This window comes from Muscardinus avellanarius (assembly GCF_963383645.1).
Source record: "Muscardinus avellanarius genome assembly, chromosome: 6".
Taxonomy (NCBI): domain Eukaryota; kingdom Metazoa; phylum Chordata; class Mammalia; order Rodentia; family Gliridae; genus Muscardinus; species Muscardinus avellanarius.
The window spans coordinates 109232747-109374891 of record NC_137791.1 but is presented as its reverse complement, the minus strand read 5'-3'; the positions used below and the strand labels follow the sequence as shown (position 1 = coordinate 109374891).

Here is a 142145-nt window from a genome sequence, read left to right as displayed (position 1 = left end):
ACAACTCTGAGATACATACACAATGAAATTTTAGTCAACCATAAAGAAGAACAAAATTATGTCATTTGTGGAGAAGTGGATGGAACTGAAGAACATTATGCTAAGTGAGATTAGTCAGTTACAAAGAGTAAAAAAATTGGATGTTCTCCCTAATATGCAGAAGCTATGGAGAAAAAGGGCTATAAGAGGAACTCTAGACAAAGAAGGAGAAATCATAGATGAGCATTAGGTGACCTAAGTGAGAGGGATGAGAGGGGAGAAGAGGGAAATGCCCTAATATACATGATGTACATTCACAAACATATCAAAGTCAATCAGTAAGCCAAACATGAGAAGGAGGGAGGGGGAGGGAATGGGGAAGGAATTGGGGGAGGGCTAAATAAGTGACTTGTACATGTATGCCTCTACCAATTTATACTTTATTAAGATGAATGGTTACAATGCACCAAAAAAAAAGTTAAAAAGAAGACAAAAACATGATATTACCACAGACATTGCAGAAATCCAGAGGATTTTCAGAAACTACTTTGAACAGTATACTTAAAAAATATAAGACCTAGATAAAATTGACAATTTTCTTGACATATACAACCCTTCTAAAATGAATCAAGAAGATACATACAATTAAAACTGACCAATAGCAATAAAAAAAATTGAAGCAAAAATAGAGAGCTTACCATCAAAGAAAAGCCCTGTTCTAGATGGGTTCCCAGGCAAATTTTATAAAACTCTTATAGAAGAGCTAATCCAAGTACTTCTTAATCTATCCCATGAAATAGAAATAGGACTCTCCCAAATACATTCTATGAAGCCAACATAGCATTAATGCCAAAACCAAATAAAGAATGAACAAGAAATCTTTAAACCTGAGCCCTAATAATTCTTTCTTTTTTTAAAGTTGATTTTGTCAGGCATTTTGTCACAGGAATGAAAAATGGGCTAACACAGTAGGCAAAAAGTAATATTTATAACAGCAAAATATACAAATACAAGTGTGAAAACCATGATGCTATTTATGAGAACAACATATGAAATAAAATCCTGTACAGGAGCAATCTACTTGAAAATTCATAAGGATGGCACACATGGAAACTTCAATTGAGCCATTTTCTTTTGAAAAAAAAAACAATGCATATAAAGAAATTATGTAAACAGAGAAATTATTGTAAATATAATATGATTAAGTGGTTCCATGTTTAAAGACCATTTTTCTACATTTTGCTTATTTTTAGCCAACACATATTAAGATTATGAATTTATCATTTTGAGAGAAATCATGCAATTGAAAAATATCCTGCTTTTATATAACTTTCTCCTAATAGAGTTCAGATTTTATTTTCAGTACTTTCATTGCTTTTTTATACTCTTTTTTAATTCCTTTGGAGATTTTTTTTCAGGTATTCACTTTTATTGAAGAAAGAACTGCAAATATTGACATGTCATTTTTGTTTGTACTTTATAGTTTTCAAATATCTTCATGTTTAATTCTCATTTATTTCTTGGAACTAATAAATATTAATGTTAATTACCATGTCTTAAAATCTCTGAACTTCAATATGCTTCTCAATTTTTTCTTATTTAGTGAAATCCAGTGCTCATATGTATTTATTTTCTAACTATTGAGAGTTCTCTTTGTATTCTGAAGCCTCTGGGAGGTACAGGATGTAAGTTCAACACCTTCTCTAATGAATTCTTTGGACCCACACATGTAATTTCAAGGAATGTAGGTGTTGGATTTTCTAGTGGCTTGTAAACAGCTAGCAATACTTTTTCACCAAAGGGGGGAATCTTTTTCTTTTCTCAGTTTTATAAAACTTGAAAAAATGGTTATACTGAATTGTAAAAGGGTCATGTAAAAAAAATTTTTTTACACTTGTAGTAGTGTTAACTTGAAATGTAAGCATTATAGTCGAGGGATTTAGATAAGCCTGGGTGCATATGGAGGACCTACATTCATAGTTTTGAAAATATGTTGGTATCAAAAGATTCTTTTGTCCAAATTTAATCTTCAGAGGAAATGCAAATAAAATAAAATGGGTAGCTGGGCATGGTGGCACAGGCTTGTAATCGCAGCATTCAGGAGGGAGGCGGAGACCAGAGGATTGTGGTTGGCAGACAGCCTCAGCTACTTAGTGAGGCTTTGCAACTCAGTGAGATCCTGTTTCAAAAAATAAAAAGACTAAAAAATAGGACTGGGGGTGTAGGTCAGAGGTAGAATGTCCTGGGTTCCATCCCCAGTACCATAAAATAATAAATATATATAAATGGAATGAGTAAATTGGACAACCTGGGTGAAGTAGGGCAGGGTGGGTGGGATCAGTCCCCTCTGTAGAGTGTGGACAGTTTGAAGTACTACAATCTCTCAGTGACAAAGATTGTCATTCAGCTCAGCCTCATGAGTCAGACCTCTGCCATCAGGTAGGAAAAATAAATAGACTCAAAGTGAAATCTGTTCCTTCTGCGTCTGAAAGATACCAAGAGCCTGACACAAAAGTAATTCGCAAAGTATATCAAAGAAAGCAGCCCTGGAGTGTAGAGATGATATCATGATGGATACTTGAGGAGAGAGGAATGAGAACAGTAGACTGAACAGCAGAAGGAGCAGCAGGCCCTATCAGTACCAGGTTTGTTACCAATTGCCAGGAAATCCTGATAGTAACTGCAGTGTCAGCAGGAGGAAGCCCCATAGTTCCTCCCCGTTTGATAGCTGTCAAGGTCTTGGAAGCAAACATGACAAGAAACCAGGGAGAAGAAGAAAAGTATAGATGCCCCATTGCAGGTAACAGAATATTTGTTGAGAACAATTAAGACATACCATGGGAGCATTTATAAATAGTTGGGGCGCAGGAGAAAAAGAGGATAGGGGCACGGGCTGAAGGACCAGTTATATGCTAGAAATCACAGAATAGTAAATGCATTAGACAAGATCTAGTGAGGAAAACATAATTCCTACTGAGTGCTTCAACAGAAAGAATTTAATATAAGCAAAGGTGATACAGATGGTGGAGACCCTGGAGAAAACACAGAATACCAGGCTAAGCCAGGGCTACTAAAGGGCAAAGAATTGCTACCAGATCGTGGGAACAAAATGGAATAGATGGGGTTCACTAGATAGCAGCTTTGAGGAGAGGCTTCATCCCTCTTGGCTGCTGCTTGTATCTCTAAATGCAAGCACCCAAGAATTGTTTTGGAAATGCTAAAGGGAGTAGGAATGATTGGGTGCTTTTGGAGAAAAAGTACCCTTTGCCAGGCTGTACAAACAAGGGGAGGTCTTCTGCCTCCTTTTTCCCCTCCTGGACTCCCTCAAGTGTGTCTATTGGTAGAACCTAAGAGGCCATCAGCTGGCAAAGGTGTGCTATGCAAAGGCTCATAGCAGGGTGGATTTGGGGCTAAGAAATAATAAGGAAATAGAGCAGCCATGGGAAAGAACTGCATGTGGCCATTATTATGCTCCTATATTGTTTTCTCCTAGATGCTGCACCCGTGATCATATTTTTTCATTTTTTGATTCTGTATCATTTAAAATTGAAAACCATAAAAGACATAAATGTCTTATATAATTATTATCAGAAAAGTAGTTTAAAACAAACTATGGCCAAACTGTAAGATACTCTTTTTGTACTTTTGTCTTTTTGGTAGTAGGAATTGAACCCTGAGGGGTTCTACTACTAAGCTATAGCCCCAGCCCTATTTTGTTTTTTAGCAGGGTCTCGCTAAGTAACTATACAGTGTCCTTGAACCTGAGATCCTCCTGTCTCAGACTGTTAAGTATGGGGATTACAGGTGTGTACCATGGCAACTGGCTTTAACATTCAGTTTATGTGCTGGCGTATTAATATTGAATGACTCCTTTGAGCATCTCCAAGGTGTGTTTTCCTGGCAATTTTAGAGATATTTGAAATTATTTAATATTTAAGGCTTGACTGATATCCTAAAGTTTTCTCAGACTTCCTAGGGCACAATGATCTGGAGGTACATTTAAAGGTGTTCATATTTTAATTTTTTGACAAGATTTCAGCCCTACATATCACATAGTATAAAATTTAGGATGAAATTTGTATTGAAAAACAGAAACTGAGGTATGTTAAACTACAAGTGAGATCCTTAATTTTAATAACGTCCTAGTCCAAATTTCTTCTAATATTGGACATTTGAAGCAAATACATTGTGTGTGATTTAATCAAAAGCATGGATATTAATATGGGTTTTAATTAGACTTTGAAAGCCAAAGGGCAGGTCTGAGTCCCTGGGTGAGGCCTCAGTAGCCCATCCATTCATCAGATGTTGCACGCACCAGTACTTTATCAGCTAGACATTGATCAGGGCAGAAAACAGACTTACAGGATTCGACTGTACACAACCTGGAAGAAGCTGGACAGTCTGAAAGGGAGAGTTAGAGGTTCAGGAGAGACGATAGAAAGTAGACAATGTGAGAAGCCCGGTGACTAATCCAGTGGCTAAATTAGAACCCATAAAAGAAGAGGCCACGGGAAGGTGTCTGTTCTGTAGGAATTGATTCCGTGAGTCCACAGCCAAGTGTCTGGGACAGGCCTGATAGTAAAGGTAATCATCGGGGCCCAAGGCTTACTAGAGGAGCATAGGAGAAAGAAGACACCCTGGAGCACACTGAGCACTGCTGTACCTGTTCATGACTTCATGTCCCTCATCTGAAAAGCTGCCATCAAAAATTATTGTACGTTGCATCACTTCTCATTTCCAAAGCTCTTTGGAGTTCTTCTTTAGACTTTAGATGAACTTTGTAAATTATAAACCATGAAAGTGAGGGGACTCTGGGAAACATCATTCTTTGCTTAACAGAGATGATGACTCATAGTTCTTCACAACCTGTCTGTGCAAGACATGGTACCGAGTAATCTTCTGCAAAGAGGGGTTCGTAAAAGTGTTCAGTAAGATGAAAAGACATATCGCATATAAAGCTTTTAACAGTGTCTGTCCTGTGAGGATCACTCAAAAACCAAAGTTAATTATTATATGTATAACAGATTAATCAGTAATGGAAAGTTGTATGGCTACCTCCATAATAGCTACATTGTTGTGACCACTATAAAAATGTGCCTCTCAGATATCTGAATTCTGAGATGTACCACTAACTATGGGCCACAGCTACTATGGAGATGTGGGTTCTGGAACCCAATACCTCAGTTGTGCTAGGATCATGTCTTCTTTTTAGCTGCAGCTAGTGTCTGGTTGTGGCAGTGAAACTAAGGCAGGTGCGTTTCTAGGTTGGAGATCTGTCAGGCGGCCAGACTGAAAATCCCTTACAAAGCAAGGCCTGTCTACAATGCTTCTACACAAACTAACTTCCTTCCCCCTCTCCTTTCTTCCTTCCCTCTCTTTTTCTTTCACTCGGTCGGAATGAGTTTCTCCAGGTCTTTCCTCTATCCTTTCACTGGGAGTTCTCCTAATAAATTTTTAGCAAATTTAATCTGGAACAGGTATGTGTTTGCTTCTTGGAGATATGGATGAACATAGCTGAAAAAGAAAAATGTCATTGCACTAAGAAATTAAGGTCTAGGACCAAAAAGTTTTTTAAAAAGATGATTATTTTAGAAAATTCATATAATTTGATTAGAACAAACAAAACTGAAAACCACCCAGGTATTAATTTCTTTCTTTGCATAGAATTTTAATAGTTTTTTAAAAAATAGAGTATACACTGATTCATGTACCTGCCCTCCATCACAGATGTCTATTGCTGGGAAGTTCTATAGTTAAAAAGGGAAAATCCCAGCCAGGAGTGGTGGCGTACACTTGTAATCCCCGTGCTTGGGAGGCTGAGACAGGAGGATCACATTGATTGGAAGCCAGGCCCAGCTGTCTTAAGAAACCCTGTTTCCAAATAAAATGTAAAATAGGTCTGGGGGTGTAGCCCGGAGGTAGAAGGCCCCTGGGTTCCATCCCCAGTACCTTAAAAAAAAAAAAAAAAAAAAAAAAAAACCTAGCTCTGTGCCCTGGTGCACACTGTAATCCCAGGGAATTAGGAAGCTGAGGGAAAAGAATTGCATCATAAACTTGAAGCTAGTCTAGGAAATTTAGCAACACCTTCTTTCAAAATAAAAAGAGCTAGCCGGGCGTGGTGGCGCACGCTTGTAATCCCCGCACTTGGGAGGCTGAGACAGGAGGATCTCACGGGTTCGAAGCCAGCCTCAGCTACTTAGTGAGGCTCTCGGCAACTTAGTGAGACCCTGTTTCCAAATAAAATATAAAATAGATCTGGGAGTATAGCCCGGAGGTAGAAAGCCCCTGGGTTCCACCCCCAGTACCACCAAAATAAATAAATAAATAAATAAATAAATAAATAAATAAATAAATAAAAGAGCTGGGGAGTGTAGCCTGGAGGGAGAATGCCCCTAGATTTTATCCCCAGTATCACAAAAAAAAAAAAAAAAAGAGAAAGAGGGAGGAGATTCTGTTGTTCTGGAACCACACAGATGAAGACCCATTGAAGCCCCTCCCCTTCCACACTCCTTCCCTTCTTGGCCTACTCTTATTGGGCCTCTGGAGTGAAGTTATCACTATGAGAGTATCCAGGAAGAGGTATCAGCTTTCCTCAGGTTCCAGGAAATCTATGCAGATAGAGCTACTTCTCACTGTCTCCAAGGCAACACAGAATGCACTGGCATTTTTTTTTTTGACCCAAAGCATGGTTGAACTAATATTTTAATAAGACCATAAGATATAAATTTACCTTCATTTGTTCAACTACTTTAACCTCTCCTCCTGATTCAATTGAGATGATCGGTAATAGGCCCATTTAAATCAATACTCTATTGCCTTGAAGAAAAATCTTTCCCAGGAATATAATTTCATGTTCAAATGCTTTCATTGGATTCAACATAAAAAACGTGAAGAAACCTTTATATTTTTTTCAAAGCCTCTTGCAGACATTGTTTCTTTACATAAAGATCTAGATGCTAAAATTATCTAGTATTCAATATGTGTTTTTTTACCTCTTTACTCTTAAAAATGGAACTAAAAGTTCAACTCATCAGTGTCTTGCTGACTAGAAAACTCAGTTTTAAATTGGATGCTTAAAAATGATCTTATTTCTAGTCTAGTAATTATTTTTCATTTTTCTCTGCATTATTTTCAATCTTTCTGATTTTATTTGTAACAATTGTATTGTTTATGAGTTCAAATACTCTCAAGTATTTGGACTTATTTTTAGAGGGGAAGGGAATAAGTAGGCTATAAAATTTGTCAACAAATTATTTGTGTACATATACGACAATGTGAATAATTTAATATCTTCAATTAAAAAAAGCATGTGAGTTTATTTAATTATTTATTTATTTTTATTTTTTGCAGGTCTGGGGATGGAACCCAGGGGCATTCGACCTCCGAGCTACATCCCCTGTCCTATTTTTTATTCTTTACTTTGAAACAGGGTTTCATTAAGTTCTGGAGGGCCTAAATAGCTGAAGTTGTCTGCAATCCATGATCCTCCGGTCTCAGCCTCCCAAATGCTGGGATTACAAGTGTGTACCACCACACCTGGCTAGCATATGAGTTTATGTCTCATGTTTTTGATTTAGAAAATAATAAATTTTTCCCTTTAACCTGGGCGAGGAACTGGAACCAGAAAAGAGATTTTCTACAGATCCAGGTGTGTAGTTAGACCTCAGAGAACACAACTGGTTCTTCTTTCAGTGTCCTCATTCATAAAATAAGGGAATTGAACCCAGGAAAGCTAAGGAATTATTTCTAGCTTTGGAGTTCACTGAGTTTGTCTAAATTTAAGCTTATTTGATCTTGACATTTAATCACCTAATTAGCATAGGAGAACGCAATGAGGAATGAAAATAGGAGGTGGCTAGGGCAAGAGGAAGTGTCCAAATTCACATCTGTTTACAAAGACATCCTCAGGAAATTAACTGTAATAAGCATTTCATTCCAAAATAGATTTGAATGTTATATTACATAATGAGGCTTTTCAGGTTCCTAGAACTCAAAATCCATTCAGTGATCTGGCATCGTGAAAGTGGATTCTTAGCCAGTCAAAAGAACTAATTCATTACTGCAAAAAATACTAAAAATATGTCTATAATTTGTCATTATTGTAGTTTTGTGAAACTACAACCAATTTAAAAAGATATTTCTTTGGTATATATTGTGCAAAAAAGATTCTAAGCTTGATAACATTGGAGAATAGGCTTAATACGTATTTGGAAATAGAGTGCTTTCTTTATTTCAACCATAATTCTTAACAATTACTTTGTTCTAGAAGTCAAGATAAACAAAACAATCACATGTAAAAGAATTTGGCATTAACTTGGTTGTGAAATATCATATAACCTTTACAAGCTGCAACAGGTTAGGGATTGCTCATTTACCTGCAGTACTAGGATGAAGTTCAAACAAAAATATATGAGACATGTAGATTGCATAGCATTGAAAATTATTTACTTAAGCCTGTCTTACATAGTTAGCTAGCTAGCCACTCCTGGTAGGCTACTACAGAAACAGTATATTAGATGCATACTTTCATATCAGATAAATGAGGAATGAGATTTTAGCTCCTGTACCTAATAGAGTAGACAAAAGAAACTTAGCAGATGCTTGGTAAATAAATATTTGTTAAATGAATGAACATGTTTACTGTCATCTTGCTCAAGTTATAGTATAAAATATGAGTTATTATCATTCATTAAAATGTATTGACTTTTCTATAGCACATGGAATATACTAGAAAATATGTGTAAGTAGATGTGTATAGTTAGATATCACTGATATTATTTATATTTCTGGTATGTTATACAGCTATTTGAGGTCATTGCTTTTCTGAAATACTGAAAGAAATTTTGTACTTGTGAGAAATTCTCTGATCATGAGCTTACCAGGGTTACCTATATTTTGTACTGTGGTTTCCCAAAGGATCTATTTTTTGAAATCTCAAAAGAAACTATATTTTATATAGCCAATGCAATCAGCTACAGTAAAAACAACAATTGCCACAGCAATTTCATGTAGATCTTGAGAAAGCTCGATCAGGGGATCCGCAATGGCGTAGATCCCCCATGAAGTATGTCTGGCATTCCTTTCTTTCATAAAATTATTTTAGGATTACTTGGATTAATATGTATAATTGGAATTTTATGTATAAACATTATCACTAAAACTGATGGGGAGCGGCTTGTGAGAGACTCAGGCGGCAAAGATATCTTCCCAAGGATAAAAATATTGGGCCAAATATTAAGTTCAAACTGACCTTAGTTAGAGCCACTGTATACAATTAAGTTTGAGGCAGCCTTGTGAAGTGAGACAAAATATACTATGTCCAGCACCCTTGCCCTAAACTTTATAGAAAATAATAATTTTTACTGTCCTTGGTAATCCTGCTTGCATGACTATGATCTTGCTTTTCTGCCAAAAAATAAAGTATACAAACTGTAACAAACCCTGAATAAAATGGAGATTGAGTCTGAATCGTGTGGCGTCTTCTCTCATCGGCCTCGGTTTCCCCCTCATCAACACACGAACACCGACTCTGCTAGGGCTGTACCTCGGCACACACACACACACACACACACACACACACACACACACACACACACTTTTCTTAAGGTTTATAAGAAACCCAAATACTTTGAATCTCAAGGTTTGGCTGAAAGTGGCTAAAATAAGTTATCTAATAATATATAATTTCATTTGGTTTTCATTTTTGTATTCCTGAAAATCATCTGAGAGTAAATGTAGGGGGGAAAGTTACACTAACAATTAACACAGACTAGAAATAGAAATACTAGGAACCCCCTGCACAGGGATCAGATGTGAGTAGAACTGTTTCTTTCAGTGCCTTATACACTGTGGGTCAGAAAAAAATATTAAATTGTCATTCAAACTCACATCCATAATGTCTTTATTGGGCCAACCAAGTTAAATTAGGTCTGCCAGCTGTAGAAATTCAGGATTGAGCAGAAGAATGTTGTCATTAATAATAAGTTTGTGTGTTATCTGGAGGACTCTTCATTCTTCTGTTTAGATTCCAGATGTGCCTTCCTCATAGTTCCTGTTCTCAAAGACACAGGATGTGCTTGGTGTAGCTCCGTGGGATATACGGAGGGCACCTGCAGCCTCTTTGCTTCATGTGTGGCAGTCTCCTGATCATTGAGCCTTCGACTCACCTGTGGGCCCACTATTCTTTCCACAGTTGGGACTTTTCATCATTTATTTTGTGTGTGGTACTGGGGATAGAACCCAGGGACATTCTACCTCTGAGTGACATCCCCAGCCCTATTTTTTATTATTTATTTTAAAACAGCTGTTGCTGAGTTGCAAAGAGCTTCACTAAGTAGCTGAGGCTGTCCTTGAACCAAGATCCTCCTGTCTCAGCCTCCCAAATGCTGGGATTACAAGTGTGCGCCCCTATGCCCGGCAGCATCAGTTTTGAAGTTGTGATTGAGGATGTCTCAAGTTATTTATATTTGAAATTTACCATTCTTCTTGCCTGCCTGTGCTGCTTTCTGTTTTTTTTTTTATTTTACTCTTTTGAATGCATATTGGTAGTTCTCTTTAATCTTTATCAAATGCAATTTTCGTCACTCCAACTAAGATCCACAGGAACAAGAACTAATTCTTTTAAACCAACTTCAGAATCAGTACAATTCTTTGCACATAATAAACCTACCATGGTATTGACTGGTGGACAAATGTCCCACCTCAGGTTCCCATTCTCTACAAATATGTAGGTGGACAGATCAGATGTCCTCATTTTTAGCCAGCAGGGACTTGGAATAAACAACTAGTTCCTCTGGAGTAGATATGTTGCGGATGATCTTCTCCTGTTTGTCCTAATTGTGGCTTACCGGTGTTACTGATTAATATTGCCTGCCAAAAAGAGTGTAATGTCATCACTGGCCCAAACCTAACAGCTAAACTATAGGCTGACCCTGGCCTCCACTGCACTGAAGTTGCTAGCATTCTGAGGAGATAGAAGCTGCTGACACGCTCCCATATTAAATTCACTTGCTTAATTCTATTTTGCTTCTCTGTTTTTGTATCATACCAAAGGGCATTGCCACAGCTGCTGGATTAAGTAATGGCGCAAAGTATCTGTCTTCAAGGTCTTGCAAATATATTGCTATCTCTTGGGACAAGGATAAGAATTCTGACTCCCACGGGGGATTGGAGGAGCCTCAAAACAAGTCTATTTATTTGTGAATAGCTCTGCCATGGATTCCCTCTTTCTCCAAGGAAATGTACTAAAGATATCTTTTCTCTGTGTGCATGTATGTGTGCGCGTTTGTTAAATTTCTGGCATTTTCCTTGCTATCTATCCTTGAAGTGTCCTACTTTCTGAGTCCCTAAGAATGCTGAGATTGTTTTCCAGGTATTAAGTTTAGAGTTTGTTGCTGAAATGAGAGCAAATGACGTACTATAAAATATTTGGGGGTGTGATTATATTTTAATCTAGATTTTTAATGAGAATATTTTGAAAATGTGTACCTTGAACTGCTATAGCTCTCTCCTAGTTACTGAAGTAATAATTTTCAATTAATTATTTAGAAACTGTTCCTTTTTCAGAGTGTGGTGGCACGTGCTTGTAATCCAAGTACTTGGGAGGCTGAGACAGGAGAACTGCAGGTTTGCAGTCATCCTCGACTACTTAGTGAGGCTCTCTACAACTTAGTGAGGCCGTGTGTGTGTCTTTGTGTGTGTGTGTGTGTGTGTGTGTCTGTGTGTGTGTCTGTGTGTGTCTGTGTGAATAGGTATTGAACCAGAGTGTTTTACCTTTGAGCTACACCTTAGCCCTGTATTCTTTAGTTTGTTTTTTATTTTGAAAGAGGGTCTTATTAGGTTACTGAGGGCCTCACTACATTACTTCTGAGGCTGACTTCGAACCTCTGATTCTCCTGTCTTAGCCTTAAAAGTACTAGGAGTACAGGGATACCCCACCAAGCCCAGCTTTAAAATTTTGAAAACCTAATGAAAAAAGTTGTAGTTTTTAAAAGCACCCAAGAGAAAGAGAGTCAGTTCTTACCAAAAATTAATATATTATTTCCCTGTACACTTAAAAATAGAAATGTCTTCTATTGCTAAGCATTCTGGCACATTATATATATAATCATATATATTATATATACATACATATATATATATATATATATATACACACACACACACACACACACACACACACACATAATCTCCATCCTAGCACTATCAGTCTCTTTTAGAACATGAATGAGGCACTGAGAAATTAACTCCTTTAAGACAGAAAGATGCCACTCTCCACATAGAGAACCATAACTTACCATATAATCCTGTATAATCCTGTGCTGTTAATGAATGCAGCTAAATCATTAATCCTTGAGCACCTAAATTATTTCCCAGAGATAATTTTAGACTTTAAACAAATACAAATCAATTTAAGATGCAGAAGAGGTAACAACCATGAACATGGTGGTGCATGTTTACAATCCCAGCAACTTGGGGGATTCAACTGGGACAATTTAGCAAACCCTTAAGAAAAAAAAATGGAATTTCTTTACTCCCACCCCCATCTGGACAAAATTGTTCTTGTGGCATTCATTTTCTATTAGAGTTTTTGCTTTTAAAATGAAATTAATATTTGATAGACATGGCAACATAAAAATTAATTTAAAAATTTCCATCTAAAGTATAGATCTGATTTTAAGGCCTGAATTTTAAACGGCTTTCTCTGTTCTTTCGCAGGTAGCAGCCCCAAATTAAAAACGACCCTCATCTTATGTTGTTAGATAATACCTCAGAGAGTGTTTCTAACCTCAGCTTCAGCTGCTGTCTACTGGCTAGACCTATTTAAATTGCCTAACCTGTTTAATGAGCTCCAAAAATAAATGTATATTATAGAGAAAACTAAAGCATACCTGCCATTTACAGAGAAATGACACAGGGAGGACACTTTTCAGTATAGTGACCCAAATCACCCAGATCAGATTTAATTCCATCTGGGAACTTGGGATTACACTGGAGTGCTTATCTGGGTCTGCAGTAACTTCAGAAGCATCTTATAACGCAGCCCAATCTTGGATCGCCTGTCTCTTAACAAAGACTGAGTTCTTCCTAAGAATAAAATTAATTCATTCTTGTTCTCATTTTCATCATAAATTAAATTAAATGCAGTTTTCTTGGAATTTAATAGCTAATTCTGAAAAGAAAAAAATCAACCAGTAAGTAATCCTGTTATTTTTGACTGTGCTCAAAATAACGGAAACAATTTTTTTTTTCTTACAATAACACTTCACCGTGCAGACCAAATGCACAGGCTGAGAGGTACCTGGAGAGGCATCACATGGAAACTTCAGATTTTACCAGTGCAGAGTCATTCTGAAACAATTCAGATAATGCTGGTGTGGGAACACACAGACCTGCCAAGACACTAGTGCAAGTGGGTTTATCCAGGTGATTTTTGGCAGCTGATGCAAGGCGGTAAGAGGTAAAGAACACCATGAAAACTGTGCTGAAAGGGGAGAGGTGGGTGGAAACAGAGCCAGAAAGGAGATGCCAGTGGTAATTTCCTAATAAAAATGTCTGCCCTGGGCCATCATTGTGATCCTAGTGATTAAAGATGGTGGACGTGGGGGTGTGTGTGAAGCAAACAAAACAAGACTGGTATTATGTTGTTTTCTGATATAAATATGGTCAATATCTATAGTGGACATAAATAATTTAAGACAGTCTTCGATAGATCAAATGTCTTAACAATATAAAAGGGGAGGAAGTATAATTCTAAGGAACTTAGTTTTTTCTAATGAATGTTGTTTCTGAGAACATTTGAATATAATGAACTTTATTTCTGAGTACACATGAAGGTTCAACATATATGGCATCCTTCTCTGGTCATGATTAACATCATGAAGTCCTGGGGTGGTCAAAATTCATCCAGAATTAATAGAAAGACTTCAAAGATTTCTAGAAAGCAGCAAATTGGGTATCCATTTCCATCCTTTTCCTACTTCAACAAAAAATGAGTTTTCATGATATGGAGGGTGTAGTTGATGTTGAATAACTTATGTTACAAATTTATTTTTGCAGTGTGAAGAATATAATTTCTGATGACAGTTCAAATTTCCAAACAATGAGTCTTTGTATGATATATTTAGGAATAAGGTCTCTAGGAAATGTCCTAGACTGTAAGCAGAAGAGACCCTTTGTGTGTATGTGTGTGTGGGAGAGATCTAGAATCCTTTAGAATACATCCTCTAGTATACATTCAGAGGAAAGGAAAGAACCTGGACATGAACTTGGAAGAATATGTTAATGTTGAAACATATGAATCTCTTTCTTTTTCTCCTTAAAATAAAAGTCAAACAACTATTTTCTTCATTCTTGTATTCCCTTTTTTCTCCTTCAGCCTGCAATCATGCCCTGGGAGAAGCCCAGCAGAGAGGAAGGGATTACAAGACATCCTGAGTCCCAGTATTGTAAGGTAGACAGCAGCAACAATTATGGCACACCCTCTTTTGAAAATCTGTCTTGGAAAATTTGGCAGAGAAGAAAACTGTCTAGTTTTCATTTCACATGAAAATTTATTACATTGGTTTCATGTCACTGGGCCATGACTGCATAAAGAGTCATAATCTTTACAAACACAATAGTGACTCAACACAGTAATGTTGTAAGGCTGTAATCTAAATCACTGATATTAACTTCAGAGGCCATTGATGTTGTTGAAAGGAGCTCTTGCTAACCAAACAACACAATATTCATAATTACCTGTCAACTTTAATACAGCTCCAAACACCCTGATCAAACCATTTTCTTTGCATTATGAATGCCAGACTTGACAATAAGAACTTTCAATGCTAAACTTCCATGTACAATAAAACATCTCAGAATCAGTAACAACTTGAATTGAATGGTAAAGATTTAGAAAGTTACTCAAACACAAAAGAATAAAAGAATATCTGCTAATGTATCACATCTGGTGAGTTAGTTTGAACAAATTCCTTTGTTTCAATGCCTCATCAACATGCAAAAAATATAGACAAAAATAAAGGATAAGTTTCAAATCTATCATTTAACTGCTCCTTTACCAATTTTTGTTGGCATATGTTTTTAAAAATGGGTTTTCAACTGTTTTAATTTTTCATGAAAACTATTAAATAGGGAGACAGTTGTCTGTGTAGACCTTATTTGTAATCCAACTTTTAATAACTGTGTACAAAATATGACTTATGAAGCAATTGAAAAATTAAGTTATGCTATTAAGGAATTTTATTGATTTTTTTTAGGTGGGAGAATGGCATGATTTAAAAATATATGGATTGTTTATCACATTTTCTCATTGTCTTAATCATCAAACAGTTGTTAACCTTCGGCTGTATCTGAGCTCTGTGCTCCACATGAAGGATTTGACACCGGGCCATTACCAGGTGGTAATTACACCACTTCTGTTTGAAGATTTGCCCAGCCCATTTGACTGTTTGAAATTTTAATTCACCCTTGAGCACTTGCCACTGAATTCCAAGCATTTTCAAATGATAAATTATTATTTGAAATGTCAACAAGGTCTGTGCTAGCTGTTCCAAAGTAACTCACTGGATGTAATATGCAATGTCAACTTTAATATCACCACCAAAGGATCTGTAGTGAATAAAGAATTTGACTTTATCTTTTTTTAAATATGTGAATTTAAAGTGAGTGGAGTTGGGTGGGCCTATAATTCCAATACGTAGGTATTGGGTTCAATCTTTAGTTAAAAAAAAAAGAAATTTAGTTATATCAAAGTAATGTATCTTCAGTCTTTAGAAATAACTTTGAAGAAAAGCAATAGATCCCTGCTCTTTGCCCTCCTCCCACACCAAACACCCAAACATCTGTTAATGTATTCCAGCCAAAGGCCACCAGGTACCACCTGTAGCTGAACAAAGGGGGCTGACTCACTATTCATTTCAGTGAGGAAAAATGCATGCCATGGGGCGTCTCTGTTAAAGAGGTTTGGACTTTGGTTGAGTGGTTTTGGGAAGTTTTCTGTTTTGGATTGAATACTGTGTAAACACGAGACAATCCTGTAATTAAGTATCTTGAAAAACTTTTTTTTGTTGTTGTAAACTTATTCTTTACTTCTAAGGACTGACCTAAGGCCTATGCATGCTAGGAAATCAATTGTTCTACCACTAAACTACATGCCAGCCTTTCAGTAGTAAATCTTATCTGTAGGAACAGCCGACTAGAGTGAGGCTCGCAATACACTTTCCTTCTGTTTTCTCTTTCTACAACTCAGGAGCAGCACTCCTAGCTCATGGGGAAAGGGTCTGTGTGGTGTCTGGGGGCTTGAACAGTGGTAGTATCTATGTTTAGGCAACACTATCCAGTGGTCATCATTTTGTCTTCATCTGTAATAATAGTGACAGTTTGTGAATTTTTTATGTTCAACAGGAAAATGCCAGCAGCCAGCCCTGAGTGCAAGGCCAGCCCTTATTGCCAATCACGCCCAGCTTGTGGTTCTGTGTAGCTCCTAAAAGTCATGAATTGCTTTTCTCTTTATCATAGGCAGTCACATGCAAATTTTATTAGCAATTTCTTCTAGCCTTTACTTCCAGATTCCTAAGTCAACCAGCCTCTCTCTCTCTCTCTCTTGTACTGGGGATGGAACAGATATTTTCTTTATAAAGGCTATGCAAATATTTATAACAGAGTTATATAATATGCTATAAACATATATCCTATTCCTTGGGAGAGGTAAATAAGGGTTATTCTGGTTTTAATAGTTTCTATTTCATTTGCTCAGTTATCAATAATCTTCCTCCCAAGTTCTCTAGTAAAATAGCAAAGCTTTTCTTCAAATGCTTACATCTCCCAATAATTCTACAGTTTCATCCTGCTGACAGCCTCCTGGAGTGTTAGGTGGCTGCTACTGCCTGACTGGGAACTACTCAGGCCATGGCATCTGTCACTCTGGGATTTCAGATTAGGTATTTGATTTATCTCTCTGCTTTCTAGGCATTCTATTATCTATTGTTATCAGTAATGCCTGCTCCTCCTCTTCCTTGTCCTCCTCCTCCTTTCTTGTATTTCTTATATCCATGGCTTTTGGTAGAGTGAGTCCCTTCATAGATTCACAGGTAAAAGTAAACAGGAGGTAAATACTTTGATATTTGCATACTGAAAATGACTTTTCTTATTCCCAACCCTTTTATCATACCTTGTTGGAAACAACTCTGAACTGGAGAGAGATTTCCTTTAAAATATTGAAATGGCAGCTCTGTTATTTTCTGGGTCCCAGTGTTGCTATGGAGACTTCTAGTGACTTCTGATTTCAATGTAACCTGTCTTTCCTCTTTGGAGATTATTAGGATCTTTGTTAGGATGCTGGTGGTTTGAACCTACATGGTGATATAAGCAATTTTGATTTTTGTTGTTGTTTTGTATTTTTCTAGGCCTTTTCTGTCTGGAATATTATGTTGTTTAATTCTGAGATACATTCTTTTATTATCTCTGATAATTTCCTTCTGTTTTCTCTTTCTAGAGTTCATATTAGTTGGACCACCATGATTTGACCTTTAATTTTTCTCAAATTCCTCTTTTCCTGATGCTTATCTTTTTGCTGTTTTGACTGACCTTTGGCAGATTTCCTCAGCTGCTTCTTCCAGCCCATACCGTAGTTTAAATTATTTTGTTTTCATATTTTAGTTCCTGAGAGTTCTTTCTCATTGGCCCAATACTCCCTTTTTACTTAAACATATCAAAGTCAACCACTAAGCCAAGCAAGGGAAGGAGGGATGGGGAGGGAATGTGGTGGGAATTGGGTAAGGGTTAAATCGGTATGTGTACATATATGTACACACAAGTTTTTTACCCCCATATGATGTATGAATACAATGCACCAATAAAAAATTTAAAAATTTAAAAAATAAAATAATTTGTTTTTTGGGCACATTTCTTGCCTTATCCTAAATTCTGAGAATGCTATAGATGTGTATTGTTTGTTTGCTCTTTCTTTTTGGCTCTGTTTAGATTTGATTTTGGTAGTTTTTCCTTTCCCTTTGTTGTCTCTGATTATTTTAGAGTCCTTTACTCAGTTTTGGTAGTGTTAGTCTTCTAGCTTTATATTAGACTCTTTTTCAAATGCCTGACCCCATTGGCTATTCTTCCATACTTACAAGTTAGACATCAGGATCATTGCTTGGGAGCTTTATATGCATAAAGAGCGCTTAAGAGTAGGAGCTTCATTGTTGGACAATCGATTGTAGGGGCAGGGCAGGCTTTGAGATGCTGGGAATAGGGGAAGAGACATTAAGTGATTCCCTATGAGAGAAGTTTTATTTTTCTTAGAGTATTTAATTAATTCAGAGAGTAAAAGTCTCATTTTATGCCTGGGAAGTTCTGTTTGTCAGCCATGTGCTTAGAGCTAAGCAAAAGCAAAGAGTGGAATCTCATTATTTAAAATTACAAATTTTCACTTAACCCTTATGATCAGCATGTCACCTCCCTTCCCTTTTCTGTTCAGCCCAGGATCTCAGCCTTTCTGCTGCAGTTTCTTGATAAAGAAAATCTCAAGCTATGATGGGGAGAGAGAGAGAGAGAGAGAGAGAGAGAGAGAGAGAGAGAGAGAGAGAGAGAGAGAGAGAGAGAGAGAGAGAGGAGAAGATGGCCTGCTATTTGAAGCAGAGGAGAGAGAAGTGGAAATCTACCTGCTTCCACAGCAGTGCCGCTAAGAGAATTTCTGTTTATATCCTCAGATTTAGTCTTATGCAAAAATGTAGTAGATGCTTCTAAGTTCTAGGATCTTCTGAGATTGCATGGCAAGACTGACCTGTTCTTCACGATTTATATGCTTAGATTTCAATTCTCTGTGGTATTGACATCATTTGTCTGAGACAACCAACACCCTTTGTCCATTGTATTTTATATATTGTTTTATCCTTTTTCAGTGGCATCTTAGGAGGAAGTAGAGATAAATTATATTTAACTTTTTATACTGAAAGTGTTAGCTTTGATTCATACCATTTTTCTTTTAAAATATCTTTATTGACATTGACAATTTTTTTGGTGGTACTAAGGATTGAACCCAGGGGCATTCTATCTCTAAGCTAGACAATGCCGGCCTTTTTTATTTATTTATTTATTTTTGTTTGGAAACAGCATTTCACTAGGATATTGAAAGCTTTGCTACATTGCTGAGGCTGTCCTTGAACCTATGGTCCTATCTGTCTCAACCTCCCTAGTACTGGGTTTAGAAGCATTTGCCACCATGCCCTGCACACAGTGACAAATCTTGTATTTAATATGTATCTTTCCAGTGCAATTATTAGGTAAAACTAAGCCAAAACAAAATGAAACAATTATTTTCTTCCTCTTCTTACCCATCACCCAGTTGTATGGGACTGTCTTACACAGACAAAAGATGAACAGACATTCAGTAAGAGTTTTCAAAGGACACAAAATTATTCTCTGTGACCACGCCTTTGATATAGCCAACTATAGAAGAAAATAACAAAGTCAGATAATAGGATAGTCACACTGACTCATAGTCATAGGACCTCAAGCATACATAACTCTTTTGCCTACCTCTGACATATCCACCACAAACCCAATGAAAAATAGTATACTTCATTATGCTTTAAAACATTATTATCCTTACCTGTTTAACATCAATTGCTTGTCCAGTCTATTGTATAGTTTTATTGCTTTAGGGAGTAAACAAGTGACCATCCTACTTACCGGAGTTTTATCTCTAGTGGATACTTTGATGTTGAGAAACACTGTTGTCCATTCAACACATAAAATTTTGAATTCAAGACTGCATGCTAATTCCTTTAGTATCAGTGGAAGCAAAGAATTTTCAGCGACAATAAAAGGAATCATAACTAGAAGAAACAGTGAATATGTTAATCAAATGTTAAAACCATACGGATGAACTTTCACAGTTTACTTCGTTGGGTATCTGGACTGCAAATGTCAGTTCTTCCTGTGGTTAGTGACATCAATTAATTTAAGACAAGATGCAGGAACATGTGAATGCATGTTTGAACAAGTAGATGCAGCGAGGCTTGCGGTAGGTCTCATCTTGCAAATATTACATGTTCTTAAGAAGCTAGAGAGAGAACAAGTTTAGGCTTGAGAATAGCAAATGTTATTGAAACTAAAAAGAAAGGTCTTGGGCCTCTCTGTCTGTCTGTCTGTCTGTCTGTCTCCCTGAGGAAGGATTTTCCCACACATCAATAAGGAAATGAATGTGAATTGGTCCAGTGATCCATCATTTCATTAATAGACTTATTCAACACTTGAAATATGCATAGTCTAAATTTCTTTTGATCTCATCTTCACCATCAATTCACCTTATATACTTAAACATGCCAGTATTATCTTGACTTTTTGCTTGAATTCTAACATATTCCAGAGGATTGTCCCGAGCTATCTTAAACTGTACCAATCTAAAATTAATGAAATTTTTTGCCAATCAGAATTAATGTTCCTCCTAAATCCCTAAAAATTTATATCATCTATGCAGTTATTTAAACTAAAAAAATTTAGACACATTCCACTATAAAACACATTTTTTTTTTTACCAGTGGCCAATAGATATTTCTAAAATAAGTGAGTTGGTGTTTTTCCATTGCTTTCTATTCCTCTCTTTCCTTCTGATGTTGGAGTAAGTTCTATCCACTCTACCTCAAATTCCCTCTTAAGGTCCCTTGTTTTCTTGCCTGTGCTATGGCTGCTTTAATGTAGGTCTTTAAGTCTCTCTAAGATTATTCCTCTGATATCTAAACCATCTGTGTCCCTACAGCACAGATTTTATCATACTGTGGCTTAATTTAAGACTGTTTAATTTCTCCCTTCTGTCTGTAAAACAAAATTCAAACTTCTCTTTCTGACTCTCCACAGTTACTGGCCTCTTCTCTCGCCACTTCTCCTGACTCAAGAGCTGAACCTTTATCTAAAGCCATGCTTTACTTTTTCTGATCCCACTGAGTAATTTCATGCATTCATGCCTTTGGTCATATTGTTTCCAGTGCTGTGAGGTTCCTCTGCTGTGTTTTTTACCTGCTCAGATCTGCTCACCCTTTAGTTCCTAATTCAAGCCTCCTAAACCTCTAATTAAAGTTAACTTTTTACTCCTAAAGCTCTTGAGATACCTTTTGTTCATATTTCTGCACTAGCTCTCAACTGTCTAAACTGCATTTTAGTAATCTGACCATGTATCTGTCTCTTGCTCTGAAATTCTAGCCGGCCCTACCCCAGCACTTGAATAGTGCTTGGCCTACAGTAAATGCCAAAGAAAGTTTTAGGAATTGGCATTGAATTAAAGCCATATGTACATTATTTTTTAAGAATTATACATATGTTTTAGTAGTTAGAGAAAATAAAAAAAATGGAATCAGAAAGTCTTAAATATTGAGAAGAGCCTGAAAATATTTTTTAAAATAATGTGACCCGTGATGTGATATGGACTCACATTTCCTTCTCAGTGAACAGAGGTTCAATGAAAACCGATTATCAGTAGAGGAGTCCTCTTTTGAGCCACCAGCCCTCATACTGCTCCTTTTTTGCCTTTCAGGTTCTTTGGACCAGGTGATCTGTGCACCTGTGGCTTTCCGGCTTCTCTTCTCTATTCACTGGGCTTGTTTTTCCCATCTCATCTTCCAGTGGCATGAGTGTAGCTCTAAGAACCCAAGTGCTTAAAATGAGATAATGTGCTGCCGTGGGAGGGAAGCCTTCTAGCTCCCCTTTGGAAAGCTTTCATTTTGTTCCAGTGCATCTGTGGGAACATGAGCCTCTTTGGAATGTCCCTCCCAATTCCTTTGGTGTGTGTTCTCCTGTCTTAGAGGAGGGACTTGGGGAGGAGGAAGCAGGCTGCCCTCTGGTCCATCCCCCAGCTTCCTCTGCATCCAGTCCTGTATCACTATGGCCCCACATATAATGTGCCCACTGAGCAGGCAGCCAGGGCTGCTGTATCTGAATTTTAATTGCACATGGTAAAGACTCCTTTCTGGTTTCAGAGAAAGCCACTTTTCAGGTTTGCTTTCTTTTAGTGAAGGTATATTTTACCCAATTAGAGGGAAATTATCAGAGTAAAGAGGCCAAGTTTCTATCTCAATCTCACTGCAGACTTACCATATAAGAAGGTACTAATTATACTTACCTAAGCAGTGGTAATAGGCTCTGTTCCAGCTGAGGAATCTTCTTTTCTCTTAACTCTTTATTATAAATTATAACACATACGTTGAGTGTGGTGACACACAACTGTAATCCCAGTACTTGGGAGAATGAGAAAGGAGAATCACAGGTTTGAAACCAGTCTCAGCAACTTAGCAACACTATTAGCAACGTAGCAAGACCCTGTTTCAAAGATTAAAAAATAAAAATAAAAAGGCTGGAGATGTAGCTTGGAAGTAAAATTCCCCTTTGTTCGTGTTCAATCCCCAGTGAGACACACACACACACACACACACACACACACACACACACACTTGAATAAATTGTAAAAACTCATTTATACTATACCAAACTTCAACAATTATAAATGTTTATAGTCAATCTTATTTTATCCATGCCCTATTTCTATACTGACAGATTATTTTTGAAGCAAACCAGACATCAGATTTTTTTAATTTATAAGTATTGTTATGTACGCACACAGAAAATTTACTAGCAGTATTGTAAAAATGGTTCGCTTTTGATTAACACATTTTTTCATTCTACCAGGGATGCATATTTTGTTGCCTCAAATTTGTATTTGGGACCTGGGTAACATGTAGAATTTACCAAACCGGCCTGGAGAGTTGGACGGTATAAGCTAGCTCTACTCCTGCGCTTAATCTATTCTGTACACAATGACACTCAGGGTTCAGAAACGCCCCTCCTTTGGTCACCTAGTAACTTGTCACTGGTCAACAGCAAGCTGAATAAACAATTATGTTGTGGGAAAGTGCTTGGCTAGCTGACTTGGATCATCTCCTAGATTTTAGGAGAAATACCCATCTCCAAGTTTGAATTAGCGAAACCTTTAGGCTTTGCTGGCAGGAGAGAAGCATATTATTTTTGGAGCACAAGATGGATACAGGAGACTGGGGTTCAGGTAAACTGGGCCAAATATTGAAGCAGATCTGGAAACAAAACCAAATGCTAAAGCAGACACTCCGGGGTGATGACCTTTGTGAGGGGCCTGGAGGGGCCACCCGGATGGCCACCGTGGTCTTTCTGGGTCAAGAGCTCAGTGGGGCCCTTCACCAGCTGTTGGAGCACACTGCGGGGACCATGCGTTCCACCTGCCAGCAGCTGTATGCTCTGCTCGAAAAGGAGAGTCAGTGTGTCTGGAGACAAGGCAAGTCTTTATGTTTGTTTTCTCCTCCTCTAGGAAATATTGATTGGGGCAGTATCTGAGAGGTGCTGTAAGCAGATGAACAGACTAATGTAGAGTCTCTCTCTCTCTCTTTTTTTTAACCAGGGATAACAATATAATAGAATAGATAAGGTAAGAGAAATGTACAATAATGCAAGGGACTTTGAAGTTAGTCTCATTACAGATATATGGATGAAGTGCTTTTGGGTTTCAGAAGCAGACAGGATCCTATTTTTAGTGTGGGGAATTTAGAATTTTTCCAGGAAAAAAAAATGTGTCATTTAAGTTGAAGCTTAAAGAATGAGTTAGCCGTGGCACACACCTATAATTCCAGTACTTGGGAGGCTGAGAAGTTGCATTGCAGGTTTGTAGCCAGTTTTGTCAATCTAGTGAGACCCTGTTTTAGAATAAAAAAACAAAAAATAGGGCTGAGGGTGTAGCTCAGAAGTAGAATGTCCCTGGGTTCTATCTCCAGCACACACACACACACACACACACACACACACACACACACACATTAATTAGATTTATGTAGCTAATAATTTGAGATTCTTAATGTATTATTAGAAGGACTCAAGGCATACAGTTTGGGGAATACAGGCCTAGTTTGAGGCAAAGGAAGCAGTTTTTTTATATTATAATATAATATTCTATTTATAGAGCCATATGAGTATGGATCACTAGTTATAAAAGCACTGGGAAGACTGATGTGAGCAAGGTTAGGAAAGTGATCACCCACACATGCTAAGAAAGGGTGGGGGCAAGTTCTTGGGAATAGGCCCAGTTGCGGATGCTGAGGAATACAGCAAGGCAGGAAGACTGTGGTATCTGATGAATATGATCTTAGACAACAGCACTTTCTCTGAATAAGAATATTGGAGGCATCATGAAATCCAAGTCTTAATAACAGAGTTTCAAGGTGAGTAGGCAGGCTGCATCCAACAGGAATCCAGAGTAGAAAGATATTAAAACATTCAGTCTAGTGGACAAATAGTGGGCATCAGATAAACCTACCCCAAAGCAGCATGACCCAGATACCATAAGCTGGAGCTCATAAACAGACCTCTTGTCTCTGGAGAAACTTTAATGTTGTCCTAAGCAACATCAAGACAAGTACTCAGCTACCAGAAAGCTGGAGTTCAGGATCTCAGTTCAGGAGCCCAAAGACAAGCCTGGGCTGGTGGAACAATTATCTGGTGACAATTCTTAAAACACAGAGATATGGACCCTTCAGTCACAGATATTTTTAGTTCATAATTGAAGTCTAAGGATTAGAGAGGCTTCAACTTGCAAGAAGTCATCAGATACACCAATTGGAGAATGGTAGGAAACAGGGATGGAGTCAGAGATTACATCAAATCAGATCCTAATGAGGGTTTATGCTGAGATAGAGGCTTGATTCGATCTATCAGTACTTGAGTAGCCCCTGCAAGTTCCATTAAGAAAACTGGGCCAGACATGAGGGTGCACAGCTGTAATCCCAACACTTGGGAGGCTGAGACAGGAGGGCTATAGATTCAAGACTAGCCTCAGCAACTGAGCAAGATACTCAGCAACTTAGTGAGACCCTATTTCCAAATAAAAAATAAAATAAGCCTGGGGGTGGAACCAGGAGGTAGAATGCCCCTGGGTTCCATCCCTAATACCCACTCCCACACACAAACACAAAAAAATTGACATGATTAGATCTGTTCTTTGAAAAACTAATATATGTCATCTATATCAGCAGAAATAACATAGCTGCAGTATTTATGCTACCCAGGACTCATCTGGAGTGTTTAGCTAATTTTAGGTACAGCACTTTAAGTGGGTAATTGATTAACCACAGCACCTCTAAAGGAAAATTCTCAAAACCAGACTAAATGAGGAACGATTAAGACAAGGACTCCAGGTCTTTTGGGGGATAAGAGGTCACGCTATATTTCTAAAATTCAAAGCCTTTCCATGAGCATGAGGGATTGGATTTATTATTTGCTACTATGTTAAAAAGTAGGTTTTTCTCAATTCATAGGAGTGTTTAAAATGTCAGTTGAAAGCCGGTGGTGGTGGCGCATGCTTGTAATTCCAGCATTCGGGAGGCTGAGACCAGAGGATCACTGTTCATGGCCAGCCTCAGCTACTTAGTGAGGCCCTCTGCAACTCAGTGAGACCCAGTTTCAATATAGAGAATAAAAAGTAGGACTAGGGGTGCAGCTCTAGTAGACTAGAGGTAGAATGTCCCTGGTTTCCATCCTTAGTACCACACACACACACAAAAATGTCAGTTGAAGAAAGTTTTCCTTCAGAAAAGATTGGCTTAAATGCTCAGTAAGAGTCTTTATAGATCCCTGATTATTTTGTGGTTTCTGGTTACATGTCTATCCAGAAGCATACTTTGGTTTAGTTTTTTATTTATGTGTGTGTGTGTGTGTGTGTGTGTGTGTGTGTGTGTGTCTGTGTAGAAATTATTACTTTCATAGACTGCCTCATGAAAATGAACGAACATTTGGGGAACACTGCCCTGCTTCTAAAGAAAGAAGAAAAGGAGATGTGTAATTTATGCAGCATGCAGGCTCAACGTACTCCACAGCAGACAATGAGCACCATTCAAGATACCAGAGCATCAGACATTGCTGCAAGAGAAGAACTAAATGTCATAGAAACAGCCACTGTTCCTCCCACAAGTGGAGAGGAAAGTCATTACATGAATCCGTTCCAGTTAAAAGCAAATAAAACACATATAAATTCTGAATTAATAGAAAAAGAAAGCAATGCATCAGTGAACGGAAATGCAACAGGGGAAGAAGAGCCACAGAATACATTGTCCCCAGATCTTGCAGCGAGCAAAGATGATGAGCACATCGGACACATGACTGCAGAGAACATAAGTGGTAACAAGGAGGAGATTCATGACCTAATCCAGACAACAGAAAGACAAATTCAAGAGGCCTCAGAAAGCCAAAGGGAAGAGATTACCACATCCTCAACAACAGGGGATATCGCCGATAAATATGAAGATAATGTTTCCAATGACTCAGAGAGTCTAAAGCATAATAACATAGTGGAAAAGGAGTAAGTAAACGTAACGTGCAAAATGCTTCTAGATGATACTTCACTGTGTGTTTCTGTAGTTAGTAAATGTCTTATTCCATTTGGGCTGCTGTAACAAAATATTACAAACAAGGCGGCTTTCAAATAGCAGAAGTTTATATTTCTTACTGTCTGAAAGCTGAGAAGACCAAGATCAAGATGTTGGCAGATCCTGGGTCTAGGGAGGGCTTTCTGGTTCACAGATGGCACCTTCTTGCTGTCCCCTCAATAGTGGAAGGGGTGAATGTGCTCCCTTGGGCCTGATTTATAAGGACATTAATCCCATTAATGGATACTCCACTCTTGAGGTGATTACCTCCCCAAAGGCCCCACCTCTAACACCCTCATCTGAGACCTTAGGTTTTCAATATATGAATTTTGAGAGAACTTATACATTCAGGCCTTAGCAATATAATAACATTTATACTTGAAAATTTTTATGTCATATTTCAAATAAATATTATAAAACAGTAATTAAATCAGGTTAAATGACACATGTAAAAATTTACCTGGCTGCTATTGCTAATATGGTTTGGTTCTTATAGTTTTTGGAAAAAAATACATTAAATGTTTCTTTATTGGAGGAAGTAATTAACTAAATGAGAAAACCGTTAAAACAAGTGTTCAAAACAGACACTTTTCAAAATCACTACTTTTTCTATTATAATAGAAAGATAAGTGGTTGAATAATGTTAAAAATATTAGGAGATAATTTTCTAACCTCAGATTTATTTTATTCATATTATCAAGAAAGTCATCACAAATTTTTAACTCATGAATTTAGAACTCTGAGACCTCATAAATAAACCCTGGGAGGTTCTTAAAATTGAATTTATCAGTTCATTCTAATCTCCTTGAAAACCGTTCAGAATTCCCATTAGGTTTTCTAAAAGCTATGGCTTCAAAAAAGGAAGAAAGACTGAGGTCTTTGAGGAATGATCTCCCCTGTACAAGATGGTAAATATCCTCTGTTTGTCTAGATAGGATAAACCATTCTCAAGCCATGTCTTTCCAGGTAACCCTAACACCAGCCAGAGAAGGCAATGGGGCAGTGCTGGTCAGGGGGAATAATTTGCTTTGGGGAGCCAGACAGACTTACTTTGTAGTTTCTGTTTTAATACATATTAGTTCTATGACCCTGGGCAAATTGCTCCATTTGTTAGCTTCACTTCCTTGTTTGAACATATTTTATACTTCCTGGGGGTATTTGATAAGCTCAAATGAGAAATCTGTGGAAAGAGCCTAGTACCATGCCACATTATAGGTATTTGTACTCAGCTGACTATTGATGTGCTAGTTTATTTTACCCCAACTTTCCCTACCTCCCACTCAATACCACTCTTTACTAACCCCTTCTCTGGCAGGATGGATTGATCATCTTTCAAACAGGTAAATATAACCAGTCCTAGGACAACATCACTGAATCCATGATCTTTTGCCAGTTATTGTACCCACATTAACTTTTAGCTAAAAAATAAAGAGGTTGGGCTAGTTTAGTTGTGATATCCCTAAAGGTTGGGGACATTTTATGAATGACTCATTGCATGAAAGAACTCCATGATTTATAAGAATTACTGCTGTGCAAAACAACTACCCAAATAGTCAATATGTGGTCACCCATCTCATTTGAGAAAAACATTGACACTTTGCATTCAGAAATTTTTCAAAACATCAGCCAATGAGTCATTGCCTGAACCACTCCTTCTAACACCTTCTTTAGGTGTTCCCTCTTTAGTAAGTTCCTCTTTGTGACATTCAAATAGATTGTGCGTAGCTTGCATCTTTAAGAAGATAATTATTCATTGCAATACCCCAGGCTAGGAAGCCATTATGACACATAAAAATATGTATGCCATAAACAAAACTGTGCTCAGAATCTGCTGTGGTTTGCCATGGTAATATTTCCAAAAGAAGCCTATCTCCTTTGGTATAGATGTTCTAGTGTGTACAAAAAGGGGGAAGCAAGACTAGAGTAAAGCAATGTAATTATTTTAATGACTAGACTAAGATATATTTTATTAGAGTTACAACGGAACCATTTATAGGTCTCCTCATCCTACTTTCTTGGTCAGTTGGGAACATAACTTCTGGAAGAGGAGTGTGTATTAAGATGGTTTCTAGAACACAGAGGAGAGCCACTCCTGAAGTTATATGAAGCTTGGTCACTGTATCTTCTACTGAACAACATTTCTCATTTTCTGAACCATCATTAAAACTATCACTAGATAATACTCTAGCGAACCAACATTCTGGATGATTTTATGTTCTTTCTAATTTTACAAATTCAGAATTATAAATGTAAAACAAACTTCTCTGCAATTTCAAAATATATTTTTAGATTTCTATGTTAAAGTATACTTTAGAATTCTACTTTAACTATTATTTTCTATTTCTTTTTTCAATGTTTTGCAATTTTCTTTGCAGAGATTTTTTACCTCCTTGGTTAAATTTATTCCTAAGTACTTTTGTTGTGGTATATCCTGAGTAGAAATGTTTTATGAATTTCTTTTCAGTGAAATTATTGATATCTATGGTCAAACACAAAATAAACTTTAGGAATCATTATTTGAGGATTCTAAATTACTGTGATTTTAAATTTGCAGTACTACTATACCTTTCTTAGCTTTTCTAAAAAATGCAATAAATATCACTATTTCCTCTAATGTGCTAAGACAATTCTACACATGATTATACCTCTTCTCACAATTTAGGAAATGATTTAGGTAACCATTCTTAGTTTATCAAGAAGCATCAGCAATCCCTGAATTCTTATTATGGAGTAAAAATACTGAAGAATAAATCAATCACTTAAATAATAATATTGATACCATTTGTAAGTAATAATGATAACTAACATATAAAGCTGAGCATGATGGCACAGACCTATAATCCCAGCACTTGCTTGGGAGGCTGAGGTAGGAGGATTGCAGTTTCAAAGCCACCCTAAGCATCTTAGTAAGGCTCTCAGCAACTTAGCGAGACTGTGTAAAAAAAAAAAAAAAAAAAAAAAAAAAAGGCCTGGGGATGTAGCTCAGAGGTAGAATGTTCCCGGGTTCAATTGCTGTAACCACCACCAAAATAAATAGATAATAACTAAATACAAAACCTACAGTATAATGCCTGTCATGTGCCAGGCACAGCATTTTCTGATTAATTGATATAAAATAGTTGATTTAACTTATAGCTTTCCTATTAGAAAAGGCAGATATTACTTTAGCACCATTTTACTGTTGAGGGATCTGAGGGATAGAAAGGCCAAGGTTACAGAGCCAGTAAGGGGAAGAATGAAGTTCACACTAAGGCAACGTGCTCTGAAGTATGTGCTTCTCTGTATTCATAGGAACGTAAAACAATTGGGAAAATAATGTTTTGCTTTTTTCTTTTTTGTAGGTATCTTGTGCTGAGTGATGAAACTGAGCCCCAAGTGTCTTGCTACATTACAGCACCATTACATGTCCTCCAACAACTAGAGTGCCGGATAATTAACAGCCTGAGTTGTCTAACAGTGGGCGATAATGAAGAGCTGGTTAGCAATGTCATTGCTGTTGAATGCTCAGATAAGGAAAAGAAAATCCCATTTCCAATATGCATTGCAATTCCATTTACTGCGCGTTACCGGGGCAATTACAGAGATATCATGGTGAAAGTGTGTGACCCGAACCTACAATCAAGTTACCTAACCCCGAATTCACTGGAAGGAATCAGAGGAAGTTATAAGGTCGGTAAATCCTTGGCTACATCTGTGTTTGACGTTTGGTTCTTCTGTGTATGACTCAGACTAATAATGGGAGTGCAGGTATGATTGCTCCATTGGTAATCAATGAAAGAGTTGATAGGTGCGTGCCAGTAAATTCATACTATTTGGCTGTCTATTTAGATCAGAGAGCAGAAATTATTTGCCCACATTAGAAATGGTGAACTTGGTTATAAGTCCCAGAAAATATTATTGTTATCCCTCCACTGGGAAAGCAGAAGACATCAGGGCCTACGTAGCTTCATATTTTAACCTAGCTTTAGAATAAAATACCTAATAAATCTAAATTTAAGCATATTGGAGTTTCTAGATGATTATATTTTATATTTTATCATTTTGGGGTTAGAAAATAAGTAAAAAATAAGAAATCTTGTGTGTGTGTGTGTGTGTGTGTGTGTGTGTGTGTGTGTGCCCTGATACAATTAATTATACAAATGGAATTTAGTTTTATATGGGAGATGGTATATATGATGGTCAGGACATGGAAAGTGGGGGGAAATTGGTATGGTTTAAAATCTGGTTCATCGTACACTTTCTTGCAATGTGAACTTGGGTAGATTAAAAAAATCTTTGCTGTGACCTAATTTCTTCATCTTAAAACTGAAAATAATACTAGTGTATAACTGACAAGGATAGAGTGAACAACACACTTCAGAAGATAAGGAAAAGAAAATAAACACGTGCTACTTGTTAACAGCCGCATGTTTTTGTTAGACTTTATTGCAATAATGCTGAGACTTTTTATGATCACAAATTCATGTTATAAAGAAAGAACATCCCCACTCATTAAATTTAGTACTATAGAGTTAATGGTGACTTATATTTAAGATTCTTTTATGGGACACTCAACTTACATTTGACCAATTAAACACTTCTCTTTTCCAGATCTATATAAGTTTTTTTCTTATTTGATAAGAAGAACAGGGAATAAATGTAAAAACTATTTATAATACATCTTTCATTTTTTATATTGTTCTTTCCAAATTACAAACAACATTATATAATTTAACATGACAGCTAAGCCTATTCTAATTACTCTTTCAGATTCATGCAGTTAATAGCTTTAGAAGTCTAGAAGTCTAGATTAAGTATAAAAGTCCAATCTACATTGCCCTTTATTCGGTTTTTTAATATTGAACAGTCTATGTGGCTGCCACAGTAAAAGTAAAAACTGTTCAGAGCACACATGCTTTTCACAAAACACTGAAAGATTTGGAGAAATGAGTAATCAAAACAAAAGAAAAATTAAATTATCATTCACTGTAAAAAATAAAAACATAGTCATGTGTGGTGGCACAGGCCAATAATTTCAGTACTTTGGAACCTGAAATAGGAGGATCACAGGTTTGAGGCCGCCTCAGCAGCTTAGCAAGATCCTATTTCAAAATGAAATATAAAATAGGGCTGGGAGTGTAATTCAGAGGTAGAATGTCCTTGGGTTAAATTCCTACTATAGAATAAAAGTAAATAAATAAATAAAAGCATATACTTTTATATTTACACATTTTTATGGTGGCTACCCTTAAGTTTAGCTCAAGAAAATTTAAAGCCTGGAGTTCATGAAAATTTTTATGGCTCTTATGACATTTTACAACTTTAAGTCTTAAAAACTTTTGGTTCTCCAGTATTGATACCTGTGTCTTCAATGCTGGGCATTGACCACTGGTTCTCAGGAGACTTTCTTACTGCTCACTGTTTTCCTTCTCTATAATTATGAACATTCATCATGCCTTGAATTTTCCCAGCAACGAATTCCTGCAGTGATATTGTGAAATCCCTTCCTTAGTCAGCTTTCAAATGATAGATTATTTTCCATTGTGATTGTCCCTGAAATGTTTGTGTGTGTGTATTCATGATTATCCACTCATGCTGGCTCAGAGTCTGGCTGGTGTTTGGGGAAGCATGAATAGACCAAATTACTTAGAAGTGGGCCTCCTTATTTTAAACTTTGGTAATTATACGAGTAGGTCATTTTATTCTCATTTATGTACTCAGTTCCCTTTTGTGTGATGAAAAAGCTTGAATATGTGCCTGCATATATGATTACACATTTGAGAATGTCATTATATAAAAAAGCAACAGACATGTGTCTTCCTGCAGTCATCTGCTCCCACTGCAGAGAGAAGAGAAATAGAGAAAATGACTTTATTTTTACATTCTAAAAGATTGTAAGCTGTCAGAAGGAAGAATTTTCTGACAGTACAGGTGCTATAGCATTTGAATAAACATGGTGTTGAATGTTCTAGGTAAAGATATCTGTTTAGACTTCTTGTTGTGGTATTTGTTCTTGTGGTTGTGGTTGAGGTTGTTGTTATTGTTTTACAATATTTGGGATCAAACCCAAGAGAAAAACATTAGACAAAAAGTCTCCCACTGAGCTGTATCTATATTTAAATTCCAAGATCTGTATTTAAATTCATTCTAGCTAAAGGAGGCAACAATTCCAGCAATAATTAATATCTGTGAAAACAAAGAATTAGATTGCCTATTTTACATATCTATTTTAAGGATTTTAATCAAAAATTTTTTTGGTACTGAAGATATAACTCAGGGGCATTCTATCTCTGAGCTATAACTTCAGCCTTTTTTATTTTTTGAAATTTTGAAAAAATTTTCTCCCAAAATTGGTAAGTCTGGCCTTGAACTGGAAATCCTCCTGTCTTAGCCTCCCAAGTACTGAAATTATAGTCATGTACCACCATTCCTAGTTCAAGGGATTTAATTTATATTTTAAAATGCATTTATGGGCTATATAGCTTAATAGTAGAGTGCTTTCCTAGACTGTTCAAGCCCTTTGTTCCATTCTTAGCACTGAAAAAATTATTTTTCTAATTTCCATCATGCAATCTAAATTTGAAAAACTCTTTTATCTATTTTCACTCTGTCTCATGAAAGGTTCATTCATTTTCCATCAGTGGAATCATGTCAACTTGTTGGTGATTATATTGAGAGCATATGAATTATTTTTGAGAGTTCACAGCATATGTATAGTATGTACTTTGAAAAACAGGACTGCAGTCTGTTTAATGTCTTGCAATCCATACAGGGGACCTGCGCTGCTGTGCGAGTTTACAAGTTGGGTATCTTTTCTGTTGTGTCTTGTTTGAAGAAAGAGTCTTTCATGGTAACAAAGAAAGGCCTCACTGTGAAGTCAAGCATGGATTCTCGAATATCCTTAAGTTACCCTCCAGGAGTCTTCAGTTCTCCAGTGCTCGTACAATTAAAGGTGAATGTTAGGAACTGATTGGCTTTTTCTCCTAGATTAGTCATCCTAGTCCCAAATTTTATATGACATATAAAATTTATCCCATTAAATCGGATGCCGATATTTTATATGACAATAAACAGATTCTTCTTTTGTACTTGTAATGGACTAACATGGAGTGACGTTGGTGACAAAGTAATAATTTTGAGCATATTTAGTCTTACCCTCAAACAAACCCCCGATTTGTTTGAAAGACTTCCCCAGCTATTCTTTTGTTGTTTATGATATTTATTAACAAACATAAATGTTGAGTATCTATAAAACAATTGATAACGGATTTGAGGACGCTCAGATAACTCAGGATATGCATTTAAAAGGATGTCAAAGCTGGTGTGGTGGTACATGCCTGTAATTCCAGTATTTAAAAGGCTCAAACAGGAGGATTGTAGGTCTGAAGCCAGACTTAGGAACTTAGCGAGAGCCCATTTCAAAATAAAAATAAAGAGAAAATAAAAGGTCTGAGGGTATAGATGGGGGATAGAAAAACCTAATTAACACTCCAGAATGGTTTAGAATGCTCCCCCCCCAAAAAAAAAGAGCATGGCAAAAGGTGAATCAATGTTTTTTTATAAATATTTGATTATGTTTAATGATGAAACATTAGCCTTTTGGGGGGATAAGAATTACACAGCACTATTTACAAATATGTAATGATCTATCAGTGTACCTTTTAGAAGATTTATAATATCTTTCTAGCTTCTTTCCATCTTCCTAGCTTCAACTCTCCTTCACTATCTTCTCTGTTTCTCCCAGTTGTTACCATAGGCAGTGAGTGGAAAGAAAAGATTAGAAAAAATGTGCTATATAAATATTTTAACCATAAATGTTTTCCATAAATTTTGAAACTTTGAAATTATGCTGGCTATTTTTTGTTAACTATTCTTATGTGAGGGGAAATAAATAAATATAGTCTTGTTTTCCTAGTTTCTAAAGATCGCTTGATCTAACAATAGTTTAAATTAGAAATTACATAAAATGTCTCTTTTGTTTTCTGGGTCATTTTGTTGCCGGTAATTTAAAGTGCTTCTCAGTTATTTATAACATAGGACAGAGAAGCCATATTTCAGAAAGACTTTGTAAAAAGAGATCTAAATGTTAATATAAACAGTGTTGTTTCTACCCAACAATGTACTGAGAAATATACAAAACTATGATCTGCAAGAGTTTAAGAAAATTAGCTTAGAAATATGCTAATACTTTGCATATTTTAATATTAAATATAAGAATATGTATACATATTTTTCTTTGTTTAGATCCAGCCAGTTGACCCATCTCTGGTGGCATATTTAAAAACACAGCAGGATACTTCCTACTTAGTACTATCCACAAGCCCCCTGATTCATGTCCAGCATCCATCAACACATCCTTTTCAGAAGCCAGTTACTGTATTCCTACCTTGCTCCCCACACCCTGATAAAAAGAACCTTGGATCAGAGAAGGATCATACAAGAACAACTTCTGCCACAACAAACAGGGCCACACCTTTATATTTCAATCGGTGAGTAAGAGCTTACTGGCTTACTGATGTAATGGTACACAAAGAAATGTAAATGATTAAAACTTGTAATTAAATGTCTTATATATATAAAACTTATAAATAAAATATTGTTGATTAACAAAAAGAAATTGTCTTAGCTCTGATAAACCCTTAAGTGGCGTTGCAATAACACTGATATAAAAGTCATAAAATCAATCCTTCTTTTCAAGAACTTATGATATGATTAATTACAAAGATGTGGGATAGTGGTTTTAATTTCCATATTTAAAAGCGTTCTATTAATGTAAAAAATCAATAACTTGACCTTTTAATAATAAATTTAATTTTATATTTACCCTATAGACTTATTTCTCCTCCCAGTTTTCATAATTAAGCAAAATCTCCACCAATATGTCAAATATACGTATTATCACCCAGTACTGAAGTGAGAAATAAAATATAAATAATAAATAAAATATGCCGAATGTTAACCTGATCCTATTTTCTACCCTGTCATTTATTATTTCTTTATTCTTCTAATAGAAAAATAGAAGACCTTCCTATTCATTTACTTTAAAGAAAGTATTTATTTATTTCTTTGAAAAATCTAGAAGATGAAGAAACAACTGCAGAAATTTAACTGAAACAAAATAACTTTTTAATTAAGAAATTTTCATGCACCAGGTTATTTATGTGTATTAGCTCATCCAATCTCATCTGGTCAGTTGAGGAGACTTAAACTCAATGACCATAAGAACTTGTACAAGTACCTATAGCAATTAAGTGTTGTGATCTTGATCTAGACTAGGTAGTTTCCATTTCTTCTCATGACTTTTGTGTAGCCCTCATTTATTTGATTTGAGGCTACTAAGGCTAGAAACTGAGAAGTGGATTGTTTGCCTTTTCCAGTGATGCTCACAGTTTGGGAAGCTGGCCAGGGGAGATTATTTGATTGTGGCTAAGGAAAGAAACTAAGTATTCTTTAATATGAGAGAAGTGAATACAACATAGAAATATATACATGATCTAGTTATATATGTCTTTTCCACCAAAATTATTTATATAGTGCATTTACCCCGAGTTGCTTAGTTAATCCATATTTCTGTATATCATGGTATTATAGATTACAACTTAAAATACAACAGTCTAATAGATTAAGATTTATTCTCTTCCCAAATAAGTACCTATAGCTAAACTTTAAAAAAGATGATTACTTAAAAATCCCTGAAAACAGATTTTTACTATAAACTATTGCCAGAATCTAGTATTTCTATTATATATAGAGTGGAAACAAATAATAAAAATAATTTGTCACTAGCATAGTAGAAAACATAAACATGCTTATTCCCTATTATCTGATCCCATAAGTTGTATACCAAAGTGCACATAATCTATGTAATCAACACATATTTTAAAGTGATTAAATCAGTGTCCCTTTGCTCTACCTTTGTTATATTTCTATATATCTCACACAAAAAACAGGCAGAATGTAGACAGAAATTAGAGGTAATATATTGAATTGTCAGGAACAAAATTCCCAAAAACACAAAGGCAGAGCAGTAAGAGCCCTGATAGAAACATATGCTGAAGGAGATAAATTTTCATGCACTCATCCTATTGAAAGCCTTGAAAATCTAGTTAGCACAGGGAAGAGAAGTCACCATTTAGTCCAAAAGAAATACACTAAGGGAAAATGGGTTCATTAGAAGAGTAAAAATGCTGAAGAAGCCCAGGTTCGAATTCGAAAATCTCATGGAGCTTCATGGTGAAGGTAGCAGTTCTGGAAAAGCTACTGGGGATGAGACAGGTGCTAAAGTCGAGCAATCTGATGGATATGAACTACCAGTCCAAGAATCTGTTTAAAAGTCCAGATTTTTAATAGTGACAAATAAAAAGTCCTATGTGTGAAAAAAAAATGGCTTCACTGAAAAGGGCACATGAATCTGCCCTCCAAATCTGTAAAAAAGATTCAGGTGATCAACAAGGTGAAATGTTAGGTGAACATTCAGTGAAGGAGAGAAAAAAAACAAGTTTTATATTGTTTTTTAATTTTTAATATTTTCTAAATTTCTTTGCTATACTGGGGATTGAACTCAGGGGCATTCTACCTCTGAGCTCCACCCCAAGTCCTATTCTTTATTTTGTTTTATTTTTTATCAGCTCTCTAAACAATCCTTTTCTTTTCTTTTAATATTCTTTCTCTTTATTGGTGTGTTGTAGTCAAACATCTTAATAGGATAAAAGACTTGTGGAGACCTACATGCACACATCACCAAATTAGCCCTTACCTGATCCCCACCCCATTCCCTCCTGATCCCTCCTATCCATAATTGGCTTAGTTATTGACTTTGATATGTTTATGTGCTTAAGAGAGTTTCCCTCTTCCCCCTTCGCATCCCCTGAGTTAAGTCACCTTATTTGCTGCTCTGTAGGATCCCCTTCTTCATCTAGAGTTCCTCCTGTTATCTATTTCTCCCTAGCTTTCGCATTTTAGGGAAGGCATCCAATTTCTTTTTCTGATTAATCTCACTTAGCATAACGTCCTCCAGTTTCATCCATTTTCCTGTAAATGATGTTTTTTTTCTTTATGGCTGAATAAAATTCCATTGCGTACATATCCCACAGTTTTGTAATTCATTCATCTGTTGATGGACATCTTGGCAGGTTCCATAGTTTGGCTATGGTGAATTGTGCAGCTATAAACATAGATACACATGCATTAGTTTGGTAGTTTGGTTTTCTTTCTTTTGGGTAGACACCCAGAAGTTGTATTGCTGGATCAAATGGTAAGTTCGTTCCCATCTTCTGAGGATTCTCCATACTGTTTTCCAAAGTGGTTGCACTAATTTGCAATCCCACCAACAATGTTTTAGAGTTCCCACTTCTCCACATCCTTGCCGGCATTTGTTAATGTTTGTTTTGTGAATGATTGTCATTCTAGTTGGAGTTAGGTGAAATCTCAGGGTAGTTTTGATTTGCATCTCTCTGATTGCTAATGATGTTGAGCATTTATTCTTTGTTTTGAAACGGGGTCTCACTAAGTTGTGGAGGGCCTCACTAAGTAGCTGAGGCTGGCTACAAACCTGTGTTCCTCCTGTCTCAGCCCCCCAAGTACTGAGATTACAAGAGAGCACCACCACATCCAGCTTATATTGTGTTTTTAAAAAAGAAAATAAAACCGGGTATGGTAGCACATGCTTGTAATCCCAGAACTTGGGAGGCTGAGACAGGAGAATTGCCCAGATTTGAAGCCAGCCTCAGCTACATAGTGAGACCCTGTTTCCAAATAAAACACAAAATAGTTCTGGGAGTGTAGCCCAGGGGTAGAAAGCCCCTGGGATCAAGATATGAGAAACAATTCAATTCAAAATAACCTCAAAAACAATAATATACCTAGAAATAAATATAACCAAAAAAGTAAAAGACCTCCAAAGAAGTATAAGACACTAAAGAAATAAACTGAAGATTTTAGACGGTGGAAATTTCTCCCGTGCTCTTGGATAATCAGAATAAGTATAAAAATGGCCATTCTAACAAAAGTGATCTACAGAGTCAATGGAATTCCTATCAAAATACTAGTGTCATTCTTCTCAGAGTTAGAAGAATCAGTGCTAAACTTCATATGAAAAAACAAAAGACTTAGAATAACCGAAACAATTAATTTTAGCAATAAGAACTATGTAGGAGGTACCAAAATACCTGACTTCAAATTAGACTACAGAACTATAGTAAAAATAGCATAATATTGGCATAAAATAGACACATAGATCATAGAACAGAATAGAAGATACAGAAACAAATCCACACTTTCGTATCAAATTCATTTTCGAAAAAGGTGCCAAAATCATACATTTGTGAAGAGACAGTTTTTCAACAGATGATATTGGGAAAACTGCTTATGCATTTGTAGAAAAATGGAATTAAATCTTACCCTCTCACCCTGCACAAGAGTCAACTCAAGATGGAGCAAAGACTTAGAAATTAGACCAGAAGATATAATATTACTAGAGGAAGGCATAGGCCTAACACTCCAAGATATAGGCACAGGTAGAAATTTCCTCAATAGAACCCCCAAAGCTCAGGAAATTAAAATAAGAATAATAAATTGGATGGAATTAAAATAAAAAGTTCTGTTTGTCAAAGGAAAGTATCAAGAATCTACAGAAAAAGCCTACAGAATGAAAAAAGATTTTCCAGTTATTCTTCTAATATATAGAGTATAAAAATAACTTAAAAGACTTAATACAACATAAACCAATAACCCAATCAAGAAATGAGCGCTTGAACTAATGAGACACTTTCCAAAAAGATACAAATGGCTCATACATACATGAAAGAATATTCAACATCATTACCAATCAAGGAGAAGCAAATTAAAACTACGCTGAGATTCCATCTAACCCCAAGTAGAATGGTGATCATCATGAGGTTATACAACAATAAATACTGATGAGGATGTGGGGAAATAGGAACACTTCTACACTGTTATTGGGACTTGGAATTAGTTTAGCCACTATAGAGTTTCAGTTGGAGATTCCTAAGAAAACTGAGAATGGATTCATCATAGTATCCAGTTATACCACTCCTAGTTGCCTTTCCAAAGGGTCTGAAATCAGAATATTTAGTAATATGTGCACAGCTCAGACAACTTATGGAACTAAACCAGGCATCAATCAACAGATCAATGGGTTACAAAATAATGAGACATACACTTCATGGATTTCTACTCAGCAATAAAGGACTAAATTATGTCATTTGCAGGAAAATGGATGGAACTGGAGAGCATTATGTTAAGTGAGATTAGTCAGTCACACAAACTGAAGGGTCATATGTTTTCTCTCTTATGTAGGAGCTATGGAGGAATTGGATTTTAAAAGAACTTTAGATAATTTAGGAGAAACTCAAGGGGAACAAGAGGAGAGGTGACCTGTGGGGTGAGCAATGGAAGAATTAATGAAGGAAACACTTCTTTGAAATTATGTTCATATGTGAGACTATCAATGCCAATCTCAATATCTTATATTGAGAAGGAGGTGGGGAGGAATCAGCCAACCAAGCACTGTGTGCATAATGCACCAATAAAAGTATAAAAATGAATATTTAATTTAAAAGAGAATCATTACATACTGATATAAATTAATGATTAGTCTGAAGAGACCAATCATAAGAAAACAGTAATCAAAGCATAATTTTCTTTTCTTTTCTTTTCTTTTGTGGCATTGGGGATGGAACCCGGGGGGCATTCTACCTCCGATCAACAACCCCCGCCCTATTTTTGATTCTTTATTTTGAAACAGGGTCTCACTAAGTTGCAAAGGCCTCACTAAGTAGCTGAGGCTGGCTTTGAGTATGCAAGATCCTCCTGTCCCAGCCTCCCAAATGCTGGGATTACAAACATGTGCCACCAACGCCAGCTGTAATTTTATTTTCTGATGTTGACTAAAACCTTGAGTTACAAAGTGCTGATTGATTACTAGACAAAATTTATGAAAAAGACGCATACCTAATCTTAACCTGGAAAATTCAAGAGTAGGTTTTAAAAATAACTTCATAAGTTTCTATTAAATAAAATCAGAATAAGTAAAAATAGAAACAAAATCAGTCTGGCTTAAGTCTTATCCTTTGTAGCAATTAGAGAGAAAAATATGGACACCAAACCTTAAATTTTTAGAAGGTACTAATTGTGAACATAGAATTTTCACTTAACCTAGGTATTTGTTTTGTTTATTTTTAATATGAATGTTCAAAAATGTATTTCCTGTATGTTCTTAAAATAAAGAGATAAGTAGATAGAATTAATAGGCTGACTTAAAAATATCAATGATAGATCTTAGTTTTTAAAAAATCTCATATTGAACATAAATATAAAAACAAAAGCAAAATAAAAAAAGAAAAATGAAAGAATACAAAAGTAAAAGTTCATGTGCCAGAAAGATAAACAGAAAGATAGGAAGAATACAAACACAAAATACCATATGGGGCCGGGAGTAGTGGGGCACACTTGTAATCTCAACATTTGGGAGGCTGAGACAGGAGGATCATGGTTTGGAGATAGCCTCAACTCAGTGAGATCCTGTTTCAAAATTAAAAAATTGAAAAAAATAGAACTGGGGGTATATCTCAGAGGTAGAATGCCCCTGGGTTCCATCCCCATTACCACACACAAAAAAATTCCATATGGTTTCATGAAAAGATTTTCATGAGAAGCCTTAATCAATATGATATAAGTAAAATAGTCAGTTTATGACAATGAATGTAAATGAGTTAAAATAATTTATACTTTTGTTCATTTTTCTTAATCTTCTTTTGATTTTTCTTAATCTTTTGATTTTTCTTTTTTTCTTTTGATATTTTTAAATATATGCTATATTTGGAATAATTTTCTTGTATTATATATATTTTTTTAATTTTCCTAATTTGTTTAAACTGTTAATTTCAATCACTGTAACTCTTATTTATAGAAGACTATTGCTAGGTATAAACTTTCTTTTTCCAGGTTGCTCTACAATTTGGTTATTCTTTTTATTTCTTCCTTTAATTCTTTACTCACTCTAAACATACTCATGGTATAATTTAAATTATTCTATCATTTATTAGTATGATGCTTACTACTGTAAGCATCTATCATCCATCTATGGGTCTTGTACACTGTCTTTAATATTAATTACGTTCAATGGTTCTTTAGACATTCATTTCCAAGTATAGGCTGTACTTTTTTAAAAACCATATTTATATATCATCTATTCTTCCCCCAGTGCAAAGCAGTTTTTGTATGCTTTGTTTTTTCTTGAGTCAATGGGCAAAAAGTGCTCGTTGTTATTTCTACTTTCATGGCCAATACTGCCCTTCTGAAATCCCAGATTTATGACCGAGTTAGTTCTAGTTCCCTCTCTGTGAAGCCAGATGATATATCTAATGTCTGGAGTAGGTATTAAACTCTAACTTCCAGCTTCCGAGTACATTCATGTTTAGGTGGGGGAAAGGAAGTGGACAGCAAAAGAAAGATCCTTGGATTCAGTCCCTTAAGTTTCCTAGTTGCAAGAAATCTTCATTCCTTGTCTTTGCATTTGACCTCTTTTTCAGGACATCTGCTTTGTACCACATCTAGCTGAGGGACTCTTGCTCATTGTGGAAGCTGTCATTTGACACTTCCCTTTTCTGTGAAGACACTCTAAGATCTCTAGGGGGAACTGAGTGTTCTTTTTGTACCAACCCCACCATTTTACAGCATTGTACAGCTTATACTATTGTAATAATATGTGTTCTCTTTTCTATTTATTATTACTTAGTGCAATTGCAATACAGTGCTTTAAAAGCATTAAGCAAATGAAATAAATTAGTGATTAGATTTTTGGAAATTTAAATTGCTATACTAATTTATTTATACTTTTTGACAATGCTAAATTGATTGTTATAATGCACTCTGCTGTTATTAGTGCCAGATATGGTAAATGCTCTTTCTTCATCTAGTGAAGCATAAAAACGCAAATGAGAACCCATTTAACTGTTTACTTAACACCCATTTAACTGTTTACTTAACATTCTCTTCCCAAAGAGTGAAATTCAGTTGAACATTTCTTATGGAAACAGAAGCACAGTGAACATTCCATACCTCATAAAATAAAAAAGATACAAACTATTGGAGGCCAAAGCATTGTCTGGATATTAAGAATAAAAATTTCATATTCCATTGCATCCTTTTATATCTGAATGATTTTTTAAGAAATAGGAGTTATTTAATTATGAGCCAGGGAAGTAGGTATGTAGCTTAGTGGTAGAGTACTTGTGTGCACATGACCCAGGTTCAATCCTGATAACCACCAAAAAATAAAAATAATTAAGAGCCAGTAAAAGGTTTCTCAATGGAAACACATGAGATAAACAATAGATTAAATAAAAAACATATTCTATATTATACAAAAAACATTTTAGAGAGGAGAAATTTATTTTCATCTATGAAAAATGACATTTTCTATATAATGATATTGTTTTTAATATTATCTTATAGTATCAATATGTGATTATATTATTTGATATAATTATAAAATAATTATTTGATCATTATTTTATAGAATTGTTATTATAATAATACTTTTGAAATGGGGGTTTCTTGCGAGAAAACCCCGGCGAGTTCTTGTCTACGGAGAGCGAAGAATGACACCTGCAGACCTCAGGAAGGGGAATAAAAGGTTTATTGGAAGCACAGGGAATGGGGCAAGGGTGGCTGAACACCCCCAAAGGAGCTGGAACTCTGGGTCCAGCAGCTGCCTTCAGGACAATACTTGAGAGTAGCCCAAGCCAAATTGCCTTCAGGTGCAGGCTGGTTTCTTCCAGAGTCCACGCAATCTTCCAGAAGGGAATAGAGAAAAGTGGCTGAACACCCCAAAGGGGCGATCGGAACTCCGGGGTCCAGTAGCTGCCTTCAGGGTCACTACCCGAGTGTCGCCAGAGCCAAGTGCCCATCAGTTGCAAACTACTTTCTCCCAAAGTCCACACGATCTGCCAGAAGAGAGGTACAGGTCACCCCTAGGGGCCTGGTCAGCCATGATGTCCAGCAGAGGCCTTCAGGTCACTACTCGAGAGTCGCCAGAGCCACGTGCCCTCAGATGCACTCTGCCTTCTCTCAGGGCCAACACGACCTGCGAGAGAGAGAGAGAGAGAGAGAGAGAGAGAGAGAGAGAGAGAGAGAGAGAGAGAGAGAACAGCTCCCCAAAAGGGGAGGGGGTCCCGAGCGGGAAAGTCCCCATTTTGCCATCTGACTGGCAGATGCCTGACCGCTTGCAAGTCCGTTTGTGGTTTGGGTGACTTTTGGGATTCCAAGGAGAATTTGCATAGGGCATTTGCAAGTCCTTTGAAGGGTCTCCTTTCAGGAATGCCAGACTTGCTGGGTGAGTTTGTTGATTAGGAAACTCAGGATGGCTTTGTGAAGCTCTGGCCTTCTTATCTCTGAGCCTTTGGAGTTTGAGGCATTTGTTGCCCCTCAGGAAACTCAGGAAATTAGCTTTTTTCTACCAAGGCCTTTTCCCTATCTGCCTATTTCCTTTCTACCTCCTCACTTTGATATTATTAATCAAGTATAATATGTGAGTCATGCCAGGAATGTTTCTAAAAAACACATAAATCATGTCACATAATAAAATGGACAACTGATAAGCTACTATATAACTTAAGAAACTAGCATTATTAATAAAATTACATCTCTGTACTTGTCCCTCTCTGATCTCATCCCCTTCTTACCCACGATGGTTGCTCCTCATCCCCACCAAAGTCAATCACTATTCTCAAATTTTGAGTCTTTTTTTTTGCTTTTACTTATTTTTTGTTTCATCAATGTACTTGTATTCATCCCTATTCAATGTTTCATTCTTCCCTATTGTATACTGTATGTTAAATACGAGTCAGTGAGCTTGAGCTTGCTCTAATTCTTTGTGGAAGGAATAGTAGATAGCCCAGGGGATGCATCCTGAGAGTGTAATTCACTAGGAGTCTTCAGAGACCATCTTTCACATTTGATATCTAAGATGATAGTGACAAAAATTCTTTGCGATATTAGGTCATTCTGTGGATTTTATTATTAATGTGAAAACTGCAGTGGTTAAAACTTTCCTTTATTGGTGATCTACTTTATTTTCCTGACTGTATTTAAGATCTTTTTGGCTGTTGTTCTTGGTATTCTGCAGTTATTTATGATTATCTAGATGTGAAGTATAGAAACTATCTGAAAATAATACTTCCTGAATATGTGGACTTATGTCTTTTTATATTTCTGAAAAATTCTTATATTTTCTCATCAACTATTGGCACATTCCATTTTATCTATTTGTCTGAGTTGCCATAGATGCATATTAAACTTTTCCTTTTTAAAATTTCTTTGCAATTTCTTATATTTACTATCTGTTTCTATGTGTCAAAAGTTGTACCATTACTTCACATTCCAGTTAAAAGAGACAGAATAAAAAATGTATGCTTTAAAAATCTAATTTTATTTAACACTCCATTGTCTTTGATAATAATTGTTTTTATTTCATAAAGCTTTATTTGAAAGAGTCAAATTTTGCCAATCATTCTTAATAGTCTTTTGCTGCCTACATATTCCTGTGATATGGTATTTTATTAGACTTTTCACATACAATTGTTTTCATCCTATATCTACTAATTCCAATATCTTCAGTATTTGGAGTGTTTATATCTTGTCGCCTGTTCTCCATAGGGTTTACCTCTTTATTTGTTTGGGAACTTTCTGTGGGCACTATGAGGTCTGGCCACAAGGCCATGCCTGAGGAGAAGGACAAAGAACAAAAGAACAATGGGAAAAAAACATGCCCTCTGGTTATTGATTTTCCTGTCCCAAAATGACCTGGCTACAAGCACACCACCCAGCACTTACATGACTACTCCTGTACTTTATCCCCTCTCTTCCATTCCTTGCCTCATAAAATGCCCCTAGCCTGTACAGAAGTGGGTTCCTGACTCTCCTAGGCTCTATCTCCAGTCAGTTGCCTCCTTCCAGGTTTTATTCCTGAATAAAGTCTGTGCCCTGCTGTCGGGCCATGGTTTCTTTCCCTCTATATGCCCCACACCTTCATTTGTGAACAGGTGCATATGGAATTTTTGTGGCCATAAGATGAAGCTGCCATCCTCTAGGTGATATTTGTCAGTGCCTCTGCTGAGAACCAGCTGCTACTTCCCTGGGAACAACTTCAGCCTCCTTGAGAGTCTTGGCAAAGGTCTCACCCTTCCCGTATGGCTTGACTCCCAAGGATACACAACTTCATGTTCTGCTCACTTGATTACTGCTTCCAGCTGCCCACTCCAGTATCTATAAATTTCTGGGAGAACATTTGTTCTCATAGTAATCCCATCATTTTTGCCTGGTTGCTGATAAGCTGCAACCCTGACTTCATGCATGTTTTAGTGGGAAGTTTGGGGAATTCTTTTAAGATGCTTCCCTCTTCTGCAAGGCAACAAAAATCTATGTGTCAAAAATCATGTTTATAGAAATCTTGGTATTTTGTTGTATAGAGGCAGGATTCTCAGATTACTCATTTTCAGTTTGTCACTTATAATTCTGTGTTTTAGGTATTAAATTTATATTTTAGAAAACCAACTGAAGAAAGGAATAATAACTTATAGATACTAAAAGCACACCTGGTATAATTTCCTTTGTGCTTATCAATCAGTACTAGATGGTCAACTTGGGAAAATCTCATTTAATAAAGTAAAATAGTGTGAAACATTAAAGTCCATACTTTCTGAACTAGTAAGAGTTTTTATCATTTGTTAAACTTAAAGATAAAGTATTAGAGATCTTTTAAACTCATTATATACAATTGTATATAAGAATATAAAGTTTCATATAAATTGAAATGCCAGATGATGAATAACTTATTTTTTTTTCAAATCCAAAAAAACAACCCTTGAAAAGTTCTCAGTAATATCTATTTCCACCTATAGAGACAAAACATTGAAATGACTTGAAGCAGATTTATTTTTCTATTTTAAGTGTCTTTGGCGTGGCATGAAAAGGCTTTTATGAAAAGATAGGAAAGATATGATAGTGCATTGTTAGACCTGAGAAAATGCACCCGGAGGTGTATATCTACTGTTTTGTCTACCTACTACCTTACTTTTGGAGAATTGCACTACAATTTCAAGAAATTGCCCTTTATATCATGAGAACTCAATAATTATGTTCATATTTGTCTTTGTCACTACTTACAATTAAATGTTATATCCAAAATAGGATGATCATAATTCCCATATTCCTAGAATTTGGGGCATTGGAAAAGTCTTGACTCAAGAAATATCCAGACTAGTTTTTTGAGTATTTACATTTTAGGCTATAAAACAAACAAACAAACCAGCAAACAAACAAATGGGTCACCTTAGGGAAGAGGATCAGAAGGACAGAAAGGAAAGGTGGGAGAGTGAAATCAATCAAATTATCTTTTACATATATGTACACATATGCCACCATGAGACCCACTATTCTGTATGATTAATATTTGACAATGGAATAATTTCAAAATACGCATTAAAAGGTAATATAAGCCTGGTTCAAGAAAGTGAAAGTGACGTTTAAACTTCAGACACAGCTTCTCCCTGAGGCTCCCCACATTTGTCTCTTTGCTCCATTAGCGCACAGGTGTTCTTTGAATTGATTCATTTATATAATTGGGTAAAATGGATTTGGTTGTCTGTTACTTATACCCCAAAGAGTCTTCACAACCAAATTTACCCCATCTGTCTACTTCTTGGTGTATAGAGCTTACTGTCCCTAAGGATGATGAGTGAATGAGCAGAATGGACACGGAGACTCTTGAAAGGAAAAGGATTGAAACCATCACCCCTGTTCTTCCAGTGAGGTGCAACATTATTGAAAATCATCTGCTTTGTTGAGGTGGATATTCCAAATCTAGCTGGCAAAGAAAGATAACATAATGAAAGTAATTCGAATGAGAGAACTGCATTTATAAGCAAGGAAGATGTGAACAAAATATGGAGCAGTTTTAGCACTGTAACCTTTCTTTAGAATAATGACTGTGTACATGTTGGGGACCAGGGTGACTGGGCCCACTGTGACACAATGGGAGCTCAATCTTAGGATAGAATAACTCAGTTAACATTAGCATAACAGTGAGGAGAGAGTATTCCTTTCTTTCTTTTACTCATGGTACTGAGGATTGAACCTCATGTGGTTCTACCTCTTGAGTTACACCCCAGCCCTATTTTATTTAGAAACAGAATCTTGCAAAATTGATGAGGTTAGCCTCAAACCACAGTTCTCCTGTTTCAGTCTTCCAAATATTAGAATTAAAGGATATTCCATCACACCTGGCTCTTACATTTCTTTTTATACACATTGGAAAACTACTGACCCCAGTGGAGAAACAAGGCATCAAATCAGATCTGCTTTCACCAACAGAGAGATAGCAACACTGGCAAAGCATGGGAATGCACCATTCATGAAGACAGGGGCTTCTTAGATTCTGTGGTGTTTTTCCTCTGTGCAAAGATTATAACTGGGACTAATGACTCCTTGGACTGGGTCAAACTCTGAAGTTTCATGAACCTACACTGAGAAATGATACTTGAAACAAGGGATAACTTTGCTCCCAGTGGTATAATGGGGCTGCAAGTTATTTGATGGGGATATCCAAATAATTATATTCATTACAAATGTTATAATGAGAGTAAACAAGTTGACATAAAATATGGTTACCATTTTACAAAACATATAAAAAACATATTTGAAAAAAACCACTGGACATCTATTAATATAGTATTTGACTCCATGTAATATAAGTATGTGCACTTTTTATGCTACTTTTCATTTTTAAAATAGTCCTTTAATCAACATGCATAAGCTATAATGGGAAATTTTTAATTTTTTGAGTGCAGCATAACATTTGAAATCAGCACTTCAATGACTAAATTATAGTTTTCTGAGAAAAGTTAATCATAAACTGTTAAAGACATTCATATTTAAATGACTATGCATTATGCATACCATAAAGGAGATATTCTGAAAGTAAAATATGCTATGAGAATTTTGATGACATGATTTCTTACCAAATTATGTATCATATTATATTCCCACAGATAAAATAGCATATACATTTTAATCAGTGTCCTCAGAGAGCATGGGATTGACTGGGTAAAATTCAACCATTATTGAGTAAACAAAAAATTTTAATGAGGGTTTACTATTTTGGATAATTACCATGAAATCAGAACACTCTGTTCTGTGGAGCCTGACAGAGTGCTCTAAACTGCCTGACAATAATATTTGTTAAACTTTGCTGATGGAACACATAAAGGGAATAGTTTAGTGGTAAGCTGTTACTACCTGGGTGATAGGGGTTTTATTTTTATATTATTAAGAAGCCTTTCTCTGTGTGTGTGTGTGTGTGTGTGTGTGTGTGTGTGTGTGTGTATGTGGTACTAGGAATTGGACCTAAGGGCATTCTACCTGTGAGCCACACTCCAAGACCTATTTTATTATTTATTTATTTATTTATTTATTTATTTATTTATTTATCTTTGCAGTACTGAGGATGAACCCAAGCGACATTCTACCTCCAAGCTATACTCCCAGCCCTATTTCTTTTATTCTTTATTTTGAAACAGGGTCTAACTGAGTTCCAAAGGGCCTCACTAAGTAGCTGAGGTTGTCTTTGAAAGTGATCCTCCTATCTCAGCTTCCCAAATTTCGGGATTAAAAGCATGTGCCACCATGCCTGGCTTTTATTTTTTATTTGGAAACAAGGTCTCACTAAGTTGTGGAGGACCTCACTAAGTTGCTAAGGCTTGTCTTGAACCTGTGATCCTCCTGTCTCCATCTCCCAAGTACTAGGAGTATAGGCTTACACATCCATGCACAAGGACTCTTTTTAAGAGACAGAAAAGCAAATTGAATGTGTTTAATCAAAGAAGAAATTTCTTTGTCTCTATAAACAAAAAGTCTGGGGATTTATCTATCTTTATATGTTTTGTGAACCAAGAAGAACCCAGTCTTTCTTCCTCTTCTGTATCTGCCTTCCCTGTGTCAGTACTATTTTATTACATGCCCTCTTGATAGCAAAATGGCTCAACTATATCTTCATAGCTTGAAGTTCATGAGAAAGGGGCAGGATCTTTCCTCCTTTGCTTATGTATGGAAGCCTAGGTCTTGAATCTCATTCCAACCCTGTCACAAACCCATCACTGAACATTTCACTGGAACCAGAGGAAGATACAGTGAAGATTAGCCTAGGGTATATGTGATTCCCAAATACTAAGTTCTCCTAACAATAGTTTTTGTTATCTTTGTGTGGCCATCAAAGATGACTATATTACCTTTTACTACAGAAATTATTAAGAAAGGAAAATAGATGTTAATGCAGAAAGGATAATAATCATGATAAAGGAATTTATGGAATCATCAAGATGAAAAAAAATTATCTTTGTGTGGCCATCAAAGGTGACTGCTTCTCAGTTGTTCTCACTAAAGAACATTAAAAAAAAATCACTGGCTGGTTGTTGTCATGGTAGCAGAAGACTTTCAGATGGAGCGATCCATTAGCAATAAAATGCATGGCCTCAAAATGATACATCTTTCACTTAAGATTTATTTACTAGAACTAGCCACATTATCTCACTCAACCACAGGGGCAAGGACATGCAGCCCCATCATGTAGTCAGAAAAAGGGAAAATTAGATATTTGGTGAATGGCACTAATGAATGCCAAGTACATGATCTAGTTTAAGTTATATTGACTGCTGAATCTGGGAGGAGGGACAGCCTCATCACACGTGGGAGCTTATAGGTCACCACAGAAAATTTAGACTGTTGGTAGAAAATGTGTATAGCTGCTGGCAGATAAAAAGTCAACATTATACTTACTTAACTCAATTTCTAGCAAATTTTCAAGGTTCTGATTCAGTATGAGTACCTCTTCCTGTGTGACCAAATTATTAACTCCAAGGATTAGCAACTTTACCATATCTGTGGTTATAACCTAACAGACAAGCACTAAATAGTTCCTTCTGTTTTTGACTTTAATCTAGTTTTCTCCTGAAAATAAACAGTGTAAGACTGATGATTTTTTTTCAGTGAAGATATTTAAAATTTTGTTTGATCCTAGTTTCTGGGTCATGGGGCAACTTAATCTGTGACACTGAGATTATTTTAAGCCTATAAATCCAGTTGTCGTCACATACAAAAAGAAATGTGGGATTCACACTTGCATTTTTATTATTAGCACCTAGCTAGAATGATTCTGTTACCTCAAGAGATGAAGTGTGTTATATTTTCCTTAGGATGTTCAATACCAGGGAGTTTTCTTCTTTTAGCTGTGAATAGATAACAACTTAAATGAATTAAAATAAAAAGCTTATTATAAGTGTACAATAGTTAATCTATAAAATTTTTCATCTTGATGATTCCATAAATTCCTTTATCATGATTATTATCCTTTCTATATTAACATCTATTTTCCTTTCTTAATAATTTCTGTAGTAAAAGGTAATATAGTCAAAAGAAAGCGGCAAGTGACAATTTCTAGACTTTTTATTTGTCAAATTCCAAAGAAAGAAAATGAATTGGCTAGCTGTTAGCAAATGGTCAATCATTAGCCTCACTCTGGTTGGTAACAAGTATCACATAGTACACATAACTAGCTCTTTCAGGGGCTTCTTGGGGAGAAAGTATGCAAGAAAGGTACTTACTTGGCTATGATTACTATAGAATTTAGGATAAGAATATCATTTATACTCATTACACTTAGAAATAGATTATAAGTATGCAACTATCGTTCAATCCTAGGGTAAAGATATTATTGTTATTCTAATGTTATAGAAAAGGAGTCAAAGATACAGAGAGATCAAATAAATAGCCCATGGTCATACATTCATAAGAGGCAGAGCCATTTTGAAGTTGGAAGTGGAACGTTTTGCATCAGAATCTGTGGCCTATTCTGTTATGCTTTATGAGTACTCTTAGCTATCCTAAAACATCCAAGCCCAGTGTGGTGGCGCACACTTGTAATTCCAGCATTCAGGAGGCTGAGACAAGAGGATCTGAGTTCTTGGCCAGCCTTGGCTACTTAGTGAGGCCCTTTGAAACTCAGTGAGACCCTGTTTCAAAATAAATAATAAAAAGAATAGGGCTGGGGGTGTAGCTCAGAGATAGAATGTGCTTGGGTTCCATCCCCAGTACCGAAAAAAAAAAAAACAATCTAGGTTTCTGTTAGTGAATTCATTAATATTTTTGACGTTTACTCTTTTTCAGGTAGTAAAATGTTTCTTTCTTCCAATCTCATCTTTAATGTCAGCATTTAAGCTTCCCTGAACACTTTATTTCTGCTCCTAAAACCACTCTGTTTCTTCCTTTAATTACCACAAAGACCACATTTTAATCAAGCAACACCAAAATAATTTGCCCTTGTGTAGGCCAGGGCTATATCTTTTTATCTTTAAATTCCTGGTCCTTGGCCTCATTAGTGGCTTATAGTATATACTTAATAAATTATTTTTGTATTCTTCACTTAATGAGACAATGAGTGCATTAGCTATAATTCATGCCAGGTATGTTTTTACTAATTTCTCTTGTTACTATTATACAGGACCAAAAGTGCTTCCATAAGAAAACCTGGTAACAGTGCCTGTGAATCTTTGAAATTACTGGGATTCCGAAGCCGAGAGAGTGGTTGGTTTGGGCTTGATGATGTTGCAGTGCGAACTGTCCAGAGTGGCTTGATATCATTTGAATTGTATGAACACTTGGAGAGGTAATCTGATACTAAGCAGTTGGAGTTGATGATATGTTCTCCTGATGATTTGTAATTGATGTTTATAGAAATGGAACTATGGGACTGTATTTTCATTCCTCAGATGGGAATATGAGCTTTCTCTTAGGAAGTCCTTAAAATGTGAACCAGAATTGGCATGAATATGCCACTTGTCATTTCTTCTCATGATTGTTGAACACGTGCTTTGGAAAACCACTCATAACTTAGATTTATTTTCACAGGTTGCTTCTAATTCTAAAATAGTTTTAAAATAGAACCTTCATTTCTAAAATTCCACGGGGATAATAATTAACTTCATATTACACTCACCTCATAACTATGTATTTATAAACTGAACTTTTTATTTCAGTGCCCTCATTTCCCTTCCTCATTTCCATGTTTTCTAGACATCCTATTATGAGGAGAGTTTTAGGTGGCTTTAAGGTGCATGTGGAGTAGAAGCTGATGAAGACAGGGCAATCACATGTCTAATCACATGCCTTTATTTCATAATGAAGACCTTACCTCTATGATTATCTTGGATCAAAGTTCTGTAGAAACAAGGTCTTAGATGAGAATGTAAGAGAGTTATGGGGGCGGCTCTCATTGAATCTGGGAAGGCAATAGAAAATCCAGAGGTAAAGATGCAGCTTCAGCCGCAGTCTTTCCTCTCCCTGATACCTCAGGGAGTCCTGGAGTTCCAGGGAGGCTGGCTTTGTGCCTTCATATCAACCAGTCCTTGTCTGTGGGGGCTGCTCTGGATGAGAGCCTTTTGAAGGCTGGAGAAGAATGGAGGAATAACTGGTCTAGCCCAGAGAGCTGGGTCTGTGTTAGTTTTTTAGGGTTGCTGCAACAAAATACCTCAACCTAGCCGAGCGTGGTGGCACACGCTTGTAATCCCAGCATTCAGGAGGCTGAGACCAGAGGATCGTGGTTTGTGGACAGCCTCAGCTACTTAGGCCCTCCGCAACTTAGTGAGACACGGTTTCAAAATAAAGAATAAAAATAGGGCAGGGTGTGGTTCGGAGGTTGAATCCCCCTGGTTCCATCCCCAGCCCTGCAAAAGAAAAAAAAAAAAAAAAAAAAAAAAAAAAAAAAACTCAACCTGAGTGGCTTGAAACCAGAAATTTATTGTATGACAGTTCTAGAGGCTGGGGTTTAAATTCTAATCATCAGCAGGAGTTGTTTTTTCTGAGGATCATGAATGGAGGATTGGTCCAAGGTGCTTAGTGGAGTATACATGACCATATTCTTGTTCACAGCATGTTCTCTCTGCCTGCGTTCCTCTGTATTGAAATATCCCATTTTTATGACACCAGTCATATCAGATTACAGTCCACTCTAATGAACCCATCATAACTTGATTACCTCTGTAAGAGCACTGTCTTCAAATGAGGTCACATTCTGAGGTACTGGACATTGGTATTGCAGCTTATGGATTTAGGAGTGGGCATCAGTCAACCCAAAACATTCTACATATACTACACAAAAGTACTGATGACTATTTTAGTCACCACTATGTAACTGTGTTGTTGTGGAAACATCAATGTACTTACAAAAACCTGAACAATATGGACTACTTTATATCTAAAGGCCTCACTGTGAACTGCTTTTAGTCCACAAACCTGTACAGCATATCACTATACTAAATACTAATATAACACAAAAGCGTTTATCTAAACATACCTCACCATAGCAAAGCTCCAGTTAAAAAAAATTGTATAAACATTAAAAAAAAGTGCAGCTATCTAGGGACCTGAGTATGCCCAGAGCTTACAGGACTGGAAATTGCTCCAGGCTAGACAGTGAGTGAGTGGGGAGAGAGCGAGCAGGCCGGGGATGTTACTGTACATCACTGTGGACTCATAAACACTGTACACTTAGGCTACACTAAACTTAAGCCAAAGGATTTCTTTCCTCAACAATAAATTAGTAATTACAGATAGCTTTTTTACTTTATAAATCCCCGCTAAATAAGTTGATTTTTATTTATTTATTATTGGTGCATTGTATTTATACATCATAACGGGGTAAAAAACTTGTGTAGGAATAAATGCACACATCACCCAGCCAGCCCCCACTCAGTCGCCACCTCACTCCCTCCCCTTCCCTCCCTCCCATGCTTGGTTTAGTAGTTGACTTCGATATGAATAACTACATCATGAGCTTTTAAGCGTTTCCTTCTGCCCACCTCCCATTCCCACAGTTGGGTTGTCTTATTTGCTCCTCTATAGGATCTCTTTTTTCACCTGGAGTTCCTCCTATGACCCCATTCACCCTAGCTTTCACATATTAGGGAAAGCATCTGATTCCTTAGTTTTTGTGACTGACTAATCTCACTTGGCATACTGTCCGCAAGATCCATCTATTTCCCTGAAAATACCGCAATTGTATTTTTTTTTTATGGCTGAGTAAAATTCCATTGTGTACATATCCCACAGTTTTGTAATCCATTTGCCTGTTGATGGACATCTTGGCTAGTTCCACAGTTTGGCTATGGTGAATTGTGCAGCTATGAACATAGATACACATGCATTAGTTTGGTAGTTTGGTTTCCTTCCTTTTGTGTAGTGGTAATGCTGAATTGAATGGTAGATATGTTCCCATTCTTCTGAGGATTCACCATACTGTTTTCCAAAGTGGTTGCACTAATTTGCAATCCCACCAACAATGTGTTAGAGTTCCCTCTTCTCCACATCCTTGCCAGCATTTGTTATTGTTTGTGTTTTGAATGATTGCCATTTTAATTGGAGTTAGATGAAATCTCAGGATAGTTTTGATTTGCATCTCTCTGATTGCCAGTGATGTTGAGCATTTTTCATGCATTTATTGGCCATTTGAATTTCTTCTTTCATGAAGTGTCTATTTAGTTCACTTGCCCATTTTTTGATTAGATGATTTGTCTTTTTAGTGTTGAGTTTTTTGAGTTATCTATATATTCTAGATATTAGTCCTCTATTGGAGGGGTAGGAAGTAAAAATCTTCTCCCATTCTGTTGGCTCTCGATTGAGGTTCTTGATAGTTCCCTTTGCTGAACAGACACTCTTCAATTTCATGTAATCCCATGCATTGTTTTATCTTTTGGTTTGTTGTGCCTCTGGGGTCTTGTTGAGAAAGTTTTTTATCTGTGCCTATGTATTGCAGTGTTGGACCTCTGCCCTCTTTGAGGAGCTTCAAGGTCTCTAGTCTAATTTCCAAGTCTTTGATCCATCTTGAATTGACTCTTGTACAGGATGAGAAAGTGAGATTAATTTCCAGTTTTCTGCATATGGTTAACCAGTTTTGTCAACACCACTTGTTGAACAGGCTATCTTTTATCCAGTGCATGTTTTTGGTCCCTTTGTCAAAAATCAATTGGTTGAAAGTGTGTGGACTTGTTTCTGGTTCTTCTATTCTGCTCCATTAGTCTATGTATCTGTTTTTGTGCCAGTACCATGCTGTTTTTATTACAATGGCTTTGTAGTATAGTTTAAAGTCAGGTATTGTGATTCCTCCTGCATGTTAGCAACACACATTCAAAAACACATAAAGAGCCAGGCATGGTGGTGCACGCTTGTACTCCCCGCGCTTGGGAGGCAGAGACGGGAGGATCATGCAGGCTCAAAGACAGCCGTCCTGGCTTTAGAGACCCTGTTTCCAAGTAAAAAAATATAAAATAGGTTTGGGAGTGTAGCCCGGAAGTAGAAGGACTTCCAGGAAACCCAGTACCACCAAAAAAGAAAAAAAAAAACACATAAAGAAAATCATACATCACGACCACGTAGGGTTCATCCCAGGGATGCAAGGCTGGTTCAACATATGAAAATCAATCCATGTAATTCATCATATAAACAGAACCAAAGACAAAAAACACATGATCATTTCAGTAGATGCTGAAAAAGCATTTGATAAAATCCAACATCCATTTATGATAAAAGCACTGCAGAGAATCGGAATAGAAGGAACATATCTCAACATCATAAAGGCAATCTACAATAAGCCCACAGCCTACATCATACTAAATGGGGAAAAACTTCAAGAATTCCCACTAAAAACAGGAACAAGACAAGGATGTCCATTATCACCACTTCTCTTCAATATAGTACTTGAGACTCTAGCCAGAGCAATAAGGCAAGAGAAGGAAATCAAAGGAGTACAAATAGGGAAAGAAGAACTCAAACTTTCACTATTTGAAGATGACATGATACTATATTTAGAAAACCCAATGAACTCAACCAAAAGGCTTATAGAACTGATCAACAAATTCAACAAAGTGTCTGAATACAAAATCAATCTTAAAAAATCAGAAGCTTTTCTGTACACCAACCATAAACCCACTGAAAAAGAAATTCTGGAAACACTTCCACTCGAGATCACCCACCAAAAAAAAAAAATACTTAGTAATAAACTTAACCAAGGAGGTAAAAGATCTCTACAAAGAAAATTATAAAACATTGAAAAAAGAAATCAAAGTAGATCTTAGAAGATGGAAAGATCTTCCATGTTCATGGATAGGCAGAATAAATATTATCAAAATGGCCATAATTCCAAAAGTGATCTACAGATTCAATGCAATGCCCATTAAACTACCAAGATCATTTCTCATCGACATAGAAAAATCAGTCCTTAAATTTATTTGTAATAAGAAAAGGCTCAGAATAGCCAAAGTAGTTCTCAGCAACTTGATAAACTTTTTAATGTTTGGCTCCTTTGTAATAACACTTAGCTTAAAACACACACTGTAAAAGTGTACAGAATGTTTTCTTTTTTATACTTATTCTTTAAGCTTTTTTATTTTTAATTATTTTGCTTCTTAGGTGTGTGTGTGTGTGTGTGTGTGTGTGTGTATGTGTGTGTGTGTGTGTGTGTGTGTGTGTGTGTGTGTGTGTAACTGGAGATTGAACTCAGGGGTCTTATACCTTTTAGTTATACCCCAGCCCCCTTTATTTATTTATTTATTGCAGTACTGGGGATGGAACCCAATGGTACTTTACCTCCAAGATACACCCCCAGCACTATTTCTTACTCTTTATTTTGAAACAAGTTCTCACTAAGTTGCAGAAGGCCTCATTAAGTAGCTGAGGCTGACCACGAACCTGAAATCCTCGTGTTGCAGCCTCCCAAATACTGGGATTACAAGTGTGTGCCACCACGCCTGGCTTATTTTATTTTATTTTATTTTGAAACATGGTCTTACTAAATTACTGAGGCTATTCTTAAACCTGTAGTCCTCTTGTCTCAGCCTTCCAAGTACTGTGATTACAGGTATGTGCCACCATGCTGGGCTCTGAGCTAATATCTTGACTGAGTTTTCATTAACATTCATGAATTTAAACAGTGTTCATCAGAGTATGGGGTATTAAAGAAAGTTTGGATGCTGATGGCTCTTTTTCTCAGCTCACTAGTTATCAGCAGTGTTTATGAAGCTGCGTTTTCCCCTCAGACCTTGCTTCTCTTCTTCTGCACAGGTTTATTGTGCTTCACATCTCTTCCCTTGTGGAGAGCAGCCACCTGGTTTCTTTTGTGAAGTCTTTAGAGGAAGCCTGTCTCAGCACCACAGCCTGCGTAGTCCTGTCGCACCAGAAGGACAATCCACACAGAGTGGTTATTTTAGTGGTGCCTTCCAAAGACTTAAACCAGGCACTTAAGAACTTGCGCTTGGAAGGATTCGGAGGATTTCCCGAGTCATCTCGCCATTTCCAAGTAAGGGAAGGAGAACAACTCCTTTTAAGGTTTACTGGAAACATATTTGGTTCATGTAAGTACAAAGAAACCTTTTACTTTATTTTATTGGCTTTAAACCTCAAACTTCAGAAGGAGTTCCCTAAACTTGTATTACCAAGGAAACCTTCAAAAAATTGAGAGGAGTTTTTAGGAAAAAGGAAGAAAAAAAGTCTCTTCTCTTCCTAGATGTTGCATGTTCCTTTAGGGATTTATTTATTGCTTAGAGGCATTTCTTGAATCAAAGAGAAAATAGCCATCATTAAATTATTGGGAAGCATGTTAATTTATAAATATACAGAAAATATTAGCTCAAGTCAAGAAATGCCTCTAAGCCCCAATGGGTCTTTGTTGCCTAAAACAAATGGGCTAGGGATGTAGCTCAGTAGTAAAGCACCTATACAAGGCTTTAGGTTCAATCCTCAACAACACCACCAAAAAATAAATAAGTAAATAAATAAAGAAATAATAGAAATAAGTCCTGAATCCAGAGTTGCCCTTGTTCTGGTATCTCAAGAATCAGTTATACTCAAAGTGTCCCAATGTGAAACCACACTTCCACTTACATAGAACTTCTCAGCCATCTGAGCCCTTAGCAGTATTTAAAGAGTGAATGACAGGAATATCAGAGACGGGGAAGGAAAGGAAGAGGAGGGAGAGGAAGGAAGGGTAGAAGAGATCCCTTCCTCCTTGGCTTTTGGAACAGAAACCGCAGTGTCCCTGAGGAAATCTCTTTAATGAAAGGTAGTTAAAAAAAAAAAACACAGAAGTACCCCACCCAACCTAATGATGCAAATAATTTTCTAGTAATACTTGGGACAGCAGCTGTATTTACGTGCAGCCCTCAACAGGAGTGAGTTGATGTTCTCATCTGCAGTGGAACTGAGTGTACTGTTGTCTGTATTGGAGACTGCAAGTGCATGCTAAATTAATAGTGCTGAAGACAGCGGCATGCATGATGTTCTTCCATATAAGTGAAGGAGAAAGCTCATCTTCACTCAAAGGAAATGAGTCAGGCAGGATGCCAAGATCTTTTTTACTCTGCTTTTTCTAAAACCCATGCTCAGATGTAGAGCCTTACTGGCTTTTTCTCTGCCTAAGAAGAACCAAGACAATCAGTAAAGAATTGATACTTATCCTTCCATCAGAGCCTGAGGTAGTCTGCCAGTCCCAAAGAGAGAAAGCCAGATATCTTCTGCCTGGAGAGTTCTCTCCTTCATTGTACCCCTGCCATCATCTCAACTCTCTCCTACTTTATATTCAAATCTCACCTCAGTGATAATATTCAAAGAAGCCTCCCTTATTCTTCCTGATTATATCACTTCTTACTTATTTCAGAGCCTTATTTTACTTTTGCAGATCCCTTGTCAAACATACAATTTTCTATTTACTTATTTAATTGCTCAATCAAAGCCAATCTCTCAGACCTTAGCGCAGTGAAGGGCATCCTTCACTGTCCAGGCCCTAGGATAGTCCTGGAAGTGCAGTGAGAAGGAGCTCCATGGGTGTGAATTAGAAGAAATAAGGACAAAAGCTTGTGAAAAGACTTAAGGTTATAGTATTGTGGTTAAAGGCATTTAAAACTTTAATGAATGAATTTAGAGTCATAGCTTCCCAAAGTAGATGATAGTGTCATAATTTGGGGGTTAGACAAAATATAAGTATATTAAATAATATAAGTTTGTCATTCGTGTCTTTTAGTTTATTCATAAAAGATGGTAGATTTCCAAGAAGGAGCTGAGTAACTTTTTTTATTTCTTTCCCCAAAAGGGGGTAGTAAGCAAAGTGAGCTTGGGTACCACTGGATGATATATTGCCCTTTCAGAAATGCCAGTATCTTTATATTCATATTTATATAGAATACAGATTAATGTTTTGAGTAAGTTTAATGAGCCATGAAGTCTCTATTTCTAAGAAGAAGGAAAGTAGATGGGCGCCTTTCTTGATCTTTGCCGTTCTTCTAGACAGCACGACAGCATGGTTTCACTCTCAAGACTGGAGTTGTCAGTTCAGCACTTAAACTTTGTGTTACATGCACTTGAGTCCCTATGTTCGGAAAGTTCTGGGAGGAGCTTCCACAAGGCTTTATATAATGACACCGCACCAGAGACCCTAACATTTAATGAGGTCCTGTGGAAGCCTGTCTGTCTCAGTGTTGCCTTGAATGCCCTTTGGCCCAAGGAAATAATTTTCTTAGATCCACATGTAGGATACTAAAATAACCATCTTTTTATTCATTTAATACAAATTCCATGCCCTCATGTATATCACAGTCTAGTGGGGAGAAACAGTGAATAAATAAATGAATAAAATATATTACTTATGATGGACTGAAAAGTACATTATGTAAGAATAAAGCAGAGAAAAGATAAGAGTCTTGGAGGAGTGGCAGAGTTGGAGTTTTAAAAGGTCACCAGGGAAGACTGTTAAGAAGATGACATTTATACAAAGACTCCAAGAATGAGAGCAAGTGAGCCATAAACCTATCCCGGCGGAGTTTGTCCCAGGCAAAAGCATTCCAAGGACAAGTGAACAGAAGCAGAAACGTGCCTCCTGTGTATGAATAGCAGAGCCTGGGGTGGCTGGGTCAGAGGCAGTGAGGAGAGCCTTAAGAGAGGAGGTGAGGACTAAGCAAGCCTGGCAGGCTGCCACAAGGACTTTGACACTCATGGCGGGTGAGTGGAGACCCACCAAGGGTTTTCAACTGAGGAGTGGCACAATTGGAGTTAAATCGTAACTGTCAAGAAAAGAACTGTATAAGGCAATGACAGGAGCAGAGACAGTGAGTGAGATACTGCAGTAAACCCAGCAAGAGATGGTATTGACTTAGAAGCAGAGGCAGTAAAGAATAGATTAGAAGAAATACCTTAAACCAATTGTTCTCAGGATTTTTCTGGTTCCCCAAAATTGGAAGGCCTTTAGCATCCTTATTTGACTTTTCTATGTAAGAGTATATGTTCCTGTGTTTGTAATTTTTATCACGTCAATGAACAATATTCAATGTCAATTATTGAGAAGAACAGTATTGCCATAAGCAATGTCTAGTTATTCCCAAAATATAAGTAAATTTTTGTTTTCCTTATATGATAACTATTTCACAGCTGCTATTTCAAGGTCTTACTAGGAACTATGTATTTTATATGATGAAATGGAGAAAAAGATACACAAAAGATTGGCTAGTGGGTAAACCAAAGGTTCACACTTTGTGTATGTAATAAATAACTTTTTATTATTCTTATTTAAATATGCACTTTCTTTATAGTATAAATGGTCCTTGAAATACCTCCTGTGTCATAACACATGAGGTGTTATGTTTTAGCAACAGTGAAATTTTAACTTTAAAAAATTTATGTAACACTAGATTATTCTATTTATGCTACTAAATCCTCAATAGCTTCAACATTTTTTTTTTCAAATCTAAATGTGAGTTTTAGAGTTACATCATAGATCTTTATTTTTAAAAGCCGACTGGCAACAAGAGGTTATAATTTTTATATCTGAATCAAATCAATTCATGACTCACCTTCAATCCTTATGTCCTGCATGTAAATCACTCCTTATGAATAATCATGTACCTATAAAGAAACAATGTCATTTAAGGAAGGAAGGAGATATCTACTAAGTGATATTCTTTTGAGATCAAAGTATATTATTTTTCTTGATATAAAGGAGCCAAGGAGAAGTCTGTCAGATGTTACTTCAGTGATCTAAAATCTTTAATTTACAATCTCAATTGCCCAAAATAATTTATTTACTTATTTATATTTTTATGTTTTTTAAATTTTTATTGGTGCATTATATTCATATATCATATTGGGGTAAAAAACTTGTGTGTACATACATGTGCACATCACCGATTTAGCCCCTACCCAATTCCCAGCCCATTCCCTCCCCATCCCTCCTTCCCTTGCTTGGCTTAGTGGTTGACTTCGATATGTTTAAGTACATTTTGTGTTTTAGAGAATTTCCTTCTTCCCCCCTTTCATCCTCTCATTTAGGTTGTCTTGTTTGCTCCTCTATAGAATTTCCTTTTTCATCTAGAGTTCCTTCTATGACCCATTTCTCCTTAGCTTTCACATATTATATTTTGTGACTGACTAATCTCACTTAACATAATGTCCTCCGGTTCCATCCATTTCCCTGAAAATGATGTAATTGAGTTGTTTTTTTTTTTTTTGATGGCTGAGTAAAATTCCATTGTGTACATATCTCACAGTTTTGTAATCCATTCATCTGTTGATGGGCATCGTGGCTGGTTCCACAGTTTGCCTATGGTGAATTGTGCAGCTACGAACATAGATAAACATGCATTAGTATGATAGTTTGGTTTCTTGTCTTTTGGGTAGATATCCAGAAGTGGTATTGCTGGATCAAATGCCCCAAATAATTCAAATAATTTATTTGAAAACAACAAAAAAGCATAATTTTTTTTTTTTTTTTTTTTTTTTTTGGTGGTGGAACTAGGGGTTGAACCTAAGGGCATTCTACCTCTAAGCTACAAACCCAGCCTTATTTTTCTTCTCCTCCTCCTCCTCCTCCTCCTCCTCCTCCTCCTTCTCCTCTTCCTCCTCCTCCTCCTTCTCCTCCTCCTCCTCCTTCTCCTCCTCCTCCTCCCCGTCATTTTTCTTCTTCTTTTTTTTTGCGGTACTAGGGACAAAACCTAGGGACATTTTAACCCCAAACTACATCCCAAGCCCTATTTTTTATTCTTTATTTTGAAACGATCTCACTGAGTAGCAAAGGGCCTCACTAAGTAGCTGAGGGTATCCACAAACCACAATCCCCCTGTCTCAGTTCCCAAATGCTGGGATTACAAGTGTGTGCCACCACGCCTGGCTTCTATTTTTTATTCTTTATTTTGAAACAGAGTCTTACTAAATTGCGGAGGGCCTCACTAAATAGCTGAGGCTGGCCACAAACCTGAGATCCTCTTGTCTCAGCCTCCCAAGTACTGGGATTACAAGCATGCACCACCACGCCTAGCTCTAAAACTCTTGAAAAACATCTCTGGCTAGTCATTCCTGTCTTAGGAATCTGTTTTGTTCAAGTGGACTCTCATATGCACACCTATGAAAATGGATCTACTCCTATGCCTTCAATAACTTGGAGCTAGTCTATTTCTAGGTTTAACTGTGCTTTAGAAAGTCACTAAAATAACATCTAGCAATCACAACAGGGAGATAAATAGCAGTAGTTTCTATGTCTCTTACAGAACGCGTTCACTGGGCAAGATAAGGGATTCTGGAGACAAGAGCTGTAGGCAAGGAACTTTACATGAACTACAGAAGCAGAAGAAAATTTCAGCCTACATATGAAAGGTTCATCTTGATGTTCCTTTGTAAAAATGAACTGGATTGATTTTTAGCACACATATGCAGAATAATAGACGAATACGTCATTCTTATCATCCACTATTATTGCACATTTAATATGTGCCAGATGCTGTGACAATCATTTCAACCACATTGTCTCATTTCCTTCCCAGAGCAATCTGAGAATGTAAATTTTATTTCTCTTGTTTTAAAGATAAGAAAGTTACAATCCCCCAAAGCACAGAGATGTGAAGGAAAAAAAAAAAAAAAACTGGACACATATTCTATTGTGGGCAAAAGGAGAAGCCTGGACTTAACTATAGATCTTTATGTCCAATGCCTTTTATCTTAGGCATTACCTTATAGCTTCCTATAAATTTTTGCAAAATATATTGCAGACATAGATTGCATTGGGAAATAGAAATGTCTCGTCTATATTTGCAATACTAGGATAAAATATTTAAAACCCTCTAAGTGAAAGCTTAAGTTTACAAAAGCTTCACTATTTTCAGTAAAAAGTTGAGAGAACTTATACAGAGATCATTGTTTTAGGAGCATCTACCACATTTTCTCAGAAATTTAAGTAATGCAGATCGGATAACTACTCCACTTTGAAGTAGAATGGCAATGTGGTACTTCTGTACCTGTGGGCACGCTTTATTTCTGTGCTGTTTAATGAGGTGGCCACTAGGCACGTGTAGCTATTGAGCATTCTATAGATGCTTAGAGTGATTGAGGAGTAGAATTTTTAATTTTCCTTAATTTAAAATAATTATCCTTTCAACGGAAATAGTCACATGTTATAGGAGCACACAGTACTAAACTGTTTTGAGGCAATGATACTGTATATCTTCATATGAACAGTTAGGAGAAATGAAGAGACAATACTTGAAGAATGAAGATATACTTCCAAGTACTAAAAGAGCTGAATATTACCAATAGTTAGATCTAAAAATATCCAGAGAGCATCTAGTTCAATTGTCGATGGGAAATATTTTTAGTAATATATAGTATGAACCTATTGTTGCTTTGACAGGTTATGTTTTGACAAGTGGCAATTACACACTCAAAAACATTAATTTTATTTTTAGGAGGAATGATTATTTTGATTTTTAAAAATGCAGACAACAGGATGTGATGGCACACACCTGTAATCTCAATATTTGGGAGACTAAGACAGGAGGAGACCAGGTTTGAGGACATCCGCAGCAACTTAGTGAGGCCTCATTAAAAAAAAAAAAAAAAAAAAAAAAGCCTGGGTATGTGTAGTTAAGAGGTAGAATACCTCTGGGTTCAATCCTTAGAACTGTAATAAAAATAATAATAATTATAATAAGCCAGGCGTGGTGGCGCAAGCTTGTAATCCCAGCATTTGGGAGGCTGATACCAGAGGATCGCGGGTCACGGACAACCTCAGCTACTTAGTGAGGCCCTCTGCAACTCAGTGAGACCCGGTTTCAAAATAAAGAATAAAAAATAAGGCAGGGGGTGTAGCTCAGAGGTCAAATGCCCCTGGGTTCCATCCCCAGACCCACAAAATAATAATAATAATAATAATAATAATAATAATAATAATAATAATAAATATTTATAAAGCTAGGCATGGTAGGACATGTGTGTAATCACAGTACATGAGACATGGAGGCTGAGACAAGAGGATCATAAGTTTGACACCAGTCTCAGAAACTTAGGGAGACTCTCAGTAACATAGTAGGACCCTAATTTAAATCAAACAAATAAAATAAAATAGGGTTGGGGATATAGCTCAGAGGTCAAATACCCCTGTGTTTAATCCTGCACGCACAAACACACAGACATACACAAAGACAAAGTGATGATACTTGATGTTGACAAATGTATTTTATTTCCAATTAGGCAATGGGAAGGATTATGGAAAAGACTACAGACTTATTTTTCATTTACAAAGAAAACCTAGGCTGGAACTCCAAATCAAAGAGGTGGATGAATTTGGAAACTATAGCTGCCCTCATTATAAGGGTACCATTGTGGTTTATAAAGTACCTAAGGAAAAAATCATCCACAACCTGGATCAGTCTCCTATACTTAATGAAAGCCATTACCAGTTGCCAATTTGCAAATTGCCATTGAGATTGCCAAAGGTGAGTTATGGTACTTCCTAATTAACATATTTTGTAAATTCTTTACAGTTCTTTATCACAATCAGTTCTGCAGGAAAATGGATACTGTAGGTTAAAAGCAAAGGTAAGAATAAAATTCATAGCAGGTAAACACAATTTTAGGGTGGAAGAATATGTAGTAGGATTTCTATTATTTTTCTATTAGTCTTTTCTAGCAAGAGCAGTTCTAATTGTTCTGTTCCTTACATTATGTTGTTAATGACTATGAAAAAATGTCATTCATTTTTTGTAACTGCCTTTGACTAACTGAGAAGATATTTATGAAAACACTGAACACATTTCAGAATTTATCACTTAAAAAATCATGTTGATCAGAATATAGAATTAAAGTATTTTAATGGAGACTCATCAACTCCTGCATCTTTGTCTTATGAGTTGATTACTCCTCTCTAAATTCTTACTCTAATAAAAAAGAATAAAATTATTATTCAAACACATAAAAACAAGTAGATACATTTTGTTTGTGCCTATACAATTTCTTTTTAGGATTTAGTACCTCTAAATCATTTTCTTAATGAAAAATCTAACTGATAAATTGATTTTATTACTCACTAAGAAGAATGAATTTTTTATTCCTCTGTGAAATAAAGTTAAACATAGTTTTTACAGTTCATAAATTTTGCATTATAAATGGCAGAAATGTTTCCCAGAGATAAATTTTGTACTGCTTGTTAATAAATAAGTAAAATAAGTAATGAATTAAAATATTAATTGATTTCTGAAACAAAATGTGCTATCCTAGGTATTAGGATAAGCATAGAACTATAGAGGATAAGAAATATAAGGCTAGTTGTTCCAAATGGTAGCCTCTAGCTATACTTAGCTGTCCTCAAACGCTCAATATGTGGCTAGACTTAAGTAAGATGTGCTATAAGTTTAAGATATACACCAGATTTGAATTCCTCAGTACAGAAATGTTCATTTATTAGTATTTATTAATTCATTTAATAATCTGTTTATATTGATCACATGGTAAATTTATAGTGTTTTGGTTATATTGGGTTAAACAAGATATTATTAAAAACTAATTTCATTTGTCTTTACCTTTTTGTGTGACTACTAAAGTGTTTTATGTGTCTCAAATTATATTTTTCTGGGATCTACATCTCCAAATGAACATGGACAAAAAAATAACATTATAAGATAGTAATTGACTCAATTAAAGGCATAAGCAACATATTAATAGTTATTTAGAGGAGGGAAATGTATTTTTCTGGAAGCTTAAAGCTTTGTGGTGATTATAACATTCCATTCAAATTTATAAATTGTTAGGAATTTGGCCATCAGAAATGAAGAAAAATGCAAGTCAGGGTGAGGAAATGGAATGTGTTTGATTGGAGTGGTCTGTATAGCTGAGCAGAAGCACTTCATGTAAAAATACATTATAATAATCTCTAATATGCCAAAGGTCTTCAAGTGCTTTATGAGCATGGTATCATTAAACCCTCATAAAAGTTCTGATATATTATCATTAGTCTCATTTTATAGCCAACAAAATTTTAGGCAACTTGTCCAGGGTCCTTTGGCTAAGTTAGTGCAAAAGTTAGATGCAAACCCAGGAAATCTGCTTCCTGTGTGTTTAACATTAAACACTATGCCGTCACACTCCGGAGCATGCAAGTCTAGGCTACTCAGTCAAGGACACAGGCCAGAGTTGAGGGCCTCTTGATTCACCCTGGAAGCTGCATGACAACACCATATATACTCTTCTTAGTGCAGAGGAAGTGCTAGAGATATTTAACAAATGATATGACATGGAAACCCCCCAATCAAATCGAAACAGCCTTAGTGTAGAGGAGCAGGCCCCGAGAAACGTTACCTCTTACTAGTTTCAGGAACACTAGTTCCTAGTGCCGGGGTTTTGGGGAGGCATGTGTAGGCTGAGTATATTAAATCATTAGTGTTGAAAATTATGTTACTCTAATCACAACAGAGGCATATAAATGTAGACCCACTAGCAGCTTTGCTTCTCTGTATTTTGGTTTTCACCTTTGGGCACCATTTCCCCTGAGAATCACACCAATGTTTTTTTTTTTTTTTGGTTTGTTTGTTTTTGTTTTTTAGTTTTTATAGTTTATATATTCACTTATTTTAATTTTATTTTATTTTTAATTGACACATAAGAAACAGTTTATGTTGGGCTTGGTATATAGCTCAGAAATACAGTGTATAGTAAGGATGTGTGATGCTCTGGGTTGAATCTCCAGCACCTAAAAATTGTGCATATTTTACGGAGTTCAACACAATGTTTTGATACAGGCATGCCATATATAATGATTAAGTTAGGCTAAATAGCATATCTGTCACCTTAAACATTCATCATTTCAAAATAGCTACGAGAAAGGATTTTCAATTTTATTTTTATGTTGTTATTGGTTCCTTGTAATTATACATCATAGTGATAGTCAAATTGACACACTCATACATGCACACATGACTTGCTGTATTTCCTCCATATCCCACCTCACTGCCTTCTCCTCTCTTCTTTTATATGTTGTGAAATTGGTAATGAACAGAATGTTAATTGAACTGTTTGTTCCCTCCCTTAAACCTTGTTTTCCCCTTTACCATCTCCTTGACTCTTCTGCTATTCTTTCTTATTTCTTATTTAACTGAAGCCCTGTTTCCTATTTTCTCTTTACTTCCCTATAGGAGAAAAGAGAACATTCAACACTTGACTTTCTGAGACTGGCTGATCTCACTTAACATATTCTTTAGTTCTATCCATTTTCCTGAAAATGACTCACTTTTGTTATTTATGGCTGAGTAGAATTCTACTGGATGTGGTGTGTGTGTGTGTGTGTGTGTGTGTGTGTGTGTGTGTGTGCGCGCGCATGCGTGTGTATATCACATTGTATATATTTTTTCTTTGATATTCATCTATTAATGGACACCAGGGTTGGTTCCCTAATTTGGCTATTGTGAGTTGTGCTTCCATAAACATGGGTATGCAAGTATCACTCTAGTATTCTAACTTTAATTATTTTGGAGAGATATCGAGGAATAGCATAGCGGAATCATGGTAGTTCTATTCTTAGTTATTTGAGGAACTGCCATACTGATCTTCATAGTGGTTGTACTAATTTACAATCCCACTAACAAGATATAAAAGTTCCTATTTACCCACATCCTCAACAGCATTTATTATCATTTGCATTCTTGATGCTTGTCACCCTAACCGAAGTTAGATGAAATCTTGATATAGTTTTGATTTGCATTTCCTTTATAGCTAATGATGATGAACATGTTTTCATATATATATTTTGGCCATTTGTATTTCTTCTTTACAGAAGAGTCTATTCAATTCAATTGCACATTTTTACTTGAGTTATTTTTGTTGTTGATGATGAGTTCTTTCTATATCCTATATGTTAGTTCTTTGTCAGAGGGTAGCTGGCAAAGATGTTGTCCCATTCTGTAGATTTTCTTAAAAGAGTAGATTTTGAATGCTCTTTTATAGCTATTTTCTGTAGATATTTGGAATTTAACCCAGGAGGTTTCTACTTCTGAGCTACACTGTCAGCCTTTTGCATTTACTTATTTTATTTATTTATTTATTTATTTATTTATTTATTTATTTATTTTTTGCGGTACTGGGGATGGAACCCAGAGGCATTCTACCTCTGAGCTACATCCTTGGCCCTATTATTCTTTTTTATTTTTGAAACAGGGTCTCACTGAGTTGCAAAGAGCATAAGTAGCTGAAGCTATCCCTGAACCGCCATCCTCCTGTCTCAGCCTCCCAAATGCTGGAATTACAAGTGTGTACCACCACGCCTGGCAACTTATTTTGATTTTGATACAGGATGTTGATAAATTGCTGAAAGTCTCTCTAGTTACTGAGGCTGACCTCAAGCCTATGATCTTCCTGTCTCAGCTTTCCAAGTACTGGGATTATAGGTATGTGCCACTACCCTGGGCTCTATACCTTGTTCATTATCATTCAAGTATTAGCTCACTTATCCTTATTTCCTGCCTTTTTATGTAAAGTCACACTAACCTAGTAACTTTCCTTAGATTCACTTCCTGATGGATGTGGGGGTGAAGGCCTATAATCCCTATATTTGAGTCTGAGACAGGAGGATCAAAGGTTTAAGAACAGCCTCAGCAAATACTGAGACTCATCAACCTAGTCAGATCCTATTTCCAAATAAGAAATAAAATTGGGCTGCGGGTGAAGCTTGAAAGTAGAATGCCTCTGGGTTCAACACCCAGTACCACACACACAAAGCAAAGATCCACTTCCTAATATTCATTTTTAGTGGAAATGATCAGATTTATAATTTTTCTACTTGCCTTTGCTCTTTGAGAAGCAAACTTCTTAAGGAAAGGACCTAGTCTGTCTAGCTTAGGACACAGTGGGAACTGTAAATGTTTGTGGTTAAACAAATGAAGAGAGGTCTGTATCTTCTATTAGATTCTAAAAGTTTAAGAAATATTAACAAGAATGAATACTGTGAAGACTTCTGGGAAGATGGCGACCGAGAAAAGCAGGGCTTAAGAGCCCCGCTAACAACCAATCTCCATTACCACAAAATTAGTGCCTTTCATAGCCAGAAAACACCATCACCAGAGAAACAAAAAAATCGCCAGGCTCCAGAGAGAAAGTGGACTAAGAACAGAGCTCAGAGCCACAGAGGAGATACACCGGCCTCACGCCCGAGGACGCAGCAGCAGCGCCATACTGTCGGCGGCAGCGGCGAGTTCACCGGACGGCTACAGCAAGCCGAGGTGAGCCGCTGCGGAACAGCCAGGCGGGATTTCTCGGCGCAGGGAGCATCTAAAGCTCCCAGTGGCTGAGCTCAGCACACGCTGCAGGAATTCAGAGTGGAACTCAAAACCAAGAAGAAATATGCCAGCCTCATGGCTGAGGGCATAGCAGCGGCGCCATATTGCCACCAGCGGCAGCAGCATTGAATTCACCAAGTCCAGTACAGCTACATCAGCGTACTCAAGAACAGTGAGTCAAATTGCGGGCCACAGAGGAGAAATCCCAGTACTGTACTCCCTGGGACTTGACCCAGTGGGGGAGGGGCGGTGGCAGAGATATCACACCATAGGAGAACGTGCAACCTGGCACCCCCCCCCCCCACAGTCTAAAGCAGCCTCTATCGACTCTCTGGGTCGGAGACTCTGTGATACAACCCAGTAAAGGAGTAGTGGGGTCTGAGATACTACTGACTCGAGATCCAGAACACCTTAAGTGAAGTCACAGTGACCCAAGGGAAGAACCCAGACAAGGCACAAACTTCTGAAATCATGGGAAAGAGGAATAATACTGGAGCAATGAATGCCCACAACCCCATAACATCAGAACCCGATAAAACAGAAAATCAGAGATTTCTAGAAGATCAAATTAGGAAAATAACTGTAGAAATAATAGAGGTGCTTCAAAAAGAACTCAGAGAGAGCCAAAAAGAGATAAAGAATGCAATTAATGAAGTAAAGACCTCAATTCAAAGCACAAACAACTGATTAGACCACATGGAGAACAGAATCTCGCTCTTAGAAGATGATCATTCCAAAAATGAACGCATAGTTTCTAATCTAGAAAAAAATATCCGACAGCAGGAATCTGATATTGAAGAAATATGGGCCAATTTTAAGAGAGCTAACCTAAGAATAATTGGAATAAAGGAGGGAAAAGAAAGCGAAACCAAAGGGATCAACAATCTCTTCAAGGAAGTAATAGCAGAAAATTTTCCAAACATAGAGCAAGAGGTTGATACACAGGTCCAGGGAACTTATAGAACTCCCTTTAGACAGGATCAGAGAAGAGGATCCCCACGCCACATAATTGTCAAAATGACCACTGTGGAAGCCAAGCAGAGAATCTTAAAGGCAACAAAAACAAAGGGCCAAGTGACATTCAGAGGCAAACCAATTAGAATCACTCCAGACTTCCCAAACCAAGTCATGAGAGCCAGAAGGGTTTGGAGTAACATATTCCAAACTCTGAAAGAAAACAACTTCCAGCCAAAAATTTCCTACCCAGCAAAACTTCCTATCAAATTAGATGGGGAAATAAGAAGCTTCCATGACAAACAGAAACTGAAGGAATTTATGTCTTCAAAACCAGCACTAGTGAAAATACTCAAAGAGATTAACTACAAAGAAGAAATAGGTAACACACACCAGAACCAGAGAAACAAGATTTTCCATCCAACAGACAACTAAGATTGGTTATCTTTGGAGATTTATTATTTATGTTAGTTTTTACCTATCTCTAAATGGTATTGTTTGCCTTTATTGTTGTTAATTTTTAGGATTTCTAGTTGGAATATTAATATACCTTCAGATATAGCATTTGGAAATATTTTATCTCATTCTATTAGTAACTTTTAACTCTGTTTACATTGTCTTTGGATATACAATTTTTTTTTTTTTAGGGAGTTTGTATACTCTTCTGTTGCCTGTGCCATTGAAATCATATCCAAGAAATTACTGCCAATTTCAATGTTGTGAGGTTTTATGACCCAGATTTTCTCCTAAAAGTTTATAGTCTTAAGATTTATATTTAGGTCTTTTATCTATTTTGAGTTAATATTTGTATATGGGATTAGGTAAGGGTCCAATTTTATTCTTTTCCATGTAATTATTATTTTTCAACAATATTTAGTTAAAAGATTATTATTTCTACCACCAAATGTTCATGGAAACCTTGTCAAAAATAACTTGACAATATAGGGAAGAATTTAGCTCTAGGCTTTTATTTAACTCCAATGGTTTATATATCTGCCTTTAGAATAGTACTACACTGTTTCAATTATTGTAGCTTTATATGGTTTGAAATCAGAAAATATATATCTTCTAGCTTTGTTCTTTTTCAAGATCGTTTTGGGTATCTAGAGTCTATATTCCATATTAGGATAGATTTTTTTTTCTGAAAAATAAATATATAAATATATGATAGTAACGGCCGGGCGTGGTGGCGCACGCTTGTAATCCCCGCGCTTGGGAGGCGGAGACAGGAGGATCGCGCAGGTTCGAAGCCAGCCACGTGTGCTGGCTTAGGAGACCCTGTTTCCAAAATAAAAATGTAAAAATAGGACTGGGAGTGTAGCTCAGAGGTAGAAGGGCTTCCAGGAACCCCAGTACCACAAAATAAATAAATAAATAAAATAAATAAAAAAATAAAAAATAAATAAATAAATAAATATATGATAGTATCACCTAAAAAAATTAGAAAAAAATATTCTCTGGTAAGAAAGAAAGTAAAAAGAAATATTGAAATGTTATCTTTAAGTCATCAAAAGCTTGGTATCAGACAAATGAAACTGTTAGATTATCATTTTTAATTTTGGATAAATTGCTATAATACTAGATGTCAACCACTAAGCCAAGCATGGGAGGGAGGGATGGGGAGAGAATGGGGTGTGGATCGGGTGGGGGCTGACTGGGCGATGTGTGCATGTATGTCTACAAAAGTTTGTATCCCACTATGATGTGTGAATACAGTGCACCAATAAAAAAACAATTAATTAAAAAAAAAGAATGAATACTGCAATTCCATTGGATCAGTGATGTAGAGCCTGATTGTAGATGCTCTTGACTGGCAGGCTAAGGAGCTGATAAAGATTTAGAGTGGAAATGGGCATATTAGGACTACTCTTTAGGCATCTCAGGAGGACACATTTCTTCCAGAGAGCTCTGTGTGCTGCTGCTATGGAATAACTCCAGGGAGACAAGTTGGGGACTATTGGAATTCTCTGGTAGTCGATGGTCAGTGTCTTACTCAGATGTTGGCAGACAATGGAATGAAAAGCCCTGATGAAAGAGAGGACCAACTTGAAGTCCAAAATATGCCACAAATTATGCTTTTACTTATTGCAATATTAGCTGAATTGGCCAAACCAGATAATTTCAGCATTTATATAGATTTTCTCAAGGGACATCTGTTTTAGTGATTTGCCAAGGACTCTTCATCGGCCTTTTTTTTTCTACTTGATTCTAGCACAGCACTCCCACCTCCTGTGGTAATCCCTGCTGGCTCTTCTCTACTCTTCCTCTTCTCCTCCTCCTCCTTCTTCTTTCTCTTCCTCTTCCTTCTCCTCATCTTCTTCTTTTCCTTCTATTTCTCCTCCTCCTCCTCCTCCTTCTTCCCCTCTTCCTCCTCCTCCTCCTTCTTCTTCCCCTCTTCCTCCTCCTCCTCCTTCTTCTTCCCCTCTTCCTCCTCCTCCTCTTCCTTCTTCTTCTTCCCCTCTTCCTCCTCCTCCTCCTCCTCCTCCTCCTCCTTCTTCCCCTCTTCCTCCTCCTCCTCCTCCTCCTCCTCCTTCTTCTTCTTACCCTCCTCCTCCTCCTCCTCCTCCTCCTCCTCCTCCTCCTCCTCCTCCTCCTCTTCCTCCTTCCGGAGGCACCGGGAAAGGAACCAAGGGGCATTCTACCTCTAAGCTCCATCCCAAGTCCTATATTTTAGTCTTTTTTATTCATTGAAATGAGGTCTCACTGAATTGCAAAGAGCCTTCCTAAATATCTGAGGCTGTCTGTGAACAGTGATCCTCAGGTCAACCTCCCAAATGCTGGGAATTCAAGTGCGCACCACCACGCCTGGCCCTGTACATTTCTTCTTAAGTATCACATTCTTTTTGGGGAGAATTTCCTCCCTCTACCAAGTTGGGTGTTCCTGGTATGCATAGCCATAATATTCTATACTTTATCATCATAGTTACCACATTTCATTATAGTCACTTGCTTATTATTTTTTTTTCCAACGGAGAAGTGGGGGAAAAAAAGTTCTTAGCCTTGTTCTTCTCTGCAACTTTTCTTAGTTACTGTGTATTCATTACCATTCATCTACATGAATTTTAATACCATAGACACACTGTGTGCCCTTTATGTACTTAATATATATCTATTTTAAAAAGTAAAAGAGTAAGATGCTTATATTTATTATTTATTTTATTTATGTATTTAACTTTTTGTGGTAGGTAATAGGGATTAAAATCAGGGATGTTTTTTACTTGAGCTACACGCCCAGACCTATTTTACAATTTATGTCTTTCTTCCTTCCTTCATTTCTTTCTTTCTTTCTTTCTTTCTTTCTTTCTTTCTTTCTTTCTTTCTTTCTTTCTTTCTTTTCTTTTTCTTTCTTTTCTTGTGGTACCAGAGATCGAACCCAGAGGCATTCTGCCTCCAAACTATACTCCCAGACCTAATTTTTACTCTTTCATTTTATTTTTATATGGATCATATTGAAAATGGCATACATTTAGACTGTGCTTGGTGCCCTCTTCCCCCTCTTTATTGTGAAGCAGGATCTCACTAAGTTGTGGAAGTCCTCACTAAGAGGCTGGTTGTGAACCCACGATCTTTCTGTCTCAGCCTCCCAAGTACTGGGATTACAAGCATGCACCACCATGCCTGGCTTTATATTTATTTTGAAACAGGATATCATTAAGTTGCAGAGGGCTTTGCTAAGTTACTGTGGCTGATATCGAACCTGCAATCCTCCTGTCTCAACCTCCCAAGTACTAGAATTAACAGGCATGTGCCACCATGTCCAGCTGCTCCTTCTTTTTTTATTTTTAATGTTTTTCTCACCCAGAACACATGTTCTCTCCTTGAGAGCCTCATTTCACCCAGTTGAGAAAGCATGCAGAGACAGTGCAAGATTCACACACTGTCCCACTCAACTTTGCATTGCATCCTGGGCAGATAGTACGTGCTTGATGAAGATTTGTGAATGACTAGATGAATGAGGTAATTTCTGAAAACCTTAAAATTGTCCAACCTTGAAACTTATCATCTTGAAACAGCATTGGCGTGTTTAAAAATAGTGCATTTTAAACGTCTGCTGCTGTTCAGAGATGAATTGGCTGCCAACACACCATCTGTACTTTCCTCCCCTCCCAGATGGGTTTGCACAGGGCTTTCCAGATTCACACTCTCAGCCCCATTTCATGCCCAAAGTCTTCTTGAAGAAGTTTGCTAGGGTTGAGAAAGAATCTGTGGCTGGGAAAACTTTTTTCTCTTTTATAACTAGCATACGTAAATGGGAATTGAAACCATGACCTTTATCTTTGTGGGGATGGACTGCTTCCATAAAGTTCAGACTTGAAATAACCCATCTCAGCTAAGCGAGTATTAGAATGAGTTACTTTTTAGGAAACAGAATTAGTCTTGATATTAATGAACACAGCATTGTTCATAAACTTATGCTCGCAGCATGACTTAGGTGAAGGTATTTGTTAAAAACCAGAGGACTTTTATACATAGAAGACAAACAGTGAATATATTTTGAAGTATAAATGTGTTGCTTCATTTTTTCCATAAATAGAAAACAAAAATATTAAACATCATTTAGCACACACTCAGTTCAAACACATTCTTTCTAAATGATTCTATTTGAAAATATGTTTGCATGTGAACTTTCACCCAAAAAGCAAGGCAAGTTGGATCATTCAAAAGAGGTCTGGAGAGCTGAAGAGATTGCTTACAAGTAAATACAGGCTGGGTTTATCTTGTATGTCTACATTCAAATCTTTAAAGAAACTTATGAAAAAAATCTCTCAGATTATCAGATTATTATGGGTCATTAGGCAGTATATATATATATATATATATATATATATATATATATATATACACACACACACACACTTTCACATGCACTCACAAAGTTACAAGATGTGATGGTAATGTGCCAAGTCTGATTCGGAAACAAAGACACAGAGGTACTTTTTACTTTATGCTTGTGAGGATCTGTGTCCTTGATTCTCAGCCGCCATATTTCACTCATTAATGTATGAATGCGTCCAATGAACACTTGCTGTATCCCAAGGGCCCTGCATGCAATGGTGTTCCTGTGTGTGTGGTCTTACCCTTCCCTTGCCTTTCTGCGGGCTGTCTACCACTCTGAGGACAGATTTATCCTTAAACCCATCAATCAAATCGTCACATGCCTTTGCTCAAAACTATTCAATGGCTCCCAGTTTTATCACAGTCCCCACCTATCTTCCAGGGATGTGTTCCAAGCCTCCCACTCTCAGAACATATCCAGGAGGGCCTGCTCTACTTTAGATGCTCAATCAATTTTTTTTAAATGAATGTATTTGTAAACAAAGCTTACTTTTAAGTACTATACAAGGGGGAAAGTGAGAAGTGCAAAGAAAAAACAATGAGTACCACAGAACAGACAGGATTCGTGACATGTACTTTGAGGTGGGATGGCCACCCAAAGACCAGTCCGTAGAGGTAACCACTGGGCTGAGGAACAACCAGTGACCAGAAGCCCTTTTGTCTGTCTTGCTGGGAGAACTTCAGAGGGTGAGGGGAGCAAATGGACTCTTCCATGGGCAGGAGCTTCAATTCAAAGATTGAGGGAAGGCCATCACGACTAGCATGTCTGAGAAGGCTGCAGAATGTGATGAGGTTTGAAAGATGGGGTGGATTCTTGTGATACTTTGTATAAAAGATGCCCTTCTGAAAATGGTCACATCAACAACACATGTGATAATATACAGCTTCAAAGAACCACAACTTGCCTCTAAATCTATTCTTTTTTTGGCGGTACTGGGAATTAAGCCCAGGGGCATTATATCTCTGAGCTACACTCCCAGCCCCTTTTAAAATTCTTTACTTTGAAACAGGGTCTCACTAAGTTGCGAAGGGCCTCACTAAGTAGCTGAGCTGAGACTGGTCACAAACCTGCAATCCTCCTGTCTCAACCTCCTAAGTACTGAGATTGCAAGTGTGGGCCACCACACCTGGCCTCTATATCTTTTCTAATTTGAGCTACAGCCAGCCTCCTTTTCCAAATGTTCAAGAAAATATATTTAATATTGTGTGTTTTTTGCCATTTAACCCAAACAAGGCAGGTTTCAAAAAACTCTCAAAAATTTTTAGGGGGAAGGAAGTGGGAACAGTGTGTTATGTGTGTGTGTGCTTCTGGAATCAGGTCAGATACTTGACTTTCTCGCATTTGGCTATTTGTGTCAGTTTGGGCTGCGGCTTCCTTTGACACTTCCACCTGCTTGGAAGTCTTGCTTTGAAGGAAGGAAGGAAGGGCTCCAGACCCCACAGCTGCCTTCCATCTGAGGCTGGAGTTCCCCGGTAATACCTAAACTGCAGACTTACTTAGGCCATCTGTTGACCCAAGTATTGCTTAGCTTGAACTTCCTCTTTTTTTTTTTTTTTAATAAGCTGAACTCACGCCACTTCTAGTTAATACTGGCATTGCTTCAATACTTAGCTCTTCTCTTTGCACTAAATGGCACACTGCGTCAAAGGCAGGAGATGCCCGTCCAAGAGGGTTCCTCAGGATCACCACTTTCTAATGATTCTGGGCTTTTATTTCCACATCCCTGGCCTGATAGGAATGACTTAATATTTTATTTTACTTTGTGGAACTAGGAATTGAATTCTGGAGCATTCTACCTTTGAGCTACTTCCCACCCCCAGCCCTACTTTTTTTTTTATTTTAAAAGAGAGTCTCTTAGCAAAGCTTGAATGGAAAGATAGAGGAGGAGGAAGGCTGAACTTAATTAATGAGGGTCCACATCCGAATATGTGTAAAATTATGAATATGGCATGGTTACCCGGGACAATCATTGGTGGGAGGGGGGAAGGGAAAACAGGGGTGGGGAGGATAGGGCGTCAAGTATAGTTTAAATGTATACCATTTATGTTCAATAAAAAATTTAAAAATAAAATAAAATAAAATAAAAATAGAGAGTCTCAATAAACTATAGGGGCCTCACTAAGTTGCTGGGACTGACCTTGAGCCTGAGGTCCTCCTGTCTCAGCCTCCCAAGTACTAGAAGTATGAAAAATGTTACAACCACAGGCATGTGAGCTCTGCTTACACTTTTTAGTGGCAATGATTTTAGAAAATTACATTAGAGTTTAAGAAAAATATAGAATATTTACCTATTACTAGCTATTAAGAAAACAAATTAGAAAAAGCATAGCTTTAAAATCCTGTAAAAATAAAGCAGTGGTTTTTTATGGTTATTCTTTTTTGAGGGGGGATGGTGAACTTAGGGTAATTTAAAACTTTTCTGTAACTTAATTTCATGCTTTCTACATTGTGATAATTCTAATAACTTCTCTGCTGCTTCATGGCCCACTCTCTAGCAAGTATAGAAGAAAAACACTAGAATCTTGGTAAAGAGAGATATTGTGTTAAATATTTTAACCTGTTAAGATTTTCCAACACCTTCTCATTCTTTCCAGTATCTTAATCGTGATGCTGCCTCTTGACATAGCTCAAGCCTATAGTCTTATTTGTCTACAAGCCATCAGAATGACCTTCAGAGCAAGACCCAGTTGTGACCCACATCACCAAACCAGACACTGAGGAAAGATGAACAACGCTAGTTTAGTTTGAAACTGGATCCTGTATTCCTTTTTTTTTTTTTAATTATTGGTTCATTGTAGTCATACATCTTAATGGGATACAAGATGGTAGAGGCATACATGCACACATCACTCATTTAGCCCTTCCCCAATTCCCAACCCATTCCCTCCCGCTTCCTCCTTCTCATGTTGGGCTTAGTGATGGACTTGATATGTTTGTGATTGTGCATCATGTACGTTAGGGAATCTCCCTCCTTCCCTCTCCCATCCCCCTCAGTTAGGTCACCTTATTTGCTCACCCATGGTTTCTCCTTTCTGTATTCCTTTTTTTGAAAATGTTTTGCTCACCAATTTAACCAGAAGACATTCTTTCTCTTCTTCATCCCACACCTTGTTCCTCTTCCTCTTTTCTCTCTTTTTCCCCTCCCCTTCCTCTTCCCCCTCCTTGCCCTTCTTTCTTTCCTCCTTTTTTCTTCCCTCTCACCCCATTCCTCCTTTATCCTATAACCTTGCCTATCAAAGAGAGTATTTATTATTATGTTGCTTTTAATAATTATTTTACAAAGGAAACTCATATGTTCTTGCCTACTTGAGTACATATTATAGATAAAAACATAATTGAAGTGGAGAGTAATGGTGCATTTTTGCAATCCCAGTATTTGATAGGCTGAAACAGGGGGATGTCAGGTTCAGGGTCAGCCTCGGCAACCTAGCAAGACCTTCAACAACTTGGTGAGACCCTTTTCAAAATAAAAGATAAAAAGTGCTGGGTGTGGCTTAGAGGTTGAATACCCCTGGGTTCAGTCCCCAGTAACAAAACAAATAAATATAAAAATACGATTATATCTTTGCACTTATACTCTTAAAATTCCAACACTTAATAAGGAAAATTAAGTTAATAATGCTTGCCAAATTTCTAGTTTATGAACTCAATTATTTTTGTTTTTCTTCCTATAGCTACATCAGCCAACATATCGATTATAAAATATTAAGCGCCTAAAATGTAGGAAATATTTTGTAGGGTTCAAAAAAGAAATAGTACGCCAGGCGTGGTGGTGCACGAGTGTAATCCCTGTGCTTGGGAGGCGGAGACAGGAGGATCGCGCAGGTTCGTAGTTAGCCGCACTGGCTTAAGAGACCCTGTTTCCAAACAAATAAAAAATACAAAATGGGTCTGGGAGTGTAGCCCGGAGGTAGAAGGGCTTCCAGGAACCCCAGTACCACCAAAAAAAAAAAAAAAATGAAATAGTGCCAGGCTTGGTGGTGCATGCTTGTAATCCCAGCATTTTGGAGGCTGAGACAAGAAGATTGTGGTTTGCCGACAGCCTCAACTACTTAGTGAGGCCCTTTGCAACTCAGTGAGACCCTGTTTCAAAAAATAAAGAATAGGGTGAAAAAGTGGGATTAATATCCAATTTTCTGCATATGGTTAACCAGTTTTGCCAACACCATTTGTTGAACAGGCTATCTTTTCTCCAGTGTATGTTTTTGACCCCTTTGTCAAAAATCAATTGGCTGAAAGTGTGTGGACTTGTTTCTGGGTCTTCTATTCTGCTCCATTGGTCTATATATCTGTTCTTTTGCCAGTACCATGGTGTTTTTATTACAATGGGTTTGTAGTATGGTTTAAAGTCAGGTATTATAATTCCTCCTGCGTGGTTTTTGTTGCTGAGAACTACCTTGGCTATTCTGGGATTTTTGTTATTCCAGATAAATTTAAGGACTGATTTTTCTATGTCTGTGAGGAATGATCTTGGTAGTTTAATGGGCATTGCATTAAATCTGTAGATCACTTTTGGGAGGATGGCCATTTTAATGATAGTTATTCTGCCAATCCATGTAAGACATTGTTGGTGGGATTGCAAATTAGTGCAACCACTTTGGAAAACAGTATGGAGAATCCTCAGAAGAATGGGAACAAATCTACCATTTGATCCAGCAATACCACTTTTGGGTATATACCCAAAAGAAAAGAAACCAAAGTACCAAACTAATGCATATGTATCTATGTTCATAGCTGCACAATTCATCATAGCCAAACTATAGAACCAGTCAAGATGTCCATCAACAGATGAATGGATTACAAAACTGTGGGATATGTACACGATGGAATTTTACTCAGCCATCAAAAAAAAAAAAAAAAACAACTCAATTACATCATTTTCAGGGAAATGGATGGAACTGGAGGACATTATGCTAAGTGAGATTAGTCAGTCACAAAAAATAAGAAATCAGATGCTTTCCCTAATATGTGAGAGTTAGGGAGAAATGGGTCATATGAGGAACTCTTGAAAGAGGAAATCCTATAGAGGAGCAAACAAGACAATCTAAAGGAGAATAAATGAGGGGAGAAAGAGGAAAATCTCTAAAACACACAATGTACTTAAACATATCGAAGTCAATCATTAAGCCTAGCAAGGGAGGGAGGGATGGGGAGGGAATGGGGTGGGAACTGGGTAGGGGTTAAATCAGCGATGAGTACATGTTTGTACACACAAGTTTTTTACCCCAATATGTTGTATGAATATAATGAACCAATAAAAAAATTAAAAAATAAAATAAAATAAATAAAGAATAAAAAATAGGGCTGGGGATGTAGCTGAGAGGTAGAATACCCCTGTGTTTCATCCCCAGTACTGAAAAAAAATTTTTTTAAAAAAATGAAAATGAGAGAGTAATAAAGTTCAAATTCCTAGCTTTTAAGGAAAGCATAGTGCAGTGGAGAAAATAAAACATAAACATGATAAAACTTATTAAATAATGCAAGAGATAATTAATAATCAAATATAATAATACAGCAATATCAAAAGACACAAACTGATGATTATCAAGGGATGGTTGAGATGTTCTAAGTTCTAGGCCCTTTTAGAGAAGGGAATGATTCCTGTGGGCTGAGATAACCCAAGGATGCTTACCACAGGAAGAGCACGTGGAGAATGTTTAGGATCTGGAAAGAAAGAGTAAAAGGGACTGCTAGTTCCACACAAGAAGTGTCCCATGAGCAGAAACTTCAAAGTGGAAAATCACTGTCCTGCTCCACTTACACTGCACCGCTGGACAGATAGCACAGGTGTTTGTACAATGCGTAATGAATATTCCTGTGTGTGGCTTGAGTGGATGATTTGGAAAAGTCATCCTAGAACTAAGCTGGAGAGAAATTATGGAGGGCATTGAGAGACCTGTTTAGGTCAATGAAATTTCTGCAGTTTTAAGTGGGGACTTCTGTTAAAATTCATCAAAACGATGTGACTGATTTTATGACATAGAGACCATGTGTCAGAGAGTCAAACCCCTAGCATCTAAGAAAATAAATCACTCATCTGCTGATATTCTTGGACTAGATGTGGTCATTACTGATGTCATAGGTATCCAGGTACATAGGTATCTAATTTGTAATTTTTTTTTTTTATTGGCGCATTGTTGTCACACATCTTAATGAGGTAGAAGATGGTAACGGCATAAATGCACACATCACGCATTTGGCCCTCCCTCAATTCCCATCCCATTTCCTCCCTTCTCTCACCTCCTCATGTTTGGCTTAGTGAATGACTTTGTTTTTTGATTAAATTTATCTTTTATCCTATAAGTAATGACAAGCCATTGGAGAATTTTCACCCAGGGAGTGACATAATTAAATTCGGCTTTTCTGCTCTAAGCCACCTTGCACTTAACCAACAGCCTCGTTTTTCTCAAAAAGCAATACGATTTTTATCACTATACTGATTAAACTTCTCAATTAGTACTAAAGGTCCATGATCAAAAGTCCAAGCCAATTGTCTTGGCTAATAAGGTCCTTTACAAAATTCCCACACCTTTCCCCACAAACTTTTTGTACTTTGTTACCCCACAAACTTTCTTTCCCCACAAACTTTTTGTACTTTTTTTCCAGTTCCACTTAAGATCTAATTTCTCTTCCCCATTTTGAGTTTGAACACCTACCTCAGCGTCTTCCCACAGATGCTCTGTTACAGGGCAGCCCCATACTGCTCTATTACCATCGCTTGAAAAGAAGCCATTTGGTTTCTTTCCAGGAAGAATTAGGGAATTTTCAGTGTAGTATTTATAAACAAAGAACTATGAGCATGTGTTAACGTATGATCAATTACAGTTTTATCTATTTAATTAGGTAATGAAAATAATTATTCCCTGCCAGACATTTGATAAAGCATTTATATATGTTGATTGATTCATTCACAAGGTGAGTGGTTGAGGAAATAAGGCACAGGGAGGTCTTATTCTTAAGAAGAAACAGCTAGGGATGAGCGAATCTACTGTTTGAACCCAACATAGTCTCTTTCCAACAGCAGCTCTTCTGACCACAATACTCTGCTCTCTCCTTTTGGGACCGATCCTCAGGGCTGGAAGCATAGCTCACTCAATTCTGTAATCTCTTCCCTTAGGATGCATTCAGCAATGTTTGGTTGAACCATACAATGAATAAATGAATACATGCTAGGGAAATTGATAGGGTAATTAAAAGTGGAATCTTCATAGCAGACAAAGCTTTCTGACTTGGAACTTTTCCCTATTTTCTTCCCAGAAAATAATTACATATAGTAGGAGCCTTTCATGTCTTGAGGGGAATGGTTATTATGGGGATTTCTTATGTTGTATCAAAGTTTGGGAGGAAGTTTATATGGGTCTCTGGGTTTTTCCAGTAAGTTTCATGGTTTGATCAGAAAGGCTATTCCAAGCTATGAGCCCAAAACAAATAAAACAAAAAATCAGGAAATTAGAAAGCATTGTTGGTATATTCTAGAAAGAATTATGGTTTAAGTTCGCTAGGCAGTTTGATAGATCTTCTGAACTGACCAAACTTTAGGAAATATAAGCTAGAAGAGAAGCAGAAAGGCAAAGAGGTTGTAGGTAATACAAGTTCTAGCTGTGGGTGAATTTTTCTTTGATTTCTTGAGTTACTTTAAAACCTAATAACAGTTAACATTTTGGAATGAATGAATGTTTGGAGTGCTTTATATAGGTTGTCATTTAGTCTTTGCTACAACTCATGTGGAATATCTACTGCTTTACCTGCATGGTGGATAAAATATGAACTCAATGACACAACTTAGAAACCAGATTTCTCTATTTTAGGTTGGTTTTGGTAACTTTCCTTGGCATCCTAATTCATATATATATATATATATATATATATATATTCATATTCATGTATATATAATATACATTTACAAATATTTATTCCACATATGTTTTCTGAATTATCCAGATTTTTTCTCACCTTATATTTACAACCATAATTGGATGTACCTACCTTCTCTCTGTCCCAGTTCCCTAGAACCTTTGGGTTTTCCTGAGTTGATCAATTTAGTTCCCAGGGCATCCTTTTGTCATTGAGCTCATGAAGGACTGAGAGATGTATTAATTTTTTTCCTCTTGACATAAAAAGTAATCAGATTAAAGATTTAAAATGAGTGATATTCCAATAACCAATCCATTTAAAACACAGAGAAAAAAGCAAAACATAAAGATGGAAGTATAATAATGTGCATGGATTTAAGGCAAAGAAATATTTGAGCTAAACAAAGATATGTATCTACATTGCTTTCATGGCTAGCAGCAGCCTGATTTCATTCACAAGCCTAGTTGCTAGATGTATTTCCAAGTGCAGGTCAGAACTTCTTGCTCTAAGCTTTGTTGTTATTCAGTTGCACAAGATCTGATGTCTCCATGGGTTTATGCTGGCCTCCAGACTTCACTTCCTTTCATTGTGAAGGCCAAACATTTCTGTCGAGGTTGTCAGGAAGTCCTACACTGACTGTACTGTAATGACAACAACAACAGGATGTTGGCTGATCCTGGTGTCTTTTAATATATTTATTTGAAAATGTGTGCGTGTATGTAACTACTTAAGTACACACAAAATATGTAAAATTTCCCCATTATTTTCTGCTATGTTTATGTCATATAACTTTGTATCTCTTTGTTGGAATATTTCAAAAGATCACAGATACATCATTTTATCTGTAAATACTTCAGAACACAATTATAAGAGGTAAACAAAAAAAATGACTCGCAATACCACTGATACACAACCTCTTTTTAAAATTTTGTTCATAAACAGGATTCCCACACAATCAGAATATTACATTATGTTTGTGCACCTCTGCCACCCTTTGTTGAATTCTTGAGGTGAGGCCATGAAATTTCCAGACAGTATTTCAGTCTACCTTCAGGCATACAGCAAAGGTATGGAGTATCCTCTCTGTTCCCCAGTGAGAGAGTTCAGGAAGAGTTCCAACGGCTTGTCTCAGCTTGCACCTCACAGGAGCAAATGGAGAATGCAAAGTCATTCCTCCTTTATGCTTTGAACAAGCTGGATCCCAGCTCGCTTTTAGTTTGCCACCTTTACCACGATGTCATGTAGACTCTCAGATCCTCTGCCTCTTTGGGGGTGTTTGGCAAATCTAGATCTTTCATAAACTCACTTTGGAAGGGTGGCTGACCTATTGTTAAAACCAAGTTTTGGAATAGAGACTTGGGTGGTGGTTTTCTTGTTTACCTGGAGTTTCTCCACTCTTTATTCAGAAGCAGGCTTCCTGGTCTCCTTAATTTTGGATGCTGCTAAGCAGTTTAGGAACAGCCTAGTAAGTTTAGCTCCTTTAGCCGTGTAGTGACATCAGCCCTTACTGTCTTTTTGGAGTAGAAATGACAGCCATAGCTAGGGCAAGGCAGTGCCATCTCTCTCTGTCTTAAGTTAGATGAGTCTATACTCCCTACTTTTTGTTGATAGCTGATCTCTCAGGTTTCCTTAAAATGCCATCTCTATAGCTTTATAAGACAAAAATATATTTCCTGTTTATAATTGCAATGACAAGTATCATTCCCAAACAGTAAAAGGAGATGCTCAGTCACGGTACTTTTCCCAAGTTTTGGAATTGTACATACTTTATTTATTATTTACAATAATATGTATATTAGTTTATTATTATTATTATCATTATTAATTATTATTATTATTTGATGGTACTAGGAGTGGAACCCAGAGGCTTTCTACCTCCGGGCTATACTCCCACCTATTTTCTATTTTATTTGGAACATGGTCTCACTAAGTTGCTGAGAGCCTTAGTAAGTAGCTGAGGCTGGCTTCGAACCTGCGCGATCCTCCTGTCTCAACCTCCCAAGCATGGGGATTACAAGTGTGCATCACCATGCCCGGCTGTATATTAGCTTTAAATTAAAATAGATTCATGTGGTGAGACAGTGTTTCTCTTTCTAATATTTTTTCAGATTTGAGTAGATCTCAGGTGGTATTCGAATGATTTTATAGCTTGTTAAACTTTTGTTAAAAAGAGAATTGCTCTGAGGTTCAGAAATCCTGAATATCAACAAAACTTCCTAAAATTGTTTCCTCCTCCTCCTCCTCCTCCTCCTCCTCCTCCTCCTCCTCCTCCTCCTCCTCCTCTTCTTCTTCTTCTTCTTCTTCTTCTTCTTCTTCTTCTTCTTCTTCTTCTTCTTGTACTAGAGATTGAATCCAGGGGCATTCTATTTTACCTTTGGATTAAACCCTCCAGAGTTATTTTATTTTGAAACAGAATCTCACTGAGTTTCTGAGGGCCTCACTAGGTTGCTGAAGTTGGCCTTGAACCTGTGATCCTCCTGTCTCAGCCTCCCAAGTTCTGAGATTACAGATATACACCACCATGTTTAGAATACTGTTTAGTTTTAATTGTATTTATTTTTAAATTTCCTTGTGTTTATACAAGTGGAGCTGTTTTTATATACATACATATACACAAACATAACTGCCAAGATTATGCTGTACACTTTTCATTTCTACAGTAATTCCTGGCATATAGTAATGAATATAAAAATAGTAGCTCATATTACTAGCTGTAGGTAGTTACTTATAAAATAGAAGCTTTAGATAGACCTGGGTTTCAAAGACTAGCCTTTCCATACGCTAACCAGGCCACCTTGGAGAAGTTAGAACAGTAAAACAGGCCATTGATGTAGCTTTGGGATGCAATAATGTAGTCAAACATATGTGAGCCACTTAACACTGAGATAAGCTCTTACTTGATTGGTGGTTACGTTGAAACCATAACCATAGCATAATTTATGCTAGCATTCATTTTTGCACCATATTATTTCTCTGATCAATATTCTATCTAGCTTGTTCATAATATAAAGCCACTAAGGGTGCTATATGATCCATATATTATAAAACTGGGAATACAGTTTATGATTATGATACAATAAAATCATTCAAGTTAAACAAATGGTGACTATTATTTAGTTAAAGAGGCTTCTATCTAAAATAGATACAGAGTAGGGAAGCAGTGAAAACTAGGACTTACTTGTGATATTGTCAATGCTTCTGGTAAAAATTCACGGTAAAGATACACAAAACCTGGCATGATGGTGCACACCTGTAACCCCAGTATTTGAGAGGCTGAGATAGGAGGATCACTGGTTTGAGGCCAGACTCAGCAACTTGGTTCGATCCTGTTTCAAAAAATAAATAAATAAACATGGTTTGGGTTGTAGCACAGAGGTAGAATGCTGTGAGGTTCAATTTCAGTAGCAGAATAAATAAATAGATAGATAAATAAATAAATAAATAGTCTGTGGGTATATCTCAGAGGTAAAAGTCCCTGGGGGTTCAATCCCCACCACCAAAAACTACATTAAAAATGCCAATTATACATGCTTTCTCTGTCCATTCTTAATCCAATCACTTTCACTTGCAACTCTTCTAAGTACAAAATAAATGCTCTAACAAAAATATCTCTGGTTTATGTGTGTGGGTGGGAGAGGTACATAAAGGAGTTCTTGCCACAAAATAATATAACTGCCTACAAAAATGTCTTCACACACAAGAGCCCTAAGGTAAGTGATAAAAAGGCTTTGGAATAACAACCCCAAGTACTGAAAGGCAGTAGAAACTAAAAGGAGAAACTTCACCTCTTAGTGTTTCTATGTCTGTGCCAAATGCCAAGAGTATTGCTGTGTCTGACTTTGAAATTAGAGACCACCCAAGGAGCAGTTTAAAATGTGATGCTGCTCTAGGATTCAATGATATCATTTTATTTCATTATTATTTCTTAGTACCTTAAACTATATGTGAAATAGGGGAAAATATTTGTAATTCCCTCTTTTGAGCTTTATATTACACTGGTAATTGTGGTGAGCTATGAGGCCGGTCACCCCATCATCTCTGCTGCGTTTCCCACTGTGACCTGTGTTTATGCACACAAGCCAGGAAGGTGCAATGATCACATGATGTCACCAAGCGAATCCGCCTTAAGCCGTTCACAAAGGCGCTTGTTTCCACTGCATTTATTTCACTATGGCTTCCACTCACATGTTCCTACAGTGATGTTAGCTGAGTTAACGCCAGCATCATCCTAAGCTCCCTGAAAGCACATTACAATGAGGATGAATCCCGGCCAAGACTGAAACACTAAGCTTTTTCCAGGCCAAAGCGTTTTCAAAGACTAGTTGGTCAGCAGTGGCTGAGCCCAGGATGTCTGGGAGACCACGGGGCAGAGTCTCTGAAGCTGTTATGCCACTGTGCCTTGCTTGGGTCATGACTTGTTCTATGAATGGCTCTATGGACAGGGTTAGCTGTAGTTACTGATGGGTATAGAAAATCATTTACATATAGGAGTTGAGGTTGGAGAAAGCCTCTCTGCCTGCAAAAATGACACTTCAGTTCTACTAAAGCTTATTAACAACTTTAGGTGACTTTTATCAAGTTCACACTATGTGTCAAGAATGGAACTAAGTTATTTCATAGACAGTATATTGCAACTTCTCTCTGTGTCACCCCTTTCTACAATGGGTACTAAAATAATGAGATAAGACGAATTAGTCCTAGTGTTCTAAAATACTATAACAGGGTAACTATAGCATACGGCTATTTATTATGTATTTTACAATAACTAGGAGAGTCAGAAGGCTCCCAACATAGAGAAATGGTAACTGTACCCTGGTTTAATCACTGTACATTATGAAAATGTATTAAAGAATATTTATACATATGTGTAAGTGCTATATATCAATTAAAATGTAAAAAGTGTTGTATAGAATAGTAAATACACAAACCAGTAACCGTCATTTATTGCCAATGTCAAGTATTATGTACCATGTGTAGCTGTACATGCTATAGTGTTGTATGTATGAGAACACAGCAGGTTTGTTTACACCAGGATCACCACAAACACCAAGCAACATGTTCCATTACCAGGGTAAAAGAAATGTACTATATATTTCATTTCATGTAACGCTCACAGCAAACATAACAAATATATAATACAATGATAATGATCTTAAAATTCAGGGAACTAAGGCAAGAATTGACTCAGGATCCAGCAGTACTGAGAGTATGGGTTAAACTCAGACTTGCTAGAGCTCATGTAGTCAAGCAGTGCGGCATCAGTAAAAGCTCAGTTGCGGCATCAGTAAAAGCTCAGTGGCTTTTCACACCCAGGCTGAAACCTGCTCTCTCACTTCCTGGGGTCTCAGCAAGGAGAGCTAACACTTGAGCCTTGGTATGCTAATCCACCAGAGAGAACAGGAAGGGCACCCTTATCTTCCCCACTGTGTGTGTGTGTGTGTGTGTGTGTGTGTGTGTGTGTGTGTGTGTAAGGAGAGGATACATTCTGAGAGGATCACATGTGCCTGGCGAGTGTTTAGAGAAATAACCAGCCTAGAAGGTTGTTGTATAGAAGCAGAGGTGCCAGCTGAAATAAGAAGTTGAGTCTCAGAAATAACTGGGTACATGAGATATGACTCAACAGAATACTCTTTCTGGGAGGTAGTCAGTGTAAATTAGCCCAAATAAAGCACACACTTTTTGTGTTTAGTATATAGGTTTACTAAATATATAAATACATCTTATAATTACATGTTAAATATATTAGATTAAATAATTTGTGTATATGACACATTATTATACATCATAACACATAATTATGGTATGCATTAATAACACTGCATTAAGGGTATATTATGCATTACTATATACCATAATGCTCAGGTGTCATGTAACATGAAAGGTAGGGAGCCACTTCCTGCAAGTTCTCTCATTTTACCACACAGCTCATATGCCAGGAGGGCTTGGGGGGCCACCGACAGAGAACTGCTTGACTAGGGGTGAAGTAGGAGACACCAAGTGCTCCTCATGTAGCAAGCAAGAGCGTCATCGCCCTGGCAGACCCCAGAGCGGATGCAGGGAGGCAGCAGTAGGAACCTGTGGTAACCACAGACCTCAAGCAATTGGCCCATGTGGTTTCTCAGGAGCAGAAGCACAGGATGAGTAGAGACCTCCATGCTACTCTACATGGTGACAGGTGCAGGGATAAAGCTGCTGTGCCCACAGAGGGGTGTGGAAAGTGGGTGGAAACCAGGAGCCTAAAGCCCACGGGACTGCCAGAAATACTTGGGGAGCTTGGGGAGGTCATTATTGGAGGCTGGGTTGTTGGCCTGTGAAGGTGAGCACCAGAGCGAGGGCACCTGGGTAATATTTGGGGTAATTTATGAAAATATTTCATGGAAATGTATGTTGTAATTACTATATCCCTATAGTATCAGTAATATAAGAAGTTATCAGAATTTTGCTCTTGTCCTGACATGATACTGGAAATCTTCATCGCATTTTGGGTAAAGGTATTCTTTTTATTCCCCATGCATTCTTGGGGATACATTTTGGGACCACCAGTTGATCATACTTGTAGATCCCACTGGATAATGTTTTGGTTTGTGGAGGCAGCATACATGACTGGCAGAACCAGACTGGTCTTCTTGTTACAAATGTGGCTTTATCTAACACTGAATGAATCTATATGTGAACTGCCTGTTTTGCCTTCTATTTAAGATTCACTGTTAGAAACATGAAAAATTCAGAAACACTATCACTCGATAAGTAGAAGATAAAATATCTTACTGAAAGAGTGGTAAACAGATGTGAAGCAGAAGTCTATCAAAGAGTGGATGTGATTTGGGAATGTGGGAGAATTCTTCTTGAAGCTATTGCTAAGCTTTCCTGGTGCCCAGATAAAACTGCAAACTTTCAAAGAATGTTGATATCAGTCCTTGTGATTATCCATGGTAGGGCCTGTGGCTATTCAGTATTGATTATGTGATGTGGTTACCACATGGCAAATATAAGTACTAATGTTAGGAAGATACAGAGAAGGACACAATAAATCACTGAAAACTTCCCTGGGGCAGAAAAAAGCAAATATGAATGGAATCAGCAATGGCACAATATTATATTGTTAGCTTCTGTGATAATATAAACTTTCAAAATAAGAAACTAAGATGCCACGCAAAGAAGCACATATCTATAATCCTAGTATTTGGAAGGAGCGTCACAGGTTTGAGGTCAGCCTCAGCAACTTAGTGAGACCTCCAGCATCTTAGTGAGACCCTGTTTTGAAGAAAAAAAAAAAACAGAACTAGGGGCTTAGCTCAAAGGTGGACAGGAAGGAAGGAGAGAGGGACTAGTAAACTAGGGACTAGTGTAGATGAAAAAAGTGGTGAGATTTGACTAGTGCCTTGAAAATATAGCAGGACTCGAAGTGACATATCATTTAAGTCAAAAGAAGATGCTGTCACATAACAATCATTTTGACTGCTCGATGTATACAGTGGCATCTCAGTCATAGCAAAGAACACTGTGACACAGAAATAAGATACCTCTTGTCCCTCAAAGAGAAGAGTCAACAAGAAAAGCCAAGATTGACTGTGGCTGGATCCTGGAATGGTGAGGTGGTCTAACAAGGGGAATCCTTGGAGATGCTCTGGCAAATAATCCCGGACAGTGGAAGGGATGTGCACAAATTAGTGTATTGGGTTGCTTGAAAAAGATCACACTGTCACCCATGCAAGTCTAACTAAAACACTTTACTTAGTTTTAAGAATTCAGTAAGAGAATTATTTGTAGGAAGCCTGGAAAGAATAGACAGTAACTGAAGGGATGGTAACAACAGCAGCTGTAAAACTCAAGACACACCCTCTGCAAGGGTATGTGGTTGTCTTTGGTTTCAGTTTTTTAACCACTTCCAAGTAGATGAGGCACACGTTGTGCTGAGCAGCATAGATATGACACATTCATAGATTGCTGAATTGTTTATACTTTGATACTGATGCCCTGGAGAGCCTTCTAATGAGGGGAAAACTACCCTTCTACTAGGGAGATGTGCACTGAGGAAAGAGTTTATGGAGCACCTCAGAGCCATGTTTCAATTTCTCTAGCAGTCTTCTTGTGCTAGGACAGGTTGAAAGTGGCACTGAATAAATTGTATTCAACAAGGTAAAATACATAGCATTAACATTAAAACAAGTTACTTGAGAAAAGAAAAACTGCCTTTAGCAAATAGTATTGGTAACAGAATGATACCCTTGTAATTAGAAGGGGATGAAGGCAACATTTGAATGATGCTACACACATAGATGAAATTATCAAAACCCATCTCAGTGACATGTACAGGGCAGAGGGAGGAGTCAGGTGGGATCATAGGGAAACACACCAAATATTGTCTGCCTGCATATTCCTATCACGCCGTACTTCATTATAATGTACAATTGCAACGCACCAATAAAAGTGTTTAAGAAGGAGGAAGGGGAGAGAATAAGTAGAAACCATTAGAGCAGGTCCTGCTAAGGAAGGCACCCAGGGGGCCACAGGAGGACACTAAGCACTGGTAGGAAAGGAGACTGCAGGAGAATAAGACAGGCTTCCTGTTTGGCTTGGGTCTGGGTCTGGGCAGCAGGGAGTTTCAAAGGCAATGTGCAAGGCAAAATTAGTGCATAGTCCTAAATTATGCATGACTAAACTCATGCAAAGAATGGAAAGGAAGAAAATAGGAGGGAAGAAAAGGAGGGACCGTGGCTGAAAATCTCTGATGCAGAGTCCACGTAGGAGACTAAATCAGTACCTGGAAATTTACAAGAGCCTGTGCTGTCACCATGAATTGTCTTTATGGTTAGTGTCAGATGAATACTTGGCCTGGATTTTCATGTGTGTAAAGGATCCACATATTTTAAACATTAAAACCACCCTATGTGCATCAAGATGCTCAGACATCTGAGAACAAAGAATGAGGGGAATAAAAGAAACCTACTGACAGTAAAGTAAAAACCTGAGGGTACCTCTTGCCCCAGGCTTAGTCCAGGCAATGTGCCTTTGATGAAAATGATCAATCTGCTGCACTATTTATATTGGTGTTTGTTTTTCAATTTTTGAGGGGTTCTAGGACATCATTGATGCCTCAAAAATACATTTATTTTGAAATGCTACAGTATAATATACTTGAACTCCTACTGTGTGTCTTAGTTATATCTTATTAAAATTACTTAATAGAAGTTTATATGCTTTCATGTTTATGTAATATGATATTCATATTCAAATAACTTGTGTTCAATAGGAAGCATGGTACTAGGAAATAACAGACAGTGCTAACATCATTCTTGTATCATTGCTGTGAAGTAGGCTTTTAAAAAATACTTGGGGGCTGGCAGTATAGATCAGTAATAGAATAGATGTTTAGCATGCACAGGCCCTGGATTCAGTTCCTAGCACATGTGCGTGCATGCGTGCGTGTGCGTACACACACACACACACACACACACACACACACACACACACACTATAGGTTCACAGGAGGTTGAAAAAGATAGAGAAGCATATTTTTTACACAGTGTTCCCCAGTATGTACATCTTGTATAAGGAGATATAAAACAATATCAAAGCCAGGAAGTTGACATATGACATAAGGTTTGCATGTAGTTCTTTACCATTTTATCACAGGTATAGATTTGTGTTTCTATTATCACATTCAAGACACAGGACGGGTCCATCACCATCAAGAACTCTTTTGAGCTCATTTATAGTCCTCTTTATACTAACTCCGCCAAAACCCCCAAGCATTAACAATGACTAATAATCTGTTCTATATCTTTAACACCCTGTCATTTCAATAATGTGATATAAGTAAGATCTGAATATGAAATCTTTTGAGACTAGAATTTTGTACTCATCATAATTCCCTGTGACCCTTGGAAGTTGTAGTTTTAAGTTGTTGTATATGGGAATATTACAAATAGACATGCTATGGACACTTGGATAAAAGTTTTTGTATTTTTTGGAGGGAGGGCACTGGGGATTGAACCAAGGAGCATTCTACCTCTGAGTTACATCCCCAGTCCTACTTTTTTTTAAATTGAAACAGGATCTCACTAAGTTTCTGAGAGCCTCACTAAGTCACTGAGGCTAGCCTCGAAACTGTGATCCTCCTGTTTAAGACTTCCAAGTACTGGGATTACAGATGTGTGCCACCATGCCAGGTTTGTGATGTGGTTGTTAGTAAACACATTTTAAGTTGGATGGGATGGCACAGACCTGTAGTCCCAATACTGGAAAAGACTGTGACAAGGAATATTTTCTGGTTGAAGGCCAGCCTCAGCAGCTTAGGAATGCCCTGTTTCAAAATAAAAGCAATTAAAAAGGGCCTGAAGCATAGCTTGGAGGTAGAATCCCCCTGGGTTAAACAACCAGATTAAAAAAAATCAAAAAGATTAAGGAGGTAACATTGCTTGCTATTCAACCACTAGATAGGTATTCAGCCCCAGATGTGTTTAACTTGTCTCTTGTGCTATTTCCAGTGCCCCACATTAACCAGGAACAAACTGTTGTGCAGAGAGTACAGAAAAGTTATGATCATATGTGATTATTTCTGGATAAAATGCTGGTTTTAGAATAACATCTGCTCAATGTCTTGATTGTTTTTAGCATACTGTGTATACACCATTTGCCCATTCACTCACACAAACAATTTTGGGTACCTATAAGGTGTGAAGCCCTATGCTATATATACTATTAGGTAAAGAAGCTCAGACAACCCTACAAGGAATTTGGTATAGGGATAGCTTGCTCTGCGTTGGCTTTAACAGTTTTAAACTTCAGTTGGAAAGTGTTCAGAGTTCATGTGAGTGCTATAGAAAAACCTAAATGCATATTCTTACATTTAAATTTGCTGAGAGATTCAGGTTACTATACTTTGCCTTATCTTAGGAAAGGAATTGCTGAGCATGCATTCATAAATACAAGATGTAATTTTGCTAGGTGTGCAATTCAGTGTTTCTTTCAAGTACAGGTGAGGTTCAGGTGGATTTTTATTTTTAGCTTATTCACCACCAACGAATGATTTTTTCTGTTTATCCTGTGTTCCTTTCTCTCTACAGCATGAAAAATTAATCAGTCGTCCACGGAGCACCAAAAGAATTACTACAGATCCTCTAGGTAAGGAATACTTGCTCCATCTGCATTAGAGCACTTTTTCTCCTCTTATATTTTACATTTGTGGGAGTTCTTTATAGAAAAGAATGGAGAAAGCTGCTTTTCATTTAATCATTAAGTTCAACAGTCTAATAAATGGATTTTCCTTATAAATTCATGCATGCATAAATCAAATTAGCCTTTCATGTATGCATGTAACCTTTTGTTTAATTTTATAAAAATATGAATCTTATTAGGTATTATTTTTACTTAAATAATAATTTCTTAATTTGACAAGTAGAAAACTGAAATTTTGACTATTGTGTTGCAAATCTTTAGATGTGGTCAATTAAACAATATTTGAAGTCCATATATATGAAATAGAATTATCAATTGGTATGAGTCCTCAAAGAAAAATTTAATATTTGGCTGTGGTTATGTGTAATTAGTAAGGCTATATATCAGTGAATAACAATGATGCAGATTTCAGGGTAGAATTTTACACTTTTATGTTAGCTTTTACAACAATTTTATTTTGTGATGTTAATATTAGTGTTCAAAGACATCAGTGAGTCAGTTTTGATTACTGTATTAGGCTCACTATGAAGGCAAAGAATCTCAATCAGAGATTACCTCTAGAGATTTGTACAGAAGATGTATAGGCTTTACTGAATTGCATTCAAAATAGGATAGGAATAAACTTTAGTATTATATGCCTCTATGAGACAATAACTGTGTTTTGAAAGAGAAATATGGAGATATAAAAAATAATAAGAGCAGCAATAGATGTAAGCTTAGCAAAGCAAGTCAATTATGTTAATTTGTGAAGAATGTTCAAATAAAAGCACAATTATTGCCTCTGTCAATAATCACCAGATAGCACATGAATATAATGATTGTAAAAGGAAAAAATATATACCAAGAAGTCCTTGATTGTTAACACTGTCATCAAAACTACTGTAGGAAGGGTGATGATAGATAAGTATAGACATTTTGAGTGGTGTAAAAAAAGTTTAAAAAGTTTAAACTACAAGAGAATCTGTCAAGAGATCTGTTGACAGGGGACTAACAAGATCTGATTAGACTCAAAACATCTATCATTTGTGCAGTTGTGCAGAAGACCAAAATGAGTCAAAACTGACAAAAAGGATATGAATTACAACCCTGGTTGCTCCAATGCTCCATTCAGTAGAGAGGCAGAGCATTATAGTCATCAGCATTGTATTGGTTTTAGCACTGTGACAAAACAACTAAGATTATCAACTTAAAAGGAGAAAATGCTGATCCTTTCAGCAGCTGTAGTCCATGGTCATTTGGACCTGTTGCTTTGGGTGTTTGACTTCGTAGTACATCGTGGCACATGGTATAGGAGGCATGTTCACTTGATGGTCTCTGAGAATCAAAGAAAGAAATGGGAAGAGGCCTGGGTCCTAATATACCCTTCTAGGGCATGGCCCCAGTGACCAGACTTCCTTCCCCTTTTCTAAAAGCTCCACTATGCCCAACAGCACTGTAGACTGGTGAACAAGTATTCAAAACATGGGCAATAGGGGGGGCATTCAGGATTCAAACTATAGCAGGCATGATGAAGAGCAAGTTTGTGAAGCTAGAGAGTAGAAGAAATATTTGAGATGCTTAGAGTTGAGACCATTAGGAATTTGGTTCAGGGGATAAGAAATAGGGTTTGAGAAAACTGAATAATATCATGTTTTAGCTTATGCAACATAACAAACCCATTAACTGAAACAGTGAATAAAGTAAAGGCAGGGGAGATGGAGAGAAGGACAGGCCAAAACTGATGATTTTAGAAATATGGCTCTTGTGCTGACTATGGTGTGCCATGGGAGAGACACTGAGGAAATGACTATTACCAAAGGTAAACCAGGACTTTAGAGAACAAGGCCAAAGTTGAAGATACAGTAGATCTGGATACTTCACAGAGAGAGGATGGTCAAATAAGAGTTGATAAATTCATTGTGTGGGAAGGGTAGAAAGAAAAGAGGCCTAAGGTAGGAAGCAGTCATTCAACAGCATCAGGAGAAAGAGAGTCAGCAAGGGCTAGAGAGAAAAGAAGAGAATCAGGGAAGGCCATGGGGTCCAAGGAAAGAAGCAAGAGGCTTTGGGGAAGTCAGAGAAGATGCAGGCTGAGAATCAATTACAGAAGTAGGAGGTAAGATTGCTAAAGAATTTGTATTTTATTTTTGTGGTATTGGGGATTGGATCAAGGGGCATTGTACCTCTGAGTTACACCTCCAGCTCTTTTAATTTTTTATTTCAAAACAGAGTCTTCCCCAAGTTACCACATACTGGCCTCAAACCTGAGGTCCTCCAGTTTCAGTCTCCCAAATACTGGGATTATAGTGTGTGCCACCTTCCTGGTTTAAGTAGAATTTTAAAATAAGTATACAGGATCCCTAGAGCAGGGAGGTAAATAATGAGTTGATAGTGAGGAATTTGAGGCCTTATGCTCACATTATGTTGGGAATCCAGCCCAACAGCGGCGGGGCTTTGAGAGATGATGAGTACTGACGACTGGAACACACACAACCACGAGCCGGGAGTCAAGTCAAGCAAGATCTCATTTATTTCTCTCCAAGCAATCATATATATAGCACCAAACCACGAGGGGAATTCCCATGGGAAATAGCCTAGCCTATTGGGGATAAAGATCACTGGCACGTAGTTTACAGCCAATCCCAGGCCAGTACATGAGCCATTCATGTGTGCAGAAAGCTCCTTTAAAGGTAGAAAGGGAAAAACCGCTCAGTCTCCCCACCCATAATGAACGGGAAACCACGCCTTCGTAGCTTCCTCCAGGCGCCATCTTAGCCCATTTTTTGCTGAATCACTTTACTTAAAGTTTTGCCTTAGGCTGCAGGCCGCTCAGGCCGAGGGAGGCTGTATCTCCTTAGGTGCTGTATGGACACACCCCATCAACATTAGGCATTAAAGGATTTTAATATGATATAACAAAGGGAAGAGAGACAGCACTTAGTAGCAGAAGACAGGAACTAGGGCCTGAACATGTTTATAGGAAGCATGGAAGGAACCCCTGGTGAGGAGGAGATTGAAGCAAAAATACAGGATGATAAAACACAGTGGGGGTTGGACTCCAACAGAGACAGAGGAGAGAGATTTTGTAAGAAAGTGCTTTTGAAATGAAAATAGGTGTATGAGAACTCAGGAGCACTGGCTCTGGGTAAAGCAGGAGAAACAGACAATGGCTGAGTATTACCAGAGAGTGAGATTGAGATCGACAGATGGGAGAAAAATTATGGCTATGGAAACTTTTAAATTGAGATTAAGGACTTTTAAAATGGATCTGTAAATACTAAAAGCACAAATGGAATGAAATAGCATAGTATGTGTCGGGCACCTTCAACATATTTCCATAACTTTGGGCAGCCCAAGTAATTCAATACAGTGACGATGGATGGGCTTACGGTTGACAAACTGAGAAGAGTGAAAGCTCAAGTGGGGAACACGTTTTAAGATGCGAGACCATCCTTGATGTATTAACTGATCATTAGGGGCAGTCATCCTAAAGAGGCTTGTGAGAGACCCTGTGGGGTGCCTGAATGACTGGCAGGCATTAAAGCAATTGCTGTATCAGTGGTGGGGCAAAGAGCATACTATGCAGGAGGGAAGGAGTCAGAAGTCATCAGTAATGCTGAGAGGCTGAGGCCTTGAAGGTGGAACAATTCGACTTGATGATAAAACTTGAGGATTGTCTCTGAAAGTTTAGAGTCCTGAGACAAGCCATTGGAGTTGACGGGATTAAAGAACCCCACACGGTTAAAAGTGTGAGTGATTATCAACAAGTTTCTGATAAAGCTGCCCGCTGACGGCCAGAGATAGATAATGTGGATGGGAGAGGGAGGGCTGCCTGGATGGCATAGATATTCAAATGATACATTGCATGTTGGTGGTAGGACATTCACCATCAAGTATGTGTTAGCTTTTGAAGTGATCTTGTAGTGCAAAATTTGAGTATACTTTATAAGGGTAGGTAGGTGCAGTAAGAAATTGAGTAATAGGCAGCAGAGAATTCTTTGCTCACATAAGATCAGGGAAACTGGTGCAGGGTGAGCTAGAGAGCAGGAGAAAGTGGCGGAGATGCAGGCTGGGGCTGGAGCATGTCAAGGGGTGATAGACGGCATGGTCTTGCTTTGACTGATGGATCTGCATTTCAGGATGAAAGTCACAGCAACAGCAAAACAGAATCATGAAAGTAGGAGGCACATAAGAGACTCAAGCTAAGGGGAAGGGCGTGCTGAGCATACAGGAGATACTCAGAGAAGGTATTTGTAAGTCTTGGAAGTCTAAATGGTCCAGATGTTCAGATGGAAATGCTGACTGTTCTTTGGGTAGCAAGTCTCAGTCGGTATGCTTGTGTATGTGCGAAGAATGTGTGTGCACTTGGGTAAATGTGTGAGGATCGGCTAGCTTCTGGTATAATCGATGCATCATATCAGTACTAATAAAGAGAAATATGTTTTTGAACCTATCAAATATCCTTTGACCCAGTGCTGCTCAAAGGATACTTGGGGAAAACAGCATCAGCATCCTCTGTGTGATTTCAAAAAGACAAAGTTTTATCTGGGCATGGTGTCACATGCCTACAATGTGAGTATTTGGGAGGCTGAGACAGGGGGATCACAGATTGGAAGCCTACCTCAGCAACTTAGTAAGATATTCAGCAACTTAATGAGATGTTGTTTAAAAAAAAAAAAAAGGAAAGATAAAAAGAAATAAAGCCCAAGTTTTCCTCCCTATCTCAGTCCTACTCAATTAGACTATGTGGGCTGGGGACTAAAAACCGTTTTAACAAGCCCTCCATGTTCTCAGGTACATGCACATTTGAGGAGTGTTTGTAATCTGCAGTAGCTGGCACCCTCAAGAGATGAGCTGAGCAATGGCAAGGACTCAAAGGCTCTCCACTGCCCACCTGGGTGGTCCCACATCTCTGTACTCCTCAGAAGCCAAACTAGAAAGCGGGTAGATTTCTTGTAAGCAGGTGTGGAGGGTTTGTTTAGCACACTCTGTGTGCAAGAGTCCTAAGACTGGGTGTTCCTTGTGCCCCACAGAGGCCCTTTGGGATAACTTGCTGCGCTGGCTTGCAGAGGAGCTGTCTGAAGAGAGCGCTGAGGTCCTTACCGCTTCTCTCCCTCTGCGCCGCAGCACCATCCAGCTCATCAAACTCAAGCACCCTGATGATCTCACAGAACAGATCCAGGAACTTCTTTGCTTCTGGAAAAAGTCGCTCCCGACTTCCACCGACAAAGTCCGCCTCCTGGCCCGCCATCTCCGCAAGATGGGCAGGAGCGATCTTGCAGAAGAGCTCAAATTTAAGTGGGAAAATAAAGTGTTCACTGAACCTCAGCAGTGGTTTGATATAGGGGCTGAGTAAAAAGCCCTGCGGGTCTTCCTTTTGCCCTAAAAAAAGGGCTCATGGGTTTTAAAGATTCTGTCAATGTTTTCTGAGCAGTTTCTAAGATATTATTGATAGACATGCTACTGAGAAATCGATTGAAACAAAAGAAAGATGGTAATGGACAATAAAGGGTATTCCTAAGCAACCCAACTTAGTTGTTGAATGAGGTGTTTTCTGCACCCCTGACTGCGTGTTGTTCAGCCACTTTTAATAGCTTTTGCAATAGAGCTTGGTTCTCCATTTACATCTTAATAGCTAAGGCTGCTTGCAAAGTGGGAAGGAAAGACAAGACTTGACTTACAGAATCAGAATCACTGCTTTTTTTGTTTCTTAATGTCATCTACCTAAAATTGAACTAGTTATCCATGACTCCAAGCAGCCAATTCCAGAGATACCATGAGACCCACAGGTAACAATAGAAAATAAATTGGGCTGATGTTGGAGATAGCGAGTTGCTTTAAGGAAACAGAAAGGCTTGAAATAAATTTAAAATAGAAAATATTTTAGCCTTTAGCCATCTACTGCCACAAAATTTCTTTTTTTTTAAAAAAAAATGTAGCTTGAAAGAGGGACATTTTCAATTTTATTATTAGTGAAATGAGGCGGTGCAGAAAAAAATGAAGTCAGGACATCTTTCACCTACTTAAAAACATGCCTTTAAATTGGTTAACAGAAACCTTATTCCATAAAACCTATAAACTCATCATTAAAAGAAAACCAAATATGTAGAAAACCACAAACCAAGAGAAAAATTATATTTAGCAAAACGTGTTTATCCACTGATAATCGCTGCTAACGTCTAATATAAGCATTTCATCTTGGGAAAACCTAAAGCACTTTAGCTTCCCGAAGCAATTGGTTAGAACTGGGACATTGTATTAGTTTCACAGGCCTACCTATTAGTGCAGTACAAAACCAAAATGGCCTTGGCTTGCAAATATCAGTAGCAATTAATTTTTATTATGAAATACCTAGATATCAATTGAATTATATAAAAAATTAAACATTTTGATAGCTTTCATATTTAATAACAGAACTTTCTTTTATATATTAACCAGGGACTTTGGTATCTATTTGGTTACATATTGAAAAAGCAGATCCCAATTTCCAAGGGTATTACTAGAGAAACATTTGATTTTGTTCAGATTTGTATTTTTTTGCACGTGACCAAATAGGTAGAATAGGTATATTTGTGTGTTCTTGGAATGAAGACTGAACAGACTAAAATGTTCATTGTTTTCTGGCCACACACACACACACACGCACACACACCACATACTATATATATATATATATGTATATATATATCATATTATATATAATAACATATAATTTGTTCTTACTCTACCATTGGAGATTACTATTATGGGTATTTTGCTGCATTTTCTTCCAGGTTTTCTTCTCTTAAAAGGAAGTGTTTTAATTGCTATGCATACAGAAATATATTAACGCATTCACATGCAGCACTGCTTACCTCTAGGCACACACTAGTTTGTATGCAGCCCATCTCCTAGTACCCATGGCCTCACTGCTCCTGTGCTCACCTTCACACACATCCTCAGTGCTCAACGTCCCCTGCACACACTCTCACTCGTGCAGACACACCACGTCGCCTCTACACACCTCTCACTAACACACCCTCAAACACACACACCATTCGCCTCACAGCTCCTCGTGTGGACAAGCCCACTGTAACCAAGGCACCTCCTGCACACCTCACTCCTGTCTTTCACACAAAGATCCTATTCACATACATAACCCCACACAGGCATCTTCTAGATAGAGTCTCAGATCCACTCTCACCCAGGATCTAAACTCTCACAAGCATACTGCCCCCTGGTCATTCTCCCCCACAACTCCCACAGAGCACACTCACCAACTTACACACCCCCATCCACTCTCACTTTACTTACACATCTTCACCTGCACACCTTGCCAAAAACACACTCCCCACCCCCCAATCCTGTCCCTCCCTCCTCTCTTACACACTCACATACATACTTCTATAGGCAAATACACACACCTCCTCACACACACACTGACACATTTTTCTCCCCAGAATTAAATTATTGCACATAGCCGGGCGTGGTGGCGCACACTTGTAATCCCTGCGCTTGGGAGGCAGAAACAGGAGGATCACACAGGTTCGAAGCCAGCCACACTGGCTTATGAGACCCTGTTTCAAATATAAAATAGGTCTGGGAGCATAGCCCGCAGGTAGAAAGGCTTCCAGGAACCCCAGTGCCACCAAAAAAAAAAAAAAAAAAATTATTGCACATACTGCAACAGGAAAATGGCACACAGATATCCAAAGAAAAAAGTTGATCACCTCTGCAGTGTCTTGACTCCTTTAGGAAACCTGTGACCCAGAGAATCAGTCTGGCTTGGTGATAGGTGCTGTGTCTCCTGCATTGGGTACCTGGCCCTGGACACCCTCCCAGCCACACCTCGTCCTTCCCCATCCTGCTGTACCTCTCGGCCTGCGGGCTTGTACAGGTTGCAGCAGCAGTGATGCCCTGGCTTCTCATTGGTTTTGGCTGATGGGGAGCCTGAGAAGGATCCTGGGAGGAGGAAGGAGAGTGTGTTAGACTCTGCCTTCCTTCACCGCTGTGTTCACGTGGCCAGGCTCCATCCCTCACCGCATGGTTGCTGCTCCTCTGTAAAAGACTCCTCTAGGCCACTCTCTCCTGAACTTGGCAACTGGTCTTCCTCTTGTCTCCTTAGATCTGGGTATAGCAGCAGCTTTCTTGTTCAGAACAACTACACTGAACCTGTGATTTCTTGGCATCTTTCCTCTATTAAGATAGAATTTTCTTTCTAGAGGGTGAGGTATTAGGTATTGAACCCAGGGATGTTCTACATCTGAGCTAAATCCACAGCTATTTTTTTTTTTTACTATTTATATTGCAACAGGGTCTTATTAAATTGATGAGCATGGCCTTAAATCTGCAATCCTGTAGTTTAGCCTTCCAAATACTAGTAGGATAATAGGTGTGCACCACCACACTCAGCTAAACCTTCCTTTAATTGTTCTAACTTATTTTTGTGCGTTTGTGTGTGGCATTGGGGATTGAGTGCAGGGACATTCTATCTCTGAGCTTTACTCCCATCCTGTTTTATTTTTTACTTTGAACAGTGTCTTTCTAAGTTGCTAAGGCTGTTCTCAAACCTGTGACCTTCCTATCTCAGTATGGGGATTAATTGCTCTAATTTGTGTGTGTCATATGTTTCTTATTGAGACCCTGACTGATATAATAGCTCTGCTATCTTCCCTTATGCAAAGATAAGCAATTTAGACATATAGATTTTCTTCATAATGGGAGTCATACATAATATATAGAGTTTTAGATATTATTGTCTTATAAGCATTTTTAATGTCCTTGAGGGTTTTAATGGCTGCACAATAGCCCATTTCATAGTCATATTGTAATTCCTTTTTAGTATTACCCAGTTTTGAAAATGTTTAAAATGGAATGATACAGTAGATAGTCTCCCATGTCTAGTTTCTTTATTCAATTATGTATGTTGAAATTCATACATGTAATAAGAGTAGCATGATACCTTAGCATAATGACTTTAACCTTGTTGTATATTTAAGGCCGTTTACAATTGATCATTGATATCATTACTGTGGTGTCTGTACCAAAAAGGGGAAAGGATAATCTACCAGTTAGAGGCAATTTATGCATCCCAAATCACTCCAGTGTCATTAGTGAAAAACCACTACCATCATCATTCTGCTATTATGCACCAATGTATTAATAGTATGGTCCTAACATTTATTATCTTAATCAACAAAGCCTTACATTGGTGAATCAGAGTCATTTTGATTAAATACTTGCTATGTGGTAGTGTAAATTCTTGAATAAAGCCATTGACTATTCCTAAAATATAGCTTAAATTAACACACTCATAATATCACATTGTATCTTCTGATGTGTTTTAAAATAGAAATATTTAACAACTAAGACTTAATCCAGTTTTCAAAGGAGCTAAATTTGGTGGAAAAAAATCTGTTTTTCTTTTTTCTTCTTTTATTTTCCTTCTTGGGGCACTGGAAGTTGAATCCAGGAGCATTCTACCTCTGAGATACATCCGCAGCCCTATTTTATCTTTCATTTTTATATTTTTATACTTTTTATAGTTTTTTGTTAACAGGATCTAGGATCAAACCCAGGGCTTTGTGTGTGCTAGCCACACATTCTGTCACTGATATAAATCCCCAACCCCTTATCTTTTATTTTGAAATAAGGTTTGGCTAAGTTATGGCGCTGGCCTTCAACCCTGCAATTCTTGTCTCCACCTCCCAAGTACTGGGATTACAGATGTGGATCACAGCTCGCAGAACAAGATTCTATATTTCTAAACCAGCAGTTCTCAATAGGATGTTATAGGCATTTTGAATAGAATTCTTTTTTCTTTCTTTCTGTTTTTTTTTGGGGGGGGTACAGGGAGTGGGTCCCAGGGACATTTTTCTTCGGAGCTATACCCCCAGCCCTATTTTTTATTTTTATTTTAAAACAGGGTCTCACTGAGTTGTAAAGGGCCTCACTAAGTAGCTGAGTCTGTTCACAAAACACAATCTTCCTGCCTCAGCCTCCCAAATGCTGGGATTATAAGCATGCTCCAGCACACCTGGTTTGGAATTCATTTTTTTAAATGAACCTGATCTGGCTCATGAATTGCAGGCCCTTCAGCATCCTTGTTCTCTGCCCACCAAATGCTCAAAGTGTTCTCTTTTTGCAAGTAGAACTAGCAAAATTCTGTCCAAAAAGTTCTGCTCCTAAGGGAGGAGGGGGCCAAGAAGAGAGTGTTAAGAACCACTGTTGCAATCAACTTTTGGTTTCAAGAGGTCGGAAAAAAGTGGGCAGAATAAGCTAAGGGAAGTCTAGAACTTTACATGTCTAAGAGAGTCCTGACTTGAACTCTCCAGCTGCTACCAGTGTTGGCAAGAAATGTCAACTGCTATCTGAGATCTTGCTCTGAACTGTCCTCAGTGAGGAGGCCAGGGCTTGCTATAGAATGAGAAGTTTATCAAAGGTACAAACAAAGCCAGGCTTCTTGAAGTCAGAAGGGCAGCCATGCAGGCAAAGACAGAAATACCGCGTGAGGTCAAGACTGTGGCTGATGCAGGCTGGGAATCCCCGGTGCCTCAGCCAAGCATTGCTGCTGTGGTCTAACCTCACCAAAATGCCCTGTTCTGTCTACACGTTGTGATGGAGGCCACACAGTTTAGTCTTTTTTTTTTTTCTTTTTTTTTTCTTTTTTTTTTCTTTTTTTTTTTTGTACTGGTAATTGAACCCAGGGTCATTCTACCTTTGTGCTACAACCTCAACCCTTTTCTTTCTTTTTTTTTTTTTTTTTTTTGAAACAGAGTCTCACTGAGGCCTGCTAAGGTTGGCCTAGAACCTGTGATCCTCCTATCTCAGCCTCTCAAGTACCGTGGTTAGACATGTGCCACTACACCTGACTTTATTTAATTTTTTGACCTTTTATTGATGCATTATAGTTTCATACCATGATATAGTTCATGGTGATAGTGATACACATGCACACAGCACTTGTGAGCTTTCTCTCTCTTTTAATTTTTAATTCACCACTTTTCCCAGGCTCCTCTGCTAGAAATCCACCCCATTTATTACCTGGAATATTAAATAATTTTCTTATTAATTTGCTCATGATTTCTTTTCTGCATATAAGGAGTCACTTTAGGTCATGTACAAAAGGGTCAAGGTGCTTGTCTCTTGCTCACTGATGTATTCTTGTTTACTTGGAACTCTGTAAGATACTCCATATATGTCTTACGTTTTGTTCTCCTTACATTAAAAGTGAGAAAACTGAAACTTGGAATTACAGTGATAGTCGGTATATATCTGGATTAGAACCCAGATGATTCTATTTACAATTTTCTCTTTTTTCTAACTTACTACCTCTCTTTTTTCTAACTTACTACCTCTCACCTCTTCCCAGCCCTTTCATCAGTCTTCTTCATCCTATAACCCTGGGAATGTTCTTTTCAGGTTTCTGAATTCTTAGAAGAGGATTAATTTCCCATGGAACCCTATTCTTAAATTCTAGCACTTTTTTTTTTTTTTTTTTTGGTGGTAATGGGGGTGGAACCCAGAGGCTTTCTACCTCCGGGCTATACTCCCAGACCTTTTTTATATTTTATTTAGAAACAGGGTCTCACTAAGTTGCTGAAAGCCTCACTGAGTAGCTGAGGCTGGCTTCGAACCCGTGCGATCCTCCTGTCTCAGCCTCCCAAGCGCGGGGATTACAAGTGTGCACCACCACGCCTGGCAAATTCTACCACTTCTAACACACTATTGTAATGGCCAAATTATCTATGTTTTTTTTTTCCCAAGTTCATATGTGTTTTAAAGGCAGTGTCTTGAGTTTTGTCCATCAGTGAATTTCCAGCACCCTGCACAGGGCCCAGCACATAGTAGGCACTCAATAATTCTTTGTTTGATTAATACATGAATAGCTCCTACACCAGAAAACTCTCCTTCTCTCTCTCTCTCTCTCTCTCTCTCTCTCTCTCTCTCTCTCTCTCTCTCTCTCTCTCTCTCTCTCTCTCTCTCTCTCTCTCTCTCTCTCTCTCTCTCTCTCTCTCTCTCTCTCTCTCTCTCTCTCTCTCTCTCTCTCTCTCTCTCTCTCTCTTATACTGGGGATGGAATCATCCAGGGACATTCTACCTCTGAGCTACACCCCAGACCTACTTTTTATTCTTTATTTTGAAACAGGGTCTCACTGAGTTGCAAAGGGCCTCACTAAATAGCTGAGGCTGTCCACAAACCATGATCCTCTTATCTCAGCCTCCCAAATGCAAAGATTTCAGGTGTATACCATCATGCCTAGCTCCGGGACTCTCTTCTGTTTCATCTTTTTTCCAGAGGCAACTCTGTGAGGCTGAAAAAGGCAAGAATTAGATCAGGTTGTCAAAGACTGTCCTGCCATTCATCAGACTGGTATAACAGATATGGTTCAGACCAGCAGCAACGTTCACAGGAATCAATATTTCCTCCAAGAACACACTGCAGTTATAGTGTCCCTTTCTTTGAGTGACTGCTTTCTTACTGAAAAACTTTGTTCTGCAAAATCACAGACTATCAGAAACTTTGCCATTTGAAATTGTATCAGTAAGAAAGAAATATTCTTTTCTTGCCTGAAAAATGGCAGTCACTTTGACACAGAAAAGCATTCCAATTTACAACCCAGGTGCAGAGGCTTCAGATAAAGGGTTTCTGGATAGCACACTCCACATCTATCTCAACATTAATGTTTCTAAGGAAATAGGACCCAAGGGACTTGACCTTATTATACACTGCTCTGCTTTATGCCTGTTGAAACACTAAATTCTACTTGAGTCCTATGAACTAAAACAACTTTACCTTTGCCTTTTTTTCTAATCAATCTCTCTCATGAAAATGCATTGATAAACCCATTTTGTTGAATTTCAGGAGTGCCCCGTTGGTCCTTCCCCTCAGAATCCTCCTGTGCTTATCCCAGTGTTCTCAAATTTGCAGCATATCAACAGCAGAAGATGCCTAGAGAAATTCTGATTGGAATAACCTAGGTTGGGTCCTGGAGATCAGAATTACAAAGCTCTCCACCATGAAGCCAGGATAAAAATAATTTTCTTATCACATGGTCCTAGGGAAGTGAGGAATGGGTGTTAAAATTCAGTTTTTCAAGGCTCAAACTCAGCCCTCTGAATTAGAATCCTTGGCTATGGCCTGGAGGAGTCTGCATGACCAGTGAATAACCTCAAGTCCTGTTTACACCCAGGGAAGTTAAAAGACATCGCCTACTGTATCTACTTCCTGTCCAGAATGCTTTCTCAATTCTTTTTTATAGTTAACACTGGACCAAGAGTAACAGGAGAGAGAAAGAAAAAAATAATAAAACAGAGCAAGCTCTGTGCTGTTCTGAATACAAGGGTTTATCTCTTTGAGTCATCATTTGTGAAAAATTATTTGTTTGGGAGACTAAGCAGGGTGGGGTTAGGAGCTTCGGCTGGGAACTGGAGGAGTTGGGAAAGAGGAACATTTTGTCCAGTCCTCCCGTTCACAGAGGAACTCAGTTGAGTTTTAGTAAATTAAAAAAAGCAAACAACAGTCACAAAGATAAGCTGACATCTCAGGAAGCTGCTAATTATACACTTATCTCTATATCGTGAATTAATATTGTGGGTCATTTCTTTCATTTAAAAAATAAACATACTTCATTGTATTAGTGCGTGCCAAAAACTTAAAACACACCACAATATATTCTATTTTCTTTTAGTCTTATTTTTGGTCATTTTCACTTAAGCTGAGAGCTTGAAAAATTGGAAGTGAGCCAAGCCATGGCCCACCTGAAAGGTCTTAATGTGTGTCAAACAACTGAAAGCTTTCCTAACAAATGGTTTCTGCAAGTGTCCAGATGTGACCACAAGGGGGTAGCAGCGTCTAAGATAAAAGTAAGGATGCAGTCCAGACCCACAAAGAAATTTATGTAGTTAGAAATTTCTTTGCATGGAACTTTAAGATAAAAAAGTGACGATGATGAAGTTATTCTAGGGTGGAGGGACTCATTTTACCTATTTTCAATATATTGTTAATGTAAAACTACATTATTTTGTAAACTTCCCTCTAAAATTCCGAAATGTCTAATTCCAATTTGACATGAATAAATAAATTATATAGAAACAGCTGCATTTATAGATGCCATTATGTTACATTGTATCTTCTGCATTCTCAAGTGAAGCAATTTAGATGATAATATATTACCAATTACTTGATTGTGTGTAACTTTAAAATTGCCTGGAAGTAAGTAGCAATTTAAAGTACTTCATAGTACTCTGAAATATAAACACACACATATATATATATATATATATATATATATATATATATATATATATATTTGAACTCAAGGACTCAACCTCCCAGCCATATCCCTAGCCTTTTTATATATTTTTGTTTTGAAACAGGGTCTTGCTAGGTTGCCAAGAGTCTTGCTAAATCACTGAGGCTGATCTCAAACCTGTGATCCTCCTAAGTACTGGCATTACAGGTTAGTGCCACCTAGCCCAGCTGTAATAAATATCCTTTTGATTCAACTTTTAAATAAATTGACTACTGGCTGATATGATTCCTAAAGAATTACCTTCTAATTATTTAATTTTTATTAATTAATTAATTTATTTTGTGGTACTGGAATGGAACCCAGGGGCCTTCTACCTCTGGGCTACACTCCCAGACCTATTTTATATTTTATTTGGAAACAGAGTCTCACTATGTTGCTGAGAGCCTCACTAAGTAGCTGAGGCTGGCTTTGAACCTTTATGATACTTCTGTACCAGCCTCCCAAGTACTGGGATTACAAGCGTGCGCCACTACACCCAGCCTAATTTTTTCAATGTTTTCAACAAGCAATTAAATAAAAGTGACATACATTAAAAATGAATTTCAGATTTAGAATCATTATTTTAAGATAATAGTGATATTTTTCTGAGTATTACTTGCAGCTGTGATCTTATCACATATTTCATGAGATGAATTCCAAATGAAGCCTTGTTATCATTTCTTCCACAACACAACTCAGAGCAGAGAAATCAACAATGTCATGATGACTGTAAAACTGCCTTTGAACTAAAGTAAAACAGCTGCACAACTGAAAATTGTGCAATATGGAAGGACAACTGCTAGAATGTGATCAATTGTTTTAAAAAAAAACATTTTCTGCTCTTTTTGGCACAAGGATTATACATTCCTGCCCCCTGATGTCACTGAGACCATATGGCTGAAAGTGCCCAAGGAAAGATGAGTGTCATATTGAAGCAGAAGCTTCTGGAACCATGGAGCAGCTCTATGATGCTTCTTTTCTTGCTGCCTTGAGACCATCAATGCTCCACTGAGGAGTGTTTCATTGGCTTAGGTTCCACATAGAAGATATCCAAAGCCTACTCTTGATACATAGCATGAAAATAGTATAGACATGAATATTGTTGTTGTAATCCCATTATCCCAAATGATGTAATTAACTTACCATAGATAAGAAAATAAACACTATATTAGCAGCCAAAGCTATCATACTTTATTGTTGGGAAAAGGTGTAGAGTCATAGGCTTTATAAACAAGATTAAAAAAATGCAAAAATTAGAATCATTGTTTTGATTGGTGTAGACTGCAAATAGGGGACATTGGAAGTTGTTATTAGAGTATCAAATCCATATGTTATCTGACTATAAGATATTAATAGTAGATATAAACTTATTGAGTGTCAATATATACCAATGGCTTTTTATGTATAATTCACTTTCTTCTCATAGGTATCCTTCAATTCTATGGTACTATTGTCTTTCTTTATAATAAAATGGGTCTTGAAATATTAAGTTTTTTCACTTATACATTCCTATGTTTATTGTTTACTTATTCACTCAATTATAATTAAATTGACAAGTATTTGTTAACCATCTCTTAAATGGCGAAGTTAATGCTTTTAAAATCTTCCCTTTATTTCAAAGCCTATGTTCCCTCTAATCCATACAAATATTTGTTAACCATCTCTTAAATGGTGGTTATGCTTTTAAACTCTTCCCTTTATTATTTCAGAGCCTATGTTTCCTCTAATCCATATATTTCTGTGGCAGGCAAAATTCTAAAATGACCCCTTGAATTGTCTACCCATCGGTCCAAACACTGAAATTCCCATGATATGGATGTAACTCCTGGTTATATTATATGGAAGAGTTGGCTCTAAAATAAGATTATTCGAGTGGGTTAGACAATCACCTGAGCCCTTTCTTTGGCTGGAAGAGACTTGGAACAAGAAGGAGATGCCAGTTGAGAAATATTCACTCTTGAGACAAAAAGGGTCATGTGTCAGGGATCAAATGTAACTTCCAGGAGATGACAACTGACAAAAGAATGGGGACATCATTCCCACAACCACATGGAAATGAATTTTGGCTAAAGTCTGGTGAAGTTTAAATCTTTAAACTCAGCCAATTGAAAGCTTCAGTCAAAATATAAGAATAATTTATATTCAGAAATCTTTGCTTAGAAAGTCATATTATATGATGGTAGAGTTTAGATATCTGTCTAGTCAATAAAGAGCAAGCAAGGTAAAATAATAATAGTAAATGATGATGAGGAGGAGGAATGATTTCACTAAAAAATTCCTAAGCTCTTTTTCAAGTGCTAGAGTTTCTGATTGTGTTTTTATTTCTTTCTTTTCAATGTAATTATATGGTTTTATTAATTTTGTCATCCTCACTAATTTAGTTTTTGTTGACTCTGATTGAGGGTTTTAATCCACCCATAATAGATGACTTTGAGCATGAGATATTTCCCAGACCCATGAGTCATTTAGTTTAGACATTTCCACTTTTGAAATTTTGTCATGACTGCACAATCTTCTGCTGCAGTTGGACTAGACTTATAAATTCTTTCTTTTATGTGAAACTCAAAAGTCTATTCAGAATTTTTTTCCCATGAGAACAGTAGGAACAAATAAAAAGGCATATCATTATTATAGTCTTTTATTTCTATGAATATATTTCTCACAAAATAACCTTGACTTTTTCTCACTTATGTTTTTTTCTCTCTTTTAATTTGTATAGCATTGGTTGAATATTCTTTGACCATATAAACTTTTTGTTAGGAAAATTCCAAGACTTTTTTTTATAATATCCTTTTTATTTAACTTTAGTATTCTTCTGTAGCATAAGCTTAAGAGTTTAGAATATTTTATACATAAATATATCTATAACAAATATCACTATACAAAATATATGGAAAATAAACAATCATTTTGGGAATAATTTTAAACATTTAAAAATTTATTTTACATGCTACTTGGTCTTATTAAAGAGGTTTAGATAATACACCATTAGGATTTTTTTCTTACAGGATTGACAGTTTAGTAAGTCTACAAATATAAAGCAAGACATGAGAGCACAAATTGTTCATCCAGCCTGTAACCTAACACAGGTGGGTGTCATATAGCATAGCTACTCACTTGGTGTATTAAAGCCAATAAAGCTAATAAGCACAGCAGGAGAAAAAAGAGGGAAGAAAAGTTTATTGCATGAAGCACTGGGGATAAATCCCAAAGCAATGCTTTTTTTTGACCAAAGGAAGAAAGGAGCTTTTATTAGTGAAAAGCATATACACGTATAGGAAAGAAATCACTGAATTCAGAGGCAGGCTCATTGCTGAGCACTCTCAGTTCAGACCATTCTTCTACATTGCATGTTTAAAAATGGTGGATGGGAATTCAACCTGGACAGAGAATTTAGCATTATAATAAGACTATAATTAGCAAAGTGTATTTTAGGTTACCTAGAAAAAGGGCCTATGGTTCTGGCTGGTTTAAGCCAGTTTTTTTGTATTTTCCTCCAGAAGGCCCTATCTGAAACTAAAGAACAACATGAAAGATTTGCCATCTTTTAAAGGAAGAATATCCCTAAGAGTACCTGCCTAGTGGCTAACAAACTAAATCTTGCAATGGGGAATTATCCTCAGCTTCCTAAGCAATGGACCTTCTCTTAGTGTCTTTCTTGAAGTAGGCTTCATTATTCATTAGCACCTACTGTCAGAAAACCCTCTGACCAGGTAAAAATTGCTTTTCTTTCATTTTAACTTCTTACATTTAATTGTACCCCTCCTCTCAAACATAACGATCCTCCTACCTTTCTGTTCTTTTAAAGTGTCTAAGAATACAATTACCTTTGGATTCAGTAGCATTGTTTCAATTACCATCTCCAGTTGCCTTTTCAGAAAATAATTGTTCTTGCCTTGCCTATTTGGAGCTTGTGATGTTTTGAATAGAACTGAGGCCTTCACTCCTAGTCATTCAGTAAAATGCTGTCAGCCCAGAAAGCAAACTGTATCCTGCTATGAGTTACCCCATGATGAATAGGAAAGCAGTTTCCAAGATGTTTTGAGTTATCTCATCTTTAAAAGTAGTTTATAATGAGTTATTCCATTTTGAGAATGACTCTGCACTTTATTCCCACAGGTATATAACTACCATCTTTACAGCACAACCATAAGGTACAATTGATAAATAAATTGTGCTCATCTAAATAACCACCTGTGGACTTATCCACTAAAATCAGAAGCACTGGGCTTATTGTTAGAGTTCAGAACAAAAGTGACCTCTTCTTGTGAAAACATGTCATTGTGCAGATCTATTTACTGACCAGAAATTCCCAAGTCTTACTTGCTTTTCTCCTGCTTACCAAAATGTCCCTATGGTCTTGCCTTAGATGGGCCTGACCAGCCCCTTGCTTAAAGCATCTCTCATCTTACTGAAAACCCTCATTGTCCTGCTTAAACTAGCTTGAATAACACAACTGACTCCCCTAACATCTGCCTACCCAATAAAGGCTAAGGACCAGTCCCTTGCCCTGTAGAATCTACCCTTAAACAACCTGCATGAACGTCTAGTCTATAAGTGAATAAGAGTACCCACCTTTCCTGGAGTCCCCCATTGCAGATTTTATCCCAATAAAGTCTGTACTACTGTTGAGCTGTTTTCCATTTCCTTCTTCCCTTGAACTTTTCACTTATCAACCCAATATCAGACAAACCAGACCCATGAGCTTATCCAACACACCAGACCGCCAGATGATGCAACTCTCTTATCTGAGACCCATAAAAGTAGAAGCGCTCCAGGACAGCTTGTGGTAGCACATATTGAATTGTCATCAGACCATCTGGTGAATGGGCCGTGAAGTCAACAGGTGAAGGACCTTGGGTTTTCTGTCCCCAGACCTCTCAACAGTTTCCTAGCAGTTACCTAATATGTAATCATTGAATGCAAAAGTAGATACGACACTTCAGCGTGTGTGTGTGCATGTGTGCGTGTGTGTGTGTGTGTGTGTGTGTGTGTGTGTGTGTGTGATTGGGGACTAAAGCGATTTGCCAGAAATTTAAACAGTGCCATTTTTCTCACTATTTTTTAAATTAATTATTTTAATGAAAATATTTAGCATATTAAAATATAGAGGTCTTATAATTGTTATTTTAAGATGGAGTGTATGTGTAACTGAGTACTAAAGTGATTTGCTAGAAATTTAAATATTATTCCAAACTTGGGTGAGAGACTCACTTTCCTTTTATACATAAGCATTAATTAAGGCATATTTTATACAATTAGGTTTTATTTATTTATTTATTTATTTTGCAGGTCTGGGGATGGAACCCAGGGGCATTTGACCTCCGAGCTGCACCCCCTGCCCTATTTTTTATTTTTTATCTTGAAACCGGGTCTCACTGAGTTGCAGAGGGTCTCACTAAATAGCTGAGGCTGTCCGCGAACCGCGATCCTCCAGTCTCAGCCTCTCGAATGCTGGGATTACAAGCGTGCGCCACCACGCCTGGCTCAATTACGTATTTTTTAAACCAGAAAAAAATAGGTTAAAGAAAATGCTCTTAGCTTTGTTAAACTCTAAAGCAGTGCAGGCTATTCTGGATGATCATCAGAATCATTGAGGAGTTCTGTAAAAATTCAGCTAGAGATTCCAATTCAGTAGGTTCTTCAGATAAAATCTGACAATTTGGTGCTTTTCAGAATCATTTCTAGAAAGCATTATAAAGCTTTAGTACACAAAGCTTGGCACTTGATTCTGAGGTTTGACACTCATCCCTGCAATGCTGGACAATTACCTTTTATATACAGGTCTGGTAGCCCGTAGGTAGAAGGGTTTCCAGGAACCTCAATACCACCACCAAAAAAAAAAAAAAAAAAAGAAAGAAAGAAAGTTAAGGGTACAGTAACATCTTCATATAATCCCATGTTCCTCTGTGTCTTCCCAGATGATGATCAGAGTGGGGAGCACTTTACCACCTTGCCTGCCTGGCCGACTTCCTGTGCTTGATTTGTGTTTATTCTGTAGGAGTGACCCACTTAATATAAAAAGTAACACTTCTCACTTCCACATAAAGTACACCTTGTACCTTCTTCATTCTATATCTTTAATATTTAAAGTATATCATGAGCCATTCATAGTGGTACACGACTATAACCAAAGTTTTTGAGAGGCTTGAGACAGGGAGATCATAGTTAGAGGGCAGCTTCAGCAACTTAGCAAGACCCTGTTTTAAAATAAGAAAAATAAATAAATAAAGCCGGTCGTGGTGGTGCAAGCTTGTAATCCCAGTACTTGGGAAGCTGAGACAGGAGGATTGTGCAGGTTCAAAGCCAGCCTCAGCTACTTGGTGAGGCTCTCAGTAACTTAGTAAGAACTTGTTTCTAAATAAAATATAAAATAGCTATGAGAGTATAGCCCGGAGATAGAAGGCCCCTGGGTTCCATCTCAGGTAACACGCTAAATAAATAAATTAACTAATAAGAAAATAAGAAAAAATAGGGTTGAGATGTGACTCAGAAGTAGAATGCCCCTGTATTCAATCCCTATTCACACACACACACACACACACACACACACACACACACACACACAGCATGATATTCTGTTTTCTCACTACAGTGTGATATTCTTGAGACAAAAGCTGATTTATTCATTTCTTTATGTCTATTAATAGTGAATGTTCAATGCAATGTTTACTGAATAGGGTTATGGATAGAAGGATGTATACAGAACAGATGAGCAGGGCCTTCTTATACCAGAGCCAAGTGGCCATTAACACTGAACAATGAGAGGAGAGGAAATCTTCGAAACTTGTCCCAGATGCCAAAGATGTAAAGATAAATAAAACATCTTTAATCTCTAATTCTTAGGAACTTGCAATGAAGCTAATAATGGATATAATATGGAGTTTGCCTACTCAGGCTTCTAGAAACAATTCCTATAAATAAAAATGTTGGAAGTGTTTGGAGCCATTGTATCTGGTTCGTAAGCACAGCAGCACATTTCTGAGCCAGCAGAAAGCAGGGTGACAGACAAGGTTAGATGTGGGGGACAGGGTGTGTGGGAGGTGGGGGATTGATTGCCTTTTCTCCTCAGTTTTAGTTGGAACGAACTGTTTGGGTGGCTTAAATTAGTACATATGATAAGATAAAGAAGATTCAGAGCTTTCCCAGAAATCAGGCCTGGGATCATTGCCAGGTGAACTGGGAAGCAGTGTTTAAATTAGAGAAATTGCCATTTGGCCGCTCTCCTTCTTTTTCAAAAAAAAATCCTTAATTAGAAAATGAAACTTCAGGTGACTATAGATAATTAATGTATGGTGTATTTAAAAAATCTAGAAGATGTGTGCATTTATGTCTACACAAGTTTTTTTACTCTATTATGATGTATAAATATAGTACACTATTAAAAACATATAAAAAATCTGAAAGAAAAAATCTAAAGAAGAGAAGTTTAAACTTTCACCATTTAAAAATGCAAGGAGATATATATGTTTAAACAGATCTATTGTAGTATAAGCAGGCCTCTCCAATTTGTCTTGATCCATCTGTATACACAATTTATATGTGTATTGAAACATCACATAGTACCCTATAAATATGTCAGTGTTTATGGTTTATTTGTCAGGTAAAACATAAATTTAACAAATATAAAATAAAGAAGATAAAATGAAAAAAATTATTTCTCTTTTTTTATCTGAATGTTTTGCCCTTTTTATAAGCAATGACAATAGTAATTTTGACTCACAATTTTTGTTTTTGTTGATGCAAATTTTTCATTTTTTTATGGGTGCACGGTAAGATTTACAGTGAAACATTCATATATGTACATAACATTATGTGGTCTGTTTTCTTCCCTGTATCTCCCCTTTCCCTTCCCTCCTCCCTCCTCCTGTCTCTCCTACCACTACTCTACCGGTCTCTCTTCTCATTTTCATTAGCTCCCTTTTCTTTCACTTTTTCTCTCAAGCTCCCATATATGTGATTTCTGAAAAATGTGACTCTTGATTTTCAGAGTCTAGCCTAACTCACTTAGATAGATGTCCTTTAGTTCCATCCATTTTCCTGTAGGTTACACAATTTTGTTCTTCTTCATGGATGAGTAAAATGCCATTTCATGTACATGTTCTCTATCCACTCATCTTCTGATGGACACCTAGGTTGCACACCTAGGTTGGTTCTATACTTGTCTACTGTGCATTGTGCTGTTATGAACATAGGTGTGCATGCATCACTCTAGTATTCTGACTTCAATTCTTTTGGAAAGATGCTGAGGAGTGGTACAGTTGGGTCATATAGTGGTTTCATTTGAGGAACCTCCAAACCAATGTCTAACATGGTTACATTGATTGAAAATTCCACCAATAAATGTACTAGTGTTCCTTTATCAATTTAACTTCACCCACATGTATTACCATGTTCCTGATTATTTCCATCTTAACTAGTTACTCATAATTTTCATCTAAAATTGAGTCCCAGTTTCATGAAAGCTTTTGGTGAAAAGATAAAAAAGGCTGTTCTAAAAGGCAGCCTTGCAAATAGGTAAATTTAATAACTTGCTCTGCAAAAGAGGTGAGAGACCCCAGGAAGCGCTCTTTCCTACCCTACCACCTGCCAATAGATCAAGATTTGTACATTAACAATTATGTATTTTTGTTTTCTTCTTCCTGTTCCTGCTCTTGGTGTTGAAAATTGAATTCAGGGCCTCATGAGTGCTAACTGTCCATTCTATCACTTGGCCGCATCCACTAGCCCCAAAAGTATACAGCTTAATATGAAATTCTTCAAGCTTTTAAAAGGCCTCTTATGACACATTAGTGTTCAGTAGTCTTCAAAATGAGCTTGCTAGATCTGAGACACATGTGATACCATGGTTTCATCTCTTCTTTACTCTTTAATTAGTCACAGCACTCAGGGACTCAGTATCTTCAGGCCAGTTTTTCAGGCAGCACCACCAGAGGATTTGAACTGGCCTACAAAATTGACCTCAGTTTGCTCTTCCGGCTCAAAGCCAATCTACTGGGAGATAGTGACACTCGAGTGATGCACAGTGCTTCATCTCAATATAAGGCACTGCTAATGATAAAAGAAAAAAATCCCTGTGGAAATTTTTTGATCATCAGTAATCACACAGATGAAGAAATGCTAAAGGAAAGATCATAGCCAGTCACAGTGGCACACACCTGTAATTCCAGTACTTGGGAGGCTGAGACAGGAGGATCTCAGGGTTCATGACCAGCCTTAGCAATAAAAAAAGACTCAGTAACATTCTCTCTCTCTCTCTCTCTCTCTCTCTCTCTCTCTCTCTCTCTCTCTCTCTCACACACACACACACACACACAACACACACAGGTCTAGCTCAGAAATAAAATGCCCCTGGATTCAATCCCCAGTACTACAAAATAAATAATAAATAAATATGAAAGATTATAATCTGAATTTAGTGCTTCTCATTGCATTTCTTAATGTTTGAGAGAAATCAGTGACATAAAATTAAAGAAATACATAAGGAAGCTCCATCTTCTTTATGAACAATTAGTCCTATACTCTGCTCTTAGGAAATTTCCAACCATAGGGATAGCTTTACACCATTAAGTAAGAAATGAAAAAAATGTATGACCAGGGCAGAGAAGTCAGAATTTTTTTTTAGAATATATTAACAAGCCAGACATAGTGGTACATTCCTACATTACCAGTATTTGGAGAGGCTGACACAGGAGGTTCACAGGTTCTCAGTCAGCCTCAGCACCTCAGCAAGGCACTACACAACTTAATGAGACGCTGTTTCAAAATAAAAAAAAAATAAAATAGGGCCGGAGGAGTTACTCAGAGGTATAACAACCCTGGGTTCATTCTCCAGTACCATACACAAAAAAATATGTTGACAAATGTCATTGTATATTAACAGTCACTAACTTTTAATGCAGTATTCCTAAATTTTATTTTTAGATCATCTTCACAATTATTTTGTTTCTGCATCCTATCTGCTCAACTATTTAAATGATTTTTAAATTAATTTGTTTGTATGTAAATTAACTTTAATTTTAAAGAATACTTTTAGAATTACAGAAACATTGTAAAGAAAGTAGAATTCCCATATCCCCCACACTTGATTTCTCCTATAGTTAATATATTAGTGGTGTGATTTTTTACCATTAGTGAACTAAGACTGATATATTATTATTATTCTGAAGCTTTATTTATAACTCCTTAATGTCCTTTTTATTCTTCAAGTTCCCATCCAAAATACACATAATATTTAGTCATCATGTCTTCATAGGCTCCTCTTAGCTGTGACAACTTCTCTAACTTTCGTTTTTGATGCCCTTTTCAGTTTTGAAGAGTATGGGTCAGATATTTTGTAGAGTACCTGTTAATTAGAATTTCTCTGATGTTATCACCATCAGTGGGGTTATGGGTTTTAAAGGAAGATTGCTGAGATAAAGGGCCCTTCTAATCACACCACATCAGTATTACTCACTATCTAGATGACTTATCTCTGTGGCGTAGCTTTTTATTTCTGCTACTTCAACCTCCTCTTTGTTTGTGTTTGTTTTGTTTTTAAATTTATTGGTGTATTGTAATCATACATCATTATGAGATACAGGATGGCAGAGGCATACATGCGCACATCACACAATTGGCCCTTCCCCAGTCTTCAATCCTTCCTTCTTCCCACCCTCCTTCTCATGTTTCATTTAGTCACTGACTTTGATATGTTTGTGAATGTACAACAAAGAATGACTCTTTTTTATAGCAGAGTCCAGATCACAGTTTTGATGAGCTATTTGTGTTCTTCTAATACATGTTCACTCTTTTCTCTTTGGGATCCGGTTGGTACATTTCTGTTAACCTAACTTCAAGCTCAACTCATTGAGCCTTTCCTCAGTTATGTTAGGTGCATTGATGAGCCCATAAAAAGCTTTATTCATTTCAGTTACTGGCCTTTTATTTCTGTCATTTCCATTTGATTTTTCTCTGGTTTCCATCTCTCTGTTGAAAATCTCTACCACTCCATCCATAGTGGACTGTCAAATTTAGAGCCTTAACAAAACACCTGGTCATGTAAAAGTTCTCAGACAGCCCCAACATCCAGGTCATATTTAATAGAGCTTTTATTCTTGGCCCACTGACAGCATGCCATCTTTTGCTTATTCCTTTGCATGCCTTATCCTTTTGTTAAAATCATGCATAGGACAGCAAGAAACTAAAATAAATAGTACTTCTACCAGGAAATGAGTGCCCCTCTTTATATGGGAGAGTTGAGTCAACAGGGTCAAGAGTTGAGCTGGGTTTAAGTGTTATTGTTGCTAGGTTACTTTTGCTGTCTCGATTTCTGCTAGAATATCCATGTAGTCAGGGTCTGGGACAATTTACAGAAGGAATTATAGCCATGTTCCTGATCTATCCTTTATTGGGAAGCTTGAGGTCTTTCCTGTGCTTCTGCAGCTCAGAGAAGTGTTCTCCAGAAGCTGCTGAGGTACTTGTTATCTGGAGCCTACTGGTCCACTATTGCTCGATTCAGCCTCCTTTTTCTACTTCTATGATTTTCTCAAGGCTCCTTCTCCTGTAATAGCTGAAGTTCTCTTATGATCTGCCTCAGAAGGTTTCTTGCACCTACCAAGCTGTACAGAGCATTTTTTTGTTCCCAGCCCCCAATAGGTCTTGACCCATGACCCGTGTGTGGTAGGATTTGCTGCCATTACACTTGGAAAAGCATTCAGGTGGACTTTCTGGCTTTCCCCAGATTAAAGAGGCAGGTGAAACAGCAAATAACCCTGGGTATCATCTGACTTTTCCAAATTTTGGCTTCTTTTATGAATATATTCTGGGTCTTAATAATAGGTATTATTATTTGAACAGATAAATAAATGAACAAGTGAGTTCTGTCTCACCTGAACAATCTTGTGGTTTCAAAGATGTGAAGTATTTTGTATACCTTAGATGAAAAAATATTTGAGAACTTGCATTTGGTCCAAAGCCTTCAGATGGCCATAGGGAAAGCTCTTCAACTCCTGTGTCAAGTACACAAGGTATTGTAGTACAGGCTTTGCTTACAATAATGTCTTCTTAGAATTCTGTGGAACCTAGAAGAGAGTTCTCCCCTGGCTCCTGCAGACCTCCCTCATATTTTATCCATTCCCTTACAGAGAGAAGTGTAATCTCAAAACATTCTGAATAATAATAATAATAATAATAATAATAATAATAATAGTAATAATTTGGTTCTTAGGCTATATTGGAAGTAATCTTTGAGATTATAGTTACTAAAATTTTCTAATGAAAACATTAAAGTATTTGGCTGGTACAAAGTAGAAGTAGCACTAACAGCTAAATCTATTACATCTTTCTTTGAAGTTCCAGAAGGCCCCTGAGCTTCTTGATAGGTCTTATAATAATCATTATGAAAATAAATTACATGTGCCTTGGGAAGAAAATAAGTGCTGTAAGCTTTCTAATTACTTGATCACTATTTACATAGGGATTTAATAGTAGACCTAAGATGCATAGGAATATTTGTTCTTCTAATATCAAACATAAAAATGTTTAAAAAAATAATACAAACATAAAAAATGACAATTGACACATACTGAGTACTTGCATTTTCTAATTACTACTCATGTACTATCACTTGTCAATTCTCATATAAACCCAATAAAAAAAAACACTATTTCCATCACCACTATAGAGATAAAGATCATGCTATAAGTAAGTTAAGTAAGGTCACATAGCATAATGCAAGGTTCAGCTAAAATCCAGGCATTCTGACCTTGGAGCTTGTGCTTTGAGTTATGGTTGCAGGAGCTGGTTGTTTCTGGCTCACAGGAACAATTAAATTATCAGGAACTTGGTGAAACCATTGATACCATGTAAGTGACTTGAAGTTGGTCATGATGAGAGAATAATGGCCCCAAGGGAAAAAGGTGTCAGTGTTTGGTTTTCCAGAACTTGTCAATAAGTTACTTTACCTGGCAAAAGAGACTTTGTGGACATGATTAAGGTTAAAGACCTTGAGTATATTTTGGTTCATCTACATGGGAAATAATCTAATCTCATGAATCCTTAGAATTGAAGAACAACTGGGAGAGGGGGTACACACCTCTAATCTCAGTATTTGGGGATATAGGAGGACCATGGGTTTGAAGCCACCCTCAGCAATTTAGGAAGGCTCTCAGAAACCTAGCTAATTTTTTTTTGCATCAAAACAAAAAAAAAACCAAAAAACAAAAAAATAAATAAAAATGGCTGGGGGTAGAAAGTGCTGCAACTGCTTTCAGCAAGGCCACATTCCTTTCTTTATTTCTAATCAATGTTCTCAACCTCCTTTCAGACATCTTACTTTCACAGCACCATCTTCTTGTGCCCCAGCTTTACATATGCCTTTTCAGCCAAAGTATAAATCTACAAACTTTCTCTGTGTTACTTTCAACTCCTGAAATTTGATGTACAATTTGCTGAATGTGGACATCACTATCCACAATGAAGTTAGGATATTTTGCTATTTTTAGATTTTTTTGACTATTTGAATCAATTAATCATCTTTAAATTTGGCCTCACACAAAGTTTCAGGACAAGGGCAAAATGCAGTAAGTTCTTTGCCAGAATGAAACATATGTAATATCGACTTCAGTTCCCTATGAAGCCCTCTTTACCTGCCAAACTCTCCTGAGCACAGATTCTACCATTTGCCTTTCTAGCCACATTCTGTCCCTTCCGATTTTCTCTCCCAAAACTCACAATTCACATGACAAGATTTAACTATAGCTGTAAACCCCACTCCTCTGGTACTAATTTTTATCGTAGTCAGGATTCTCACTGCTATAGTCTAAAAGACTAGCTATGAAATTTAGAGGAAAGAAGATTTATTTGCTCATCGTTTCCTTGGAGATTTTCAGGTTCAGTCTATGTGAAGCTGGGGCTCTAGGACATGGTGGCAGTGAGAAGAGAAAAGAAGGCAATATCATGGGCTCTACTCATCACATCACAGGATGGAGGGATTCGAATAATGGTCAAGTCATTAATACAACTTAACAAATAGTTGCTAAGGAGCTATTATATACTCAGTATTTGGTTATCTGTGAACTATGGGCAAAAGCAACAATAATAACTACAAAACCCCCAAATTGCCACACTTTCATGAAGCTTATGTTCTTATGAAGCAAAACACAAAAATCACCTCCCACATACCTAAATGTGTTAATTTTAAGGAAATATTGGGTCATATAAAACATTAGGGTGCATGCTGGTAGTCTCTTAGCCTTTAATTGCTTTTTTTTCATTAAATGCTGCCTATCTTTCATTTCTTCCCCTTATGCAAACAATCTCATCTAGAAAGAAATTGTCAAAAGTCCTGGTAAGACATGGATAAAAACTATGTTATTTTGCAGGAAAATGGATGGACCTGGAGAATCTTATGTTAAGTGAGATTACCCAGTCACAGAAAGTAAAGGGTCATGCTTTTCTCTAATATGTGAAAACTAGTGAGTAATTGGGGTAAACATGGGACTTTAGATAATGAAAGAGAAACTTCAGTGGAGCCAGGAAGGTGGGAAGAGGATTAATGACAGAAACACTTTCACTAACTTGATGCACATATGTGAGAATATTAATGCCAATCTCAATATCTTCTAAAGGGAACAGGTGAGGGAGCCAGGGGAAAACATATCAGGTATAAAGTGCTGTGTGTATGTATGCCACTCTCACTATCAATGGCATTATGAGACTATAATGCTCAAATAAAAGTAAGAGAGGGAGAGAGGAAAAGGGAGATGGAGAGAGAGAAAAAAGAGAGAAAGAGAGAGAGAAAGAGAGAGAGAGAGAAAGAGAGAGAGAGAGAGAGAGAGAGAGAGAGAGAGAGAGAGAGAGAGAGAGAGAAGCTCTTACAACCTGGCAAGATGCTGCTTCAAAGCAAAAACATAAAATGTTGGGGGCTTAGCTCTGAGGTAGAATGCCTCTGGGTTCAGTCCCCATTACCACACACACAAAATTAAATTAAAAAATAAAAAGGCATACAAAAAAAGTATGGAAACGAAGGACGTTGGAGGCACTTAGAAACTAATAGAAGTAAGTTCCTGAAGCAGAAAGAAGATACCCTAGACAGCAACTGTGTTCACGAAGAAGCAGCTCCTCTGAGGTACATAGCATGTGAGCTGAGGCATTGTGAGGAAAAACACCAGTATATTATATTCTTCTTACCATCTGCTTTCCTGCTGGTGCCTCCCACTGTTCATTCCAATAAGAAGCCAGACAGAAAGGGCAATTGGGTGATTCAGGCCAATATGTGACACACAGAATAGCAGAGGAGGGATCCACCAGGAGGCAAATAGGAAACCATTAGCACAAAAATAATTCAAATTATATTTCCAATGGATACACTGTACTATTTGCATGTTTATAAAGGGAAATTTCTCAACTGAAGATGTAATCTTATGATTGTGGAATTTAAAGTAATTTTAAATGTTTTTGGCTAGTGAGGGCTTCCTCTTGCCCTCGGGCACTAAGGATGGGCTATAAGCTGCCAACTGCTTCACAGACCTTCTGTGTCACTGGACATCTTTTTTGCTTTCAATCATGTATAGACTTCCAAACAATTTCCTTTTTCAGGCTTAACTAGCACATATGTTTTAGAGGGCAAAACCTAGGTCTCAAGAAAATAATCAGATATAGGTGGTGAAAAGATGTGAGTGTTGAAAACAAACTGTATTTTATTCTGTAATTTATTAGTATTTATTTGTGTAACATTGAATCCTGTGGTTTATAGAATTGATCAATGGAACATTTGGGTCAAAGGAAACTTTAGCCCTGTGGACACTGTCCTCAAATGGGAGACTTGGAGATGTTTCCTACTGATTATTCAGAGAAAAGAAAAATGAGCTTTTGTATCATGTACACACTTAACCAGCAGATGTCATGCAAAGACCTATGCATGTGTTTCCTGCTTATTGTGATCAATAGAACAACAGTATAGGAAATTCCAGAAACAACTTTTGTAAGATACCAACACCAAGAACTATCTTCTTTTCTATGTTTTAGAGAATGAACTTTATGTTCAATAAAATTTAATTTATATTTTAATACATTTTGGGAGAAATACATCAAATATTTAGATATCACCAAGCGATATTCATCTTAAATATAAATCCCTCTAATTCTTTTGCATTGAGGACTTCTAGCACTAGATTGTTTATTAATTGTGCTATTTTGAAACACATAAAGAAGGGTAAATTTAGAGCTCTCATTGACATTGATTTCATCCCACTGATAAGTGGCTGAGGGTACTTTTAAAAAACTACATCATAAAGATTTATATTTCAGTGCCATAGACTAAATAAATATCATTATTCATCACTAAATCTGCTTATTAAATACAAAAATGTGCTTCCGCACTCATACAGAAAGGAGCAGTCATGCCCTCATCTAGTGGTGCTCATATGTTACTGGAATAATTTTTAAATTTCATACTATGTTACAATAAAAATTGTCCATATTCAATCCCACTTTGTTCATTCTATATAAATAAAAGTACCTTAGATTTATTTACTACATGTTTTTGTTTTGCTGTCAGCTATATTATTCACAACCATTTTATCACCTGTGTATTTATCAGGTGGGTTTCTTTTTACTTTCTAGATTCCTAACAATTTGTTAGGCCTCATGAGGCTAAATGTTGGGTTTTGTGTTACCCTCTTGGCCATATTCTAAGTATTTGGACAAAACATGATGCATCATTTAATACAATATATCTGGTTATGTTTTTATTCAAGCTTAGACAAAATGCAGTTTGTACCCAGGGGGAACATAATCCAATTGTGCAAGTACAAATAACCTGTTGTAAGAAGGCAGTGATTGTTAATGGCTAGTGTTAGCATGTTCAATGTTCTTTTATTTATTTTTCTTTGTTTGGCCAGAACTTCAGAGTAAGAGACCATAAGACACATTACTGTTCTTTGCTCAGTTTCCTTACTAGAAAATGAGAGACTTCTTTTAGGTCAGGGATTTCCTAACCAAGCTGAAATTCAGAATTAACTGGAGACATTAAAAACAGAGATTTTGGGGCTAGGGGAAGATAATGGTGACTGTGGGATGCAGCACATATTAGTTGCTGTAACAAACAAAAATCAACTACCAAGAAGGCAGCTTCTTGACAAGAAAAACAAAGCAGCGAAGATACATATGAGTAAAAATACAAAAAAGGGAGCAACTGCAGAATAAAATCCAACAGTCAGATCACGAGATCCACAACAACAATCCAGAGCATGTGATTGACCTGGTGTGGCAGCTGGTGTCATCTTGGGCAGAGGCCAGAACCATGACTGCTGGCTCTGGAGCCCCAAGAAATTCCAGCAAGTAAACCAAGTACTTGAAGTACAGAAAGCTGTAGCAGAGATCCAACATCTTAAGTGACCAGCACCACTGTTCAGGGATGAAGAAAAAAGATCCAAATACCCACATGCTCATGAGAAGCCAGTACTCGCAGTAGTGCACTGTACCCTCCAGAGACACAGGCCACAGGACAGTAAGGTAACTGAGTGTCTCAGTGGACAACTGCCCAGAACATCTGCAGGGATCTCGTTGGGCTAAAATCTGGCAGCCTACCCCTGAGGTGCTTGGGTTAGAACCTACATACAGAAAAAAGGCCCAAAGAGCCCAGGCACAGTACCCACATAGGATCACATGGGGTCACTTCAAGATTAAAATGGACACCCTCTGCAGGTATAGGTAGAGAGGTGTAGGCCCAGGTTCAGAAGGTACAGAGCCCAAGGCTGGAAAATGCAGAGCTGAGGGCCTGCAAACACAGAGCACAGGGCTGGAGATAAAAGAGCCTGGAGCAGAGAGTACAGAGCCTAGGGTCAGAAGGCACAGAGCCCTGGGCCTGAAGGCACAGAGCCCAGGGCTAGAAGGCACAGAGCCCAGGGCTAGAAGGCACAGAGCTGAGGGTCTGAATGCACAGAGCCCAGAACTGGAGAATGTAGAGCTCAGGGTATTTTTAATCTCTTTTAGAAATAATTTCAGATAATTTTCCAAACATGGAAAGAGACTTAGATATCCACGTACAGGAGACATACAGCACACCATTAAGACAAAATCAAAGAAGGACCTTCCATGCCATGTAATAATCAAAATGACCAACATAGAAGCTAAGAAAAGAATCTTAAAAGCAATGAAAACAAAAGAATGAGTGACATTCAGGGGCAAAACAAAACAAAACAAATCACTCCAGACTTTACAAACCAAATCATTAATGCCAGAAGAGACTGGGTATGATATAATCCAGACCCTGGAAGAAAACAAATTTCAAGCACAACTGCTATATCAAGCAACAGTGTTATTAAAAATTGATGGAAAAATAAGATTGTTTCAAGGTAAGCAGAATCTTAAAAATGCATAAATACTAAGCCAGCACTAGAGAAAATACTTAAAGAAATAAATCATAAAGAATAAAAAAGAAGCAAATTTCAGAACCACAGAAGAGAAGAGTTCAATCAGTGGGGCAACTAAGCGAAAAAAAAAATAACATTTATCAAACAGAAGATAGAACACAAAATGACAGGAAACAAAAATCATATCTTAATAATAACACTGAACATCAAAGGACTTAACATGCCAATTAAAAGACATAGACTGGCAATGTGAATTTAAATACATAATTCAAATATATGTTGCTAGACAAGAAACTCACTTTACAGCCAAAGATATTCAGGCTAAAAGTGAAAGGATGGGAAAATATATATCATGCCAATTGAGACATAAAACGAGCAAGGGTAGCAATGTGATATTCAGTAAAACAGACTTTAAGCTAAATCACATCAGAAGAGACAAAGAAGGGCACTTCCTATAACTAAAGTCAACAGTTCAGCAAGAAGATATAATGATGGTAAATGTGTGTGCCCCAAATGCGGGTGTACCCATGTTTGTAAAAAACAATAAGAACAAAAACCTTCAGGACATCAGATCTCAAATAGACCCAAATATAAATACTGGGAGACTTCGACACACCATTCATACCACTTGATCAATCTTCAAGGCAAAAGATGAATAAAGACTCTTCAGAACTAAACAAAACTATAAACCAAATGGACCTAATAGACATATGCAGAATGTTTCAATCAGTAACAATAGAATACACATTCCTCTCAGCCACCAATGGAACCTTATCCAAAATAGATCACATTCTGGGCTACAAAGCAAGCATCAGGAAATTCAAAAGATGTAATATAATTCCCTGCATCTTTTCAGATCTGAATGGAATGAAAAGGGAAATCAACAACAAGAAGATCAAAGCAAACTATATAAATACATGGAGATTGAATACTACACTGCTGAATAAGTAATGGATAAGATCAGAAATAAGGAAAGAAATTTAAAAAAATCCTAGAATTAAATGAAAATTGAGACACAACATACCAAACTATATGTGACACTTTCAAGGAGGAAAGTTTGTAGCGTTGAGTGCCCACATAAGAAGAATAGAGAGTCATCAAGTAAACATCCTAATGATATATCTCAAGGACCTAGAAAGACAGCAACAGTCTAATTCCAAAGGTAGCAGAAGGCAGGAAATAGTTAAAACCAGTGCAGAAATAAATGAAATAGAAAATTAAAAAAATACAAAAGATCAACAAAAAAAGCTGGTTCTTAGAAACAATTGAAAAGATTGACAAACCCCTGGACAACCTAATGAAAAGAATCAACTCAAATCATTAAAATCATATATGAAAAAGGAGATATCACCATAGACAGTGGAGAAATTAAAAGGATTATCAGAAACTATTTTGAAAATTTATACTCAAATAGAATGGATAACATTGAAGACATTGACTGATTTTCTTTTTGTGTGTGTGTGTGTGTGGTGGTACTGGGGTTCTTGGAAGCCCTTGTACCTCGGGCTACACTCCCAGACCTATTTTATACTTTTTTTATTTTAGGAAACAGGGTCTCTTAAGCCAGCGTGGCTGGCTTCGAACCTGCACAATCCTCCTGTCTCCGCCTCCCAAGCACGGGGATTACAAGCGTGCACCACCATGCCCGGCCATCGATTGATTTTTTTAAGCACATATAACCTACCTAATTTGAACCAAGAGTACGTGGAAAGCCTAAACCAACCAATAGCAAGCACAGAAATAGAAACAGCAATAAAAATTCTGCAATCATAGTAAAGCCCAGGCCCAATGCGTTTCCAGCAGAATTCTACAAAACTTTCAGTGAAGAACTAATCCCAATACTTCAAAACTTATTCTGGGAAATTAAAAGAGATGAAGTTCTTCCAAACTCCTTCTATAAGGCCAGTATCACATAATACCAAAACCAAATAAAGATATCTCAAGAAAAGAAAATTATAGACCAATATCTTTGATGAACAAAGATGCAAAAATTCTAAGAAAATACTAACTATATGTATTTAAAACTATATCAGGAGAATTGTACACCATGACCAAGTTGGTTTCATCCCAGAAAAGTAAGGCTGGTTCTACATATGCAAATTAACACATGTTATTCACCCCATAAATAGAACTAAGAACAAAAACTACATGATCACATCAATAGAGGCTGAAAAAGCATTTGACAAAATCAACACTCAATCTCACTTAATATAATATTCTCCAGGTCTTTCTGTCTTCTTGCAAATAACATGAATTAGTTCTTTCTTTCTTTTTCTTCTTCAAGGCATTTGAGTTTGCTGTTCCCTCTGCCAATCATTGTTAATTTTGGATAAATTGCTATAATACTAGATGTCAACCACTTAGCCAAGCATGGGAAGGAGAGATGGGTATGAAACAGGGTGAGGATCGGGTAGGGGCTAACTGGGCAAAGTGTGCATGTATATCTACAAAGTTTTTTTTTTTTTTATCCCATTATGATGTATAAATACAGTGCACCAATAAAAAAAATAAAAAACCCAAAAAACCCATATAAATGCACTGGTTTCAAAATTTCACAGAAAAGATAATAGAAAACTGTATTCCAATTTCCCTCATAAACATTGTTGTAGATATCCTAAGTAATATATTAGAAAATAAAAACAAACAAAAAAATAAAACTCTTTTTAGATTTTTATTGGCTTTTTCCGTTTTACACTTTAATATTTCTTCAGAAATGTCAAATAATTCTTCAGAAAATTCTTTCCTGACATCTTTAAAGTATATGCTCAAAAGTTACTATTATCGTGCTCTGATCACACGCTTGTAATCCCCGCACTTGGGAGGCAGAGACAGGAGGATCGCGCAGGTTTGAAGCCAGTCGCGCTAGTTTGGAGACCCTGTTTCCAAATAAAAGTATTAAAAAATAGGTCTGGAAGTGTAGCCCAGAAATAGAAGGGTTTTCAGGAATGCCAGTACCAATAAAATAAATAAATAAATAAATAAATAATAATATCACCTAGCAGAATTGAATTTATTTTGTAAATATTTGTTGAGTTGTTCATTATGTTTCTCCAGTAAAATGTAAGTTTTAGCAATATCTTAAACACCTAACAATACAGCTAGTACACACACACACACACACACACACACACACACACACGTGCTGATAGGTAATTTTTTATTAAGACAAAGTTATAAATTCAGTGTCCCCAAGTTCTTTAAACCTCTAGAGTGTTAATTAACTTAATATACATGCAAATAATCTCAGCTTCTGTAGAGGGTAATTGTAGAAAGTCTAGTTCTCTTTCCAGGAATTTCTGAGTTTACTTAGAAACCCATCTGGATTTCCTTGTCTCTTTTTCTTTCTAACAAAGTCCCTTTAACTGTTGCATGACTGCCTTGTCACTACTGAGCATACTTTATGTCAAAACAGGGACAGAAGCCTGGCATGGTGGCGCATGCTTGTAATCCCCGCGCTTGGGAGGCGAAGACAGGAGTATCACACAGGTTCGAAGCCAGCCGCGCTGGCTTAAGAGACCTGTTTCCAAATAAAAAAATTAAAATAGGTCTGGGATTTTAGCCCAGAGGTAGAAGGGTTTCCAGGAACCCCACTACCACAAAAACAAGCAAGCAAAACAAACAAACAAACAAACAAAAAAACAGGGACAGAGATTCCTAAACACAGCTACTGTCCTGCTCTCATGTTGATTTATTAATCCTCTAGAATGATAATACAGGTGGTATTGGTATCACTTATTCAGTACTTGCTATGAAGCAGGCACTGTTCTAAGACTACTTTGATGTTATGATGTAAATATGGCTTATACCCATTTTATAGACAAGATTCTGAAGCATTGAGATGTAAACTTCCCAAGTACATGTAACAAATAAGGATTTACCCAGGATTTAAATCCAAGAAGTCTAACTGTAGAATCTCTCTTGTGAAAGAGAAAGAAATTTTAGTATAGAAAAAAGAAAGGTTAAATATGGCTATCTGATGACTTTTTTTCTTTAATTTATTAGACATTCTAATCATTTTGAATTCTCTGTATTTTGGACATGGTCATTTTTTAGTTGCTGACAAATCCCCAGATTTTGGAAGTTGAAATATCATTTTTGTGGTGAATTCATCTTCTTAACATTGTGTGTGTGTGTGTGTGTGTGTGTGTGTGTGTGTGTGTGTGTGTACTGGGAATTGAATTCAGGGGCATTTGACCTCTGAGCAACAACACCAGCTCTATTTTATTTTATTTTATTTTATTATTTTTTATTTTGAAACAGGGACTCATTAAGTTGTGGAGTTGCTGAGGCTGCCTCTGGACTTGCAATCCTCCTGTTCCAACCTCCCAAGTACAGATTACAGGAATGTACCACCATGCCCAGCATCTTAACTCTGTCCACTCTTGCTACGTGCCTTCAGCCAGAAGAAACCTCTGTACTCTAACAGCATAATGATCTCTGTAAAGACAGGCTCAATCAAAGCAAACAGAGCCATTGCATGACATTAGAATCCTCAACAGCTCAGTCTGACGCATGCACATCTTCACTTCTCCCCTGCCTTATGTCTGCACAGCCAAAAGGGTCACCAAAGAGGTTCCTCTAAACACAGAAGAAGGATGTTGACATTCACCCTACAGTTTAGAAATGGCTGCAGCCTTTAAAGTGACATATTTCACCCCCACTTTATATGCAAAATGCAGCAAAGGTTACATGAAACAACTGTGGCATTTGCTATGCCTAAGAGTTAAGAAATGTGGGGGGAGGAGGAAGAGAGAGTTAGAGGCAGGCAGCATGATAGCTGACTTCAAGTGTTATAAAGTAGTTCTGAAAAATAAGAGTGTTTTGTTCCATAAAGCTATGCTACAGTGCCCCAGACTAGAAGTAAAAATTAAAAGCGATCACTACAGATCTTTAAGGAGGTATTCATGTGAGGAGTTTTATGGGAAACAGTGCAGTTGAGCAAAGAATAATTCTAAAAGACTCTCATGGCTTGCCTTGGGATATTGATTATTCTAGTTTATTGAGGAACAACAGCAAATCTATCTTCCTTAAACATTTTGAGGGCAGAGCATACCTAGATGGGTTGTAGTTTAAAAACAAAGAAGTTGAGTAACATGATTTTTCTCATTATGAATATTGTACACTTAGATATTTTACAATAACACATACAGGAGCTACTATTAATTAATGAAGTCACTATTTTATCAGAAAGGTCAGTAAGCTGTGTCAGGAGCTGAGGATTTGGCAATAACCAAGTAGATATGAAGTCTCTGCCTTCCTGGGACTAGTGTCGGTGGGCTGCTTCCTGTCAGCCAGACATTAATATACTCAGTTTTAGGACATTTATTATTATTATCCCTCAATCAAAGTGTGAAATTGTTTCTCTTTGGAAAATAAATGTTAACCAAGAAGAATGTGGCATAGAAGGACTGAGTCACTGATAAGGGAATCAGTGACCTATAGACAAGGGGCTCAAGTCTCAGACCCAGGCTTCACTACTCAGAGGTCCAGTGGCCTCCCTCATGCTTGCCTTTAAGTACTATTTGTGGGGCATCCTAGTATCCCATTCGTGTTCTGTGGATTTCTTGGTTGTCTCTCTACCACTAGCCCCAAGCTATCAGTTTGGACTCATTTCCTTTGCCCTCTGCATAGGTGTTTTCACTCTATAATAGGTTTATTGATTTCTTCCAGACATTGACACAACAATGGTGTCCTTTATTTTCTTTCTTATATTTCTGATGCTAGCATTTATCAATCAGTATCATCATGAAACTCCAACTTATGGGGTTCTCACTAAAATGTTATATTTAGGACAATTCAGTTTAATAAAGGCTATACTCTGGTACCTAAATGATGACCAAAGCAGTGTTCTAACAAAGTCATGCACATATGTAGACCAAGACATCAAGCACAGATACATTTCAGAGTTGTATCTTCATTTACAAAGGCAAGGTACACACACAACCCTCTCTGTGGTTAAACGGATTATCCTTAGGGGCTACATTTCCCTGTACCGGTTTAAATTAGAATTGGTCAAAAGCACTTGAGTAAACTTGGAAGACAGAATGAAGTAGTTCTTATTTTCTCCTAAATCTTTTACCCAGTGGTGTGTGGGTGACAGACCATCACGGAGGAGCTTGATCTGTGCTCAGAGATTCCCTGGCCTTCCAGACCTGCCAACCACAGCTGCTTGTGGCTTCTTATAGGTGTCTCTACAAACACCCATTTTGTGGATCCATATCCTCAAAAGAGAGGATATGGGACATGGCTTCTCTGATTGACTGCTTGGTGACTTGATTTTCTATCTCTCTTCTGGTACTGATTCCCACAGTGATGCAAGGTCTATTTTTAGTAACAAATCCCTCATTCAAAATTCTAAAAATGATGTGCGTGTGCGTGTGTGTGTGTGTGTGTGTGTGTGTGTGTGTGTAGTGTTCCTGAGGATTAAACTCAGAAGCATTCTACCTCTTAGATACTCCTCCAACTCTTTTTATTTTTATTTATTTTTTTCAAAACAGGATCTTACTAGGTTGCTTAGAATCTCACTAAGTTGCTGAGGTTGATCTTGAGCCTGCGATCCTCCTATCTGAGCCTACCAAGTACTGAGATTAAAGTCACAAACCAGCATGCCCAGCTCAGACTGACACTCCTTCACTTTTGAAACTTGGTTAATTCACCAACAAAAGATTAATGTTAATCATTCATGAGACAGGAACCAAGATGGTAATTATTTCCAGATAGAATTTATAGAATTGTTAATAAAACCATTTCTAATCTCTTCTTTAAAAATGTCATCCAACTGAGAAAGCTAATTACCACACATGACTTAGTAATTTGGTGCCTCAAATATTTTTTTAAGTGGTATACCTTGGCTTCTGTTAATTCCCTGAAATTGATGAGATGAGGAATGACAGACAAACTCCATTCTAGATCCCTAGACAAGTCTGCTACTTTGTAAGACAGACGATAGAATGAACGGATATATCTTTGATTCTTTTATTTACTTCAGTAACTGTTGTAGGACGTAAAAAGTTGTCAAACTAAAATTAATGAGCTACAAGTTGTTTATGTAACTGTCTAAGGATAACATGCCAAAGATTATTATGATTTTTAGTAAAGTGAAAGAGAGAATGATTTATTAGTTATGCTTTTGAGAAGATCAAAAGCATCGGAGATCATGTTTGAAATATACATTCTGTCTCACTGAAATGCATGATTTGTTTAAATAATTTATGGTCACATTATCTTTTATTTAATGTGCACATTAACTTTTATGAGCACACAGGATTATTGCAAAGTGAATTTCATATAAAATAAACCTGCATTTCAAATACTTTACCTTATGCATTTAAAATACATTACTCAGTGTTATCTGACACAATTTTTTTAGTTTTTAAGAATAAACATAATTCTAAAAGTTTTATTTATATAAAATTTGGGATGATATGAAAAATTCCTTTATAATCAATACCAAATTTCTCCCTTATTAACATCATATATTAATATGATACATTTATTGTAATGCATTAACCAATATTAATACATTATTATTAACTAAAATTCATATTTAATTAATATTTTCTTGCTTTTAACATAATGTTCTTTTTTCATAATCATGACAATTTTAGGGATTACTACACAGGGATTAAAATTTTCATTGGCTGGAATTTGTTTGATTTTTTTTCACCTAACTACAATGGGGCCATGTTTATTTTTTGTTTCTTGCTTTGTTGTTTTTTGAGAAAGGCCAGAGGTGCAATGTCTTTATCATCATAACATATCAAGGATACTTGGTCTTGGTTGACCCATCACTGTTATTGTTACCAGATTAACTGTCTGGTATAGTGTTGGTTAGGTTTGTCCACTGTGTAATTAAACTTTTCTTCTTCTTCCATTTCTCCCTCCTCCTCCTCCTCCTCCTCCTCCTCCTCCTCCTCCTCCTCCTCCTCCTTCTTCTTCTTCTTCTTCTTCTTCTTCTTCTTCTTCTTCTTCTCTCTCTCTCTCTCTCTCTCTCTCTCTCTCTCTCTCTCTCTCTCTCTCTCTCCATTCCATAACCTTTGGAAGAAGGTCACTGTATACATTTTCAAGGGCCAACATAGCAAAGTAATACATTCTGAGTAGTTTAAAAACACACAAAATTATCATCTCATGATCTCATGATTTGGGGCTTTGTTACTCAGTTTTCCATCACCGTTAAAAAATACCTGGCATAATCGATTTATGAGGAGAAAAGGTTTATTTGGGTTTTAGTCCCTGCTGGGTTGGCCCATAGCTTTTGAGCCTGTGGTGAGGCAGTAGTACTGGTGAAGCTTGTTGGAGCACGGCTGTTCATGGCAGCTGGGAAGTGAAAGACAGAGAGACAGGAAAGGCCTGGGTCCCCATATCCCCTTCAAGGGCTGGCCCTTAATGGTCCAACTTTCTTTCACTAGGCACCACCTCTGAAATCTGTTCCATTCCTTCAGCTTTCTCCATCATGCTGTACTGCAGACCAGCCCTTAACATACAGGCCTTTGGGGGCCATTCTGGTTACAAATTCGACCACAAAGGCTTGAAATCCAAGGCATAGGTATCAACAAGGTTGATCCCTTATAAGGGTGGTCAGGAAGACTCTGCTCCATGACTTTCTTCTAGCTTCTGGCAGTTCCCTGACAATCAGGAATTCTGTGGTTTGCAGATCATTGTCTCTGTTTTTGCCTTCAGGTTCACATGTTTTTTCTTTGTGTTTTTAATTGTGCTCCAATTCCTCTTTTTTTACAAAGATTTCACTACACCTTACTCCTGTGTGACTTTATCTTAATTAATTACATACGAAATGGCCCTATTTCCAAACAAGGTCACATAAATTATTTTAGTGTCTAGAATGATAGGGGGCTACAATATGACTCATAACAGTCACTGTGCCCAGTGCACACTTAAACAGTCAGGGTTATGACTTACTTTCCTGAGGAAAGAATATCAACATAGGTTATTTGGAATTCTCCTATGCAGGAGATTTAACTATTTTCTCATTTATTTATTCAATCATTTATTTATCCAGAATTGACTCATTGGTACATGCAAACTTTATATGTCAGGTTGTAATACAATACTATATTATTTATCCTACAGCTCAAGTTGTTCTATTTTCCAGTTAGCTCCTGTTCTTTTGCCCTTCTAACTATGAGCAGCTTCTTAGTTTCTAACACTAAAGATGTCCCAGGTTCATCTTGTATATTTCCTGCCCCAGTACTAGAATCAACCATTTCTTGAAGGATCCAAGGAGCTGTAGTTCCTTTTATTAGAGAATGATATTAATAACCAAGATCTTACGTTCATTACTGTTGGGTTGTTCTGGCTTCCATGCCCTCTCAGCTGACAGAACAAAGTTATATACATATGCATGTACATGTGTGAATATATTTTGTGTAATATATATTTGAAATTAGTAAGCTAAGCATAAATTTTTGTTGATGTTGCTAACTCTACTCTGGCCCCATGTGGATCTTTCTATCCTCCTCTTCTTCCTCTATAACTTTGCACTACAACAGTGTGAAACCTGGTTCCTACCACCTGCCATCCATTTACTTAATTGTTCAAATCCAATACGCATTCATAGCAGTTTTGTTTACTCAATCTACAGAATTATTAAAGTATAAATATTTATAAACTAATCATAAATATTTAAATGTTTGTTAATTCCACAGAGTAAAGGCTTACATTTTATAGGAATAGTTGCAGACTAAATTGATTATAATTTCTTTTCCAGATCATTGTTAATGAAAACAGTGCCTTTAGCAAAGTGAAATTGACTTTCTCTTTAATTCAATGTGTTAAGATGTGTATTAGACCGATTGGAATAAATGGCATAAACATCAACTTTTTGCTTTCATCATAGTAGCAAATTACAAAGTTTAGGTAATTTCTCTTTGTGCATGTATATATTTATATATGTGTCGTTTGTATTTATATATGTGTTATTTGCAAGCTGAATATATGTACACACATATACTCGATTCACTTATACAGATATAATAAAACATCACTATGAACATTTTGGATGTAATGAAATTATCGATACATGTATCTGAAATACAAGTTGATTATAAGGGTTAAAGCCAAAAGATATTTTTCAGGTATTAACTTTCTTTGATTATGAGAGAAGAAGGAATCTACTGATATAAGAAGGGTTATACTGGTAGAACTTCAATTGTCTCAAACATATAAAACTTTCAATTTTCTCTTGGTCACACATGACACTAAATTTTTTCTTCTCTTCATGTACTATCTAGAATATAGTATCATCAATAGTCTTTTTGTTTTCTTATTTGGTTATAAATTTGGTTAAAATTTCAGAGTTCCTTATGTTAATGGCAAAGAAACTGAGTAAGTTTTGGGAAAGATCCAAAGAAGTAAAGTAAAAACAAATGGAACTGACACATAAAATACAAGGTGTTAATTCCCTGCCGTGGTGTGCACAAATTTGTATATAAATTATATATTGGATCCTGTGTCTGGAATAACTCTCTGTACCATCTGAAAGCCTCTGGACCCCACTTATCTTTTGTCACAGCTGCCACAGGGGTGAACAGCTTGTAGGCTTGCGCTGACTTCACACAGGTGCAACATGGCAGCTGGGGTCAGAGCCACACACTCTCATTTAAATCCTGTAACTTTTTTTCTCTTGATTTTCTTTGGGACCTGCACCCTACATGCTCACCACTATCATCAACAAAAGGACATGATAATTTTTCCCTATAAAATTTTAATTTCTAATAGCAATTTCCCTTCCACTGTTCTTTTCTTGGCAAATTTTGTGTGCATTTTTATGTTTGTTGTGTTCTGGGAAAAGCACTGGACATCAAATGAAAATCTACCATGTATAAGCCTCTGGATCACTTAGGGAGAAATAATCAGAATTGTTGAACCATAAATAGTTGGTAAAATTATTTTGTAATATTCTTTATTCATTGTCTTAGTCTACTTGGGTTGTTTTAGAAAAGATACCCGAGAATGGGCACTTTATAAATAACAAGAAAATATTTTCTTTCATAGTCTAGAAGCTGGACAGTTCAAGATCAAGGATCCAGGCTTGATGTCTTTGGAAGGCCCTCTTCTGTTTGTAGATGGCCATCTTTTCACTGTAATCTCACATGGTGGAGAAGGCAGAGGACTGCTTTTGCAGCTACATTTATCAGAAAACTAACACAGTTCATGAGTGCAACCTGCTTATGACTTAATTACTTCCCAGAGTCTTCTACTTCCTAATACCATTGCCTGATGTCTTAGGATTTAATAATTCAATTTTGGGGGAAGCAATCATTCTGACCAGAACTTTTGCCTTTAGAATGGAACACAAATCTATAAAGAGCTGCACCTACATCAGAAGAAAAGGTTAGTGATATCTTGGTTGGTCAAGGGACACACGTCTAATTTTTAGTTTAGGCTCACTGAGATCTCTTAATACAAAAAAATCTTTAGCTTGTGTTTAAATGCAAACTCATGCCAGTGTGGCTGGGTGTCGTTCTTCAGAAAAACGTCTTCATCAAGACACTTCTTTTTTAAATTATTTTTTATTGGTGCATTTTAACTATACACAATAGTGTGGTTTGTTATGATATTCATGCATGCTCTGATCTTAGGTCAACAGTTCATCTCTTTCAAAACTAACTGACTCCTTTTAAGGTAAATATTCAAATTCTCCTGATTCTTGACTCAGCAGGGGCAGTCCTGTATAAAAACTGGAGAAGAAAGTAAGGACAAAATGAAGAACCTAAAGATTTCCTTCCATTCCATTCAAAATGAAATTCAGGTTGTGAGACAACAAACCTTTTATCCACAGCAAATTCAATTAAAATGTGCATCTCTTCTGTTTTCTAAAAAATTTAATTTGCATCTTAACTGGCTACTGCTGTGCCCAGGATTTTTAAATCAAATACTAAAAATGAACTTGTCAATCTCAGCAGCTTTATGCTGGGAGCTAAACACTTCATAAATTCTCTTTCATTTTGTAGTCTGTTAAGATACTCTTAGAACTGAACTTATAGCATTCTAAATTGCTAATAGGTAAGTTTTGTAATGAGTTTTAGATTAGTCTCTCTTTCTCTCCACTCACTCACTAATCCACCTCATTTCCTTCTTGTATTTTTATCTGTTTGCCAGAGTCCTGACCACAGAATTCGAGGCAGGCATTACGTCATTTGCATAATCCTAGAAGCCCAATAGTCTATATTCATAAACTTATATTTTGGCGTGTTTTTGAACCATTTTAGTCCTACTTAACCAACAACATAAAAAACAGAATTTATTAGCTTAGAAATGCAAAAATGATGAGTATATTTAAAAAAATTTAATATTGAAGCTCAAGATTTTAAAAATATGTATGGCAATGGTTGATTATAATATAGCAATAGCTCCTTTAAAATCAGAACTATTTTCATCTGCAATGGAGTGAATATATCTCTCTATATATTTTCTGGAAGTCATACTTAACCAACAATGTTAAGAAATCAAAATTTATTGGCTTATGAATGCATAATTATTATTATAATAAAAATTCAAAGTTGAAGTTTAAGATTCTTTTAAAAAATGCATATACCAATGCTTGATTATAATAAACTAACATTTTCTTTAAAAATCAGAATTATTTTACCTGCAATGCAGGAAAAGCACCTTTCACTATATTTTCTGGAAGTTATGGGTCTGGTTTATTGGAGCCCCATCCTTAGATCTACTGGTTTTCTCAGATTCTGTCCCTTCTTTATCTCTTCTGTACAAGTGGCTTACCAGATAACTCTCACAAAGTTCTTTGCTGATTTTCTTCAAATGTAGTAATTTCCTTGAGGAAAGTCCTCAAAAAGTGAATCAGTCTGACTTGACTCATGATCACCACTAAACTGATTGCTGTGATCAAGGTCTTCATACATTGTTTGCCTAGCCCTGGGCCTCAGAACTATCCCTCCATAGAAGGACATTCAACATTATTTTCCAGAGAAAAGAGGAGAAGAAATTCTAAGTAAACAAAAATAATGGTAGTTATCACACCTATCCTAACTGCTTTTTCAGTTTCTGCCTTACTTTATACCTGACATCAAATTTGGACAATCATGGGTCATAGGTTGTATTGTTATTGTTTTTATATTTCTTGCCCTCGTCGAATCCAGAACACCCTGGTGACAAGATGCTGATGTTATTGCTTAAAAAAACCCCACAAAGTTGTCATTACTCCTTTATCAGAGTCTAATCTTATACTTGACACTTAGTGGCTCTTATGTATATAACTGCTGCTTCTACTACTTAAATAGGTATGCTTCTATGCCATTCTCTTCATTTCTATTTTGGCAGGCTTTTTCCTTCTTTTTATCTTGTCTTTTTTCCTTTTACCTTTTGCCTTAAGTCTTTTTTCTTATATTTATTTTTAATTTTTCTTTTCATTTCATCTAATTTTCCAAACACTTTCCTGGGAAGCCAAAGTAGAAAAAATATGTCAGTTTATTAATGTATTTTAGGCAGGACAGAGACTTCTTTGTTTTGGGATAAGTATGATCTCTTGGGTCTACTTAACAGAAAAAAAAAAGCAAAAATATAGCTGATTTTGTTGTTTTGTTCATCAAGTGAACTAAATATACCTGGAAATTCTGGTTCCTCGTTTCCCTATTTAAATGAAAGCACCTTGGTTTCTTATGCTGGTCTTATCTCCCATGTCCAAAATCTTTGAGATTATAGATAATTATTGCTTAAAATGAAAGCAGTTGGAATTGGCTAGAGTAAGATGTGCCACTTAGTCTAGGCTTTTTTGTGTATTTCTCATTGTCCATGAGTCAAATTTGTCATTGTTACCTTCTTACAGGTCCAAAGCTAGTTTTATTCTAATTAAACCCAAATGAGAGTCACTAAGTGTTGGTCATTCACACTCCAGGATTTGTCCCAAACTCTCATGGCTCTAGATGGGTGTTGGGGCTGTGGTAAAGCTGGGGTTATACTGTGCCAGGTGCCAGCTCAGCAGACATAAGCCAGGTCACCAAAAATAAAGAAAAATTAGCACAGCTTCCAACACAGTCACTCTTCCATAGCAAACTAGCCCTGACTTGTTAATTCTTCCCTCATTCTATGCCATGTTTAACTGGGTTCTTTTCAGCTACTTCTTTCTAGGGTGTCTTTTTATAAATTCTTTTCCAGTTTATGTCTACTCATCCTTTTGCTTGGTGATGATGGTATTGTGTTTATGTCTTCTCCTGAGAAGAAACTTTCCCTATACTATAAGAAATAATAGTATCACCGTATTTGCTGCTGTGACATTACCTCATAGTTTACTTATCTATTTATCGCCGATTGCAATTGGATATGATAGAATTAATTTTTTATGTTTTTATTATGTTATAAATTTCATGAAAGGCAAAACTACCCTGTCATATTCACTATTGAATATGTCACATGGTAGAATTTTAAATGCTTTTAAATGCTTTTTACCCTCAAAAAGAAGAATTTAGAATGAGCCTAGTTTCTCACATGGGAAATAACGCAGTCAAATTCTGACTCTTTAGGTTAAATGGAATTTAGGCTTTTTCAAACAATCAATGAGAAAAACTTTGTTTCTCTTATACCTAGAATGTAGCTAGGCATGGATTTCATGCTCAGTAATAACTTCTTTGAGTAAGTTACGCACATCAAGTA

General features: G+C 37.1%; 1 protein-coding gene across 1 annotated transcript; it reads left to right on the top strand.

Annotated features, from left to right (window-relative positions):
- Nucleotides 1-23004: 23004 nt before the first annotated feature.
- DTHD1 (death domain containing 1) lies at nt 23005-100245 on the top strand (the record flags this gene model as incomplete). The annotated part of the gene is made up of 10 exons (XM_080697128.1): nt 23005-23275; nt 25735-26344; nt 29753-30080; nt 33163-33342; nt 34635-34879; nt 51964-52128; nt 57576-57865; nt 65016-65260; nt 94802-94859; nt 99923-100245. The coding sequence occupies 10 exons, from the start codon at nt 23005-23007 to the stop codon at nt 100243-100245; spliced, it is 2715 nt and encodes a 904-aa protein (XP_080553254.1).
- Nucleotides 100246-142145: the final 41900 nt, after the last annotated feature.